This window comes from Juglans microcarpa x Juglans regia, chromosome 8S (assembly GCF_004785595.1).
Source record: "Juglans microcarpa x Juglans regia isolate MS1-56 chromosome 8S, Jm3101_v1.0, whole genome shotgun sequence".
Lineage (NCBI taxonomy): Eukaryota > Viridiplantae > Streptophyta > Magnoliopsida > Fagales > Juglandaceae > Juglans > Juglans microcarpa x Juglans regia.
In genome coordinates this window covers 6902206-7046384 of record NC_054609.1, presented here as the reverse complement: position 1 = coordinate 7046384, position 144179 = coordinate 6902206, and the positions used below count along the sequence as shown (strand labels likewise).

General features: G+C 35.6%; 5 protein-coding genes and 2 long non-coding RNA genes across 15 annotated transcripts; 1 reads left to right on the top strand and 6 right to left on the bottom strand.

Annotated features, from left to right (window-relative positions):
* Nucleotides 1-7533: 7533 nt before the first annotated feature.
* LOC121244975 (protein MIZU-KUSSEI 1-like) lies at nt 7534-8683 on the bottom strand. The gene has a single exon (XM_041143233.1). The coding sequence runs from the start codon at nt 8288-8290 to the stop codon at nt 7598-7600; it is 693 nt and encodes a 230-aa protein (XP_040999167.1). The 5' UTR covers nt 8291-8683; the 3' UTR covers nt 7534-7597.
* A 16156-nt stretch (nt 8684-24839) lies between these two features.
* Nucleotides 24840-26192, bottom strand: LOC121245128. The gene has a single exon (XM_041143444.1). It carries the CDS (start codon nt 25988-25990, stop codon nt 25010-25012), a length of 981 nt encoding a protein of 326 aa, XP_040999378.1. The 5' UTR covers nt 25991-26192; the 3' UTR covers nt 24840-25009.
* Nucleotides 26193-35700: 9508 nt separating this feature from the next.
* On the bottom strand, nt 35701-40255 carry LOC121244709. 5 transcript variants are annotated; one of them, XM_041142889.1, is made up of 12 exons: nt 39788-40255; nt 39614-39694; nt 39052-39153; nt 38835-38951; nt 38310-38565; nt 38044-38198; nt 37572-37939; nt 37330-37429; nt 37120-37179; nt 36874-36957; nt 36661-36786; nt 35701-36191 (listed from the first exon to the last, which is right to left on the bottom strand). In XM_041142889.1, exons 2-12 carry the CDS (start codon nt 39674-39676, stop codon nt 35886-35888), a joined length of 1737 nt encoding a protein of 578 aa, XP_040998823.1. In that variant the 5' UTR covers nt 39677-39694; nt 39788-40255; the 3' UTR covers nt 35701-35885. The 5 variants fall into 5 exon arrangements, with proteins under 5 accessions (XP_040998823.1, XP_040998824.1, XP_040998822.1 ...); XM_041142890.1 differs by having other exon boundaries at nt 36661-36777; nt 38044-38201; nt 39788-40254; XM_041142888.1 differs by having other exon boundaries at nt 38044-38201; nt 39788-40253.
* Nucleotides 40256-53869: 13614 nt separating this feature from the next.
* Nucleotides 53870-85705, bottom strand: LOC121244497 (uroporphyrinogen-III synthase, chloroplastic-like). Of its 5 annotated transcripts, XR_005936439.1 has the most exons (13): nt 85428-85704; nt 83793-83880; nt 83096-83165; nt 82336-82454; nt 81715-81807; nt 58518-58573; nt 57750-57835; nt 57240-57374; nt 56235-56300; nt 56054-56169; nt 54995-55074; nt 54385-54720; nt 53870-54335 (listed from the first exon to the last, which is right to left on the bottom strand). XR_005936439.1 is itself a non-coding variant. In XM_041142587.1 (10 exons), the coding sequence occupies exons 1-9, from the start codon at nt 85638-85640 to the stop codon at nt 56252-56254; spliced, it is 906 nt and encodes a 301-aa protein (XP_040998521.1). In that variant the 5' UTR covers nt 85641-85705; the 3' UTR covers nt 55866-56182; nt 56235-56251. The 5 variants fall into 5 exon arrangements, 3 of the variants coding, with proteins under 3 accessions (XP_040998521.1, XP_040998519.1, XP_040998520.1); XR_005936438.1 differs by lacking the exon at nt 54995-55074 and having other exon boundaries at nt 56054-56182; nt 85428-85705; XM_041142587.1 differs by lacking the exons at nt 53870-54335; nt 54385-54720; nt 54995-55074 and having other exon boundaries at nt 55866-56182; nt 83096-83162; nt 85428-85705.
* Nucleotides 65942-76091, bottom strand: LOC121244498. Its single transcript, XR_005936440.1, has 2 exons — nt 75971-76091; nt 65942-66814 (listed from the first exon to the last, which is right to left on the bottom strand). It is a non-coding gene; the product is annotated as an uncharacterized LOC121244498 (long non-coding RNA).
* LOC121244499 lies at nt 72883-75954 on the top strand. The gene is made up of 2 exons (XR_005936441.1): nt 72883-73303; nt 75812-75954. It is a non-coding gene; the product is annotated as an uncharacterized LOC121244499 (long non-coding RNA).
* Nucleotides 85706-98369: 12664 nt separating the features above from the next.
* LOC121244482 (polyadenylate-binding protein RBP47C-like) lies at nt 98370-105850 on the bottom strand. Its single transcript, XM_041142560.1, has 7 exons — nt 105700-105850; nt 105195-105667; nt 102724-103195; nt 99719-99774; nt 99507-99637; nt 99159-99255; nt 98370-98748 (listed from the first exon to the last, which is right to left on the bottom strand). The coding sequence occupies exons 2-7, from the start codon at nt 105555-105557 to the stop codon at nt 98587-98589; spliced, it is 1281 nt and encodes a 426-aa protein (XP_040998494.1). The 5' UTR covers nt 105558-105667; nt 105700-105850; the 3' UTR covers nt 98370-98586.
* Between the last annotated feature and the right edge of the window lie 38329 nt (nt 105851-144179).

Below are 144179 nucleotides of genomic sequence, written 5' to 3'. Positions count from 1 at the left end.
AATCACCTCATAACAGTGCCGGAAATTACTTTTCTACTTGAATATTAATACTCCACCTGAACCTCAATCCTCTACTAATCAAATAGGTATCCTGACTACACCCACATAGGACCACCTCTTTACTTCCAGCTCAAGTATTCTAGATACACTTTTTTCCAATTGTTCTATTTTTTTCTAATTCAGTATTTTAAAATTCATGTAACAATTCCAAGAAATTTGATCGTTATTAGATAGGGTGCGGCTACTATGCCGCCCCATGTTGACCGCTGGGAGTACCGCCTAATGTAAAAAAAAAAAAATCATTTTTTCTTTATACATTTTTTTAATACATTTAAATATTTTTAAAAAATAAAAAAATATATCAATACACTTAAAATCACTTTCTTAATCACTAAGTAAAAAAAAAAAAAAAAAATTTACTAAGCTGTCAAATGGAGCGGTCACAATGGGTGGGCAAAGTAGTGTTTCTCTATTAGATAATCGATACTAGTGCAACTGATCATATGGTTAGTTTTTTTTTTCATCTCATTTTACTTTTTCTCCTACCAAAATTAATGCCTTTGTTAGACTTCCAAATGGATCCACTATTTCTCTTACACATATTGGTAGTATTCGACTATCCAATACAACTTTGGACAATGTTCTATATGTGCCCTGATTTTGCTGTCAATTTGATTTTAGCTAGCAAATTAGTTTCCTCAATACACTGTTGCTTGATCTTTTAGTTAGTTATTACTTTATTCAGGACCTATTAAGCTAGAGACGATTGGAGTGGGTAATGTACAAGAGGGACTCTATTACTTGCTGCAACCACTTTCAAGTACCTTAGTTTTTTTTCCTATTGTTGTTAATGATTATGTGAATACTCATATATCAAATATCATTTCTTCTATTTGAATAAGTCCACAAATAATGTTGACAATATTTCTCCTAATCTCAATTCGTCTACATTTGTACTTTCTAGCACATTTGACATTTGGCATTATCGCTTAGGGCACACTTCATCTTCAATACTTAAGTTGTTACATAATAATATACTACATATTACTTCTAAATCCGATATTTTGTGTATTGTTTGTCCCCTTGCAAAAAAACGCATATTGCCCTTTCCATTGAATCACATTCATACTAATCATGCTTTTGATATAATCCACTGACATTTCTTTACCTCAAGTACAATACAATGCTACAATTAAATGTCTATGTTCAAATTATAATGGTGTAGAATTTAATGAGTTTTTTTTTTCATCCAAATGGGTCAGTCGCCAACTTAGTTGTGTTGAAACATCTCAACACAAATCCATAGTTGAAAGAAAACACCAACATATCTTGAAGGTAGATCAGGCCTTAAGATTTCAAGTTTTAGCTCCCTTTTGTTTTTAGGGCGAATGTGTTCTTACCTTTATCTACCTAATAAACAAGATTCCTAGTATTTCTTTAGGAGGTAAATCAACATATGAGATGTTATTTTCTACTCCTTATGATCATCTAAAAGTTTTTGGTTGTCTCTATTTTACATCTACTCTTAGATATAATCAATTAGAATTTGCACCTCAAACCCTCCCTTTGTATCTTTCTAGAATATTCTCATGGGATTAAAGGATACAGACTTCCTTAATCTTACAAATAAATTGGTGGTTGTCTCTAGAGATGTGATTTTCCATGAGTTTGTTTTTTCCTTTCTTTACTTTATCTTCAGTTGTCCTATAGAATTTTTTTATTCCCACAACAATACTTTACTTGTTCTACCTAAAACTATTCCCGATACTAATATCTTTGATTCCTCCTTTTTTAGCTCATCTACTTTTTCTACCACTCAAGCCTTCCTATTAATACAACCCAAACATATAACATTTTTCCTTCTCTTACAAGATCAAAACGCATTAGGAAATAACTTGGTTATTTGCAAGAAGTTCAATTTCAATTGGCATCCTCTTCTTCAACCCTTTCATCCTCTGTTCCAAATATAGGTCTTACTAAGTCTCAACTAGGTATTAAGTATACTATTTCTTCTTATCTCTCTTATAATCATTTTCCTACATCTAATAAAGTTTTTTCATTGTCATTGCTTTCACATTTTGAGTACACATTTTTTCATGAAACTGTTAAATATCCTCATTGCATGAGACTATGGTAGCTAAGATTAAGGCTTTGTTTGGTTGATAAATCCATCTCACCTCATCATTACAACTTTTTCAAATACCAACCCAAAATATAATAAACAATTCAAATTTTTCAAATCTCAAAATAATAATAATAATAATAATAAATAATATTCTAATAATATTTTATCATCTCAACTCAACTCAACTCAGTTCAACATCTAAACACAGCCTAAGACTTTAGAGGAAAGTCACACTTGGTCTGTCAAGTACAAATCATATGGTAACTTCGAGAGCTACAAAGCTTGATTAGTTGTAAAATGATACACCCAAAATGAGGGCATTGACTATTCCACGACTTTTTCCCCTGTAGCTATAATGGAGATAGTCCGGGTATTGCTTTCATTAGCTGCAATTTATAATTGGCATTTACATCAACTAGATGTAAAAAACACTTTCTTACATGGTGATCTTCATAAGGAAGTTTATATAACTCGACGTCTTAGTTTTTCTTCAAAATTTGATTATCAGGTTTGCAAGTTGCAAGTCATTGTATGGCCTCAAGCAAGCTACTAGGCAGTGGATTTCTAGGGGCTGATTTGGTTACATATAACCATACCATCTCATCTCATATAATCATTACAATTTTTTTAACTCTCACACAAAATATAATAAACAACTCAATTTCTTTAAATCCCAAAACAAAAATAATATTAAAAAATTATGTTATAACAATATTTTATTCAATTTTCAACAAAACATCTCATTTCATTTCATCTTAACTGCGTAACCAAATGAGGCCTAATTTTTCAACCACCTTACCTTCACATGGGTTTACCGTTCATCCAATAAAAGGCAGATTATTCTATGTTTATTAAGCACACTATTACAAACTTTATGGCTCTCTTTGTCTATATCAATGAAATAGTTGTAGCAAGTAACAATGATGTTGTTGTACACAAATTCACTTCTTTTTTATATACTCATTTCAAGTTAAAGAATCTTTGTCCTTTGAAATATTTTCTTCAACTCGATGTTGTTAAAATTTCAAAAGGCATCTTGTATGTCAATGAAACTATGCTCTTAAAATGCTTTCAATTTTTAGTTTCCTTGCATCGAAGCCAGCTAAGTTTCCCATAAATCAAAACTTGAAACTTAGTCGTATTGAAGGAGAATTGTTAACTTATTCAAGTGCTGATAGAAGGTTGATTGGCCGTTTATTATAACTTACCATAACAAGACCACATTTTAGTTATTCAGTTCAGGTCTTAAGTCATGTCCTTGATCAACCCCGACAACCACATCTAGATGCCGCCAACAGAGTTTTGAGATATCTCAAACCAACACCAAGCCAAGCCATTTTTTTCCTTCAACTTCCAGAACACATCTTAAAGTTTTTTTATGATTTTGATTCGGCTAGATGCCTTGATACAAGGAGATTCGTTATTGGTTTCCATGTTTTCCTTGGAGATTCACTAGTTTCTTGGAAATCAAAGAAACAATGCATTGTATCTCTTTCTCCCTACAAGAAGTTGAGTACATATCCATGGCAGCAGCTACCTACGAGATTTCTTGGATTCTTCACTTGCTCATCACCGATCATCATATTCTCCATCCACAAGCTGCTCTACTTTTATATGATAGTCAAGCACTTATCTACATAGTTGTTAATCCTGTATATCATGAACATACTAAGCATATAGAAGTAGATTGTCATCTTGTTAGAGAGAAAATTCAAATTGACATCATTCGCACCCTGCATGTCAAGTCTTATCATCAACTTGCTAACATTCTTACTAAGCCCCTTGGTTGTGTTCCTTTTACTACTCTTCCATCTAAGATAGGAGCTCACAATCTACATACTCCATCTTGATCAAGTCGGTTACTTTATTACTGCCTTACCGTCATTGTATATATAAGTGTACAACTGATTCATTAATATAACACAAACTCTCTCTCTCTCTCTCTCTCAAATAGTTTTTAACACGTCCATTGCGCCATCACCACAGCATTGCAAAGCTAACGTTGTTAACAAGTTGTCCTCATCGATTCTCATTCGTTGTATAGATTTAGAAACACACTCCCATTACTGTGCAACCACCATTACTGCCCATGCGTTGCGCCCTAACTTTGCTCCTCAAGATGGATTTCCTGTAGTTTTTCATAGTATTCTCAATTCAACCAGCAAACAATGATAGCCCATTTATTCCTATACGGATCAAGGTGTCCTCGATTTGTTATCCAAACTTGAGGAGCCTGATCAAATGAGAGACATATAAATGCATGGGATTGGTCCTACAATATTTATTATTGCGCGCTCATATAATTGTCGAGCATCATTAATGAGTAATAAATATTGTAGAGTTAGTCCACTCATGTATCTATATAGTTTCTTCACTTAATGTTGTCAAGTTCAAGCGTACGACTTAAATGAATCTTTTAAATTCCTTCATGTGTCAGTGCATGTATAACCAATATGGTTTTGTCTCGACTAGAGAGAAGGACCGGAGCTCCACATGACTCACGCTCAGTAGGTTGCACCATTTGGTCCACTTAAGCCTGTATGATATGCACAATCTACCCTTTACGTAACGACTTATCAAGGGCCATATAAATTTGAGAGAGAGAGAGAGAGAGAGAGGTATTGAGCGTTGGGATTTGGCTTTGAATATGGTTCTCAAAAGTAAGGTGGTTCGCGGACAGAATGAGGGAAAGAAAGTGTTTGGATGTTCATATACACACTGAAACACAACGAGAGTGAAATTGAGAATGAGTTGTAGGCACTAGTTGGGTGCTAATGGAGCTCTTTCGAAGCGTAGGTAGATGGATACCAGAATTAAGACAGGTGTCCAAAAAATTCTAGTCTCACTCAAACTTTAATTTAAAAATCAACTTATATTATATATATATATATATTCTTATCATACAACAAATGATATTTGCGCTCAATGGGCCTCCAAATTAGCTGTGAGCTAAAGAAAATAAAGCCCAAAATGTCATGTCCTTTAAAAATGTTGTGGAGTTGAGAAAAACCTAGAAATTGGGATGAAGTAGGCATGGAGTTTAATTTAAATAACCCTCTAGACTGCTCGATAAACTCATATTAAGGCAATTTTGACATGTGCAAAACATTTTAGGAGTAATTCTATATATAAATCTAGGGAGTACAGATCTCGTGTAGTTTCTTTGAAAAGAAATAAGATCTACTATGGGAAAAAAAAATGGTGGATATTTTCAGATGAATCTCATTTTTTTCAAATGGCACTACAAGAAAAACGGATTTTTGTGATCAATTTATTGCGACTAAAAGATTATTCGCAACTAATTTTAGTTGCAAATAGTCATTTCGCTGGATGGGTCTTACAAACCCTAGGCTTGCACAAATTATTTCCAAATTGAATTGCTAGTCAGAGAACCGAACAACTCATAAATAACATTTTAATCATTGTGAGACCGACTCTCTTATTATTTTTTGGTAATTAGGCTTTGCTGGGAGGTGTCTCAAATACACATGCACTTATCTACTTTGAAATGAATAATATGCATGTAGTATAAGAGAATTGTTTTGTCTACACATGAGTTCTATAAAAGTGATTTTACATGCTAATATGTTAACCAATTTTCTTATTGGTTGAATTTTTGAGTTAGCTTTTTATTCAAGCAAGACTTGTCAAGTCATTTTGTAACATGTTTGCACAGACATAGTAGCTCACTTAGTATAAAGCACAAATCATTTTATGCCGGGCCAAACATTTATTTGTCGTAGGGTTGTGAAAAAAAATGAAAATCCGACTCCGGTATGGACTCCAACCTCCGATATGACTCTTTCATTCGACCTCCACTTCTGAATTTAGCTTCGGAATCCGAAGTCCACTCCAACATCCACTTACAACTTATACATCTGACTCTGATATTAATATACATAGGTTATAAAAATATGTGTTATTTATATATTAATCATATATACTCATATAAAAAGTCTAGAACTTATATATATAGTTAAATCATTACTATACTAATATGTATTAATTATTATAGAATAATATGCTTGTATTATAATATAAATAGAATAATAGTCTAGTATATGTACACATCATAATATTACTATCATATATAGTCAAGTATAGAAATAATATACTTGACTAACTAATAATGAGTAATATGTAATTGTCTAATATAACAACATGTAATTAGAAAAATGATAATAGTCTAGTATAATAACACGTAATTTGAAAAATGTTAATAGTTTAGAATAATAACAAGTAATAGTCCAGTGCAATAAATTAATAACATATAATAATATAGTATAATAGCATATAACTAGACACTAAAAAGTTAGTAGTTGTTAATAATCAATACTAACAATTAAATTTAGTATTTAAAAAAATTATAAACTTAAGTCCAAAATGGGTTTTATTTAGAGCCCATTGCATGAGCCCAAAAGCAAGGGCTTAAAATCTATGTATGCTTCAAATACTTAAAAGACATTTTCAATGGTTTCATCCAAAATATTGACTTGGAATGGAGCCATCATATCAGCTCAAAACTTGGGATTAAGAAATCAGTTGAAGAACCCACTTAAATAAAGTCCAAAACATTGGCAGCCCAAAATTTACATCAGATCTAACTCTACTTCGTTTTAATGGAGTCAGAGTCAAATCGGATTTTACACTTGTCGAATGTGAAATCAAAAGTCAAACTTTAAGGTTGTATTTGGATGTTGAATTAAATTTAATAGAGTTGAGATAATAAAATATTGTTAGAATATTATTTTTTAATATTTTTTTATTTTAAAATTTGAAAAATTTAAATTGTTTATTATATTTTATATTAAAATTTAAAAAAAATTGTAATGATAAGTTGAAATAAGTTAACCTTCCAAACGAAGCTTTACTAAATCGAGTTAGAAAAGGTTGAATCCAACTTTGACTTGGTCAGTGCTCCGCCCTAGTTTGACATCGTTGCGCTATCCTAAATATTCGTCCTTCGTGTCAACATAATGAAAATTATTAACATATATATACCTCATGCTTATATTTTCCAAATGAAATTGAGAGATTCCTATTTTGTGGTTACTCTGACAAGTTTAGCATAGTGCCCTTAAAAGTAAAATCGAGCTGAGGACTCTCCACAATCGCATACTCTGCAATCTCTCCCAAAGGTACTCCACTCCAGATCACGAGACTGACCCGAAACTAATTCTCGCAGAAAACAAATTCATCAACGGACTTTTAATTGCAACGAAGGGGACATGAAGGTTAATTTGGTACTGATGCATGCCATGTTATAACCTATTGACAATTTTGGTGAAAACTTAGTGATATCGATATCCTAGTGGGAATCATGAATTCAACCAAAAGAAAGAAAAAGAAAACAGAAGCGAAACGTTTTTGGTTTAATCATTGAACAAGCAAAAGGCTTGAGAAAATGATTTTTATGTAACTTTGATCAAAGTTCTTCGTTTATATATATAGTTCTACTAGATAATCAAAACTCTAATGAGCCCTCACAAAGAAAATACTCAATTCTGGCCCTGCAGCACCATCTGGATTTATCATGTACAAAGCTTCAGAATCCTTAGATCCAACAACTCTTTCGAATCTTGCTCTCATGTACGTCAATTCCCCATCCGCCGTTTCCTTTTTCGAGGGGCTCGGAAGAACCCCGGCGCCCATGGAAACCCCTCGCAAATGCTGCATGACATAAAGTTCATCGTCGGACATTTGCTTTCTCCTGATGGAAAACCCAGTCTTTCTTCCATTACAGTACACTGCCCAAACAAACTCCTCCAACAGTTTCTTTTTCTGGGTTTTGGTATCACTCTCCAGCGCAATTCTGACGATATCCGACGCCATTTCCTTGTGGAAAGCACTGCTGTGCATGGGCAGCTCGATGACGAAGATGGGCATGCAATGAGGGTCCTCTTGAATGGCTAAACTCATTCTCCCTTTGCGATAACCGAAGATAGTCCCCGTTGTGGCATTGTCTTTGAGTAGAGGCTTTCTGGGTCTGCCCAAAAGTGCCACCATCTTGCACCCTGAGGTCAACATGGGGAAGAGCTTGAACATTTTCAGGAGCCCGCCGGTGGATTTTGTACGTTTCTCCCCCGGAGTAGTGCTATGCCGGAGCAAAGATAGTATTGCGGGATTCTCCATTTGGAAGAACGGGCTAGAGTGGACAGGAGGCATTATTGAACTTTTGTTTTGAGGTTTTGATTCAAGGAAACTAAAATGTTCTGTTGGAGATAGATTGGTGTCTGGAGGTTAGGATAGATATAGAGAAAGGAGAGGGGTCGTCTAGGATGGATGATGATCTATAAAGGAGTTTTGGACGTTGGTCGATCACTTCTAGGTTGGGTTGTCCTTTGGAATCTTTGAAGTGGGGATTGGAAGAAAAACACATCAAACACATCATCAAGTTGGTTAAGAGAGAAAAATGGGGACGAAAATTACTTGACGTGACCATGTTTAGGGATGGAAAAGCAAAGGGAAAACGTGATAAGATAAGGAAGGGTCGGACCACACACAAAGAGAAGTGGGGAAGGAGGGAAAGGAAAGGAAAAAAGAAAAACTGGGGAAAAAGAGGGAAAAAGGACTGCGGCAATGTTGGTTTGGCATGTGCCTCTCTGATCATTACATAGAGCATCAACGTCAAAAGCTTTTATGCTTTTTTCTATTTTAATTTTTTTCCCAAACCCCTCTCTAATTATTGAGGTGCAGCTCATCTTTCCTCAAAACATATTTCCTGTTTATCCATGGAATTTTCTTTGCATAGTGACTCTCTCTTTCTCAGTCTCTTTTTTTGTAGTTGCCCTGGCCCTTTCTTAAATGTCAGAACATAGTCTTGTTCAGATGTAGAGGCATGCCAGGCAATAGTAATTAAGAAGAGGGTCCATTACTCTCATCTGGAACATTCTCTTTTGGATACACCTGTGTTTTTAGGTGAATAAGGTCATAGAACTTAACCATAAAAGGATAAAGATGGGGTAGGTGTAGGTATTTACCGCTGTGGAACCAGGGAGTGAACCATATGGGCAAATGAGTACAGTTGCACGTCATCTTTGAAGGTGGATGTTGTAAGGTCTCGTTTGGTTACGCAGTTAAGATCAGATGAGATGAGATATTTTGTTAAAAATTAAATAAAATATTATTAAAAATATAACTTTTGTTTTGAGATTTAAAAAAATTGAATTATTTATTATATTTTACGTAAATATTTAAAAAAATTATAATGAAATGAGATGGTTTGGTTTTGTATAACCAAACCAGCAATGAGTAAAGTTAAGATTTTCTCGTCAAATATGTTATAGATTACACTTGCATCACACTCCCTATTCTACGATATTAATGTGACATGCAAATGTCTATTAACTCTTGAACTCATATTTTTCACGGTAGGATCTACTTTTTTCCAAAAAACTTGTACAAAACTTGTGCATTCGGAGTTTGTCCTTAGCATTACTCTTTTAATTATCACATACACTTAAAATTAAATCCTGATTTAAGGCTTAATTTGCTATCATATCCATTAATCTTCAACAACAATGTCCAAAACCATCAATGAAAGGAAGGTCAGATGTTGGGTGTGGAGTATATATATGGAAGGACTACTCCTTTCTTGCCTAAACAACAATTATTGATCAATGGGGAAAAATCCAAACAAAAAAGGGTCTATATATATGTTATCTTACCATGACATGACTAACAAAAAAGCAGCAAGTGTCGGCATCACTCTGCTTGTACCATTTACCTTTAATTGATTGTACAATATGTTTTGAGTTTGATGCTTTTTGGTGCACGTTTCTTGGTTATTTTCTTGGACAAGTACTAGCTACAATCCTGATACATCTCTAATTACATTATAAAGTTAGCTCAAGCTTTTACATGATCATGATGTTCATTTATTTTATCCTTTGAATGGACATTTACATGACCATTTGAAAGAACATAACAAAAAATTCTGTATTTTTCTTGACACGCTTGATCGTCATCTAAAATGGGTGTATATCCTATATTATCAGGATACAGACATACGAGCAGATGTGTGATAGATGATGATGACAGCAAAACTACATACAGTTTCAGTGTATGAATTTTTAATTTTGATCATTTTGTCCTTTATATGTTTAGACCCCAAATCAACAAGCTTCACGCTAAGAATATCTAGCGTGCAATAATGCTGATTAGTATTATTTAATTAAAAGAGGTAGAGTGTAGAGTCAGAACTTGAACTCAGAACATCTATTCAAATACTATATAAAATTATCACTTATCATAAAAGTTTAAACTAATAAGAGGTAAATTTAACAATAACTATGCAGAGAATTTGTCCGAATTCAAATGAGGTTACCCGTAGCCTTTCTTTAGGTAATCGGTTTTTGTCAATGACATCTTTATTTTTCAATTATACAATATATTACATTCTCATCTCACTTTCATCTTACGTGCCGACGTAATATTGTCCACTAGGTTGATTTTGCGTAAAGGAGGTCTTCTCATGTCATTCAAGATAACGAACACTCACCCAAAGCTTTTTTCATTCTCTGAATGCTTTAGGGATTTTACTGTTATAAGTTTGAAATTATTATAAGCAGCAAAAAAAGCAGCTTCAGCTGACAAAAGTGATCCAAAATGATTCTCCATTATAAGTTTCATTTGTCGTTGCCTTAGAATTATTGAGCGTGTCATGGGATCGTCAATTCCACTTCACTTTTTATTTTATTTTTCCCAACAAATCCATGTGAGTCCTATACAATTTTATTGGGCTATCTAAGATGATATATATATATATATATATATAGCACTTTGTTTGTCCCCCCTCTCCCCCAATCTTCTGCTTCGTCAGTTATTTTATTCTCGAATCAGTGTATAAAACATATCATATATATCATTTAAATGATAAGATTTAATTTATAAAATTTAAATATTAAAATTTATATTTTAAATTAAATTATATCATATAAGTATTTTATGAAATATACTCTAAACACCGATCGGAGGATAGAATTTTTCAATTATCATTTGATATATATATTGACAAGGACCAACAAACAGTTTGAGCAAAACTCCCATCTTTTCACGCAAAGTTTAACGTGCATGCATGACTTCTGACAATTAGTTTAAGAGTCGCTTTTAAGCTTTAAAGAACTTCTAATCACCAGCTTCCAATCAATCATTAAGCCATATCGGATCACAACTATATAATACTTCAAAATAAATAAATAAATAAAAATCATTACCTCCTCCACACATATAATTGATTAATTATCATGCTCACATAGCACTTTTGGAAAAAAGGGATCTTTTCTGCAGACACTGCTGATGGGTTTTCTGCCAGCTTCTAACATACTATATAGTTCAGGCCCAGATTGCCTGAATAGAGCTCTCCTTTTTGCTTTACATGAATTTGTTTGTTAAGAGTATTTTTATAAGATGGGTGGATCGGAAGAACTTTTCAATATTCTTCTTAATATAAATATGTCAAACAGACCAGCCTTCGATCGGCTTCATGATTGGCATATGGCACTCATCCATACTCTGTATGTGTGTGTGATATCTTTGTAGCTTTCTCAATAGTTTAGTTACTATTGTTGTTGTTTGTTAAGAATGCTGACATGAAGGGAACATGTACTGGCAGCATAAAAAGTTTATCCACGGTATGTACTTGGAAAAAAATGCTTGAACTCTTCCCTCGGGATGACCGTTTGTTTTGACACATTGTTATGTGAAATCACTTTCTGTTTTAAAAGTTTAAATTGGTGAGAAGATATACATATAATTATTTATATTATTTTCTTAATATATCAAACAGATCACTATTTGTTTCGAAATCTTAAACGATTTGTCAATTCAATCTCCTAATATGTATATTCTAGCTGATTAACACCTCGAGCAAAACTTTAAGAATTATTTTAAATAATAGTGCAATTGATTCAGGACTCATTTGGAACTTGGACTGAACTAAGATCAATTCAGTTCAGTTTAATTTTAAGCTGAATCTAATATCCAGATACCAAACTCCTAAATCATTAAACTTATCTCAACTCAAAATCTCTTGACACTTGGAACCCACAATTTTTTTCAACTCAACACATCTTGACACGCAGGACCTACAACTTTTTTTAACTTTAAAAAAAAAAACTTATTTTAACATCCATACACATCTAAACTCATCTTAGGCGGGTCCCACAAAACTCACTCCACAATCTCAATTGGGGGTATAACGGGTCTGGTTCGGTCCCGTTTTGGACATATTTTATAACCGAACCGGTATATACCAATTTTGAGATTTGAAGAACCCGATACTGCACCGATTACACCCCTAAACTGGTATTTATTATTTTACCAATTCCGATCCAATTTTTTTGGTATATTATATAAAATATATATATAATATAGTATATATATATTATAGTATATAATAACATAGTGATAATATATTGTAGTAAATTATAATATATATTATAATTGTGTTATAGACTATAGTGATAATAGATAGTTATTTATGAAGGATTTTAAAATTTAATATTCTATTAATTAGTAATTTATCATATAATACAAAATTATTTTATATATAATTTTATATATTATATATAATATTTTATACAATATAAAAAATTAAAATATATATATGAACTGGTCCAGTCCTGTTCGGTAAAAAATGAAAATCGGAACCGGACCAGTTTTGACCGGTTTTTAAAAAAATGAAACCAATATCAGACCGAACCAAACCCGATACCGGACCAAATCCATCGATTCAGTCTGGTCTGATCCGATTTACCGGTTTACCTTTTTTTCACCCATAATCTCAACTCACTACTATTCAAAAAAAAAAATCAACTCATCTCAACTGAACTCAACATCCAAATGGGGCCTTACTTGTCCATGAACATTTCGATTGAGTTTAATTTGTGGGTTGTGACAAAAGCGACGTTCCCCCAATAATTAAGAATCTAAGAGCTCATTTGGGAATACAATTATTCTCAAGTATTCTCAAATATTTCATTTTCAAATATCACTCAAACACAAAAGACTTTTTAATTTCATGTTTTCAATTTTTTCATCTAATCATGATCTAATTGTTATAACTTTCTCAAATTTTCAAACAAAATACAAAAAAATAATACAATTTTTTAAAATTTCAAAATAAAAATAATATTAAGAAATTATATTCAAATCAATTTTTAATTTTATAATATTTTTATTCAATTTATTCTCTCTCATTTCTCAAAGTCATATAAAACATCTTAACTTAAATTTTTTCACTACTAATTATAGATATTTTGATATATTCTTAGTATCCAAATAGCCATAAGGATAATGGTGATGTAACAAGAATATGTATATTTTAGGATTGGTAAAGATTAATTGGTTTTGGAGGGAATGGAAGGAGAGAAACTCATAAAGTCAAAAGTATACATCCTTATTTCCAAATTAATGAATGTGATATATGATATTGATCACAATTTTTTGAAGATCACCCACAAACTGATATAATTTTATATGATACGTCATATCGACTTTACAATAAAAATAATTTTACAATCTAATGTACCACGTCAAGTCATATCAGTTTGCAAATTTATTTTTATAAGATCTCGTTGTGACTAAAGCTCTATGTTCTGAAATTTGACTCAAAATATAGTGGAGATTCATCATTGCTATATAGTGGAGATTCATCATTGCTAAATAAATTAAGTGTGCGCGAAAGTTCAACATATAATTCTCCACTAAACAATTTTTTTCCCTAAAGTTATTTGCACTTAACACATGAATTGAGGTAGAAAACATGTATTACACAATTATGAGATTTGAGAATCCAAACACAACTTTGAAATCATGTTACTAGTGTTATGCCGGTGTTTCATCCATGATGTTGTGATGAGTACTATTACTCTCATAGAGATGATATCATGTCCACGGGAACAAAGATTCATAAACGATATATGCACGTAAATAGTAAAATATGGACACTAATCATATGTATCGTGTGAAATGTTGCCGTGATTCTACCATTTTGGTTACTCTTATGTCTGATGTGATCATGATCAGGGATGGTTCCAACTAATTCCAACTCTTCCAACAAATAAAAAATATGTTAAAAAATAACAAATAGAAATTGGATAAACGGTAATGCTTAATAGTGCTGACTGACTCTATGGTAATGGGCCTTTTATGGGCTGCTGCTGTTTGTCGGTTGATATTTCAAAGATGGGCTATTGGGATGTTAAGTGGGCTGAATAATAAGATGGGGTTGGCTAAGACCTTGTAATATAACTATGCCTATTACCCGGGGCTGGCTAAGTGGAAGAAAATGATCTTCAGGATGTCTTGCCTGACGAGACAAAACATCCGAGACATCCGTATGCGGTGGCTCAATATACAACCGAAGTGCTTGTCTCTCTGAAAATTGTTTTAAGTATTTTGAGAATAAGTATGGTGTAATATTGTCGTCCAATTAAAAGATAGAATGTCATTTTTACTTGACACTACTCTTTAATGAAATATTATTATATTATAAGATGAGAGTACTACGTGTTCATACCTTAGAACTATTAATAATTTTTTGAAAATGATAGTATGTTCATGATTTTATTCTCTCATTTTGACCGTTTATGTATTTTTATTTATTTAATGATTAAAGAATTGATTATTAATGTATTCACTGTATTGGTAAAAAAATTTTAAAAAATATTTTAAAATGTTTAGAAATGTTTGAAAAAAAAAATAAAATAAAAAAAGTACATGCAGGCAGTCATTGAATGTTGAAGGTATATTTGATCACTTGCTTATACTCTGCCGAACTTAATTTTCTGTTATATTAGCTCTCACATGTCTACTCCCTGTGATCACTTACGTTGGTAGGGTTATCTCTCCTCTGGTTTTCAACCGTCGTTTTGTGTGAAACTGGTACCAGCAACAACACTAGAGCCCGGTACTCGTGTTAAAATATAAAATAAATAATTAAATCTATATATTTCTATCAGTTTAAATTTTTGAGACAAGTGATAATTTCACATAATATCATAACAGAGATCCTGAATTCGAACCCTGACTTGTTGGGCCACCTATTGAGGGAGAGTCTAACCCACATATAAAAGAGTGCTAAGATATAAAATAAATAATAAACCTACTTCTTTCCATCAGTTTTAAACTTTTGAGACAAGTAATGATTTCGCAACTCAAGCACCAATCTTTAATTGGGTTATATATATATATTTATGTAGTTTATTGGAAATCAAGCAAAGAATTGTAATGCTTGTTTGGAAGGGGATTTGATTTTGATGCTAATTAGTTAAACTTGCAAAGGCTAATTAACTAAAACCTGGCTTCTTTGCTCCTAGAGATATGACAAAGTATTCTGCTAATTTAATTGTTCAACTGCAAGCCAATGATATAAGTGTAATGTTACATGCAATTAGGGAGTACGTAAACATTGTGCAATCGCTTTGAAAAAGAGTGAGATCAACTATTAAAAAATTAATTTTTTTTTCATGTGAGTCCCGTATTTATTCACCTTTTTCAAAGTGATTGCACAACGCTTACACACTCACGACTGCAACTATCATTTCTCATTTTATAACTAATTGGTTCCAAGCAGATTCCAATCCCAGATTATGACAGACCCGGCCCATAGCCAGTTATGCAGATGGAGTCGTTGATGCACGCTTTAACCGTTATGTCACTTTTACAGTAAGGTAAATTTGGAGCAGGTACTAGTGGGCAAGTATGCCATCATTTACTAAACACAAATCTCGCTATTTCATCTATATGGTGGTTATTACTTGGCCAATCATCGTGAAAGTAGTTTGAATCCGACCACAGCAATCGTAGCAATAGGGATTGGCAACAACGATATTCAGGGTAAGATGCAAACTGCACCAGCAGAGGCACAACCAATGCTTTATTGTTAATTTGTGGTTTCCATATAATAAAAACGGCTAAAATGGTGTACACACTGTGCTTTGTTACCTTGTCTGTAAGGGATGCATAAAAGACCTTGTTATTTTTGTTCAGAAAATATCGCCTACCATTTGTTGGAGGAACTTATGGTTTGGACCATTCATGATGTGTAACTGTGAGGTCCATATGGAGTATACAGTGGTCAACTTTCACACCTGGATCACTGATGATGAGCTTGTACAACCCCGGACTCGCACCCACCACCCCCTTTGTGCATTTTTTAACTAATTACTTTGAAATACCATAGCACAAAGTGCGAGACAGGAATTTGCCTAAAACATAAATGTGCACTATGAAATACCCTCAAGTTTCTCCTGTTTGATTGGATACTAGATATAGATAATATTGTAACTTTCCAATTCCTTATCCTCAGTATATTTGTGAGCCAAGAAAGTTTGTTAAGAAGGGTACTTGATAATGGTTTTGTAAGACATGCCTATTTCTGTATGCAGAGTTGAGGGAATCATTGTCTGTATGTCAAGGGAGCATCTGCACTGCAGTCCATCCATCATCAGTAATATTAAGGCAAGTAGTGCTCACGGTAAAACTGCTGCAACAAACTCCACAAAAGTGTCCTTAGACCTTCAGCCTTCAGGAAAGGAATATTCAGTCAACTAATGAGAGAGCTACACCTATCTAGCTCTAGAGAATTCTCCTGTAACAGAATGAGTAAATGTGAGCCGTGAGATTGTTTTTCATCTTTGTGTAAAATCTGTATAAATAGACCCTTGGGATGTAATGAAAAGATGCAATGAATATATGAAGAAAGTCTGTTAGAAAACTTTATTCTCTGGCACCTTTTGTCGAGCACTTACAGTGCAACATCTATTTTGTCTTTACTACACTTTATCATGGTATCCAGAGCCCTTTAGGACCACCGTCCGTCTCTCATCACCATTTCATACATGGCTGAACTCGACGCATCTAATGTAGTAAACACGTCGTCCCCACCTCCCATCAACCCCACATCAAACACGTCGTCCCTTCCCCCTGTTAACCCCATATCAGATTCGTCGTCCTCACCCCTCATCAACTCCACATCCATTTACAACTCCACATCTATTCACTCCTCCACTCATTTCATCACAATCAAGTTAAATACTGAAAACTACCTCTTGTGGAAGGCCCAAATAATGCCTTTCCTCAAGGGGCATAGTCTCTTTGGCTATGTTGATGGATCAAATTCTCAACCAACTCCTACGATCGATGGCTTGCCAAATCCAGAATATACAAACTGGGTTTTGCAAGACCAGCTCATCTTCAACACGATTAACGCATCTCTGTCCGATACCATCCTCGCACAGGTGCTTAATTGTTCCACTTCATTTGAGGTTTGATCCACTCTCCATACAATGTTTTCGACACAGTCCTCAGCCCATATAATGCAAACACAGTTTCAGCTTGCTACCTTGAAGAAGGGGTCGGATTCCATCACCTCTTACTTCCATAAAGCTACAGCTCTTGCTGCTACCTTAGGAGCCGCTGGCCAACCACTATCCTCTACTGAATTTGTGATTTATCTTCTTGCTGGTCTTGGAAGTGATTATGAATCCATTGTCACCTCTTTAACCACACGACCTAACCCACTTTCCACTCATCAGGTTTTCAGTTTTCTTCTTAACCATGAATCCAGACTTGCCCATCAAACAAACTCGCTTCTCTCGGGCTCTTCTCTTTCGGAAAATACTGCTTCTAGACAGCCAACTCCCAACTCTGTTCCTAGACAAAACAGAGGTTCCTTTTCTCGTGGTCATAGAGGCCGTGGGCATTTTCGTGGTCACTTTAATCCATCTCCAAATCGCTCTAATGGTCGCTCAGTGTGTCAGGTTTGTCTTCGACCTGGTCACACAGCAATTTCTTGTTATTATAGGTTCAATCATAGTTACCAAACCCCACCTCTCAGTTCTTTCACTGCAAATTCCACTATGGTTTCTTCTCCTCCCTCGACCTCGGGCTCTTGGTTTCCGGATACAGCGGCTAGAACCATTTTACTGCAGATTTTGCTAACTTAAATTTGGATGCAGCTTCATACCAGGGGTCTGACCAAGTTAGCATCGGAGATGGCTCCACTCTTCCCATTCAGCACACTGGTTCAGCTCACCTATATTCTTCTTCTGGCAATTTTTTACTTCACAAACTTTTACATGTTTCGTCTATTACTCGCAATCTACTCTCTGTTCGTCAATTTTGTCTCGATAATTCCGTGTTCTTTGAATTTCATTCCAATTATTTTTTTGTGAAGGATTTGCACACCCGGGTAGCTCTTCTTCAGGGCCACGTTAGAAATGGCATTTACGAACTGCCTACTGGGGTCTCGACACAGAAGAATTCAACTCCTCCAAGTATCTCTCCTCAAGCTATGCTAGCTGAACGGACCTCGACTCAAAATTGGCACTCTCACCTTGGCCATCCCTCTCACCGCACAACCAACCTCACCATTAAAAAATTTAATCTCCCTGTTACTTCCCAGACTCGATTTACTCCATGTTCCACATGCCCTCAAGCCAAAACCCACTCCTTACCTCATCCTCCTACCTCATCTCGGTCACTCACACATTTTAGTCTTTTATTTTTAGATGTATGGAGACCGGCGCCTGTGCCCTCCTCTAATAGCTGTCATTTTTATTTATCTATAGTTGATGACTACTCTAAATATATTTGGATTTTTCCACTTCAAGCAAAATCAAATGTTTCTTCTATTTTTTTAGCATTTCATAAATATGTACAGAATTTCTTCTCTTCCAAAATTGCCTCCATCCAAACTGATTGGGGTGGAGAATTTCGACCCATACAAACAATTTGTCAAAATCTTGGCATCAACCATCACATAACGTGTCCCTATTCACATGCACAAAATGGCACTGTTGAAAGGTGACATCGTCATATCATTGAGACTGGATTGGCCCTTTTGGCCCATGCATCTATTCTACAAAAATTTTGGGCCGAAGCTTTTCTTACGGCAGTTTTTCTCATAAATCGAATGCCCACTCCACTTCTCAATCATCAATCTCCCTATCAACTTCTTTTTTTAAATTCTCCAGATTATACCTTTTTAAGAACTTTTGGGTGCTTGTGTTGGCCTAATCTAAGGCCATTCAATTGTCACAAACTTGATTTTCGTTCAAAACCATGTGTTTTTATGGGGTACAGTTCGGATCATAAAGGCTACTCATGCCTTCATCTTCCTACTGGACGAACCTATACTTCACGAGATGTTCAATTTCACGAACAAACATTTCCCTTTGCTTCCCATAATACTGCTGCCACACACATTACTTCTCAACCCAATATAACCCATCGGGCCTTACTACTCAATCCATCTCTTGGCCCATCCTTAACTGCCCGTCCATCCCAACAGCTACCTTCCTTTACTCCTTCAACATCATTTGGGCCTTCCTCTACTTCTCAGCCCACTCCCACTTTACCTAATACCCAACACACTCTAGCCCCATCAACCCAACCTGACTTCCCTTCCTCATCGCACAATCCTTCTCCTAGGTCATCCCCTGCGCATACCTCTGCAACGCACCAAAACCAGCCCCCACCTTTTGAGCCACCTTCTGCACCGAACCAAGAACAGCAAACATCTTCCTTCTCTAAACACCCCATGATTACACGATCCTGAAACCAAATCTCTCGTCCCCTTCAACGTTCCGATGGAACGATTCCATGGCCAAACCCGAAACCTTCCCTTAACTCCACCTCCTCTATTTCCTCTCATATTCCCGAAAAACCCTCCTCTTTCACAGAAGCCTCCAAATATCCTGAGTGGAGAGCGGCCATGGCCTCTGAGTTTGAAGCATTACTCCATAACCAAACTTGGGATCTCATTCCCTACTCTGCCAATTTCAACGTTTTGGGCTCTAAATGGGTCCTCAAAACCAAACGACTTGCTGATGGGACCCTTGAAGGCCGCAAAGCACGCTTAGTGGCTAAAGGATTTCATCAGCAAGCTGGAGTTGATTTTTTCAAAACCTATAGTCCGGTTGTAAAACCAGTGACCATACGTATCTTACTCTCCATTGTTGTTTGTTCTTCTTGGCCCTTGCATCAGTTGGACGTTCAAAATGCATTCCTACATGGGGATCTTGAGGAACCTGTCTACATGTATCAACCACCGAGGTTTGCAAATCCGGACTATCCAACTCACATCTGCAAGCTTCGTAAGTCCCTCTATGGTCTTAAACAAGCCCTAAGGCTTGGTTTTCAAAGTTAAGCAACAGATTGTTATCTCTTGGATTCTCAGCTTCTAAGTCTGATTCTTCACTATTTTTTTTTTGAAATGCTACTGAATCTGTCTATGTCTTGATTTATGTGGATGATATTATTGTCACTGGTTCTAGCAAAATCTTAATTTCTGACTTCATCTCTTCTCTGCGTAATTCTTTCCCAGTTAAAGATTTAGGATCCCTGCATTACTTCTTAGGGATTGAAGTGTCCAGAAATTCTCATGGGTTATTTTTATCTCAGACTAGGTATATTACTGACTTACTCAAAAAGACAAACATGCATAACGCTAAGTCAGTATCTACTCCCATGTCCACTTCGGTAAAACTTACTGCTCTAGAAGGTTCTTCATTTGAAGATCCTCAACTATACCGCAGTGTGGTAGGGAGCCTTCAGTACCTTGCTTTTACACGTCCTGATATCTCTTATGCAGTTAACAAAGTCTGTCAATTTATGCACTCTCCTAGAGTGCCTCATTGGCAGGCCGTTAAACGCATTCTTCCTTATTTGCAACTAACATCTCATTTTGGCTTACATTTCTCAACTTTCTCTTCATTTTCTTTATCTGCATTCTCTGATGCTGACTGGGCCGGCTGCCCTGATGATCGCAAATCCACCAGTGGATTCTGCGTGTATTTTGGTTCGCACCTTGTATCATGGGGATCCAAGAAACAACCCACCATTGCTCGATCCTCCACTGAAGCGGAATATAATGTTGTCGCCAACACTACATGTGAGTTACTTTGGATACAATCCTTATTGGGTGAGCTTGGAATTTTCTTCACTAATCCTCCTACATTGTGGTGTGATAATTTAGGTGCCACTTACTTGTCTGTCAACCCGATCTTACACTCACGTACCAAGCACGTGGAGCTTGACTATCACTTCGTGCGAGAAAGAGTTGTTGCAAAAACTCTCAAAGTGTCCTTTGTCTCAACTAAAGATCAACTGGCTGACATATTTACCAAGCCACTTTCTACTGCCCGTTTTAATCTCCTTCGATCAAGCCTCACCATCTCTTCAGTGCCGCTTGACTCGAGGGAGGCTATTAAGGCAAGTAGTGCTCACGGTAAAACTGCTGCAACAAACTCCACAAAAGTGTCCTTAGACCTTCAGCCTTCAGGAAAGGAATATTCAGTCAACTAATGAGAGAGCTACACCTGTCTAGCTCTAGAGAATTCTCCTATAACAGAATGAGTAAATGTGAGCCGTGAGATTGTTTTTCATCTTTGTGTAAAATCTGTATAAATAGATCATTGGGATGTAATGAAAAGATGCAATGAATATATGAAGAAAGTCTGTTAGAAAACTTTATTCTCTGGCATCTTTTGTCGAGCACTTACAGTGCAACATCTATTTTGTCTTTACTACACTTTATCAAGTAGCTAAGGAATTGTCTTCCTTTCTCTTCCCATACCCTTTAACCCTGGATTCTACTACTTAAATAAATACTGTCAAAGGCTATTGTTAAGGAATCTAAATAATTTGTTAAGCAGATATTTTAAGTTTAGGCAAACTACACTTTTTATCCATAAAATATATATATATATATATATATATATATATATAATCCTAATTTTTTTTTTTTTTTGTTGCTTTCCAAATATCCTTGCTGGGTTTGTATACACAAACATCTTTAACTCATCTCATCTCATCTCATCTCATTATTATAATTTTCTCAAATTCTCATACAAAAATATAATAAACAATTCAACTTTTTTAAGTCTTATAAAAATAATACTAAAAAATTATATCTAACAATATTTTATTCAACTATTATTCAAAATATCTTATTTCATCTCATTTCAACTGTCTATCCAAATCGAACCTGACTTTTCTGCAATTAGTTTCACCTATCCAAGAACCGTATTTTCAATTTATATCAGTTGATCTCATTGCTAAGGAGTGGACGGACTTTATTTTGAAGGTTATGGCAGAGAATATTGAGATCGGCTTTTGGGTCGCTTGGGGAATTGTTGATGTTAATGATTGTTGTAGTTGTGCTAGATTTTTGCTAATTAACTATACGTTAAATTTCTTACTAGATTGGGATTCTTGTGAGCCATCTTAGCTTATGGTAATAAACACTTCTGTTCTCTTACCAAAAAGAAAAATAAACATTTTCTTGTTAGGTGGACTACTCCGGAAAGGTAGATGGGGAACGGCTATCATGTTTAACTGGAGGATCTGCTGATGGATATACAACCTTAGCTGCTCTTGCCTTTAATTTGATTGGTTTTATTACCAACATCTATGCTATCATCAAGTTAACAATTACGAGTGAAAGACAACACACCTCACAGAGCTATTCCTATCTATATTATAGAGACTTTACAACATTTAATAATCTTAGATTTAACAAAGAAGTTTATTTTTTATTTTCCTAATTTTTGTCCTTTGCTTGTGATTTTATGATTTATTTGTAGAACAGTGTTCCTTTTTTTTATTATTTGATCGATTTTGAACGATTACAATATTAATTTTTTTACTTCAAATCTTTAAACAAGTCTTTGATAATGCATGCGTGCTCATATAGAGAGAGACTACAAGAACTTACATGCTTTTATATTTATGTACGTCAATTGATCCCTCCCGGTCTGGTTACAGCCCGCTCCTGTTTTGAACTAAGATATTATATCATCTACGAGTCTCAATACCCTATGATTTCATACTAATTTAAGAATCTATGGAAGGATAGATACTGTCGATATGGAGTACTGCTAACACCTAATGGTGACTAATACCATATTTAAAAAGTCCATATATACATAAATCTATCTTTTCATAAAGGTTTTCTGTAGGGAGGAGTGGCGGTGGATGCATGGCCACTTGATTAACATGGGCCGGGGGGTTTGTGGAGGTGTGGAATGGCATGCCGACGATCGATGCCGTCATCCTGCTTGGCTTAATTTCCAGTTGTAGCCAGCTTCCCACTTCTAGAAGTTGACATTTACAAATATCATGTCTTAGCTAGCTAGGTTGGCTGTTTTCTTTTTATTAAATTCGAACAAGACACCTAAGACACCCTATCAAAATATCACACACACACATCTAAATAAATTATTCTATTCTCAAGCTGGTCAGTATGTAGAGCATATTATCCGTACAATATAACTTAAATGATAATATTTGTTTGAAAAGATTCAGATTTTAAAATTTATCTTATAAATCAAATTATACCACGTAAGCAATATGTAATGCAATAATTTTAAATATGAGTGTGTGTGTGCATATATATATATATATATATATATATATATATATAGTTTCGTCTTATCTCTTATCCCATATCCGCTTGTTTTCTATCAAAAACATTATTATAACCAATGATTAATTAACTCAAAAGATTGCTGCAATTTCATGTTATTACAATATTCTTTGACATTCTAGATGGTTGAAGTTGCCCGAACACGCAAGGTCTATCCGTTCCAACATTATATAATTCTTTTTCCACCTGTTTGCAAAATATTTTATGTTACCACCTTTCGTTTTGTTCTACTAGATAATTTTTTTTAATTTTCTTCAAGGTCCTAGGTTAGATAAGTTATGTTCCTTTTAATTTTGCTCTCTTAATTCATTTATTAATTGATGTTACGGCACACACACGATGGAGATCATAGGCTTCCAGCTGTGACATCGTGTATTTACGAAAAAAAGTTGTATTGCCCTAAGAAAGCATGTTACAAGAGCTTAGGTGAGTTGTAAGTGTAGGAGGCGTGCATGTCTTTAATTAATGTATTAGTTGAGATTACCAAATTGATATGAATACGTGCATGATCATAGATATTGGGAAACCCAGCTTCTCATAGGATACAAGGTTATTGGGTAAATCCCGGACAGCCCAAATCTACCTCTTCGAATTTGATAGAATTCTCTCATGTTCCAACAATTTGAAAACATTGGAAAATTTTACAGTCACTTTGTAACTTTGTTACATTACATCCATTAGTGTTTACCTACTAAATGGAAATCCAATCATGCTCGTAAAAATTAAAGAAAAAGAGGGTGGTCGTGTGATGTTCTTCGTTTCTAGGAATAGATAACTGGTATAACCAGTCTGATTGAGTCTGATTTTGGATAAATTTTAGAATCGAATCGGTATATACCAATTTTAAAAATTTAAGAACCGTTACGAACCAATTCATCACCAAACCGAAACTTTTGATTTTTCTAATTTCGGTTCAGTTCCGTCTATTTTTTCAGTTTATCATTTACATGTCTGACACTATATATGTTTAATATTATAATTTTTTTTAATACTAAACTTAATTGTAAGAATTTAATATTTATTATTAACAATTATTAATTCTTTAATGTTCAATTATAGTAGTATAAAATAAGTAATATCTAACTTATTAGTGAGATTAATAAACTTGAAACATAAGATTAAAATGGCATAAGTAATGTCTAATTATATTAGTATATTAATTTTATATTATAAGATTAGTAGACTTGAACAATAAGATTAATTTTATGTTATATTAATTAGAAATGTTACATATAATATATATAATAATAATATAAAAATTATATATAACATAAAAAATAAAAAATATATATGTTCGGTTTAAACCAGAACCAGTACTACACCGAATCGGTACAAATCGAAATGAACCACCATTCGGTCTGATCGTTCAACCGATTTTCCGGTTTTATCTTACGCACCTAATTTTTACATAAGAAATAGAAAAAACCTCTGAAAAAATCTATGTAGATTCATCATTTACGAAAGTGCAAGAGACCCAGGATCCCCTGTTTGTATGGCAAGAAAGTTTTCTTCTTCAAATCTTCCGACATGGCTCTGTTCACAGTGTAATGCAGCTCGTGAGGCGAAACTGGTGGCCCTCTTCTCGATGATCTGGAGACTGAACCAGAACTGCCCGTGGAGCGGAAGCTCGAGTTCTTTAAATCTTCGTGCTTTTTGTATAGAGCTGAGAACTTCAGGAAAGGATCCTTGTCTCTTGCTCGTCCTTCCGATGCGCTACGAAACAGCAGAAAGTCCCTCAGTCTCCATTTCTTAGAACTCTTCGAAGAAGATGACGACGACGACGACGAAAGCGAAGCCTTCGGATTCAGAGACGATTGTTTTATGTCATTCCGAGTCTTTTCTTCTTCTTGATCTTCTTCCCATGGAAACTCGGAGACCCTGTAAGGAGAGAGCGACCTTGTCGCTCTTCGCCCTGAATCCGAAGATGGTAAGTCTGTATTTCTTTCTCTTCCTCTCTGCTGCTGTGTTATCTTTCGAGTACTGTTATCAGCAGCCATCTCCGGCCGGTCGGGATTTTTCTTTCGTCTCGGCGAAAGGGCACCCAGAATCATCGTCTTCATCCCGTGAGATCTGCCCGAATTGGGAGACAAAGGTGGGCTATTAGGCGCTGTGTACGGGTCCACATTCCAGCCGAATTGCAGCCGAGTTGGGGGCTTCAAAGGCCGGATTTTCCCACCATCGAAAAGCTCATCAGCGGAGAGAGAGCTCCTCTCCAACTCTTCACTGAAATCAAACGCGAAACCATCCCCCTCCTCCTCCTCCCTGATGGCACTCGCTGCGCTGCTTTCACGGCGACCATACTCGTTGCAATCTTGGAAAAGCCCGGAGATGCGTGATGGGCTGCTCGGAGCACTGAAGTAGTAGTCACCAAAACGTTTGGGCGTAGTTGGATTGTTGAAATCCATGGTAGAAGCTGGAATCAACACCTCCATAGCTGTAAACTCGCCAATACAAATTTCTTTTTCTTCTCTGTTTGTTTGAGATTTTGGTAGACAAGGAGAGAGTGTCTCAAATAAAAGTGTCAAGAGGGGTACATATATTTATAGAGGCAGATAGGAAAGAAGGAAGAAGGAGCTAGCATGAAGACAAAGGCAGGCAGAGATCATTGACCCTTTTGATGAGCCAACATTCATGCTATCGATACAAGTATACAACGTTAGGAGCCGCCTTTTACTAGTTCTACAATTGTTTTGATATTGTGACGTCATATCACTCACAATTTTTTATCTTTTATTGGGTTCGAGATAAGTCTCGACTAATTACGGAGATGCTGATATTATTACAGGCAGATATTTTCGAGTGTGCTGCACGAGATAGGTTTAAGATTTTTTATTTTTTTATATCTTTAAATATTTTAAAAAAATTATAATATTATTAAAAAATATTTCTTTAATCATTAAATAAATAAAAAATTCGGAATTCAACTGTCGGTGAGAGTAGTATTTTTCATTATAATAAATTTTTAAGTTATATTCAAATAATTTCTTTAAATTATATTAAATATTTAATAAATAGTATGTGATTCTATATGATTTTTAAGAAACATGAATCCTGACCAAACATCCAACCGAAAAAGCAATGTACAATGCTCGTAACAAGAGTGAAAAGTTTAGCGTCACGAGTTTCGACTTGGGGTCCCCAACAAGATCCGAATTTTCCACGTGAGAGAGAGACGTAGAGGGGTAATTACGGAGGGATGAATGTGTGAAAGTGATGCAAAATATAATTAAGGAGATGTACCGTTAAAGTAATGAGTGTGATTACCTTTTCTTGCCCACCACACTTTGATTTTAATACAGCTAGCTTCCTTCCCTCCAGCCACATTCAACCCATGACTCATTTCCTTTCACTTTTTTTCTTTTGTTATTATGTTTATTTTCTTTTTTGTGATTTTTAATGATCTTTTGGATCTCCAAGATTGATAAAATCATGTGTATGTTTCTCCATGATATTGATTGATGTTGGATTGAACTATTGTTTGGTGTATGGACAACTCCGACGTTAAATATTAGAGTTATTTCTATTTTCAAGTCAGTATATAAAGTATGAGAAATATTCTAGGTACAAAATGATTATATAAAAATAATCCCACAAATTGATGTGACATCATCAAACTATAGAGTTATTTTTATTGTAAAGTATATATAACAGATTATATAAAACTACGTCAGTTTGTGACATTATTTTGTGTAATTCTTTTAGCAGTACTCATAAAGCATACTATCCACATCACTTAAATTGTAAGATTTGATTTGTAAGATTCAAATTTTAAAATTTATCTTTTAAATTAAATTATATCATGTAGAAAATTTACTGGTTGTGCTCTATAAACGAGATTAATATATTCATTATGACCAAATACAATGATTATAACCAAATACTATTATTTTAATGTTTTGATTTTTTACTATAATGTTTCTATAAAAGCATTATTGATTGTGCACGCATGCCTCCTGGTGGCTGGTACAAAATTAAGGTGGATTGTGTGTGGGACATCTTCCTTGATATTTGTGTGTAATTTATTTTTTCTTGAAGAACATGATTAATATAATACATTAAATTGAAAATGTGGGGTTCATGCAATTTAGAAGAGTAGCAAGACGTGAGAAACGTGTTGATATTGGATAACTATTAGCTTGGAAAATAAACCATTATTGAAAATAAAAATATGAAGATTCTTGGTTACGGTGACCCGTAACTCATTCGTGGGAGAGAATAACGGAGTTACGTTTGTATTACGAAATATATTTTTTTAAGATTTATTTCTTATCTAATTATTATAATTAAATATATATGGTTGAGTAATATTTGCCTCTCTCAAAATCCCTTTTCTACTATTTTTTTTTTCATTATTACAAGTAGACCAATTTGGTCTAAAATTTAAAAAATAATAAAATTAGAAGATACATGGAAAATGAAAATTAATATTATCTATCATCTTTTTAACTATTATTCTCTAATCATTTTTTATGTGCCTTAAATGATTAAAAAGTTTTTTTATTTGTAAATCGGTGTGGAGAATTCACCTCTCATACTATCTACTAATTAAAAAATATATATTTTGAAAGAAAAAATTAAAATTAAATTATCCTGTAACTCAAATCATGCCATGTAAGTAATAGAAAAAATGCCTCCACATTACTTGCACGTATAATTATGGAAAATTCTATTTATTATCATTTTTATTATTATCTTCTCAACATGATCTATTGAGGCGACATCATCAAATGATTGACCGACCGATGAAATATAATAAATAATTTTTAATCAGTTAACACTACATCATAGAATGGTGGGAGGATCGATGCAGATGATAAAAGGGCTGTCAATAATGAGTAACATTGCAAGTATATTATTATTGATAAATAAATTATTTAATATTTGGATAATGATTAAAAGATCTAAATAAGTTATTGTAAGGAAGTCATGTTTGCAATATTTGACTAGTGCACAAGAACGATCATGCATTAATAGTTACACCCATGTGCTTAAAATAACAATTGACTGTTTCTTTACTTCTAGATTCTCAATACTTTCGTGTTAAGCATCCGGCCCTCTATTTAAAACTTGTCAATATTTAGGCTGTAAATTGGCTATTGGTCGCCCAATGCACTTGGAAGCCGACAGTGTAATTGACAAATTAATTAACAAAACTTGACCACAAGTACGTACAACCTTCGTCTCTTATATTGGGTCTTAGGGAAGCAACCAAATCATGTCCTATATAGCTTAGTTTAGCTTCTTAATCAAGATATTTCTTTAGGGATACTGGCCGGAGACATTTATACGTCTTCAAATAGAAAAGTGTTATAGTTACAAAGAGATTTTTATAAAAGTAAACTCACGATTTGACGTTGTTTCATGTAATATGTTAGATCTACTTTATAATAAAAATAACTTTAAAATCTGATGTACCATAAAATCTCTTTACGGTTAAAATATTTCTTTTCCGAATCATAGTTATAATTACAACTCACGATTTCATCATTCATTTTGTTCAAATAATAAGAATTACAACTCAACTGATTATTAATATTGTAACTATTATTGTTTACTAAATTAGGAATATGCAATAGCTATTATTTGTTTTGAATTAGAAGGGAAAAAGAAAAACAATATTCTAGTAAGGTTGTTCACGATGGGATGGATTAATAAAAGAAAAAACATAGACTGTGACGTGAGGAGGGAGAATAAAACATTTGGTCCGGCAAATAAAAGGTGACGAATAACAACATAGGATCACACGATGGCCATTGTACAACGGCCGGCCAAGCCTTAGACTGCTGTTTTGATTTACAAGTATTTGAAGAGATGTTGTGCCTTGACATTGTTAATGATTGATGACATCTTGATATATTTATATATATATATATATATATATATAAGTAATGTTAGGTATAAATTTCAAATAAACAACTTTTTACGCAAATTTTTTATAAAAAAGTAGGTCACATTGAAAAAGAATAAGTTTTTTTTTTTTTATATTTTTCATAGTGTGGTCTACTTTTTTGTAAATGAATTGTGCGATACTTGTCTATTTAGAACTTGTACACATCACCACTATATATATATATATATTTATATATTCTTTTATCTGAAAATAAACCTAAAAGTTTTTATATATGATTGTACATATTTTGATCAAACAAAATAAATTAAACATGGTTGGTGGTTACCATAATGGAGTGTGTTTGCATGATGGTAATTACAAAGAATCCATTCCTAAATAATTTGGTAGATGTGGCCGGGTTCGTGTGACCAAGGCCATAGTGGTAATTAAGGAGATCAAACATGCTTCTTAATCATGACAACTGGCTTAATAACATTATTCTCTTCGGGTGAACATGGTTCCGACGTTAGGACTCAAGTCAAGCTTAGGGAAGTGTTTATGGTTTCGCGTGTCAACCCTGTATTTTGGGTTATCTCCAAACTTGTTTAGGTCGAGTCATGCTATAGATACGAACAAATAAAGGTGTAAACTCATATGCGAATTCGGGTAACTGGCTATATCCAGATTTGCCTTTGGATTTATAATATAGTCTGAATATTCACTTTGATTAATAATCCGATTATAACCCTAAACCTTAGTTGATATCTGGTTAAAAATCGGATATCTGGTTACTTGGATTGTAATTGAATACATAGATTTATTCAAATAAAAAAATTAAATGAGGACTACAAATACAAAACAACGTAATTTGAAGATCAAAATGACTTCGTTATATCTATGAAGTAGTTTTTTTTTTAATATGAAATCCGGTTGTGAGTATCGAGTATTAATCCGAAACTTGCATTATATAAATCTGGATAGAGGTGGAAACGAAATCATGGTATCCGCCCGAATAAAAAATGAGCTGATATCCATCTGAATGAACCTAATTTTTCGAGTTCCAGACCGAACCGAAAAAGAACGGTCCAATTGCACATGCCGACATGTATACAAACAAATATAGAAAGAATCTCCCTCTAGTATTTCTTTTAAAAACTTATCTCTAAATGCAATTGTCCACTCTTGTTGTAATGTTTTCATGAAATGAAAATATCTTTCTAGAAAAAAAAGTTTAAAAGTAATACATTGTAATTAGATTACTTCATATATTTTTATTTTTAAAAACTATGCGTTGTTGATTTGTTAAAAAATGCCATAATAAAGGAGCAAAATACCCATGGGAAAAATATTTTTTTATTAATGCCACGATAATTATGTTAGGTTGCGTGTCATATTATCGATCGTCTCCAAGCGGATATCGTAATTATAGCTTAAGGATTAATCCAATTCATAGCTTCCAAACGATTTGTCGGATTCGAACATTTAAAAAGTTTTGAGTGATATTGGCCACGACGTACGTACGTGTAACTGAAAAAGACCGTTTACATTGTCGAAACAACGAATCCACAACTCATGTATAACTAATTTTATATAATACGTTATATTTATTTTATAAAAAAAATATATAATTTGAATCTCATTACCACATGTATGGATAAGAAAGGCGAAGAAGTTAACGATCTTAGATTAGCAAAAGAGTGGTACTATATATCGATGTTATATGCAGTTTTAGAATATATAAATACTGCATAATCATTTTAAAAAAGAATAAGATCTATTATATTTTTATATAGATATTATATTCGTTAACTTTTTTTAAAGAAATTACGTGATACTTACATATAAATTTACGACTGTAAATATAATCTCTCTTTAATATAAGTGATACTAAAGAATTTATGCACGCGTATTGCACTATTTCACCCTCACTAGTCTGTACGTACCTTTAACATTCAAAAAAGTAATCATGATTAAAAAAATTAATAAAAAAGCACCAAACTCTACTGAACATTGAGTTGCATGCTTTTCTCCAAGGATAAAACGGCTCATTATCTTTGGACCACAGGTCAGAAGTCAGAAAATGCACCATAGCTAAGGCATTATGGCATCAATGGCATGCTTTGAATGTTGGGGCTGATAAATTCACATGGACGCAGGAATGTGCATGAAAATTACATCAACATGCATGCATAGGACCGGAGTAATTAATGGTCTGTCACCGTTTATGCACAGCTAATCCTCTTAGGGCTGTTTCGTTAGTTACGTAATAAAATGATATATTTTGTTAAAAATTAAATAAAATATTATTAAAATATAATTTTTAATATTAGTTTTATTTTGAGATTTGAAAAGGTTAAATTGTTTATTATATTTTGTGTAAAAATTTAAAAAAATTATAATGATTAGATAAGATAAAATAAAATATTTTATGTATTTAAACCGGAGCCTTAGCTTTGTTTGTATTGTTAATATAGTTACCTATCTTTTAATTTGGTTGAAAGTAATCATAATTAATACCATCTAAGGGAACACGATCAATTGTAACACCCCGATCTCGAAGGAGTTCGGAGAGTTAGTTCTTAATACCTAATATCAACTTAAATAACACAACTATAAAGTCTAGAAAATTGCATAAAATATTAATTCATTTACTCAACCCAAAAATCTATGTTCCTTTGTAAGGACAATAAAGAAGTTCTCAATAATATAAATTAAAAACTCTCTAAAAACTCAAAAATATTCTTAATTCATCAAACCAAAATAACCGAAAGTAAATCAAATTGCTAACTACGCTTCTCAAATAAGCACTTGTACCCTCAGACACTTATTCTACTACGATCATCACACTTTCCTAAAACTTTCTACTCTTGTTCTCCAGCTGAACCATCAAAATTATCTGAAAAATATTTGGAGATAAGGGGTGCGTTATCAACTACTCAGTAAACAGATGACATATACTAGTGTGTAAACATGAGCATTTACAGAGTTCAGAATGCAAAACAAAATATTTTCTTTTAGAATGCAGAATCAGAGTATTTATTTTCAAAATGCAGCGTCAGAACATGTTATCAAAAATATCAGAACAAAACTTCGAAAATATTCATAATCAAAATCCATTTGGCATAGCATAAACTGAAACATCACATCTTATCTTATCATATCAGAACATATACCATGTTTAACCCCCGTGGTAGGATTGTGCAAACCTCGGTAGCTAACCGAGCAGAAACAGAATGTGAATCTTCCCCTTATTCATTCTCAGAGCCCCGAGTATGCACATAGGAAAGATCACGCAGAAAACCACTTTGTTTCCAAAGTGGGTACACCAAAAACAGAAAAGTTGGTACTAACCTGAACAGAGGCCACAATTTTACACCCGTGATAAGGTCAAAACAGAACAGAAACAAAATATTATGCCAGGGATTTTTAGAAATCATATCATATCATATTAGAGTACCATATCAGAACATAACATAATCAGATCACAAAAACATAATTTATACACAAATTTCATATTCACTCTCTTTTACAAAGTTCAGAAACAAAATGTCAAAAATATGCTCATGTCTACACCAGTCATGACAGAAAATACTTTCTTCTTAAACAAAATCTCATGAGTAATACAGAACAAATAACTGAGGTAGTTCAAATTTATTTTCCTAATCAAATATGTATATTTTTCAAAAAGTCATTTTATTTTAATGCAAAATCTAGCATAGGAACCCCGCTTACCTGGACTTCTTAGCTTTTTCAGAATTATCCTCAAAAATTTTGAACAATAATTAATGGCTACCTATAACATAATAACACAATTTCATAAATTTCCAATCCAATACATATTTCAATATTTAAGCTTAAGATGCTAAAATGACCTATTTTAATTCTTCAAAAACATAACTTTATGTAATTCTAAAATATCGTCACATTTTCTAAATTCATCAATATTCTAATAATCAGTCTGAACAAAACACAAAATCTAACTTATTTACTAATGAGATCAAATTGTAAAAAATTTAATTCTAGCTAATATATTTATACCAAAACATTTTAAAACTAAACAGCTAAAACTATAATAAGTTATATCATAATAATAAACACAACATTATCGTTTACTATTAAAATAAATCTTTACTTAATAACATGTTAAAATACTTAAGTGATTTTCTGTAATCATATTTAAAACGTTCAAAATAAGATTTCACACCTACTGTAAAAATAATATGCCAAGTACAATTTAAAAATCCTATGTATTCTCTGTACAATATCTTATACTTCCCACAAAGACTACGTAAAACAAATTTAGTATAAACAAAATTTCCAAATTTCCAACTAAAACCATCCAATAAAAAGGGTAATATTGTAATTTATACCAAAATAATATGCAAAACTATATTTACGTAGCCTCTATAACACTTAGTATACGAAAAATGTTTTCCATGTGCTACGTAGTGCAACTGTTGGCGAGGCAAGGGTGTGAGATACACACCGAGAATGGAGGAGTTGCGTGTGATGAAGAGATGAAGGTGGCTATCCCAGCGGCGGAGCACTGAGAGAAAAAGTGACGAGTGAGAGAGAGAGATATGATAGCACCGAGAAGGAGACGGAGGGCTCCTTATCGAGAGAGTTACGTGCGGCAACGGCCTGGGTGACCATCGACGGTGGCACGGCTAGGCGTGGCTGAGATGCTGGACTATGGGTTCCCTTTGCGCCACGGAGGAGACGTTCAAAAGGGTTGGTAGCGCAAAAATTGCCGTGCTTGGAGGAGCAACCACTTACTCTATTTTTGGGACCTAAAACAAGGGAGTTTTGGTTCACTAAGCATGTGGTTGTTCTCGGCACTTGGTGGTGGTGCAGTGGTAGAGAGAAAAAGACAGCAGAAACGGGGTGGCTCCAGTACTCTTTAAGTGTTGCAGAACCGCCATTGGTGACAGGTACGTGTGCTGCCGGCTTGGGGTGTGTTTGCGGTGGCCTGGTTTATGGGTGCAAAGTTGACGAGCGTTGAGCCGAGAACGTGGAAAGGCAGTGAACGAGAGGGAGTTATGCGTGGGTTGTTGCGGCTACTTCTTTTTCAGGAGAGAAGTACATGTATATAAAGAGTTGATTGGAAAAACACTAAATGAAAACCAAAAAGGACGGGGGATGTGCATGAGAGGCGTGCATGCGGATGTGAATAGAGTTGTGCGAGTGAGGAAAACTGGCCATAAACCGATAGGTTTTCCAAGATTTAAACAAACGGGTGTGGCCTTGTTCCACAACTGTTGGTTCAAAAGCTCAAAATAAAAATTACTACTCAATCCATAACATAAAAATAAAAAAAAATAAAAAAAAGACCTAAATATCAAGCTCAAAAAAAAAAAAAAAATTCCATAGTCCAACCATACAACTTTGGGTCCGGGTGTTAGATGATCAATAGTCTCACCTGACTAGGCCATAACCTGATCAAACTTGACGCTACAACAAAATAACATTTTATCAACCTTTTTCTTGACCTTCTACTGACAGGTTTTATTTTTATTTTTATTTTCTCAGAAAAGACCATTCATTAACGCAAATAAAATAGATACATCAGTTCAGAAAATACAGATTAATAGAAAGAAGAAGAGACAAGAATAGGTGGATCATTCCTACTATGAAAATCCAACAAACACTGCAGAACTTTGATCAGAGGAATGCTTCTAGTAATATAATTGGAAGCTACCCATTGTGTAATGGCATGCGCGCATCGATTTTGAAATCGATGTATTTTTTTTTCTTTCCAATTTAAGAAATTGTTCAGCAACAGTCTTATTTCTTTTTGTGAGAGGTTCCTTGTTTTTATACCCTTTTTTTGTGTGTGTTTGTGTTAAGTATATAGTTTAAATAATCAAATTTACCTCCTTGTCTTGGAGATAGGGATTTCTTAGAGCTCTTGACCCAACTCTAGGCCTAGAGCGTAAAAAAGATAAATACATGAAATAGACGCATAACATTTATTGAACAATTAATGTTATCTGAGAAATTTGCTCGCACAACTATAAATAATGCAAAACTCATTTTATATGTCTATCTCGCTTCCACTCTTTGCCTAGAGTTCAATCAAGAACTCTAAGTAATTTAAATACAATCCTAGATTTGAATTCTAACTCCACAACCTTATTTAACTAAATATTATGGTAAACCCATTTATTAAAGGGACCGTGAGTCTCACACATATGTGAGTGTTAAAATATTGCTTGAATAATTAAATTCACCGCTTCTGTTTAACTTCAATTGCGTGGAACTTGCACCATATTGCCGGCCTTCACACAGACAGGAATTGTTGGAAATCTTGAGTCAAGAAAATACCTTTTTATTGGAAACCAACTCTTCACAAAGCATAGCTTCATGCAGAACTCCTCAGTGAAGAGAACGTTGACCTCACAAATACTTACAAGCAGAAGACCATATACAACCAGCTATATGTATACAACAAAATTGCAACCCAAAGGCCCTCAGATCCCAAGTAACAAAAGGAGACATTATTCCGAGTATAAAAGATACCTAAAACTGAAATCATAGGGCATAACTTGGACAAACTGTGAATGAGGTGGTTCCTGTTTGCCCCACTCAAGGCACTTAATTGCTTCTTTTGCAAGTTCACATGGCAATTGAAGGCAGATCCAATCAAGGAACGAGTCCAAGTCCTTTGCAAAGTCAAGTAAATACCAATCTAACAGCTTTGGGATTGCAAATTTCGTTGTTGAAATTCCAACTGCAGCCTGTAAGTACTCTCTTTTAGCCACTTCCAGTTCGTTCTCCACCTGAGATGCTGTGTACACTCTCACCTTCATATGGGAGGAAGTTAGAGTGAATAAATCAGCCATGGGATCACTGCAACAGGGTATCCCTAAGACCCTAGTAACTGTGTGAACTCAGACATGATCAATCATAAAACTCATTATCACTATATGACGCCGGACAGAATAGTGATTATTTTGCAGGCTAATTTCAACAGATAATTCACAGGGAAGGAAGACAAGAGAATTGCCCAAACCACAGAGAAAACGACTACTATTTCCTTAGGGCACATTAATCTATGAAGAAAAGAACAATGCTATTCACCACCCTTTTAATTGTCATCTTTGAAGTATGGCAGTGTCATTAAATATAAGCATATGTATATGGGAATCTTTTTTAAGTACCATGTTTCATTGAACTCAGGACCACTGAAGAGCTTCACTTAAATGGCCTGTTATGGATGTGGGACTAGAGGTTGGTAATTTAAGCGAAGCTAACTACTCTCTGTGAACTTACAGCAGGGGAGGACCAGCTTCCACAGGATAGTGCAAATGTCACCAATGGCTCAGAAAACTCCAATCCAACTATGCTTCTCCATGTCTTCCCAGCGTTTTTTGTACCCTCTAAAAATGTCTGGTGCACCTAAAAAGTAAGAAACTTGATGAAATGATTTTTATCTTCAAGCTAGAGAAATCTAGAGACAGACATGAGGTAGGCACTACTACTTACATATTTCGAGTGGAAAGGCAATCTCAGGATAGAATGCTCTATTGTTACTGCATTTAGCAAGTGTCCCCCAACATTTATTGTTGCCTGAGTAGAAAGTAATGGAAGTGCATAAATAATTGTCTTTACACATAGCATTAAATGCGATGAGTTGGTTTGCAGAAGCCTTCAAACATTATTGTTCACCTCAGTGAAAATATATAATATGTCCTTATATCCTAGTAAGAGGAGTTCCCGTATAGTATGTACCTTCTGCATTAAAGCAGCAACCCCCTCAGGACTATCCGGTATGCCATGTTCTAAGAATGCCTGAAGCAATATGAAATAGTGAATGATTCTTCTTTGCTCTTTGATATTGGTATATAAAATGCAAGTACAGAAAACAAATTATCACTAATTTAAGCCAAAAAGAAAACAAAATCAGGTATCTAAACTCCATTTGGACCTTGATATACATACATTCATCATGCAGGAATTGTAAATGTTTATCCAGAACGCTAGCTTTTCCTGATGGGTGAGGCTCTCTAAGTTGACGGAGGCAAGTTTCCCCAGGAGGAGCCTAAGAATACAGAAAACGAATTTGCTTTAACTTCTTGTATATTTTATCGATATCATGAATAAAGCGAGACACTGTTATAGACTCGTATCTTCTAAGAACTTACTTTAGTCTAGGAAGCAGGAAAAAAAAACAGAGAACTTACTTTAATCTACGAAGTAGAAACAAAGAACTTGCTGATCGATTTGGATTGATTGAGCTAGCTTCAATGTGATATAATTTATGATATGGACCAATATCTCTCTTTCCATATTCTGAACAGATACCATAAGGGTCCCTATAATTTGCTTCTTCACTGCTTTCTCGAGTTCCTAAGGTCAATAAGTATGGAAAATTTTCTGCCATATTATGATTCTTCTTTGAACCCATTCTCAAGAGAATGCTCAATAAACACTTCAGAATATCTTCAGAAATTCTGTTTGGGCCATCATCTCTTGACGGCTTTTCATCCGGGGTTCTTGATTCTAGACTTGCTTGATCTTTCAATCTGCATTCCACCTGGAAATTTGAACACTAATATTGATTTCATTGAATAGGAACGAGTATACATAGCCCACCCCATCTCATCAAAAGGGAAAAGAAAAAAGAAAGTGAAAATTAGTGATATCAGTAGGTACCTGTAAATTTTGAGGATCCAAATGCTTCTCTGATGATCTCTGGCTTATTAGAGGTCTTTTAACTGGAGTTTTTATTGTTTGGGATTTAGGGGTTGGGGATCCCTTTTGGTTCTTTGTCGAGTTTTGACACCATTTGTACTCTTTTCCCCTACCATCTTCTGGAAATGAAGAAGAGGACAAACTTTCAAAGCCTTTTTCCAGACAAGATGCATGTCCTCAAACGTCATAAGGATATGCCTTTAGATCCAATTGAGCTGAAAGCTTACCAGAAAGAGAGGGTCCATGCCTCCTTGTGCACACCGAGGAATCACCCCCATTTAGAGCTGAAAATTTGTGTCGCTCTGGTTTGTAATTCTGAATCGGGTATTGGGCATATGAATCAATTGAATTCTCTCCACTCCTTTTAGAGGATGATATGTAGACGGCTTCCTGATACAGATCCTGTCTAAAATGCAGAACTTCTTGTTCAAGCCGAACCACTTCCTCTTCCAAAACAGCCACCTCGGCAAGAAGCTCCAATGTCTACAACAATCAAAAGCCGACATTAAAAGAATAGAGTTTCCTCTTGGGAAATATGAAAATGCTTAAAAAAAAAGAACCATTGAACATCATGTAGAATTTGGGTTGCTTTTCTTTGTCCTCTGCCTTCAAATGTATCAATTCAATTCATTCATCTTTTGCAATGCTTTCTCGAACTACAACTTGGCCATTACAAGCTTGGATTCTAAGTTTTAGTGACCAAAGTTACTTGAATTGAACTAAGGAACCCAAAGAGGTTCTGAATTACTAACATAAGTAGGGAGATAAGGGGGAAGACGAGGTAGAGCTCCCAAAGGCCTGCTGAAAGCCCTTTCCAAAGCTCTGTGAATGTTCTCTTCATGTCTAAGCTTTTTCTTGAGCTTATCAACCTGAAAATCAAAACTTCAAACTGAATTATTCTCAATCCACAATACATGATAAAATTGGAATCCACAGAAAAAAAAGGGTCTGCAAGAATTTTATTCATACATCTTGCTGCAATGCAATTTTTCTCTCCTTTCTGGAGGCCCCTTGACTCCTCGTTGCTTTTGCAGCATCATTTATCTTGCTCCCTTGCATATCCTGCTTCTCCTTTAAAAAGAAAAAGAAGTTGAAAAAATCAGCTAACACAAGAGAATCATGCAATGGACAGAAGAATTGCAATATATAATTAGTTATTTTGAAGGGAAGGGAGGTATACAGAGATCCTAAATAACCAAGTTTCAGGGCTTCAAGATCCCGGTTATAAAGTTTTGAAAAAGCGGAACAAGAATCACTTCAAACAACAAACTTCTTGGATTCCCATCAAAGATTTCTACTTTTGCGAGATTTCTGGGAGCTTTGGTTTCAGGAGCGTCTTCATTGAAACTGAAGCCACATTTTCAGGTGAAAACTGTTGCCCCATATATGAATGATTACACTTCATGGCTTACAACTTTCTACAGTAGAAACCGTTTGTCAACATACATCTAATACTGTATAGAATTAAATACCAAAGGTACCAGAATACACAGTTCAGACTACGGATAATTAAGGATGTTTGTTTGATTACATTTTCCTGCTTCATGGGAGCTGCTTTCATGGACTGAAGCCTCGTCCTGAATTCAGTACTCATCCTTGACTTCTGTCAAATCCACAAGACCAAAACTCAGTTATAATCACATAAACAATAGCAATGGTGACAAAGAAAAACAAAGATATGAAAGCACGCCATTCGAAGAAATACCCGTTTCGAATAGCTTGAAATGGAGATCAAAACTTTTTCAAAAAGGGTTCATTCCCACACAAAAGAATAGCAAATGGCACCGATCACTCTGATCCCATGGATTCCTCGTTTACAGCGAAGAAAACCAGAGAATACCCGGATAACAAATGGCCAAGATTTCGAGCTACACGACCTTGGAAGATGCCAAACACAGGGAATTGCACGTGTGTACAACTACAGACCACAAAAAGACTAACTAGGTGATCTGTGTCTGCATCTTCCACCGCTTCGTTATTTCAAGGAAACGAGAGAGAGAGAGAGAGAGAGTGCTAGTCAGGTGGATCGGTGAAAGGTGAATATGGTTGGTTTGCGAAGAATGCAGTAGCGAGAGTGTCGTACGCAACCCAATGCTCTAACGCACTGTGCTCCACCTTAGCTTTGTCACGATCATGACTCAACGTGCGCCTTCTCTATTTTTAATCTTTAACGCTTCCCATGCCCTTTTTAATCTTTAATTCTTGTTACCCTTTTGGCCAATGTATTCTCCGACAGGAAGAAAAAAAAAAAGAAAAAGAGAGGAATAACACCTCAATTGATATTCTTGGAAGTAAATTAATGAAAATAATAGTAACATAACAATTATGTTACTAAAATGCTCTTATTATTATTTTATATACTTTTAGAAATTGTTTAACTATAAATAGATCCTATAAAAATAAATATAAAAATTAACGTATTTTAAAGTGATAAGTTCAGTTCTTTGAATATTCATTATCATTCTCTAATTATTCTGATGCTCATGGTTGAGAAATGTTGCCTCTTTTGTTGAGGGTACGTACCAGTTGAATTCCAGGTTGCAATCACATTGATCACGATTTGATGAACTTTACATATAATTATTTAGAATGGTATAAAAATAATAATAATCATGTTTTGGGACAACAATGCGAATAATGATCTTTGCGTTGAATTCATCCACCTATAATTCGCTTAGTCCTTTATTTGACAGCAGCAAGCTGTAGGATCTCACTTTGTAATGATATCATTTTCAAACAGCACCAAGAAATGAGATAATTTCTTTCAGCTTTAGGAACTCAAAATCTTTTTTGTTTTCTTTTTTTTTCAGGAAATTCAAGTGAGAATGGATCCTTGTGGGGAGCTCAGATATCTATCTTATCTAGAGAGTAATGGAACTCAAAAAAACCAAGTACCATTTACGACTCGGGTTCATATGAATTTTAGCCTAGATTTGATCCGAGTTAAACCGATTCAAATTTCAAGCTGAGTTTAAAATTAAAGATCCGATTCAGAATCTGACTCAGACTAATTCAATCTGAATTTCGACCCGAATTTGAAATCCGAGTTGAGGTATATCCGAGCAAATAAATGAACTTAATATTGCAGTCAGGACTTTAAGGGATATGTGGATAATGGCTTCTAAATACGAAACAAGGACAAAGATTTCGGTCATGATTTGTGTACTGAGTCACTGACATGGTAATCAATGTGATCTGTGTTACTCTGCTATTCGTTTTGTTTGGCCTCTTGATTTTGCCCGTAAAAGTTATCGTGTTACCGTTACGATATTTTAATTTTTTTTAATGATTAAAAAAATATTTAAAAGTGTTTAAAAAATATTTGAAAATAAAAAGAAAAAAATTACAATTACACTAGCTGTAGTAACTTTAAAAAAATAAAATCATGCATGACTGAATAGAAACTTTTTATATCGTTATTTTTATGAGCAAATTAAATAATATTAGTTATAGAGAAATTATATGAATATCCGAGGCGTGAGTAGGGGTGTAAGGTGGCCGGTCCGGACCGGACCGAAGAAATGGAGGGTCCGTCTCGGTCTAGAAAGTAGTGGGATTTCGGGGTTCGGTCCGGTCCCGGGGTGGAGATTTCTCAGACCAGACCGACCGAAATCTTTTTTTTTTAATAAATATATTATTTTATATAATTATTGTAAAATAAATTATGTAGTTTTCATCTAACCTATCCCTAAATATATTATTTTATATAATAATTGTATAATAAATTATGTAATTTTTATCTAACCTATCTCCATTTAGAATATAAAATTTTAAATATGTAATTACAAATTAACATTATATTAATCATATATTATAAATTAACCTATCAATTCATAATTAACTAATGTGTGACCACTAACATCTATGAGACTATGACCTAAGTTGTAACTTGCAAGTAAATATAAAGTATGTATGGATGTATGGAATCATGGATAATTAAATTATTTATGCTTATTAGTTATTGCTTCATATACAAAATGTAAAAAATTATAAATAGCTCATTATAATTTATGCATTAACTTAGAAATATCATAAATTATAATACATTAATATACTCTAAGTTAGTAACAAATAACAATTAACATCATCAATATAATTATATAATTATAAATTGATAACTAAACTAAATCACTATGTCTATAATACTATAACTATAGTTTATAGTCTATAATTATAAAGAAATCACTATAAGTCTATAAGACTATAAGTTATAACTATATATAGTATTAAATTATTAATATGACTATGACTAATGACTAATGACTAATGATTATAAGTTTATAATTAATACTAATATATAACTATACTAATAGTATAATATTAATACTATTAATTTATATAGTCTAATATATTATATAACTATACTAAATCACTATAAGTTTATAACTAATACTAACATATAAGTTTATAACTATACTAATAGTATAATATTAATACTATTATATAGTCTAATATATTATATAACTATACTAAATTACTGTGAGTTTATAACAAATACTAATATATAACTATACTAATAGTATAATATTAATACTATTAATTTATATAGTCTAATATATTATATAACTATACTAAATCACTATAAGTTTATAACTAATACTAACATATAAGTTTATACCTATACTAATAGTATAATATTAATACTATTATATAGTCTAATATATTATATAACTATACTAAATCACTATAAGTTTATAACTAATACTAATATATAACTATACTAATAGTATAATATTAATACTATTATATAGTCTAATATATTATATAGCTATATTAAATCACTAAGTTTATAACTAATACGAATATATAACTATAGTCTAATATTAAATATAGTTATACCAATATATAAATTTATAACTAATATTAATACTAATCACTATAACTAAATCACTATTGTCTATTAAAAATTTAAATGTATTAAAAATATATATAAATTATAATTATCAATTTTTCAAACCATAAAAGAAATTTTTTAATTATCATTTAAAAAAAAATAATCACATTTGATGATTTGTCATTTGAGGGAGTCCCAACTCCAAGTCCCGAATAAACGGTGTTGTTTCCTCTCTTTTCAAACCCTAAAGTCCAAGCATAAGCCGCCTCTCTCTCAGTCCCTCGTCTCTGCCTCTCTCTCGTCTCTGTCTCGAGTCTTCACGAATCACAGACCAACGTCTCGCCTCTCTCAGTCCCTCGACTCCCTCGTCTCGCCTCTCTCTCGTCCCTCGTCTCTTAATCACCGACCCAGTCACCCACGCAGACCCAGTCACCCACGCAGACCCAGTCACCCACGCAGACCCAGATCCAGTCACCCACGCAGCCACACTGCCACGCATAGACCCAAGCACTGACGCACTGACTCTCGGGGAATTGGCCTCACAAATTCACAATCACGGTAATGAATCCGAAATCTGGTAAATGGTTTTCTTGGAATTTTTGAATCCGAAATTTATTCATTTAGTGATTGTGTTTGTGAATTGTGAATTGTGATTGGGTTTGTGTTATTAGGGTTTTGTGAATTGTGAATTGTGAATTGTGATTGCCAATCACTGATTGGGTTTGTGATATTAATAATTAGGGTTTTATAAGATTTATAACTTTAAGAAAATGATAGTTGAAGTGTAATGTGGGAGTAATGAGTATTGTAGTGCACATTTATAACTTTACATAGCTTCAGCCTTCATGTTAAAATATAGGGCACATTTACAATGTTACACAGATCACTGATTCACTAGTGCTATATATGTTGTCCAGTTTTAGGTTTTCCCCCTTTTAAGAGTACTGTCTTTTCAAATATTGTTAATGTTGATCAATGACTAAACAATATTTTTCAAATATTGTTTTTTCAGATTGTGTATTTTTAGGTGAAATATTTTTTGTAAGAACTAAACCCTTAATTATTCTTGATGAGATCGTGTAAGAACTAAACCCTTAATTAGTATTTAATTCCCTTTCTTTCTTTTCTAGATGGACTATATTCCAGAACTGATTCCACAAGATTCTACTACAGATGATGTAGAGTCAACACAGGCTACACATGGGCAAGACATTCTTCCACTCCCACCCAATGTAAGTGCTAATATTAAACTGAGTGGTAGTGGTAGACATAGGTCAACGGTTTGGGATCATTTTACAATAATACCAAAAGGTAATCCAACTAAACCAAGGGCGGCATGTAATTACTGTGGTGCTTCGTATGCATGTGATACGAAGACCAACGGTACAAAGTCCATGAAGTATCATATTGAAAAACAATGTAAGAAATGTCCATTGAGACAGACGGATAAGTCTCGAACTACTCTCGGATGAAAGGCAGGTGTAGGAAGTGATAGTGGGGGATTTGTACTCATATCATTTAGTGTTAAGGCTTGCAGACAAGCCTTAGCAGAAATGATTATTCTTGATGAGTTACCCTTTAGGTTTGTTGAAGGAAAGGGTTTCAAGAAATTTATGCTCATTGTTTGCCCTAAGTGGGTAGGGATTCCATCCCGTGTTACGGTTGCAAATGATTGCTTTAGTGCATATATAAGGGAAAAAACTAAGTTAAGAAGTGCTCTTCAAGGGCAACGAGTTTCCCTCACCACGGATACATGGACATCCGTGCAAAATCTCAATTATATGTGTCTCACGGCACACTTTATTGATGATAATTGGAAACTATACAAAAGAATTCTTTCTTTTTGTTTGGTTGAGAATCACAAGGGTGATAGATACACTTGGTAGGGCCATAGAGATGTGCTTGCATGATTGGGGGAGACCAAAAGTATTTGCAATCACACTTGATAATGCAAGTTCTAATAACGGAGCAATTTCTTATTTGAAGAAAAAAACCAAGTATAGGAAGGATACTTTTTTGGAACATGAATTCTTGCATGTTCGGTGTTGTGCCCACATCCTAAACTTAATTGTCCGTGAGGGGTTGAGGAAATTTGATGAGTTAATTGTGAAATATGTTAAGTCCTCACCTCAAAGGTGGAGTACATTTAAAAAATGTATTAGGTTGGAAGAAATTGGAAGCAAAAGTGGCATTTGTTTAGATGTACCGACTAGGTGAAACTCCACCTATCTTATGTTGGAATGGGTTTTAAAATTTTGAAAAGCTTTTGAACGGTTGGAAGAAGAAGATTCGGGGTTCCTTAGTAGTGTTGGAGACGATGATGACGATGATGATCAAATTGGTGATGTGGTGAATAGGAGAACATCAAAGAAGTTAGGGCCTCCCAATGATAACGATTGGGAGAAGGTAAAGTTGTTTGTAAGGTTTCTTGAACTATTTCATTATGTAACTTTATCTTTTTCGGGGAATGAATATGTAACTTCCAACTCTTTTTCTAGAGTTAGTTAAAATATCCGATGCAATTGATGTGGAGTGTGAAATAGGAAGCCGATGCAATTGATGTGGAGTGTGAAATAGGAAGCCCCATGGTGGGATTAATGGCCACAAATATGAAGAAAAAATTTGACAAATATTGGGGCGACTTTGATAATATGAATATGTTGTTGTTTGTTGGGATTATTCTTGATCCTCGGTATAAGATGCGATATTTTGACTTTGCATTGGAATGCATGTATGCCAATGATCCCACAAAAGCTGTTGATTTGAGTTGAAAGGTTAAAAATGTTTTAATCCGCATGTATGAGGCATACGTTGATAATGAGGGAGGCAACAATTCTGATCTACAACAGCAGCGCACAAGTCCCCCACGTGAAGAAGTAAATTCTACAGATGGTAGTGGTAGTGATAGAGTTGATAGGACGGCAGAAAGAATGGTCATATTCAAGCAACGGTTACAGTCGGAAAATACTTTGGGGAGCAAAAATGAGATTGATAGATACCTAGCTGAAAGTTGTGAGGAGGCATTTTCAAGTTTTGACATTCTTATTTGGTGGAGGGTTAATTCAGTTAGATATCGTGTACTTTTAAAAGTTGCACGAGATGTATTCGCAATACTGGTATCTACAATGACCTCTGAATTTACATTTAGCACAGCGGGTCGTGTCCTTGATCCTTTTTGAAGTAGTTTATTTTCGATGATGGTTGAGGCTCTAATTTGTACACAGAATCGGCTTCGTTCTTCTTCTACTCCAATCAACCTTAGGACTTTAATGAATGAAGTGGAAGATTTTGAGAGGCAGTTGGGTATGTTTCTTACTTACTTCATTTTATAACTTTTTTTTTTATAAGTACTTCATTTTATAACTTTTATGATCTATAATACTATATGTTATGAAAATTTATATAATATGTTTTGTTTCTTTATTGTACAGAACTTGTTCTGGACGGTGACAATTCTATGGAGGCTTCAAATACAATGTCTACAACCAATGCAAGTTAATGAGAGGAAATGTATTTTAGCTCATTAGTTTTCAATTTTCACTTTTACTATTTGCTAATAATTCTTTTATTTACACTTTACAGCGTATTGTGAAAACTGAAAAGTGAAAAGTATGCCAAGCCAAAAGATGTAGGAAGCTAGGACTTAAGAGCTGCTAGGAGAATAATTGTATAATTTGCATTGATGTAAATTGTAATTTGTATTTAAAACTTTTAATTTTCCAGTTATTTGGGACCTGTATAATTTTTAGTTTTTATTATCTATGCTTGGGAATGGTTTTTTTTTTTTTCTTTCTTCCTTTTAGAAGCCAAATTTGCTTGGGAATGTTTTTTCAATTTTCTTTCAGTATCTAGTATAATTTTTAGTTTTAACCTTGTTTAAATTATTTGGATGGATTAGTAGTAAGAAAATCAAGTAGTTGTTCCTTTTTTAAAGTTTCTGATGGATATAGATAAAATTTATTTTTTGTAATAAAACCTTTTATTTAAATTTATTCACTGTAATTTAGTTAGCATATTGCTTTATAATTTATTCCTTTTTAGACTATCGGTGAATAGCTTTGTAACTTGCATTTTTTTTATAAGCATTTTGTGGGTGGCTTTATAAGTTGTATTTTTTTGCTTCAAATTGGATAAAATGTTAGTAGATTTTACTATTGGGCCGAAAAATAGAAGAATAAGGTTGGGCTATTGGCCCATCTGGAATAGGGTTGGACCGAATAGGACCGAACCGCACCGAATTGGACCGGACCGGTCCGGTCTTTATGCCTATTCGGTCCGGTCCAGGGTGAGAAAACCCTGGACTGAATTGGTCCGGTCCTGTCCACAAAACCTCATCCAGACCGACCGGACCTGACCAAATTCATCCCTAGGCTGAGGCCACAAGAAACATATATAGCAAACAAAGTACATATAAAAATATAGAAAACTGCTATGCCTTGAATGCAGTACTAGCGTCTTAAAACCAAAATAAAATCTTATTTCTAAATGGATTTATAGAAAACAGAAGAAAATATTATATTATTATCAGTCATGCGTAAAACCAAAATAAATTTTTTTTTTTTTAAATTGCACATGTCTTTTATAAAAAAAAATAAATCCTATAAAAAATGATAGTTTTTTTTATACCTTTTTACGATGGAATTTATTTTTATTTTTCAATTAATGAATTGTATGAAATTTATATATTTAAAACATATACAAATCATTTTTCAAAATGACTAACATTTTTGCACTTTTATACAAACCACTGTTTTTTTTTTTTTTCAACCCAATAATATTCTACATTTATGCGTGCATGATGTATATATTCTACGTGAGTAATACTACATACAGTTGTGGAGTATGTAAATATCGTACAGTCGTTTTGAAAAAAAGAGGAGTACACTATTAGAAAATTAATTTTCTTTTTATGTGGATCTCGTATTTATTCACTTTGCAAAATGATTTCGCGACGCTTATATAATCACGACTGTAATTATCATTTCTAATCATTCTACGTCGTATTTATGTTATCTGACAAGAAAAGAAAAGGACAAGGCACGAAATTAATACAAGGAATTATTGGTACTGTTGATGAAATGGCAAGCAATCGTGAAAATGAGAGGTTTATAACTTTATCTCATACATATATATATATATATATATATATATATATATATATATATATATATATATATACACACACACACACTCACACTTACGTAATGAGGGAATGGACACGCCACCCACGACCCAAGCGACGTGCATGATAGATTGACATTGACTCTCAAGAAACACATGACATGCATGAGATTATGATCAGCCATCTACCTAATTATATATGCTTGATTTCAGAAAAAAATATATATATATGGTTAATTATTGATATCAAGTTGATAATTCAGCATGACATGATTGATCATCTGATCATCCCCACAAAGGCCTCGATCGATAATGCCAAATATGGGGATCATGGTATCTTCTTAATTCTGACTTTGATTGAGGCCAGACGTCGAGATATTTGTTTGAGATCTAGATTTTTTATAATTAATTATTTTACTTAAAAATAAATAAAATGAAAAATTGTCAAAATGTTGATTGATTGGAGATCATTCGCACCAACAAAAGCATATGTTATAATCAAACTCATGATGTGTCTAATATTTCTCTACCATTCTAGATAATTCTAGAGTGATCGATGTTAATTAATTTGTCTATTATTCTATATATAATATACGTGATCATATTCTTTTGTATGTAGACGTTATAATGTTCGAGAAAAAACATTAATAAGAAATTAGAAAAGGTAGCTAGATAAATAATAAATGACTTTAATTAATTCGAACGTTATAGATAGATATATATATATATATATATATATCATAAAAATTACAGCAAATTAAACAGTACGACAAGTACATATAATATATAAGGGATCTAGGAATATACGGTCGATGATGGGTAGCTTGGGGGACTTCAAAATTAATGCATGCATGCAATTACTACGTACGTACGTACGTACCTCTTTTGTCAGAAAATGCATGCCCTAATTAATTGTAGTTTAATTGACAGAATTAATATTATAGCTAACTAGCTAGCACTACTACCTTAGCTAGCTAGCTGTAAGAGATCAGTGGACCCATTATTACGCCTCTAATTTATGAAATCTATTATATCAAAAAATAATTTATTTGTGATTAAAGTATTTTTCTTTTTAAATTAACGGTAACATATGCTTCATGAAAAACGACCATTTCAACTGAATCAAATGTCTAAGCTCTCACCGTTACGGGTGGTGACTCAATCGTCCTTGGATAATGCTAAAGTGGTTTGATATATATTAAGTCATAAATTCGAACTCCTTTGTGAAGTTGGGATCTAAGCTTTGCCTCATTTAAACTCGATTAAAATGAGCATCTCATGCGACCCTCCTATCAATTTTTCTCGATCACGTTCAGATTGAAAAACTACCTCCAATTATCCCTTTATTACCAAAAAAAAGGAAAAAACAAAAAATAAGCTCTCAATATTAATGGGAGGCCTTTTACTAAAATATTTCAGTGCAAAATGCCAAGAAAGTACTAATGTGGGTTAATTAATTGCTTTGAAATTAACTAGCCAATAAAATTTTATAGCCCCCATTTGAGAAGTTGGTACAACTTCGAGCTAGTGGCCTGGCTACTACTAGACAAGAACAGATCATAAAGCTAGCTCAATTGTAACTGAACAGTTGAGATTTAAGAAGAAAAAAAAAAAAAAGTAAGGCCGGGATGTCAGTAATTAATCAAATGATCATGATCAAGTGCCAATTAATATTAGTGCAAAATCGCATTCCATTGAGAGACTTGTATATTTACTCAAAATAAATGTTTTAATCACAAAACAAATTTACAAAATTAAGTAAATTCACAGGAAATGCCTTAATGTGATATGTTAAATTGTAAAATTATTTTAAGTTTAACATATTTTATAAAATCATGTCAGATTATAACTTTATTTTTATGAGATTTCTTCAACGTGGGGTATTGATGATATTTGTTAAGCTAAAAATAGTAACAAAATAATTCGATGTCTATCCTACGGACATGCATATGGTTTAATTTTATCTTTGCCGACCAGAAAGAAATAATAGTACCTACGAAGAAACTAAGAAAACAGATGAGAGAGAGAGAGAGACTCCCCTTTTGGTGGGGTTACATTAGGGTAGAAAAAAAAATGTTTGATCTATATAAAAAGAGTGAGACATCATATTGTAGAATTCTTTTTATTATAAAATAGATCTAACAAATCATATCAAGATACATCAATTTATAAGTTTACTTTTATAATTAGATTTCTACATTTAGCTTAAAGGTAGATTTTCTAAAATTTAAGAAGCTTTTACTCCTACAGAAAAAGCAATCGAATCATACGTATACATACATATATAATGGGTATAATAAGGAACCCAATCCATCAGGTGGACGGGCGGGAATCATGATTAATGTTATTGGCATGAAAATGCAGTAGAACTTCGAATGGTCACGAATGGTGGGTCTGATACTGGGTTCCATAAAACGATCGACTTTATACCCCACGTACAGGTCCTTTCATGCACAAAGCTGGCATCCTTCTCATCCGTGTCTCCTGTAAAAAGTGTCCAATTTATGCTATTACGTACCCTTTGAAAGCTTTTCAGATCCTAATAAATACTACTTTTCACTGGTCTGGGCGGACTTTGTGATAACGAAATGAACTTTGATTTCATGCCACTAAAATCATTTTCACCTCTATCTTTTTCTAAAGGCTAAAAGGCAAAGCTTATGAACGGTTGTCGTTTCTCTCTTCTCCTTTCTTTTTCTTTCCTTTTCTACCTGCACGCATTGGACGTGTCCATTAGACTATATATTACAATCATTTTGATACTAGAAGTGCTATAAATTAATACAAAGAGATCCCATAAAAATAAAATCACAAATTGACATGGTTTCATATTATACGTTAGATCTACTTTACAATAAAAAATAAAAAAAAATTACAATCTAATGAATGATATCAAGTCATGACGTCAGTTTGAAGATTTATTTTTATAGAATTTATTTATGACTAAAATATTTTTCTTTTAATATTGTACGTAGTTTTAAAAATTATATCATTTTAATAAACTGTTCTACGTACTGACTTAATAATAGAATTTTTCTAACAGGAGAGGATAGCAGATGGCATAGTTGCATGAAAACATGCATGCTCGCATACTGAAATTGGGTCAGGAAATTCCAGCAATAAAAATGAAATAATCACATAATCAATGTACGTCAAAAGATGGCAAAAGGCTTTATATATATATATATATATATATATATATATATATATATATATTATTGTGGTGTCCAACTGGTTATGGAAGTTTGCGTGATGGCTATGAATTAGCCATGCATGCATGGGTTTCTGGACCCTCACTTTTATGATCATCATGTGGGGGTCGGGCAAAAATAGAAAAGGGAAAAGTTGCCTCTCTTCGGGTAAGGGACCTTTGTAAAGGGCAAAAAAGTAGATACGTACATGCTGAAAAGACTGTTTTACCTGCTGCAGGGGTGATTGCCAAGGGGGAAAATGAATAGGAAAATCAAAAGCAAGTTTCTTGAGGATCCAAAACTTGTGAAGTTGTCGGTTGTCTACGATTCGTAGGCCCAAATATTGGAGTCATTTCATGTTGAAATGCAACGAATTATGATCCTTATCACCGAAGAATAATGTTAAAGAGTTTCGATTTCCTTAATGTAAGAGATCTTAAATCTTGATTCATATTAAGATGATTCTGTTTATCAATTCTTAATTTTAATTATAAAAAAATTGATATACATGACCTGATATGATACGTAAGATTAAAAAATACATCTATTATATCTTATGAAGCTATGTCAGTGTGGATTTAGTTTTATGGTTGTAACATTTTTCATTAATTATTTATCAAGAGCAGGGAATTCAATGCTAGCTAGAAAATGTTTGCTGGAATTCAATCCCTAAAGTTTGTTAAGCTTTGAAATTTAGGGACGTATTGGGCTTTCAATTCTCACCTGTGGATTGGAGATCAGGCCCACAAATGGGGGGAGCTTATTTAGCTGAAGAATAAAATCTGTTAAATTAATAACTGTTTATCGTAAAATTTGTAAGTTGATAAAAAGAGATAAATTTCATTTTTGAAATTATATCTTAGCACTAATTGAACCCTAATTACGTATAAAATAATATTATATATTTTATTTGCTTTGAGGATGATAAATAGTTTAGGTTTGCATGATTCCAACAAAATTTTAAGAAGTCATACTTGTGTTAAATAGCCATAGGTTTCGGTTCCTTGAAGGTTAGCTTGAGATCTTTGCAAGAAAATATGTTTGAAATTTTTGTATGTCTAGCCTTGCTTGAACCGAAATGTATAGTGATGGAGATAATCACAGAAGCTTGATTTTTCATTGAGGATAGTTTTTTTTTTTTTTTTTTTGATAAAAAACATAACTTCCATTAATAAAGAAAGGAGATTACAGACACTTATCAAGGCAGAGGACTTGAGCAATAAAATCCGGAATACAATCACACCACATACTAATATCATTCACATACTTCATATGTGATAAAGTATGTGATTTATTGATTTTAGTATGATTTAAAAAATTAGGGTTTCAACATGTTTGGGTTAATAAGTGAAGTCGGTCCCATTAAGTGTATAAGAGAATTTATCTTGTTTGATTAATCAAGAGCTTAGTGTAAGAACTTGAAGTGTTTCGGGTCTTGTATTGTTGTGCATATGTATATGTATGAATGAGAGTATATGAGTATTTATAGGCCTTATATGAAAATATAAGGTAGTCGGACAAAATGTCACTCTCAATAACCCAAGAAACATGATTTACGGATCGTGGTACTAAATGAGTCGAATGAGACTTTAAGACTCTGTTTGGTAAGTCGATTACTTCACTTACTATTTACAAACAGTTTATTTCTATTCACAAATTATTTATTATTTTTTCACTATTTTCACAGATCATCTGAGATCATATCAATATCTAAACGTAATCTAAGTGCTCTTTGAGTCAATTTTTATAAAATTAAATTTATTTTTAATTAAATTAAGTGATTACGTTCATTGATTGAATTTATTTTCTTTTAGATTATGCAAAAATGTCATGTTCTGAGATTTTTAATCCAGATTCAAATAGCAAAATAAAAAAATAACTAAGTAATAAAGTAGTAGTAAATGAGATGTAATGGTATAATTACCCAATTGCCGATATTTAATTTTTTCCACTATTTAATTTGTTTCCCCTTCATTTGCAATTCCATGTTGTTTTCCAAACCAAGAAATCATTTTTTTTTTTCTTTTTTCAAGTCATCCAAGTTGTTTGTTTGATATCTACGCTTCAAAGCACTCGGTTAGTGAGTTAGTACGCATTCTTTTCTGGGTTGATGCTTCTGGGTGAGTTTACCGACTGCATGCACTCCTACCTCCTTAAATGAGATGAGTGAGTTTACCGAATGATAGTTTGGATAGTGAGATGGGTGCTTGCACATCCTAAAACTACAAATATCATTTCTCTTTATTTATTGCACTGTTATTTGCAAATTTTTTAGTTAACGTCTCTTGACTTGTTTTATTGTCTTTAGAGTGGAAGCCATAAACACAAAATAGAAATGTTTTATTTATACAAAATTTTTATAAAGTAAACTTACCTGGATAATTAAAAATAATAATAATAATAGGTTACGCTGTGTGTATAGAAAACTATAACATATCAAACCATGATCTCTTTGTTTTATAGGCTTGGTTCCTCCAAGCATGATTTGTCAACACTTGGCAATCATTTTCGCATTATTATAATCTATAAGCATCCGTGTCTTCCAAATTCCTCGATCATTTCTAAAATTAATTGTTCGGACTTTTCTTGTGTTTGCTTTCCACAGCATTGGTACCGATGTGTAGTCCCAACATTTCTGAAATCCAAAACAAGGCATGCTCATATACTTTTCAATGCGTTGTTACTAACAGACTTTGGTGTCTCCTTTCTTCATTAACAAGTTCAAATATCACTTGCCCCAACATATTGCTCCTTTTAAAAGTTATATCCACTTGCAATGAGAGAGAGAGAGAGAGAGAGAGAGAGAGAGCCCACCGAGGATGGCACGATTGCCACCATCATTGCTGCCATTTTCTGGCTTAAAATAGTACGAGAAAGATTAATATGTGCAGGCCAGGATGCTCTTCTCTTGGACATGGAGCCATGGAAATATCTGGGACTTTCAAGAGTCGAGTGATGAGAAAACACAGTTCCGAAATGATTATGCCTGGATCAACGGTAAGCAAATTCTTCTCTACCCATGATCATAGTTTTCTTTTCAACCAGTTTCTCCGACTATGGCAAAGCCAGCGACAAACACAAGCCTCGGGGCTCTTAATACTTGTAAACTGGCTTTGAGAGATTCCTTCAATACAAAACCCAAGGTTTCTTTATAACCAGAGAAAGCTATCTATGCCGGTCATTCGCAAAGAATACGAACAAAGGCATTGCATTGTGTTTCTTGTGAAGTTTCCTTGGGTTTATGACATATGCCAATGTGACTCGGATGCATATACTAGAAGACTCACCAAGGCTTCTCTGCAAAGCTTCAGTGGATTGCAGATCGGGAATGCTTGAATTCAGATAATACAGGTATATTGGGCATATATGAGTTTTTCTAGACACATGCTTTGAACTCTTTTGCCAGCAGGTGCGATCACAATCAAAGTCGAGGAAACCAAGAGGTCGGAGAACTGGATATTTATCAGCACTCCATGTCTGGCCTAAATAGTTCTGCAAGTCAATAGTTCCTTAAAAATAATCACATTCACATCTCATCAGAGTATCACTACCATTTGGTCGCAATGATCTGCAATTATATTTGATCTTACGAAAAGGTGGGGCATATCATGAAAACAAATTTTTGAGCCAAAACAAATACAAAAATAATTGACAGCAAGACTATATCAACAACTGCAGAAGGTGGGGCTTCTCTAATACCTACTAAATCAGATCCATTCACTATATTTATTTACATTTATCCATATCAAAGAAGTCAAAACCCTACCATCTTACTGAGAAATATCTAATTTTAGAAACTCCAAATTTCAAATCCTCCCAACGCCACCAGTCAAGAAATTCCATGAACTACGATTAAAAAAAAAAAGAGTCCCATTCCGCGCGTGCAGATCCAAACACACTACATAGATTAAACATTCTAGCCCTGATAGCCTAACCTATATAAAATGCTTATGCACTACATCAGTGGTTGACCGCCCCCCAAACCCCACCCCCCCCCCCCCCCCCCAACAAAATAAGCTAGCTAAAGCAGATTTCTCATAATCAAACACAGCCAAACCACATGCAAATATAATGCATACAATTCTACCATCCAAGCTCAAAACAGGCCTGAAATTGTAAAACCAAAACTGCATTCATCCTCACTCTACACCAAATTTCCAAAATCTCAAACCTATCAAAATTGCCCAAGTAACTTATGATGCACCTATGCTGCTTCATCATTGATAGGTACTTGAACAAGTAACTTATGAAAAATTCCAAACCTACAGCAGTAGCTAATAAGGCATTTGATTTCAAACAAAAAGACAATACACCATTACAAAGAATTGTGAACTCACCCACCACCACATAATAATGGAAGGATGAAGACGCAACTTGACCTAAAGGTTATTTGATCAACCCAATATTAAAGATGACCCCAGCTATAAACCTCACTGAATCATGCATATTAAGAAGGATTCAAATGAGTCATTTAGGAAGGTATGGACAGCAAAACTTAAGCAAGGCATGGCACAAAGCATAATAGTGAGTGTAAAAAGCTTCTCTAATAAATTGTGTACAACGAATTTTGATGATGAAAGCTGTGATACAGCATAATTTATGGGCAGACAATACTCGCCACTTTATCCTAAAAGCAATTTCTACTAATAGTCATTATTTCATATACGAGTACAAAAAATTAATTCATTGTCAATAGAGTAGCACACCTGATGTTGGCTTTAATACAAAAATGGAAAGATTTCTTCATCAGGATATCCTCTTGACTAGCCTCAAAAGAAAGCTATGCCAATTGGATACGATCTCTTCAGGGTGTTGAAGATCTTACCCCTTTCTGCCATGCTGCTTCTAAGAACTTCATCTTCCTTTCGCACCTTGTTTACACATTAGCTGCCAATCTGAACTTGTTACCTCCTCATCAATTTGCCAAGCCCTTGGTAAAAACTGAAAGAAACAACTAAAATAATTATGACTAAAACACTGGAAGAGAAAAAGGAAAAAAAAGATACCTTGGTAACATGACCTTCTAGAGCTGATCATGTGATCCCAAAGCTTCAAGGATGCTATCAACCCACCTGCCAATCGACTTCACTAAATTAGGAATGTGAAACTAACTCATTTGGAATACAACTAGTTATATTCATCAAAACAGATTCTCAATTAAGATGTTCAACCCAGAACATAAAAAATAACTTCCATAAATCCACCACCCAATGCTATAGATAACCCCATTTAGCTAGAATACCTCAAAAAAATCCTAGCTAAGTCAGTCCCACTGCCTCCAGATATTTAAGCGTTATCTCCATCATCATGGGTTTACATTTTGGATGGATCTCCTTCATTTAACTGTGATATCCCATACTAAGTGAATATAGGTGGTAAATGGGATCCCACATTGCTTGGGAGAGAAAGGTTCTTACTTTTTATAATGATAATTAGGGGCTTTAATTGTCCCATTGACTAGTCATTTTGCAGTATCGACCTGGATGTGGTTTGGGTCTTCCTTGGGGCATTACATTAACAGAAGGAGAAAAACAAATCCCACATCCAGAACCCATTCTCCAAAAAAATATAAGTTATTTATCCACTTCATCACATACTAGATTATCTTCTCATCAATAGCTTTACATAAACATTTTTTGTTATGAGAAGCTAGTAAGAAACGCCAACATTAACAGCCAATTCACAATTAATGGAAACAATTGTCAGTATAATGAAATCAATTACATGTATTTTCCCCTTCCTTAGCACCTTATAAAATTATAATGAAAACAAATACCCCTTAAAAAAAGAATCAGCCACAACCAGCAGTCAAACCTTACAATAGACATTCTAATTCCAATTAAGCACATTTGAAAAAGAAGCCTATTTTCCCTAAGTTCACAAAATAGAATTGCAGCACAAGCTAGTTCAGCATCGCTCGGCATGAAGGGTTTATAATTGCGAACTTACATAAAAAATATACTGGCATAAGGTAGATCTTCCAGAAAATTGGCAAAGAAAGTGAACATTACCCTTCAAGGCCTGGTTGCGCTGGGTAGAACACATTTTGTAGGCCTAATCTTTTTGCAGACAAAGCAGTTGTCTCACCAATACAGGCAATTGAGTTGTTCCATGACTTTGAATCGTTAATAAGTTTGACCCAGGCACTGTTGCAATGGAGATTTACAAACTAAATAAGATTTATGAACTAAGTACATGATTTAAAACTTCCTCGTCAAAACCCTCTGATCAATCTAGGTAGCCCAAAGAAGAAAAATAATTATAAGGTGCCCCATTGACCCTCAGTATAAGTGGTGTGACTACAAAGTTGACTTAAAACTCCATCTAGGTGGTAAATAAATGTATGAAATGGTAGATTTGGTGGCACAGAGGCAACTTAATCCAAAGTGTCCTCAATTGCAGGAAAAAAGACCACTAATGATAAATGAAAAAAGGTCAAACCCATGTCAAACCATTCCATGTAACTTAGGAAAGTAATCAAATATCACATAAAATAAGATAAAATAAAACCAGTTACACACCGAACCGAAGAAGGTGAAGCAACTGCAACAACAGGAGTAGAAAGTGCCTCCTGTAAAAGCATTTGGTCAACATGCTGGACTTGTACCTGGAAGAAATCATATCAAATGATGGGTCAAGAACCACAAGAAAAGAAGAACAGCTAGAGAAAATGATGTCATATAAGCAAAACATAATGACGGACTTTTTCAGGCTAATTGGCTTAGTAATTCATGATAAATAATGGAAGCCACAACAATAAAGCACTTTTGAAAAACAAGCTAAATGCTCAGAATCTAAACTGACTATAACAACATCAGAAATCATAAATTCAATCTAGTCGATGCAATCCCTACACGGGGAACTATCTGACTCTCTGAGACTGTAAGGAAAAAACTCAAGGCATGTGATTGAACTAAAGGGTTGAATATGAGAGAACATCACAAATTATGATTCATCCAACTGCAGTCCCAGTTAGATAATCGGTTATCAGAGGCATACTAGATTTCTCACAAGCAAAAGTTAATACAAACAAGTTGATTTCAGCATGTGTAACAGAATCTGGAAAAATACAGATTCTACATTATAATTTACAGTAGGGATATTTTCTCAGTTGCATCAAAATTAAATCAATAGAGAAAAGTCTTTAATGGAGAAGTATTGGTGACAAGCCAATGATAAGAAATGTTTATTTTTAATGTTTTTTAATTGCAATATGTCAATGCAAGTTTTAATACATGAATAGAGAGAAGCGAAGACCCACAGCTACACCACCACTTTAAAGACTTTACCGTTGTATATGTATTTAGCCTTGTGACCTCAAATCCACGATTAGACAAGCCTTCCTCTGCAGCAAATAAAATATAATGGTTGATTAATATTATTTCCCAAGCTTTGGTCAAGTATAAAGGCAAAGATGGTGTACTTCAAGCATGTTGCTGGATGCTAAATTACGATCCATAAATAATATAAACTATTAAGCTCGGGCTAATACATGTTCCTACGAGATACAATACTTGAAGGAGATTCACCGATATGAGAAAATCCCTAACTGCCTGAATGTGGCAAATCAAATTTGCAAGAGAATTTATTTAATAAAACAGACCTGACCATGAATGCTAAATTGGCACTCAAATTAACGAACTCCACAAGAGGCTTCCTGGAAGATGAAATTACTTCCAAGTGATATTCAACTGTAGTGAGGGGGAAATGGATATTATCATATATCACAAAACCACTATTCTTATCTTGACTACAGAGGCTGGGTGAGAACAGTATAAAATGGTAAAAGCAACATATCTCCAATGCTGCACGCAAAATAAAAATCAAGTCATCTACAGGGCTAAACAGTACTGCAACAAAATGTTGCTTATTGAACATGCAAGGGGGTGCAAACCTAGTGAACAGGAAGTATACAGAAGGATACGCCCAACTAGCAAAACAAGAAGAAAAAAGAAAGTCTTTAAAATCTAGAAAGCTAAAGAGTTGGGAGCTATTGTGAGCAGCCATCCAAACATATAGGGTGATGAAAATTTTCATCCACTTTCTGCTTTATATTTTATATTTTTCTAACCTTTTCTCTAGATGATTCACACAGCACCTCTGAAGCGGTGTGAATTGGTCCAAGGTATCTTCACCGATTGAAGAAGGCGGATTAGGGGTGTGAGACTTAATTCTCTTTAACCAAGCCCTATTGGGAAAGTGGGCTGTGGCGTTATGCCTACGAAAGAGAGAGCCTTTGAAGGGTACTAATTGACACAAAGTATGAAACTATAGGAGAAAGTTGGTGCTCACAAAAGATAAGGATGCCTTTTGTGATTCATCTTTGAAAGAATATTAGAAGAGGTTAGGGGGACTTCTCCTGCTTGCCTATATTTGAGATGGGTGATTGGTCCAAGATTCACTTCTGGCAAAAATTGTGGTGTGGTGATCAAACCTTGAGGAGTTCCTTCCCGGAGTTATTCAAAATTGCTTGCAAAAAGGATGCTTACGTGTCAGAATCTTTATTAGTTTATACATCACTCTAGTCAATGGGGTGTAACCATTAATAGGGAAGTTAATGATAGGGAGATGGATCTATTTTCATCCTTCTTTGACAGGCTATACACGTGCAGGGTGAGTCAAAATGGGGAAGATAAATTGGTTTTGGCCCCACCTAGGAAAGAGGTGTTTGAAGTAAAATCTTCTACAATGTGCTATGTACTCGTGACAAGACTCCTTTTCCTGAAATAAAGCACCACCTAAAGTAGCTTTTTTTACTTGGACAGCGGCCATAGTGAAGATCTTATCTTGGACAACCTGACAAAGCAGGGCATGATAGTGATTAATCGGCCTCTTTGGGATAGTTTAGGTGATGCATTTTAGGGTGATAGAGTTCCTAACAAGTTGGAAAGAGCAATTTGGTAACCGTAAGTGTGCACCTATGTGGAAGTTCCATGATGTGTAATATGGTGTCTATGGAGAGAAAGAAACAAACACAATTAAAATTGTGGAAAATCAGTGATTAAGCTCAATCTTCCATTCTACACACCCTTTTTCATTGGATAAGATTTTATTTTATTTTTTATAAGTAAGAGTGTATTAATAAAAGAATAGGCAAGGCCTTGTTCAGTACAAAGGGTGTCCTAACTACGTAGGAGCAATAGATACAAGGAAATCATGGAAATCTTGGCCATTAAATTAACGGCAATGGCCTAAGTACAAAGAGTTCTAAGGAAAAAAGCTTTAAGTTCCTCCATCGATCTCTCTTTGTCCTCGAACGTCCGTTCATTGCGCTCCTGCCACACACACCACATGATGCAAATAGGAAGCATCTTCCATACAACCTTGATCTGTTGATTACCTCTCAGGTCTCTCCAACTAGCCAGCATCGCCACTACTATCTTGGGCATAACCCAACCCAAGTCTAGCCTACTAAATACCTCATTCCATATCCCTCAAGCTACCTCACAATGTATTAGAAGATGATCCACTGATTCTCCCTCGTTCCTACACATACAACACCAATCTGCGATGATCACCTTCCGTCTCCTCAAATTATCCGTTGTAAGGATCTTGCCCAAGGAAGCGGTCCACACAAAAAATGCTGCTTTGAGAGGCGCCATATGTCTCCAAATCCTTTTCAGGAGAATTGAGTTGGAAGCTCCTATGATAGGGACTTATAAAACGAGCGAACCGAGAACGTAACTTTACCTGTAGCTATCCACCACAAAAAATCAGCACTCTGGTTACTCGGTTTGATTGAATACAAGAGGCTGAAAAAAGCTGTGAAACTGTCCATTTCCCAATCATGAGCCGCCCGGCTAAAATTGATGTTCCATTGGATCTGTTCCCCCACTATCACCATGACTTCCGCCACTGAGACATCCTTGACACTTGCAACCCTGAAGAGAGCAGGAAATAGATCCTTTAGAGTGCAATTACCACACCAAGTATCAAACCAGAATTTGATCCTAGCCCCATCTCCTAGACAATATTTTGTGTGGCGAGAGAAGACCCCCATCCTCTTCTTATATGTTTCCACAAACCCACTCCATGTGCCCCTCTCACTTCATTGGTACACCAACCGCCCCATAAGCCACCATATTTACTCTCAATCACCAACTTCCATAAAGCTTTTGGTTCTTTATGGTATCTCCATAGCCATTTTCCAAGTACCGCCCGATTAAAAATCCTCAAACTTCTAATGCCCAAACCACCATTAGAGAGAGGACAACAAACCTTCCCCCACCTAACTAGGTGAAATTTAAACTCCTCACCTATTCCACCCCACCAGAAATCTCGTTGAAATTTCTCAATACGAAGCGCCACACTTGCTGGAATAGGGAACAATGATAGAAAATATGTCGGTAGGTTAGATAACGTACTCTTTATCATGGTAATCCTACCCCCTTTAGACAGGTACATTCTCTTCCAGCCTGCCAGTCGACGTTCTATTTTCTCAATCACTGTATCCCATAAAGAAGCCGCTCTCGAGGCAGCATCCAACGGAAGACCAAGATATGTCATAGGGAGTGAGGCAATCTTACACTCCAAAATATTAGCCAATTGTCTTATACGCTAAACTCCTCCAATAGGCACCATCTCTGATTTTTCCAGGTTCACTTTCAACCCAAAAAATGCTTCAAAACAAAGTAGAAGAGCCTTCAAGACTCTAACCTGATTATGGTCTACCTCACAGAAGATAAGAGTGTCATCTGCAAACAATAAATGCAAAATATTAGTAAGTCCCCCACCCGGGGATCCAATCGAGTAACCAGTCACACGCCTATTGGCGACCAAGGCTGGGGTCATTCTGATCAAAGCCTCCATTAAAATAACAAAGAGTAATGGGGATAACGGACCGCCTTGTTTTAGACCTCGTGTGCTGTGAAAAAAACATGTTGGGCTTCCATTTATCAGAGCTAAGAATTTCACTGTAGATATACACCAACAGATCCATGATCTCCATCTCTCCCCAAAACCACACCTCCCAAGAAGGTCGAGTAGAAAATCCCAATTAATATGGTCATACGCCTTCTCCATGTCCAATTTGCATATAATCCCTGCAGTGCTAGCTTTCAATCTACTATACAGATATTCATTTGCAATAAGGACCGCATCTAAAATCTGTCTATCCCTTACAAAACATTTTGAGGCTTTAAGATTATCTTTCCCACTACCTCACTAAGGCGATTTGCAAGTACCTTGGAAAGGATCTTGTATACCCCATTTATAAGACTAATGGGTTGGAACTCCCTAATCTCCGAAGCACCAACCGTTTTTGGTATCAAAGCTAGGAAAGTGGCATTTAGGCTTTTCTCAAATTGTCCAGCCGAATGAAACTCTTGGAACATCTTCATGAGATCATCCTTTAATACATCCCAGCATGCTTGAAAGAAACCCATAGAAAACCCATCAGAACTCGAAACCTTATCTTTAGCCATTTTCCTCACTACTTCAAAAACCTTGACCTCCTCAAAAGGTCTCTCCAAGCGGATGCCATCCATAGACCCAATAGAGTCAAAAAATAGCCCATCAGGCTTAGGTCGCCAACCCTCCTGCTTAGTGAGTAACTGTTCAAAAAAACCAACTACGTGATCATTAATCCCCTGCTCATCTTTACAATCTACCCCATCAATCTTCAATGACTCAATATTATTAGATCTCCTATGAGAATTGGCTATCCTGTGGAAAAACTTAGTACAACGATCGTCTTCCTTCAACCATAACGCTCTCGACTTTTTTGCCACGAAATCTCTTCTAATAGAACGATCCTCTCGAGATCTGCAACTAGCACTAGCTTTTGAGCTAATTCCTCTTATGTTAAAGTCCTAAACTCTTGTACCCTTTCCAGCTCCTGGATCTCCCTTGTCTTGCATTTCTTGTGTTCCCCAATGTCCCCAAAAGACTGCCAATTCCAAAGCTTTAAGTCTTGTTTTAGAGCTTTCAATTTACCCGCAAACATGAAACTGGGAGTACCCTGAATCTGATAAGATGACCACCATTGTCTGACCCTATCTATAAAACCTTCCGTTTTCAGCTACATGTTTTCGAACTTAAAGTACTGACGTCTTCTTTGAATCCCACCACAATCCAGTATGATAGGCCAATGGTCTGAACACAGCCGAGGCAATCTCTTTTGCCAAACCTCCTGAAAATGACTTTCCCACTCCGGGAAAGTTAAGAATCTGTCTAACCGAGACGATGTCTGATTATTGGCCCATGTACATAAACCCCTTGTCATTGGTAAATCTACTAAATTCAACTCAAAAATGCATTTTGAAAAATCTGACATTGCTGGACGCATTCTTCTATTGCCAAAACACTAACTAGGAAATCTTGTTACATTAAAATCTCCACCAATACACCATGGAATATCCCACCAACTATGCACTCCAGCTAGTTCATCCCACAATACACTCCGATCGCTGTCTGAATTAGGTCCATAAACACCTGCAAAAGCCCACAAATAACCATCTGATACACTCTTAAAGGAACATGCTACTGAAAATAATCCAATAAACTCCTCCCTTTTCTACACCACTCGTTGGTCCTACATCACCAACATGCCTCCTGAAGCCCAGTTAGCTGCCAAATATACCCAATCCACATGTATACAACTCTATATACTTCTCACATTTTATGTATTAATAACTTTCAACTTCATCTCCTGTAAACAAACAATATCCACCTTCCACCCTCGCAGCAAGTTTCTTACTTGAAGACGCTTACTAGTCTCATTTAGTTCGCAGACATTCCACGATATGATTTTTGGTTTCATTTGGGATAAAACAGCCCCTTTCCCCTTAGTCCTATCCCTACTGGAGCTGCCTTCAGAGTTCATGGACCAAGTCAACCTCTTGAGTTCACGTTGTTTCTTGGTACCAGCTTGGCAACTTTCCTTTGTTGTTGGTGACCCGTTTCGATAGCGATGAGTAATGCCATGAACTGCTCCTCATAACCTTCACACTTCAAACCCACCATTTCTTGAATATCCTTCACTGTGTTAAACACACAGTCTGATACACTTGACTGGTCTGGAAACAAACACTTCAAAGGGATAGGGTGCTGCATTTGAAAATCCTGTTGTTCCTCCAAATTCTCTTCCTTGAGCACCAATCCAAACTCCCCAACAAAATCACTCGACACTTGGATAAGCCTCTGGGAGTTCTCTTCATCCAAGAGATAAATCATCACTGGCCGAGTCCCCTACACTATCTCCCAGTAAAACGACGTCGCTAAGCACCTCAGTATTGCTCGCCAAACCCTCATCACCTCCCCCACGCTCCGTCGGCAATTTATGTGCACTCCCCGGAGGTAGAAAAGCACTCGGTGGTGGTGGAAGAGCCACCTCTAACTCTGTCGGTGTTTTCTGTCTCTCCTGCTGCAACAAACCTACCTCCAACCGCACCACCACCTTCATCGACGACTTCTGATGACATCGTGTTGAAGACTCCGGCAAGTCCACCACCCTATGGTGGTGGCGCAACGACACATCCAGCAAAGGAAACCTTCCTCCTGAACCCACATAACCTGATCAGGCCCTCCACTCTTACCGGGCCTTGGGCTTGGCCCAGGCCTATCAGCCCGCCCCTTGACTTGATAGCTTTGCCCATTAGTTATACGGGCCTGAGCGAAATACGGCCCATTAGGACCCATCCTGCCACTTGAAGCCCTTAAGGGCTCCTGCAAATGCCTCATATTTGCCTTTAGACTACCCCACCCCCCCAAAAAAACACCCCGTATCATCCCTTTCCTGTATCATCCCTTTCCTTAATAACCCCGACACACTTCATCACCTTTTCAACCTCCCCCTACAAATACCTTAGTTGCACCTGCACCTCCCTCACCATGCAGAGCACCTCCCGCACGTCACTGATAATTTCTCTCTCCCGAAAAGGACGAGTGGCTCAGTGCATATCTCCATCAGGCCCTCCCCCTTCGGCCCCAGTTCTCGACACCCTAAAGGCCCCCACCGGAGAGAGAGCTCCTTTGTATGATTTTGAGTACACCTCTTCCCCCCACTTCCTCCTTTGTATATCACCACCACCTCTATCTCTGCTTCTATCCACCTCAGTAACCTCCCTCAACACCTCCCTCATTCTTTTCCATCCCCTTCCCCCCTCTTCTTCTGGAATAAGAATGAAACTACGTCGACTCCCATCACTGCACACTGCCACCTCCAAGAATCTGCCTTGGTTATTCGAACATCGTTGAGCAATGAAACTCCAATAGCCCTCTCTTATTGACGAGTAAAAATCCTTTCTTTCACCTATCGCACTATCCTTCAAAGCTCTCTCAAGCCATTGTGTAGTGCCCAACCCCATCAATAGCTCCTGCTTGAATCTTCTACATCTTTCAATGATATGAACCAAACCTCCTTCCCTCACTACAGAGAAGAGCTTAGATTTGATCACAAACTCCCTTGTATATCCCATCTTAACGTCGATGTAGCAAAGGAACTATCTAACCACCATCCTTGATGGCAAAGGACCAGAGTTTACTTTTTTCGCACTTGTACGAAGAGGGAAAAAAAAACCCATGTACGGAGAGAAAAAACCCCTGAATAATTAGATAGAGCAGATGACGTCAAATTATGAACCTGATCTTCTCACTCTGTAATTTATCCTAGTACTTTAAAATAAACACGAATTCTTGTTATGAATAATTTTGTCTCATTGGATAAGATAGTGTTGCTCTTTGTTTATACTTTCAAGAACTTTTTACTCTTTTGCCTTTTGTTTGTTAGGCAATCTCTTGTGTACTACTGTGACAATATTTTTCATACTTTCTTTTTTGATTGGTAAAAAGAAATTTATTAAACCACGTAGATAGGCAAAGCCCAAGTACACAGGCAGTATACAAGAGAAAACACCTAATTACAAACTAAGAACTAGAAAAAGCAACAAAGAAATCATGAAAACAGGTCCCATCCAATACAATAGCCAATGCCCAAAGAAATAACATATGGAAGAAAAACCTCTATCTTACCCATCAAAAAATTCCCACAGCACCTTTCACAATTGTTCTTAGGATCATTGAGTGGATTTCTCGATGGGTTTGAGCTGAAATAGCTTTTGCAAAGTGGCAAGCAGCCCAAAGAAAACCTATATCAAGTTGTCTTAACATTTTTTATGCTTTTCTGGCAGTATTTTGTAGGTCCTGAATTTCTTCAGGGCACTACATCCCATCAATTGCTTCATCACACACTACAGCCATCTAACCTAGCTTTGGAAAATTTTGCTCAATGATAACTTGAGAAAACGTGGTATTATCATTTTGGATTCGGGGAGAGTCTATAAACCACCTTCTACTACATTGTGAGACAGCTTGGGTATTATGGAATGAGGTGTTCAGGAGATTAGACTTGTCTTGGGTTATGCCAGAGACAGTGGTGGAAATGTTGGACAGCTGGACAAATCTAAGAGGCATGCAACAAATTCAAGTTGTCTGGAAGATGTTCCCTATATGAATTATGTGGTGTTTATGGCAGGCGCGCAATGACAAGACATTTGAGGACAAGGAGAGATCGTAGGAGGAGCTGAAAGACTTATTCTTTAGAACACTTTGTACTTGGGCCATTGTTGTTGACTTCAATGGCATGGACCTGTCAACGATATTTATATATGGTAATATATAGATATATATAGGCGATATTTAGTTTCCTTATCGGTATTCATTTATTCTTTCCTGCTGGACAGCTAGACATATGATTCTGGGGACGTAATTAGGGATTGAATATTGATATAATACATGAAAATCTCTCTCGAGAGCTATTCGATGCAACTTTGACATGGTATCAGAGCCCTAGATTTTTTTCCTGGGCAAAATTTCGACATCAGTTCTTCCTGGGCTAAGTATACTTCCCTTTTGTTGGCACTGTCTGTTTTCAGACTAGTGTCTTTTGGGTTGCTCGGCACTATCTGTTTACAACTTAGTGTTTTCTGTGGTCATCGGCTTGGTCTGTTCTCAGACCAGTGTCTCCTGGGTTCATTCGAGTGGTCTGTTCTTGGACCAAAGTTTCTAGAGTTTTCGGCAGTTTCTGGCAGCGTTACTCGAAGTTCTCGACACTTTCTGGGTTTTTTTTTTTTTTTGGGCTACTCCTTCAATGAGTCAGCACTCTATTTTCAGAAAGGTTTCTTTTGGCACTATTTGGTGATTTTAGCACACTGTTTTCCACATGTATTGTGGATTTCGGCACACTCTGGTAGTGTATTTCGGGACTTTGATTAATCTCAGAACCAGTTGTTTCAGGTATTTTTTTTGGTGCTCTCGGTTTTAATCCTTAGGCCAATTCTTTTTTTGGTGCTTTTGATTTCTCCTATTATTGGAAATCATGTCAGGTGAAAATTCCATCATCCGTTTTAATGGGAAGAATTATGGAAGTTGGGAATTTCAATTTCGAATGTTAGTGAAAGGAAAGGGATCATGGGGTCACTTGGATGGGTCTTCTGTGACCCCTACTGATCTCAAAGAATTTAGTACTTGGTCCTGCAAGGATGCCAAGATTGTTTCTTGGCTATTAAGTTCTGCTGAACCACATATGGTCAACAATCTTCGATCATTTACTGGGACTATTTTAGACGAGTATATAATCAGGACAATACTGCACGCAAGTTTCAACCTGAGTTAGAGATTTCCAACTACAGACAAGTTAATCTCTCTATTGAACAGTTCTATGCTAGATTTCTAAATTTATGGAGTGAATATTCTGGCATGGTGTATTCTAAAGTTCCTAAGGAAGCATTAGAAGCACTGCAAGTTGTTCATACTAAGAGTCAAAGAGATCAATTTTTTATGAAACTGAGACCAGAATTTAAGACTACGCGAGCTGGTTTGATAAACCGTAATCTTGTTCCTTCCCTGGATGTGTGCCTGGGGGAATTATTGAAAAAGAGCAGCGTCTTGCTACTCAACATGGTCTCACGCAAGAAATTGTGACAATTGAGATGGTGTTAGGGACCCCGGTCTTGTCCCTAATACTAAGGACCACAAACTCGCCTTGGTGTGAATGATGACCGAGTAACCTTGCCAACTTGCTTGGCTTTCACCAAAGGAATGGTGTTTAGTGGCTAAATGATGATAATGATGAGTTCCTAGGTTGATGAAGGTGATGAATATGGGTGTTTGATGCTAAGGGGAATGGCTAGGAGGTTGCCCTTGATGTTGGGGACACTTGGAAGATGATTAGGGTTGGTATGGCAAAGTGTAGCTAGGGTTTTGTGTGGTGGCCAAGGATGATTTCGAGATTGGGAAGAGATGGACTAGGGTTGGAGTCTTAGATAAGTGGCTAGGGTTTGCGAATGATGTGGATGAGAGAGGCTAGGGTTTGGTGGCTAGGGTTGGCCGAACATGGGATTGGATAACCATTAATGTTAGGGTGGTTCGGTTTTGGCAAGAGGATGGAGTCTTTAGTTGACTAGGTCTATGGAAGGAGTTTGAGAGATTTAAGGGATTGGATATGGTAGATGAGTTTGAGTCTTTGGTTGACTAGGCCTATGAAAGAAGTTGAGAGATCTAAAGAATTGGATGAGTGATTGGAGTTTGTCTAATATGGCAAGTCAATGGTTGCCTAGAGAGATTGTAGGAAGAGTGATTTAAGGAATTGAAGAGGATTTGCAATTCCTTAAATTAAGGGATTTGAATTGGGATTTGAATTTGAATTTGGTAAGAGGATGGAGAGATTTTAGAGATGTGATTGGGATGCATCAACTTTCCTAAAATTAAGGAAGTTGACTCAAGAGGGACTCTTGATGGATGGCTAGGCCAATGGATGATGAAGGCAAGACTCCTAAAAGGAAAGAATCACCTTATGGAGTCTTGAGGTGGACGGCTAGGGCTTATGTGGATGATGGGCTAATTATGGTAAGTGACAAAGATGGGAAGATGGGAGGCAAGATGGGTTCAGCTAGGTCAATGGTTATTTGAGTGATGAAAGGCAATTATGGGAATGTGAACTATTATAGAAAGTAGGGCAACACTAGGATTGGTCGAGTATGGTAAGTGGGGAATATGGCTAGGGTTTGATGGGAGATGGTGGATAGCTATTTCGGCTAGGGCAATTGGGATGGTGGGAAGGCTTTATGTAAAGTGTGTCAATTTATGGAAAGGATGACAAACAAGATGGTGGTTGAGTATGTGATATGGAATGGATCAAATGAGCAATGGAATGGATGAACACCAAGAACAAATAAAGAACACGATGAACAAATAATAAATAATCAAGAACAAAGTGAATAAAAGATAGCCAATTCAACTATAATTCACTAATTGCACATAGATGAAATAAACCTCTTTATTGATGAATTTGAAAATAACAAAGAGAACAACAACTTGGATTCGCGAATCGCACCAAATTGCAAGAATAAGACAAATCGAACCACACCTATTCACGAATTGCAAGGTGTGATCCTCTCAAGGGATTCACGTATTGCACCCCAAAGAGGCCAAGTGCCTTGGCACCGAATGGTGATCTCAAGAACAAAATAGTCTACCCACTAGGGAATTTGCCAAAAGATGTAAATGCAAAGACTAATGGTCCTATTTATAAGGATTACAACTTGGAAACCCCCAATAGGTCCCTTGAAAAATAAATAATTAAATAAAAATAAATAATAAAAAATAACATATATGGCATGGGCCAAGTTGACCCATGGCATGCATGAGCCCATGGGTGGACTAGGCTAGCCCATGGCATGGGCCATGGGCATGGCTGACATGGTTATTGGCTTGGGCATGGGCCACAAGGCATGGGGTCCTACCAGATGGTTAATGTAGCATGTGCTACTCAAAAGAAAGGAAGTTTCAAGACACAGATACAGTGGTATAGTTGCAAAGAATTTGGGCATATTGCGAAACATTGCAGCAGGAAATTTGGCAATTATTGCAAGGAGGGACATATCATTAAAGATTGTCGTGTGCAAGCTCAGAATCAACAAGGCCAAGTATTTCACACTGCTGCACAGGCTAATTTAGCTGCTGTTCCCTTTGTTTCTGCTCCGGGACAGCAGCCTACAACTGGTTCTTCGTCCACTCTTACACCCAAGATGGTCCAACAGATGATTGTTTCTGCTTTCTCTACTTTTGGTCTTCAAGGTAAGGGAACTTTTCTCACCTTTCCTTGGTTGGTTGACTCTACGGCTTCTAGTCATATGACTGGAAATACCGATGCTTTACATGATGTTCGTAAATATAAGGGTGACCAGCACATTCAAATCGCCAATGGTAATACTCTTCCTATCACTGCAATTGGAACTCTGGGGTCCTCTTTCAACAATGTATTTGTGTCACCAAAATTATCAACAAATTTAATTTCAGTTGGACAGCTTGTAGGTAATAATTGTGAGATTCATTTTGATTGTAATGGTTGTTGTGTGCAGGATCGAGTGTCGAGGAACGTGATCGCAAAGGGACCTAAATTAGGACGTCTATTTCCTCTTCAGTTTTCCATTTCCAGTTTTGATTCCTTTGCTTGTACTACTATTACTAATAATAGTGATGTTTGGCATAAAAAATTGAGACATCCTAATTCTCCTGTTTTGAATTATCTTATGAAACAAGGTCATTTGGGGAAAAAAAAAAATTCGGTTTCTAATGTGTCTTTGGATTGCAGTTATTATAAACTTGGTAAAAGCAAATCTTTACGTTTTCCTTTACATGGCAGTCGCGCTTCCACATATTTTGAGATTATTCATACTAATGTCTGGGGAGTGAATCTCGTACTGTCTCATGCTCAATACAAGTATTTCGTGACTTTCATTGATGACTATAGTCGTTTCACTTGGGTTTATTTCTTTCAATCAAAAGCTGATGTGTTTTCCACTTTTCAAGCTTTTGTTGTGTTTGTTGCGACTCAATTTTCTGCTTGTATTAAAACCCTTCATTCTGACTCGTGGGGGGGGAATATATATCTCATGAGTTTCAGGATTATCTCAAAACTCGGGGTATTCTCTCCCAACGATCATGTCCTTACACCCCTCAACATAATGGAGTTGCTGAGAGTAAGAATCGTCATCTTTTGGATGTTGTTCGTACTTTTTTTATTGAATCTTATGTGCCTCCTCGGTTTTGGGTCGGAAGCCTTATCTACAGCTATGTATTTTATAATGTTTACCATCTCCAAATTTACATTTTGCCTCTCCATACTCTCGTCTGTTTAGTGTTGTTCCCAAGTATAATTCTCTTCATATATTTGGCTGCGTTTGTTTTGTTCACTTGCCATCTACTGAACGTCACAAGCTTTCTGCTCAAGCTGCTCGGTGTGCTTTTCTTGGGTATGGTTATGTTCATAAAGGGTTTATGTGTTATGATGCGGATGCTAACAAACTCTGTGTCTCTCGAAATGTGGTTTTCTTTGAAAACCAATATTTCTTCCAGTCTTGTGTTTCACATGATTCTACTTCTGTTCAGCTACCTATTTTTTATGATGTGTCTTGTGCTCTTGAACGTTTTAAGCCAAAGCTTGTGTATCAAAGACATCGCCCAGTCTCCGCTGCCCCTTCCTGTCACAAAACTGACATCTGATCCCATCCCAACTGAACCTCGACGATCATCTCGAGTTTCACGTCCCCTAGACAGGTATGGGTTCGTACATACTGCCCATCAGGCTACTCTTGATACTACTTTTGTGCCCAAATCTTATTCTCAGGCTGCTGCTCAAGCTTGTTGGGACATCGTTCCCTATCCTGATGGAGTCAAACTCATTGGCTGCAAATGGGTATATACTATCAAGCTACGACCTGATAGCACTATTGAGAGATATAAGGCCCGTTTATGAAAAGACCTTTGCACCCGCCAAGATGACTACTATACGTACTCTTATGGCCATTGTTGCTTCTAAAGGTTGGTCTCTTAGGTAGATGGATGTAAAGAATGCATTCTTACATGAGGACTTGAAGGAAGAAATATATGTCTCCTCCTGGTATGTTCACTTTATCGTCCACTGAGGTTCGTCGGTTGAAGCAATCTTTATATGGATTAAATCAGGCACAACGTGCATGGTTTGAGAAGTTTCGCACCACTCTTCTTGATTTTCATTTTACTCAGAGTCAGTTTGATTCTTCTCTCTTTCTTCAAAGAACTGCCATTGGACTTCTTGTTCTTTTAGTATATGTCGATGACATAGTTATCACAGGTTCTGATTCTCACTTGATTGAGCGTCTACAGCAGCATCTCAAGACTACCTTTCATATGAAAAACCTTAGAGTCCACTTCAGTATTTTCTTGGTCTCGAGGTACATTCTTGTCCCAACAGTATGCTTTTGCATCAGCACAAGTATACCCAAGAGATTCTCACCTTGGCTTGTCTCCAATCAAGGAACTCTGTACTTGCACCTCTGGAGGTCAATTTAAAGTTTTGTCGGGATGAGGGAGAACTCTTATCTGATCCATCTCAATATCGGCAGTTAGTAGGGAGCTTAAATTACTTGACTATTACACAACCTGATATTTCCTTTGCTGTCCAACAGGTTAGTCAATTTATACCGGATCATTCGTTATCTCATAGGTACATCTGGTAGAGGTTTATTCTTCTCTACTGGGAATTCCTTACAGTTAACAGGTTATAGTAATGCTGATTGGGCCAGTTGTGTGGATACTCGTCGTTCAGTTACTGGTTGGTGTATGTTTCTTGGTAATGCTCTCATTTCTTGGAAAAGTAAGAAGCAGGATCAAGTATCGAAATCTTCTACCGAATCTGAGTGTCATGCTATGTCCTCCGCGTGTTCAGAGATTGTGTGGCTTCGAGGTTTGATGAGTGAACTTGGTATTCCACAACTTACTCCTACTCCTCTTCATGCGGATTATACCAATGCTATTCAAATTGCTGTCAATCCAGTGTTTCATGAGCACACCAAGCATATTGAAGTAGATTGTCATTCCATTCGTGACGCACTTGATCAACATGTGATTACACTTCCTCACATTTCCACCGAACACCAAACTGCTGATGTCTTTACCAAGGCTGTCTTGCCACCATCATCAATTCATGATCGACAAATTGATGCTTCCTAATCGACCAACATCAATTTGAGGGGGATATCAATGATATTCATATATGGCAATATATAGATGGCTATAAATATAGCAGTAGCTATATGTGACATACCAGTTTTAGTTTTAGGGTTTATAAGTAAATTTTTCTAGTAAATTTATATTTTTAGAATTTATATTTTTATGATTATAGTTTTATCAGAATTTATATGTACTTTATCTTTATATTTTCTATTATAGTTGCGATTTATGATTTGTTAGAGTTTTGTTTTAATAAGGATTTCTAAAGTGTATCAGATTATGGTTACTACGGTTTTGTTTTGAAATTTAAAGTTTAAATTTTTGTTCTAGTCACCGAACCTCATCACATTGTTAGCCTCTGTTTGAAAACTTCAAACCACCCAACCCGTGTGTTTCTCTCGGTGATTTTTGTTTGTTTTGCTAGCGTCCTAGTGGAACACCAACTCTAGTGCCGTGTATTCCTCTACTCATGCCGTCTATGCTCTTCTAGGGTTTCTCTAATTCTCTATCACCTACCATTATAAATATCGCTTACCTCGTACGAGAAGAGTATCTCGTGAGCCACTCCCAAAACATCTGCTTCTGAAACACCCAGAGTACCAAAACACTGCCGTTTAAGCCCTAGATTCTTCCAACCGCCGCCGACCACCATAGGACATCAGAGCACCACCCGTGGAACCAGAAACTGCCGACCAGCTCAGCCCCAGCACACCCACTCCATTCCGGTAAGATCTCGACTGCCGCAGCCTTGATTTTGATTTCGGTAGTTCTCGGCTAACTCTCTCTCTCTTTCTCTCACTCGGTGCCGACCACCATAGGTAACCTCAGTCGCGCCGCCGGTCACTCCCAGCCACCAGCGTCGCCATTGCCTCAGCCCTCCCTCGGTGAGCCACCATCGCAGATCCCCTCTCTCTCTCTCGAACTCTCTGTTTCTTGGGTTTAAGCAGTGGGTTTCGGGTTTTGTTGAACCCGTGAGTTCTTTTAATGGGTTTTGGGCCTTAGGCCTTGCACGAGTGTTGAGCTCATTTTTTTGTTGGGCTCATGTAATATAGTTTTATTTTATGGGCCAGAGTTTTTTTTAACCCTTTTTACAGACTATAATAATGTTTAATTGATTATGATCTTATTTTATTTCAATAATTATTTTAGTGAAATTTATTGAGTTTAATATTACTAGTTGAGTTATTAAATAAATGTAGTTAATTAAAGGTTCATTTTTATTAATAAAAATGTTTAAAGAATTAGAAATATGTTTTTTTAAAGAATAATGTTAAGTCTAATATTTGAATTAAATTTCCTTTGTCAATTTAGTAAAATTTTAATAAAATTTCTATGTTAAGAATTTAGTGGAATTGGTTAAGTTTCTTATAAGATTTAATAATTATGTTGAGAAATGAAACTTAGTTTAAGAATTTAAGTTTTTGTGAATTATTTTAAAATAGCTCGAGTATTTCTACTAAATTATAAATTAGTATTTTAAGTAATATAAATACTATGAATTATTGATTTTAGTGTTAAACAAATATTGGTTTGACTATATTTTAGAATTTCGAATTTAGTTAAGTAAGATATTAGTATTTATTTATTTCCAAACAATTTAGTGATAGTTATTTATTGAATATAGGTCTCAAGTTACGAAGTATTATTCAAGAAGAAACGCATCGAGGTAAGTAAATTTGATCATAAATTAGGATCATCACAGTTAGCTTATATGTATGTATTATCCAAGCCAGTTCATTGATAGCCACTATTTATGAACCGCTCATGTCATATGCAAGCATGTCATCTAGCATAGCATACGACCATGTCATTCCGCATCATGTTTAAATTCAGAATTTATGATTATGTATGTAGTATGTCATGCATCTCATGTGTATAAGACACGTAAGCCATCTTAAATTCAAGTGTAAGATAATATCAGATCAGTTAATAAGATGGCCATTCAGATGCATGGTACCAATGCAGTTCAGTTCAGTTCAGGGTGGTGTGCAAGCCATGAACTCAGTCGTGGTCCACCATAGTATGCTAGAATACTATCAGCAGTTCCCCTTGCTGCAGTGGGATGTGGGGCTGGTGCACAACCTTGCACACAGGGTTAAGTGTGTTGGCCAGTCAGATAAATCAGTTAAATCAGTCAGATCAGTCTGTTAATTCAGTTAAGACAGTCATACATAGCATAAGCATCAGCATGAACAGTCATGAATTTTTTTAGCTCAGCATGAAAGTTGTTATGAAAATCTTATGTTTATTACGTTTACGTTGTGATAAATTTCTTACTGAGTCATCGACTCATTTTAGTTTGTTTCATGTTTTTTTAACCACCCAGGTGAAGATGATGATTACGAGCAGGCAGGCCAGGAGTAGAAAGAGCATTTATTTTTAGTTCAGACTTTCTAAAATAAACATGTTTTTATGACATGAATTTATTTCAGTTTATTTCATTTAATGTTTTGGAAGACAGTTTTATTAGACATTTTTCCGCATAATAAAAGTTCAGTTTTTCAATTATGAAATTATGGGATCTATTACCGGATTATTTTTATGGAAAATACGTGGCACTCCTAGCCTACGGGAAGGGGGTGTTACACTATAGATATATATAGGCAACATTTAGTTTCCTTATTGGTATTCATTTATTCTTTCTTGCTAGACAACTGGACATATGATTCCGGGGATGTAATTAGGGATTGATATTGATATAATACACGGAAAACTCTTGAGAGAGAGGTATTCGATGCAACTTTGACAGGACCTTCATGATTTTCTTGTCTATAATGTGCCTACGTAGTGAAGGGCATGCTCTTGTTTGTTTGTTTAGATTTGTTTAGATTTATGTATATGGCTATGCCTATTCTTTGATCAATAAAATTTGTTTACTTACCAAAAAATAATAATAATAATAATTTTGGATTGGTGCTACTTGCGTAAGAAAAATGGGGAAACGGTGGATCAGTTACATTGTGAGGTGGCCAAGATTTTAAGGGATGAAATCTTCAACCGAACTGGTGTGGCATGGGTAATGCCTGGATGGGGGTAATGGATATTTTCAGATGTTGGAGTGGTCTTTGGGGTAACGTTCATATTGCTACAGTGTGGAAAATGATTCCTTTTTTTTTCCCAAAGCGAGGTCAAACCTCTAATTATTAACAACCCTCACTAAGGCGGAGGAAAACCATGATTACAACGTTCCATCAAAAAATACATCAATAACGAAGATATAATTCCCAATAAGTCTAGTCGAACAATACCCCGAAGCCTTCCTTGCACCAAATCCTCACCAATAAAATCAAAAGATCTGCCCATCATGCCTTCTTTTGCCAAAAAATCTGCTGCCATGTTAGTCTCTCTAAAATTATGTTGAAAGCAAATATTTTAAGCAAACTAACAAGAGTTTTTATCTCTTCCCAAAAATTCCAAAGAAACCAATATTTGCATATCTCGGAAGCTAGCCAACCCATCACAACACTTGAATCAGATTCCGCCAATAAATCTCTCAAACCAAGTGAGTGAGACAAACGAAGACCATCAAGAAGAGCACGGCACTCGGCAATAGTACTCGTCGCATGACCATAAAAGTGAGCAAAACCCGCTATCACCTTACCCCTATAGTCCCGAAGGATGCCCCCCCCCCCCCCACCGGACCTCCACGAATTTCCACAAGATCCACCATCAATATTAAGTTTAATAAAACCCATATCCGGCGGCTTCCAAGCTATTAATCTTGGTAATTTTTCACGAACCGGAAGAATAGGACAATTAAGATCCTGCAAAACTGACAAATCATTAGCACCCATCATTTTGAATTTCCGCAAGCCATTTGAAATATCCCTTAAGTTCACTTTCTCTACTCTCAAAATGACCCTCCAATCAAAATTAACACCCTCCATCCGAGATGCACATCTAGCCCTCCAAATAGCCCAAGAAATAATAATGGGTAGCACACCACGGATCCAGTCAACTTGCGAAGAAGATGTCACACGCCTCCGCCAAAAAATCATCATCCCATCCCAAGTCAGAACCCGCGGCAACCGAATCCCACAAATCGACGCAAAATAACTCCAGATTTTTTTTGGCCCCTCCCCCTCACATAGAACATGGTCTAATGTCTCCATATTAGGCTTTGCACAGCAAGAACATTTTGATACCATCGGAATACCCAACTGCATAATAGCCTCATCAACTGGAAATGATTTTCTTCTAGCCCTCCAACAGCAAAATGACATCTTATTGGGCACTACATGCCACAACCATCTACGCCAAGAGCACAAACTCCCTTTTTTCCGCACAAGCTGCCACGCAGATTTAGTGGAGAAATTACCATCAACCGAAGGGGCCCAAACACATTTATCCTCTCCCTCCTTCAATTTGATATTCGACCTAGTAATTTTCTGCACCAGCTGCTCAGAAACCAAGTACCGAAGCAGCTCTACATTCCAACCTGATCCAGACCAAAGAAACTTGAGCCGCAACCCAGAATCCCCAATCACCAATCTGCTCTCCGCCAAAATCTCATCTCCCAGCCAGTTATCAAACCAAAAGCTGGAATTTCCATTGTGAATAACCCATCGGGAATTTTTCCAACACAATTGGCATTAACCGCATAATCCCCTTCCAGAAACGAGATCCCTTCCTCAGATTCATTTTTTTTTTATAAGTAAAAAATTATATATATCAAAAGGAGAAACCAAGTACACTGAATGTATACAAGAAAACAAATGACCCAAAAAGTCTCTAATGACCCAAAAAACCAGTGGAAAAACAACCCAAAATACACTAGACCCGATCCCAACCGCTTGTTTTCCATAGAACTAAAACTCTACCTAAACACCCAACCCCAACCCCTTGATTCCTCCCGTCTTCACAATGCCCTCCCTTTAGACTTCCCTCTAGATGAGCTACCACCCTTAGCCTAGTAGTTGATTGCCCAGGAAAGACGCTGTAACTCCTTGCTTTTCATGAAATTTGATTTGGTTTCAAGCGCGTGGCTTGCCTCAATCGCAGTGATTAGTTCTTTAAATTGATCTTCACATCCTCCATGTGAGATTCTCACAAACTGTTGAATCTCGTTAACTTTAGGCAGAATCCAGTCTGCTATTGGCGGAAGAGAGACCAGGAGAGCAACGTTATCCCCAGACATAGTATCCAACTGCACTCCTGACTCTACACAAGGCACCAACGCCAAACCCATAGGTTCTCCAGCAACTCCATTAGTTCTCTCCATTGGAGATTCTGGGGTGACAGCAAGTCCCTTCACCTCTGGGGTGATAGCAGATCCTACATCTCCTTCAAACATCGGCAGTACACTCAACTCTGACAAGGGAGCCATAGTTTCTTCGAGGACCAAGGGTGTAATACCGACTATTGGTCTATCCTGTGTTACATGAGGCGAATGACATTCCACTGATGTCTCTACGGCGATACCCGATGTAGACCCCGCTTCCTCAAATTCATAACCGAATAAATATGCTTATCCCCCACATATTTAGTAGAGAAAAAAATAGCCCACAAAGAATTGCCTTGAAGGATTTTCCAAGCAAACTTCATAAGCAAAGAAGTTTGCACTTCTGATAAATCTCATATCCCAAGCCCCCCTTCTTCTATCGACAAACAAATTTTCCTTCACGAAATCCACTTCCTTTTTTTATTCTCTATGGATGAACCCCATAAAAAATTGGAGAAAATCCCTTTCAATGCCAACAAAACTCCCTTTGGTAAATTCAAAACTGAAAGCATGTGAATAGGCATGCTATTCAAAACATGCTTAATTAAAACAATTTTACCACCAAAGGAGAGAAGTTTACCTTTCTACCCCGCTTAACTTATTCTGAATCTTAGCAATCAAAGCGTCAAACAACCGTAATTTCATTCTCCCCACATGCAATGGGATACCCAAATAAGTATAAGGCCATGCACCTTCCTCAAAGCCAGAGATTCTTTTCAATTCCAATTTTCTATCAACCAAAAAATTAGAAGAGAAAAACATAGAAGATTTATGAGCACTAACCCGCTGACCCAACATAGCCTCATATAAATGAATTGAGTAAATCTTTTGGCCGGTACATCCAACATCTCTCCAATAACAGCCCTTCAATGGTTGAGTGCCACGAGGCTTCACAGCTTTAACTTCCATGTGACCACACATCAAAAGATCTGAAATTCATCCCCTCACCCCCTCTTGCACGAAAACAAGAAACCTCATCCCTCGACCCCTCTCGCACACCCTCCCCTGTCTCTCTCGACCAAATCCAAAAACCCAAGCAGCGGTGTTGAATTTGTAGATTCGCTACCAGCCACCGCCGACGACAATGTAACCCTCGAAGCCGTGACACTCTGAGGACGGATTTGGTGTCGTTAGCATTCTAGCAGCTACGAATTCCCCAAATATTGTACTGAACTACGAATTCTTCTGCAATTTTTGCTTTTATTTCCAAATTAATCTGATTCTGTTTCTCTAGTGGTAATATGGCTATCAATTTTGACTATGACGTGAGATTGCGGTGTGAGGTTTACAAGAGGAGGGCCACTTAGAAATGTTGGTTCTGTTTGCTTCTGTGTTGGCGTGAGATTGTTGTACGAGGAACATAAAATGGTGTGTGGAAATGTAGGTTTTGTTTGCTTCTGAACAAGGATCATTTTCATTTTCTTTTTCTGGAGTGTTTTTCTTATATCTTACTTTTGGCGACAGTGATGGTATTCGAAATTACTGGTGGGCAATGGATATGATGTTTGAAATTACTTGTGGGCAAAGGACTGGTGGCGACGAAACTGGTTGGTAATGGAACATGTGTCGTGCGGCGATGGGAGACAAAGACGGTGTTCTTCGGCGGTCTGAAATTCTGAGTGAGGATCAAACTATCGATTATCCAATGTTGTGACCCTACTATGATTTGTGTGGAATGGCTGACATGGCGGACTACTATTGGGGGCTATTAAAGCCTTACCAACGGATGGACCGATGCAAAGCAGCTCTCAAATGAATTACCTCCAAAAGTTTTCTAATTGAAGCTTTACCACCATTAGAAAAAATCAGTAGATCATCCGCATACAACAAATGGCTAATCATGGTACCCTTACAAGAATTGAAAAGCTTAATCCTTCCCAAGTGAAACTCCCTATTTAACATACGCGAGAGTACTTCCTCTGATAAAATAAACAAATACGATGAGAGAGGATCACCTTGACGAAGAACCCATGAAGCCTTGAAAAAACACCGTGAAGACCCATTCAACATAACTGAGAAATATGGAGAAGAAATACAATTAAAAATCATATTCCTCCATTTATCCAAGAATCCCAACCTTTTCAATACCTCCAATAAAAACCACCAATTAACCCTATCATACGCCTTGGCCATATTATTTTAAACATAACATTCCCTCCTCTCACTTTCCGATTCATCCCCTGGACCAACTCCTGTGCAATAGCCATATTATCAAAAATACTTCTCCCCCTAATAAATGCAGATTGCTCTTGAGAAACAACTTTATGCAACAATGGAGCCAAACGAAACACCATCACCTTCGACAAAATTTTATAAATCACCGACCAAAGGCTAATAGGTCGGAATTGCCCAAAACCCACAGGTTCATCAACCTTAGGAATGAGCACCAGATTAGTTGCACCAAAAAACGTCAATAAAGGCCTCCCCTCAAAAAAATCAATGGCCATCTCCAAAATGTCGTGCTTAACAATATCCCAAGCAAGAATAAAGAAACTCGCCGAAAAGCCATCAGGGTCCGGGCTACCATCCAAAGTAATAGACCAAAGAGCAGATTTAACCTCTTCCATTGAAGGCTTCGCAGTTAATGTTTCATTTTCCAGAACAACGGCAAAAGCAAAGAAAGGGAGTCTTCATCAAAATGAACTTCATCCATAGCAAGTAGTTCCTGAAAAAAATTAACAGCACCGTTATGAACCTCTTCCACAGATTCAAGAACCTGTCCATTCTCCAGCCGCATTTTCTCAACCCCTTTATTCTTCTTTTTAATACGCATCATAGCATGAAAGAAAGCCGTATTCGAATCCCCCTCCACTAACCATTGTATTATGTGGAAAATGATTCCTCATTATATTATGTGGTGTCTTTGGATGGAGAGAAATGGTAGGTGTTTTGAAGATCAAGAGCATTCCTTGGACGAGTTGAAGAGATTCGTTTTCGACACCTTACTTTCTTGGGCTCCTGTTATTGTTTGTAATGGCACTAGCTTTCATAATTTGCTTGCATCTTTATCTACTTTCTAGTGGTTGCTAGGCATTTTCCATGTATACTTCCTGCATACTTGGGCTATGCCTATTGTTCATGCAATAAAATTATCCAAAAAAAGGAAAAAAAAAAAACTAGCACTTCTCATGAATTACAATGCAAACCAGCCAGATTGATTGTACAAAGTAATCTCATCAAATAACAAATATATAATGATATTTGGGAAAACGAATTTTCAGTATTTAGATGGCCACAATGTAAAGAAAAGCATATAAAAGGAACATTTCACATACCAATCTCATTGCTAGCCTTTGCAGAAGCAGGATATAAGACTCTGCATTTTACCCCATTCTTTGGAAGCTCAGAAGCCAGAACCTTACCTGTCGCTGGAGAGAGCAAATTTTTAGAAACAAATAATCGCCATTTTGATGCTTAACAGAGGGAAATTATAATCATTTGCCTGAACGATTATTTATCAGATGAAAAAATTATTATAAACAGTAAATCAAGTTATTAATGATGCAGACTCAAAAGAGAATCACATTATTACTCCAAAGACACATATTTATGTATGCCTGCATGTGAGTAGTGCATGGGTTCATGTGTGTGTGAGATGAATCAAGAAATAACCACAAATGTAACAAAGCCAACCCCACTAAACAAACTGAAATTAATTTTCTCCTCAACATAAGCTGAGAGACTCGTTAAATATGTAACTCTGATTTATTCATCAATCTGAAATGCTCCAAGCTTACTTCATCCTGATTATGAACAACACCCTTGACTGCTCACTGTATATGATTCTCATGTATCCTTATTCTGTTCATTTTTTGGTCTAATGACCAAACAAGAAAAACAGGCAATAAAAATGTGTCTATATGTAAGTGCAAACCTGCAAACACATGAACAAATACCTTTTGAGGGTGCAAAGGCAACATTGAGTGATCGATTGGAGAACTGCAATATGTCGTCAAAAACACTCGCCGTACCAGCTCCCACAACACCTACATTAACATTTGGGGTCCCAGCCGCCCTAAGGTTTTAAATTAAGATCAAGTTTATCATTTTGCCAAGTTTTAATAGGGGGAAAGAAAGAACAAGAATTATCACCAAATGCTTAATTTCTTAAAAAGCAGTAATGCTTTCGGAAATTAGATTATGTGCTACAGTTTCCGTTTTGGGCATACTGAATTTTGGAAAAACACAAAAAAACAAAATTCTGCATATTGTACTTTGCATCCAACTATGGGGATTATTTGATTTGATATGTTCTATTAGTTATTTGATTTGGTCATAAGCTACAGAAAGAATCCATAATGCAGTGTCTACAAGCATTCTATCCAGTTTCCAAAGAATATATATCTATGTGGGGTGCACATGATTGTGTGTGCATGGAAAAACAAAAATCGAATAAGAGTTAGTCAGGTGTAAGGAAAAAAAATAAGAAAGCCAATCACCACATGCATAAATACAAGAGACGACATTTTAGTCAAAAGAAAAAATATTGCATGCATGTCCTAGGATTAAGGATGACAAGCAAATTGAGGGGAAAAAAAAAAAAGACATGTTTAAACCACAAACCAAAACTCCAGTTTCAATTCCAGAAATAAGAATGCAGGAAAAAATAGCTATATAAAATATGTCAGAGTACAGTCAACAAGTTCTAACCCTTACTTCCATGCCTCCAGAAAGACCGACCCAGCCTCAGGGGAAGTTATGACAATCCAATCAAATGGTGTATCTGCTGTGATAAACATATACAAAAAAAAGTATGTTCAATTTTAAAAAATGAGGAAAAAAAAAATCGAATCAAGGTAGCTGACCCTACTTCCTAGTACAAAAGATGCTGTGCTACCCATGTCTCATTTCATATTCAAAGACCAGCCTGATCCAGGCTTGACAACAAAATGACTTGAATGCCATTAGAAAGCAAAATGAAAATATTGGGGGGTCAACCATGCGGCCCAGCTGGATGGATGAGTTTTGTGTCTGCATCGATAATGCCGAGTTATATGATTTGAGTTATGGGGGAGCTTTCTACACCTGGTCAAATTGAAGAGAGGATAGTTCTATCCCTATAAAGCTAGATAGAGCTCTAACCAATACTATAGGGTTAAGCCCTGGGATTTGACGGTGGACTAAACAAACAGAGGGTTCTGTCAGCTAAAATGCATAGTATGCCAGTTAATTCTAGCTACTCATACATGCTGTCATGGCAAAAGAGAGAGTGAAGAGAGTGAAGATGATCATCATTGTGTAAGCACAGGGCAGTTCCTAACTATCGTCCCTAGTAAAATGGAAGCACTTGCACCTACATTAAAAAACCATCTCATACCACCAACAAGCTAGACCACAAAGAACATGAGCTTACCACTTAATACGGATGAAAGCCTACCCATATCAGGCCCCTGTGTATGCTGAATGAGGGGAAGCTCCAGACAGTTAATTCCATGTTTAGCCTGTACTAGGCATTAGAAATATAACCTTAATTCAATGATATATTTGAGTAGCCATCCACCAAGGATCCCACTACCACATGTTTCCTAGTGGTGAAGATACCAAAACATGTCTCTGCTGGAAACATATGAGTGAGCACAGTACCCAAAAAATTGGATGAAAGCTCTTTCAAAGGACATGGCAAACACAACAAGAGAAAAATTATCACCTAGGCAACATCATGCAGGTTCATAAAATATTTGTAGTACTGGAAAAGATTTAAATATAATATCGCTTAAATTATACTTAAGAGTTCTGATGACACTTTTTTTTTTTTTTTTTTGGTAGGTAAATATATAGTCCGGATAACTAGCATTTAGAGAATGGAAACGAAAAAAAAATATGATAGGTTAGTGGAAGAAAGACAATACATTCATGCATCCATAGTCCAAAGCATTGGCAGACGGAAGTAAAATGCCAGGGGCTGTATCCATTTTACGGGGTGGCTTGAAGGATGTAACAGATTAGCAGTTGTGAATGAGTGGCAGTAAAGACAAAACAGAGTAGCAACAGATTTGAAATAGGGAATTAATAAAGTGGAAAATCAGGCTTTTTTCTTCTTCTTTTGGAGGGGATGGGGGGGGGGGGGGGGGGGGGGGGGGGGTGGTGGGGGGGGGGGATTTCCACCTACTTCATTATCATCGAATAGAAAATCACTATCCTTTGAACAGAGGCATTATCAAACATTATACATCTACTATGAAAACGTAAATTTACTTATAAAAGAAATATTAAAACGAAAATAGTAAAAATAATAAACTTCAAGAACATCTAGAACATCTAGAACACAATTATTTTTCAACGTTGAGGGAAAAAAAATCTTTAACTTTCTAATTCTGCCACTATCAGATTACCGAATGGAAATGGGAAGAAGAGAACTAAGAAAATAGCAAATTCTTCGCCATGGCCCACCAAAGTGTTATCTTCAAAATGATCATAATTTATTAACAATAAAAAGAGGCACAATTTTCCTGCATCCTATTAATTTCTTTTTACTTTCTCTCCATAGCCCAATAGTGGCAATAAATATGTTTTCTCCTTGCCCTTTTTGTTTCTTCTTGCGTTTTCTCGTAGAAAGTGAAACAAATGTAGCTTCAAGAAGATTCTTTAAAATGATGAAAATTGCTCTCTCGAAATTAAATATCAGTTCCACCTGTACATGTAGCTGATGAGCTTGAACACATATAGTTCTTTGAGATATTGAGAATTCTGATTAAAAGAAGAGCACATAGCTGAGAATGCAGCGTTCTTTTTTCCACATACAATCGAAAACCTAATGTGAAAAATTAAAATACAAGCCACGCTCAAAATATAAGCACACAAACTATTCTCAATAAACAAGGAGAACAAGACTAGCAGATTCATCCATAGCATCAATAGGCCATTGCGAAATTCAAAAGAAACGCAAAATCAAGAAATCTCAAGGAAATAAAAAATAACTTCAGAATGTGAGGGAGGGAGAGAGAGAGAGAGAGAGAGAGAGAGAGAGAGAGAGAGAGAGAACAAATACCAGAGCTCTGATGAGCTTGCCGTTCTTGCCGCGTTCTCTGGTGACCACGACTTTGGGCCCCGCTGGATTCGACGAAGAGCCCAAAGAAGAAGTATGAGAAGCTCGGAATCTGAGAGCAATTCGCCTTCGGCGGTGAATTTGCAGTGGAGAAGGAGTAGGAGGAGCAGAAGTGGACGGAGGGGAGAGAGAGGAGAGTTGAGAAGGAAGAGCCATGGACCGCAAACGTGTTGAGCAGAGGCAGAGCCCCAAACCTCCAGCTGTTGCCAAATTATCACACCCGCAAAGAAATAATAATTTATTTATTTCTTTGCAAAAGTGGGCGTTAAATTAATTAATTATTGGTTTAATCATTTGATTATTTCATAAAGCGCCGACCCAACGAAGCTGCTGGAAGCCACATGGCATTTACTCGTAGGTTAGTGTAGCATCACATTCCTAGCCGTTCGATTGTGGTCCCCTAAAAGTCAAAGACGAAATGTCGAATAAATGAACAGTAGAGATATAAGGAGAATTAACATCGTAACCGTTGTTAGGCTGTTCTGGTTTTTCTAAAAGGGGAAATAGCTTAGAGGTCTTTTTGCGTCCCAACCGCCCTACCCAACCCTAGGGTGCTGTGCGCCCCTGCTACCATCACTTGACAGCTCATACCTTTTTATTATTTTTTTTTTCTTTTTTCACCATGCATAGATTTTTATGTTTAAAATATATTTTTAAGATAAATAATGATATATTTATTACTCCTTATCACTTATTTACGATTCTTTTTATTTTTTTATTTTTCTATTTTTTTAAGTAAATTTTTTTATTTAATGATTAAGAAAATAATTATTAGTGAAATTGTATATTGTTTTAATTTTTTATTAATAATTAAAGATGTTAGAAAAATATTTAAAATAAAATAATAATAAAATAAAATTTCAAATACACTATAGAGTAATAAAATGGTTGTAGGAATATAGTAAGCCTATTATTATTATTTTAAAATGGGTAGGTTCTGCGCATTCTTTTTATGTTTTTTTTAAAGAAATTTATAAAATTTACACACCTTAAGATCATAATAAAATAAAAATTTAACGTAAATAATTAAATTTTGTATTAAAATATTTGATTTGTTTAAAAGGGTTACTATCCTATTACTAGTTATTTATTTCAAATTTTTTATTTTTTTATTATTTTTTTAAGTATTTTTTTAACATCCTTAATCATTAAGAAAAAAATTAAAAAAATATATAATTTTACTAATAGTCACTTTTTTAACCATTAAGTAAAACAAGAAATTAAAAAAAATCAAATATAAAATAAATAGTAAATAAGTAGTAGTAGGGTAGTAATCCTATCATTTTTCTTATTTTTTACTCTCTTTTTTTCCATTCAGTTATAATATTATTTTTATTTAAATAATTATATTAAAAACTAAATTCGATTTAATTATATAATTATATTTTTACTATCTATGTAATATAATTTGATTTCAAAAATAAATTTTAAAATTTAAATACTACAAATCAAATTATATCACGTGAATTATGTGTAATGTAAAGACTTTTAAATAGTATTACTTTATTTAAAAAAATGTAAAATTTCGTGTCTTTGTACCATATTTTGAGTTGGGATTTATTATTCATCAATCACTATTCACTCTCAAACCCTACACTTATAACTTTTTCATAGGGTGTATAGGATGTGGAGGTATTTTTCATAGGGTATGGAGATATTTTTCATAGGGTGTGGGATGTGAGGTGTGAGGTGATAAATAGTGACCGATAAGAATAATTTTTCTTACGAGTTTTCTATGCCTTGAGAAGGAAAAGATTGATAGTCAAATATCCTCAACGTTTTTATTACTCATTTTATTATCTCTTTACAAAATTTTAAATAAAAAATAGGAATAAGTATTAAATACTCTAAAAATATAATTCAAATTCAAATTCAAAAAAATTATAAAATTGGTAATAAAAACTGACATCGAACAAATTCATCATTCAGCGTCCATGTCAATAAAAAAATGGTGGGATAAATATGAGCACCATTAACAGAAGGTACTAGCAAGAATTATGCACAGGCAATCAAACAGTGCAATTTATTTTTGTTTGTCCTAACAGCAGGAGATCATTTTTAGGTCTATTCATTTGCCTTTGACATGTTATATATTTTATATTCACAACCTTGTTTAAAATTATGGATATTTTTGTAAAATCATTGATAAAAGTAACATCATTTTATAAAAATATTTTCAATTTAAAACATGATTATATAAAAGATTGTTAGAAAAATTGTGCATGTATCATTACTTAAAAAAAAATTCACAAAAATACTAGTAGTCAAATATTCCAATAAATAAATTTCTCATTAAGTCCAGCGATTCCAATATATAGAAATAAATATAGAGAGATATCGAGATTTACGTGATTTGATATAAAAGCCTACGTCCACGAATTGTTTGGAGGGCAAAATCTACTATGATTGAAGATTTTACAAACTGTCATGATCTCACATATCGCACAATACAATTGATGAATTTAGTCTAGGTGTAGATAAGTCATCCTAAACCTGTAAAGAGTCTGCCCTTCATTTGTAGATGTTAAAGCACTGCAAGCAGGTAACCATGCAGTACATGCAGCGCCACTTATAGCAGGTGCAAGGCATACAGCAACTACTGATTTCCCAGCAGACTTACACACACATAATGCAGGTGCAAGGCACGCTGCAGAGCATCCCATGCAGGACCACCTCAAGCAATGCCATCCAAAATCCTTACCCACACTACCTGTACCATCCAGAGTCCTCTCCACTAACTATTTGTTATAGCACTCACTTATATTGCTAGTTGAAGGAATTTGGTTACAGAGGAATATTCATCTTTCCTGTAATATACTATAAATACCAAGGCCCTACCTCATTATAAAGCATGCATGAAAATACAATATACAAGAGGAGTATTTTTCCTAACATGGTATCAGGGCAAACCAAGGACTAGTCGTCCATCATGTCTATCTCCTCCTCAACCTACTCTTCTTTCTTTTCTTCTTCTTCCTCCTCCCCCCTCACTCCTCCCTTATCCAATTTCTTACAGATTATTTCTGTTAAACTAACACCCGAGAACTTCCTCCTTTGGAAAGTTCAAATAGTCTCATATTTGTGAGGCCAGAGGCTATTCAAATATGCAGATGGATCATGTTCTGCACCCCCAATCACCCTCTCTAATAACTCACCCAATCCAACACACGAACTCTAGGTTCAACAAGATCAGCTTGTCATGTCTGCATTGATCTCTTCCTTCTCAGAGTCTATTATAGCTCAAGTAGTTGGTTGTGCAACTGCACGTGCTGTTTGGCTCTCCATTGAAACCATATATGCCTCTGCCTCTCAAGCCCGCCTTATTCAAACACAACTTCAGCTGGCTAGTCTAAAGAAAGGTACTGATTCTATCTCAACTTATTTTCAACGTGCTAAAACCCTTGTCGATACAATGGCTGCAGCTGGAAGACCTTTACTATCTACAGAATTTGTCCCATATTTAATGGCTGGCCTAGGACCTGACTATGATGCCTTAGTCTCATATGTTACTACAAGGATTGATTCTATCTCTACTGAGTCCCTTCTTAGTGATTTGCTCACCCACGAGGCTCGACTACAACACCATTTAGCCAACATCTATCTGATGTCCACTCCTGAAACATCGGCAAATTTTCTACTCGTTTTTCTTCTCCTGGACGTGGCTCATCCTATTCACGAGGACGTCAAAATTCCAATCGTAGTTGTGGGGGTCGTTCAAACTCATCCTATTCACCTGGCTCATCCAAACATTTAGGTACATTCTCACCTCATTTCTCTTCTTCAATGACTGACTCACGACCCATTTGCCAAGTATGCAACAAAGTTGGACACTCGCCCTCACCTGCATCTATAGATTCAATCAAGCATACACAGCAGCTGCCCCACCATCTGCAAACTATAGTTCCTCAAACTATACCATTAATGAACCTTGGTACCCTGATACAGCCGCTACTAATCATGTTACAAGTGAGCTTGCCAACCTGAATTTGCATGCTGCGGAACATCATGGTGATGAACTTCGAGTTGGAGATGGCACTCCAATACCCATATCACATTCTGGTTCTACAACTTTCCCTTCAAACTCTTCCAAATTTATTTTAACAAAGTTATTATGTGTTCCCTCTTTCACCAAAAATTTGATTTTTGTTTAGACAATAATGTCTTCTTCCAATTTTCCTCAAACCATTTTTTTTGTCAAAGATTGCATCACGGTGAAAACTCTACTTCAAGGGAACACAACTAATGGCTTGTACACATTCTCACCGTTGCCTCAAGCTCACTGTCCACCCTTCCATTATGGCACTCAAGACTTGGTCATCCATCTCTAAAGATAGTCAGATCTATTATCCTCAAGAGTGGCCTTCCTTTTGATCAATTTTCTTCCATGAACTTCTGTAATGCATGTGCCATGGCTAAACATCATAGAAAGCCAGCACATGCAAGACTCCATAAATCAACTGAACCATTTTCTCTTATTTTTAGTGATCTTTGGGGTCCCTCACCTTATGTTTCTAATAAAGGTTTTAGATATTACATTTCTTTTGTAGATGGCTACTCTCTATACACATGGATTTTTCCATTACAAACAAAGTCTTAAGCATTGTCTACCTTCATTAAACTCCAAGCTTATGTTGACACACAATTTAAAATAAAAATTAAACAAGTTCAAATAGATTGGGGAAGGGAGTTTAGACCATTCAAAGATATCTTATCCAACGCTGGCATTAAACACCGTATCACTTGCCCTCATGCACACACTCAAAATGGCATCATAGAAAGAAAACATGGGCATATTGTAGACTCGGGTTTGGCCTTACTTGCACATGCCTCCATTCCCTTACAATTTTGGCCTTATGCTTTTTAGCATGCCGTTCGATTAATCAATCTACTTCCATCCTCATCACTTCAAAATTCCTCTCCTTTTCTAGCTCTGTATAAAAAAAAAAAAAAAAAAAAAAAAAAATGACTTTAACTCCCTTAGAATCTTCGGCTCTGCATGTTGGCCCCTCACCAAGCCTTTCAATCAACATAAATTTTTCTATCGTGCCCTTGAATGTGCATACTTAGGTCGAAGCCCAGCTCACAAAGTATCCATTTGTTATCATATTCTCACTCACATAATTTACATTTTTAAGGATGTCAAACACAATGAGGCCCATTTTCCATTCTCCCTTCTTTAGAAATCAAACACTCTAACTGAGTCCACACACGTTACTCTTCCACTTCACATATCTACCGATAGTTCTCTTCCTCAAACACAATCCATATTCGGTCCAATTCCACATTCATCTTCAACCTTACCTTCCTCAACTGAAAACTCATTACCAGATGTTCAGCAGCATTCACACTCTATGTTGACTCGGTCACAAGCTGGCATTACTCAACCTCATCAGTTCATCGATGGCACAATTAGGTGGCCACCACCGCAAGCGCACACCTCAGCTCTGCCTTCCATACTAGACAATCCCACATGTTTTTCCATTGCACAAAAATTTCCATAATGGAGGGCAGCAATGACACAAGAGTTTAATGCACTGCTTACAAATCATACTTGGACTCTTGTACCACCAGCTGAAGCTCCAAATGTTATCTCCTGTAAATGGGTTTTTCGAGCCAAGCAACTTGCAAATGGCACTATCGAGCACAGGAAAGATCGTTTAGTAGCCAAGGGCTTCCTCCAACAGTTGGGACTTGATTATGATCAAACATTTAGTCTAGTTGTCAAAACTACAACAATACAACTTGTTCTTGCCCTTTCAGTCACTAAAGGTTGGCTTGTTCATCAATATGATGTACAAAATGCCTTCCTCCATAGACCTTTAGCATAAACTATTTTTATGGCACAACCTCAAGGTTTTGTCCATCCTCAGTACCCCATGCATGTATGCAAACTCAGAAGGGCTATATATGGACTGAAACAGTCACCAAGGGCTTGGTACTCGAGGTTAAGTGACAAATTGATTGATCTTAGTTTCAAATCTTCTTCAGCTGACACTTCACTGTTTGTTCGAATTAATGGTGCAAATATTAACTATGTTGATGATCTTCTTGTCACAAGTTCAAACATGACTCTGATTAGTGAACTTATTCAAGCTTTGCGTAGTGATTTCCCTATTATTGACCTAGCTTCAATTTTTCTTAGGCATTGAGGCCACTTATACAGATAAAGGACTTCTTCTTACACAAAAGAAATATATTTTATATATTTGAGCTCCTACAATGCACCAATATGTCTCTTGCAAAACTTGTGAAAACTCCCATGGCAACATCAGAAAAATTAAACCTCCATTCTGGAAATCCCTTTGAAGACCCTACCCTTTACAAAAGTACAGTGGGTTCCCTACAATACTTATCCTTCACATGCCCTGATCTAGCCTTTGCAATGAGCAAAGTATGCCAATACATGCACTCTCCTCGTGTTCCACACTGGCAGGCAGTAAAGAGGGTCCTTCGATACCTCAAGCAAACATCCCATCTTGGCTTGTTCTTTTCCAAGTCTTCAACAATGAATTTAACAGCCTTCTTAGACGCGAATTGGATAGGGTGCTCAAATGACAGGAAATCTACAGGTGCATACTGCATTTTCTCAGGATCCAATCTCATCTCATCTCATGATCCTCAAAGAAGCAACCAACAATCGCAAGGTCCTCAATAGAAGCAGAATTCAAAGTAGTGGACAATGTCACTGCCGAAGTAATTTGGATCTAGCATCTATGTCGAGACCCTTGAAATACATTTCACTGTAGCACCCACTCTCTATTGTGACAACTTGGGAGCAACCTACCTCTCCTCTAATCCTATCTTTTATGCATGCACAAAACATGTAGAAATAGTGTGGCACCCCCGACCTCCATGTAAGGCAACACGGGAATCGAAACGTCAGGATGATGACAACACGGTCACGCATCCCAACGATAGTGCCAAGTGTGTGTACATGCAACAGTGTATAATAAACAACGTAGCGGATAAATTAAGTAAGTCAACTAAGTACCAGAATTTTTAATACAAATTAAAAATAAGTAAAATGTTTAAATAGAGTTATACAATCATCCCAAAATAAAAATATAATACAAAACCAAATACAGATACGAGTGATCCCGAATCACTCCTCAGGCGAAGCCGAATCCTCAGGCTCACCCTCAACTTCAACTGCATCAAAATTTGCGTTACCATAAAATGGTACCGCAGGTAAGTATAATCCAAACATCCCTCAGGATAAAAACGCATTAATGCAACCAACAAACAGATCCCAAAACCTCATTTTTCCCGAAAATGATTATTTTCCAACACACCAAAAACTCCATTTGACCATCAACAAGCCATGAATAATATCCATCATTTTTTCAGAAAATGTGCTCGTAACCATTAAATCATGAACCGACAACAAAATCATTTACTGGACACTGTAGGCGGGAATCGCAGGCGGGACTCTACCACCATCTCTGCTTACCACCATCCCTACCGCATGCACCGTAGACAGGAATCATAGGCGGGACTATACCACAATCTCTGCTTACCACCATCCCTACCGCGTGCACCGTAGGCGGGAATCACAGACGGAACTATACTACCATCCATGCTAACCACTATTCCTACAGTTCTTTTTCACACAAGAGGTACTTATCAGAGCACTATAAGCGGGAATCACAGGCGGGACTCTACCACCATCCCTGCTTACCACCATCCCTATTAGGTGCACCGTAAGCGGGAATCGCAGGTGAGACTATACCACCATCCCTGCTTACCACCATCCCTACAGTCTCTTTTCCTTTTCCTCAAACCAGTCAATCCAATCATTTCAAACATACTCAAAATCATTTCTCACATGAAAACTCAGTTTTTAAATAAACACATGGACATGTATACAATCATGCGAAACTCAGTTTACAGTTACAAACATGAACATGTGTGCAAATGTAATGAACAAGACACAATACTAATCTCCAACAACCAACAAATGTCAACACAATCCAATTACACAAACAACTTCATTCTCTAATCCATCCGACCCCCTACTCTTCGGACTCAGTCCGGCATAACCAATCAATTCACAGTAAAATGGGTTAGTGCAAAAATATATTTAAATCACGAAAGTTATTTGGAAAAATACTTACAGCATTATATAATAATTTCTGAAGGATCACGAAGTTGCGAGAAGTGGCAACATAGAAACAAGACAGTGCAAAATGCACTGTGGCCGTGGGTCTCAAAAATCCACTTTTAAACGGGGATAAACCAAGAACCGAAATTGATAAGGTAGGGCTTAGAGGGCGGGTTAAGGCCAAAATGTTCAAACGATGGTAGATTGAGGCTGAGGATGGGTGCATTAAGTTGCTAGAAGGTCGATGATGAAGTGGTGAAAAAATGGTGGCCGGAAGTGGCGCGACGGCGGCGCGCGAACACAAGAGTTGCCGCAGCTTTGCATTGTGCGTGGGGATAAATGGCGGTGCGAGAGGAGCTGGGAATGGAGGGGGTGGTCGCCGAAGGGTGGGGAAGGTTGTGGGCTGGGCGGTGAGGCACATGGCAGCGCAGCGGTGACTGGGTGGAGAAGAAGAAAACGTACAGGGAAGAGAGGAGAAGTGCAGCACGCGGGAAGAGCAGGGGAAAGAAATGGGAAGAAAGAAAAAGAAGAAAAGAAAAAGGAGAAAAAGAAAAGTGAGGCAAAGAAATGAGGTCAAATCCTCACATCTTGGGTCACAAAAACAATCCAACGAAAATAATTTAAAAACAGCAAGTTAAATAAAATAATTTAAACGTAATAATAAAATGAAAATAAAATAATTAAATCCAACAATAAATTAATTTAAAAATGAAGAACAATTTAAATGCATAACAATAATTAATATTAAGGAAACCTACCAAATTTAATTTTCACAAATTAAAGATCATAAAAATAAACCATTTAAAAATCAGACAATTTTAAAACAAGAGAATAAATTTTTGAATTAATAAAAATAATTCTTCAATAAAAATACACTAAAATACGGGGTATTACAAATAGACTTCCACTTTGTGCGTAACAGAGTCCTTAACAAGTCTTTATCAGTGGCCTTCATTTCAGGAAAAGACCAGTTGGCTAATGTGCTTACCAAACCCTTGTCCTCCTCACGTTTCCAGCAATTATGTTCAAGTCTGCGCTTGTGTTCTTTGCCGCTTGACTTGAGGGGCTTGTTAAAACACTGCAAGCAAGTAACCATGTAGTACACGCAATGCCACTCACAACAAGTGCAATGCATACAACAGTTGTTAATTTCCCAACAGACTTACACACACATAGTGCAGGTGCAAGGCACGCTGCAGAGCATCCCATGCAAGACCATCTAGTGCAGGACCATCCAAAATCCTTACCTGCATTACATGTACCATCCAGCGTCCTCTCTACTAACCATCTATTATAGCACTCACTTATATTACTAGCTGTAGGAATTCGGTTACAGAGGAATATTCCTCTTTCCTGTAATATACTATAAATATCGAGGTCCTACCTCATTGTAAAGCATGCATGAAAATACAATATACAAGAGGAGTATTTTTCTTAACAGTAGAGATCTCCTCCTTTTATAGAGATCTATTTTATTTCTTGGAGTGATAGAGTTCAACTTACCTTGTAAAACCTTTTCCTTTTAAGAGTCTGAGCCAACTTCTTTTGGGAGCATCAATTTGTTGGGATGCTGGCATATTCCATTCGAGTTGGGCCTCCGGCGGCTTGTTACTGGCCGCCCGTTTCAAGTCAAGATATAAGGCAAAGAATATATAAGTTAAGGAAGAGATAAATTAAACGAAATTGACTCAGACTCCTAAAAAAAATACTTCACAAAACAAGTTAGACTCTACACAACGATGTACAACATAATAAATATCATGTAGCTTAATTAATTAGCTTGATTTACGCACACAATTATCTCTCTCGATCAAGTATCAACTAATTTGCAGTAGTAGTCCTTGTAATTTAAACCATCTTTATACATACAAAGTAACTCAGATCGATCATCATGATATTACGTACCGATGGATTGGACTCGATCGGTGTAAGCAACAATATATATTATAATCAGATAATCAATTAACTATTGATCTATAATATTAATGCTTATTGACATTATAATTGCTTCTATCGTTTGTCTTAAATATGTATTAATTAAAACTTGATCAGTTAGATCTAAGTCCTTAATTTAGCGTTTCCGTCACTCTTGGAGACGGCACAAGATTAATATATTGTAGTCAAAGAGCATGTTTATGTCTCGATCGAGCTTGCAGTTTTGTGGGGGTTAATATAAATATATATATATATATATATATATATATATATTTATAGAGTTCTCAGATTAATAATAATTATACACAGATCATCGATCGAGTTGGATGCACTTTAGGTAGCTTTTCTTTTCCAAAGTAGCTGGCATGCACTTATGACATATATGGTGACGTTGGTGTCTGACGTTGGTGTCTGACGTTGTTGATAAGATTTAGACAGTCATTTTTTTTTTTTGCATAATTTAATCCAATATATCTTTAGAGTCTATTATCTAAAATCTTCATTTTTTTTAAATTTACATAATTCAATATCAATGTTCTTAAATTAGGAGTATAATCGGTTCGATCCGATCTAATTTTGAATAAAATTTAGAATCGAATTAATATGTATCAATTTTATATTTTTACAAATCGATTACGTACCGGTTACCTCCTAAACCGGTACATTAGACTTTGACCGGTTTTGGTCTCGTTTTCTAGTTTTAAAGTATATGTATCAATTTATATATAGACTTAAAGTATATTACTCATAGTAATATAGTACTAGACTATTAGTATTAGGTCATAAAATTTAAATTATAATTAATATACATTATATACTAATGTATATTAGTATTATTAATTTACTAATGTATTATGTACTTATAAAAAAAATATATTGAGAATTTATTAGGCTATAAAAATTTGGTAATAATATTTGAGTGATTTTCTTTCTTTTTTGGTAAATAATATTTTAGTAATCTTATTTACAACTTTGCTATATAAATTCAAATTTTTTAGGATTTTTTTTAATTAATGTGATTTATCAATTTCAGTTTAAAGTTTTACAATTTCAATTTATTTTTAAATTAATTTATATTATTATTATATATAAAATATTATATAATATTAAAAAAATAATTTAAAATATATATTATATAGAACTGGTCCGGTCCGGGCCTAATATGCCTAGAACCGGAACTAATTCTAGTCGATTTTGCCATTACGGAAACCAATTCTAGACCGATTTGACCTGTTCGGGCCGGTCCTGTCCTGTCTGGTTTCTCGATTTTTTTTACTCCCCTTCTCTTAGTTAGTATTGGACTAGTCAAATACTAATGCATCTTTATACTTTGGCTAGGCATGAGTAAAATCCTATTCATTAGACTAGCTAAACTACTAAAGTTTAACATATGAACTACAGTAAATTAAGCTCCCCACTCATCTTTGGCTAGATACTATTCACTCACCAAAATAATATTTTAATCATTTCCAACAACTATTATATTATCTAATTATTTTAAAATCTAGATTATCTATTTCAATTTTGATAAATAGTCCGTTATTTTCTACCTTATTCTATTTAATTAATAATAATTAAATTATTAATTAATATAAAGTGTATTTGTAAAATATTATAATTTTTTTTATAAAATATTGTTAAAATATATAATATTATATTATTATTTTGATTTTAAAATCGTTAGTCCAATATGAATTTACCTAACTAAAAGTTAATGAAATAGCAAAAACTTGAAATTTTAGTCAAAATTTAAACTTAGAAATGATTAGACTATTGCCAATGCTGTTAGTAGCGCCTGTTGTTACCATTTGCATTTTGCAGGTAAATTAGTAATTGAACGGTTGGTTTTTGGGCCGGAATAGTTACGGGCATGCATGCAATCTCTCTCTCTCTCTCTCTCTCTCTCTCTCTCTATTTATACACACTCTAATATTTTGGAGGTTGAGATTTATGTCAATCAGACCACAGACCTTTAACAACTAGGTCATCATTAATATTATGAGTTCTGTAGCAAATTCCAAAATCTGATACATATGCTAGCTAGTATACTAGCTAGCTAGTTTATATCAATAGATTTACATATATTTAATTGCTAATTCAAATGGTTTATTTTGAATAGGTTATTAATGGGGTTGATCAAATACTAATAAATCAATTATAAGGGTCTTATTTACTCCTAGTATATAATAACCACCAAATTAATATTCTACTATCTCTTATTTTACCCTTTTTTTTTTTAACAAAAATAGAGAAAGAAATCCCAAACTTTGGCATGCATGGCATCACTTTTAATTTGTCGAACTACAACAATTAGCAATGTAGTCACTACATATAAATATTAAAAAAATTATATTCATCATTCTTACATCATATACATTTTTATTTTTTATATTTATTTTCCTTAACAGGTATGAGATGATTAGTAGATATTATGAGTCCACTTCGAGTCTTTGACCAATCGCTTGCTGTGATGCACACCACAAAGATTGATGAAAGCAAACCAAAGCACTTACCCGTTTCAATATTTATTCACTTTTTTGTACCGTATTTTGAGTTTTCTATACCTTGAGAAGGAAAAGATTAATAGTCAAATAACCTCAACGTTTTTATTACTCATTTTATTATCTCTTTACAAAATTTTAACCAAAAGATAGGAATAATTATTAAATATTCTAAATCATACAATTATTTTCACAACCTTATTTTAAATCATGGACATTTTTGTAAAATAATTGATAAAAGTAACATCATTTTATAAAAAATATCCTCAATTTAAAACATGATTATATAAAAGATTGTAAAAAGAATTGTGCGTGTATCGCTAATAAAAAAGAAATTCACAAAAATAGTAGTAGTCAAATATTCCAATAAATAAATTTCTCATTAAGTCCAGCGATTCTAACAAAAGAATTAATCGAATCCCTACGGAATTACTTCATGCTATCAAAATTCAGTTCCACTCCACACTTGGAGAGGATTTTAAGACCACAGGACCAAGCATATTACAGAGAAATGGAGCCAATTTTGCCCCATCTAGAGTGATAATGCTTGCTGGTTTAGGTTCATTCAGTTTACCTGTTGTTGGTGGTTGCCATAAACAGGGTAAACCCCATATGCAGCAGCATACATGCTTGGGTCATGAGGACCCGGCAGAGCATACCCATAACCATCATAAACCGGGCCTCCATAGTATGCCCCATTCCATTGGTTGCCAAAATCTGCTCTAAACTGCCAAACCCCAGAAAGAAAAATAAGCCAACGAATCAGAATTAATGGAGAGATAATCCGAAATCGATTATTTGTTTTTGCATAGATCACTACAGCTGAGCTCAAGAACCAGTATAAAGACTTCCAGTTCTGAGTCATATCCTATAGAAGCACCAATAATGATTATATATTTCCTCATAAAGCAGGCAGCAATTGCTTGGTTTAGGATTTAAATGAACTAGGATTTAAGAGAACAGTCAGAGATAACTAAAATCAGTTGTCCACACCAATTGGTAATGTGAGAACTCTACATTGCAGATTAAATCCTTGAAAGGTCTTTCCAAACATCCAAAACAGAAGAAGGCAGTAGAAGGAAGAAGGGATCTTTTTTGTATGGTAGTTGAGAGGGTGGGGGTTGTGGGGATGAGTACCTGCTTATTTGCTGGATTGCGACCCCAAGAAAGACGCACTGTTTGATTGCCAATTACCGTGCCATTCAATTTCTCCAATGCCTCTTCGGCATTATTCCTGTGAAGAGAGATTAAAAGAATCAGGTAGTAATGGACAAGCTATGGTTTCAACATACCATCTCCTTTTCCTTTTTTTTTGTACCCCATATAAGTAGTTATACACACATAGTAAGTCTTGAACTCACAACCTAACCTTGCATCCAATTGTCATAGGGGAAAGAGGATGCCAATTAAACTAAAACTCATTGAAAAGATTCTGATGTACCATTTAACTATGTGACAAATCAAAGTTGCGGCCAGAAACTATACCTGTTAGCAAATTGTACAAACCCACAACCTTTCCCAACAGGTATTTTAACAGAGACTATCTCACCATACTGTAAGAAAGGCTGCTTGAGATCCTCATCTGTGACATTAGGGTCCAACCCTCCAACAAATACCTAATATAAGATTCAGGTTAGCAAATTAAATTAGGTGAGGCTCCCAATGGTTATAATTTAAAACAAAATGAAAAAACTCACTGTTGTGTTTGTTGAATCACCGTCAGACTGGTGTGTACCGTTTGATGTGTACCCACCTAACAAAACCAAAGATAATTAAAGCACAGAAAAATAAACAAAGTCTAAGCTATAAGCCATGGTTACATAAAGATAGCTCACTTCACACTTCAAACCCTGTTCTGGACCAACCACAAGCAGCCTTCTTTATGATATGATACTTATTTCATAAGTGAATGAATTTTATTAGAAGCTCATAGTGGCACAAGTTTACAGGAAGTATACAAGAGAACATGACTCAAGAGAAATGACAACACCAATAATTCATGACATCTACAAATGTAGGAAAGTGTAAACTGTGGTAGGCCGTAATCCAAACATATGGAGAGTTGAACATGATGGACTCTAGCTCTTACAACATCCTCTTCCAGTCTTCAAAGCTTTGGGCATTGCATTCCTCCCAAAGGCACCGCATTAGGCAAAACAGTATCATCTGCTATACTTATGCTCGACAAGGACTACCCATCTGCCCTTTCCAGCAAGCCAATAAACCCACAATCCTTTTAGGCATAACCCAATTAATCCCAAGTGGCTAAAAATCAAATCCCACAATTCTCTAGCCACATCATTGTTAAGCAAGAGATGATCAATTGATTCCCCACTCTTCTTGAACATATAACACCAATTCATCACCAAAATGTGATTCTTCCTTTGATTATCCACGGTTAAGATCATCACTGGAGCAGTCATCAATATAAAGAATGCCACCCTAGTGGGAGCTTTGTTGCAGGCAAATGCTTTTCCATGAAAAACAATTACCCTCTTGGGGGCTAAGAATGCAGTAGAATGTGTGAAACTCAAATGTTCTCTTCTTCGATAGGATCCATCGTGTCGTCTTCCCTAGCTCCACTCAATCTAGTTGAATAAAAAAGATTGAAGAATGTGGAAAACAAATCCACTTCCCAATCATGAGTCTATTGAATGATGGTAATATTCCACCGTTGATTGTCATTGGAAGATTGTAAATGATTAGCCACCGAGGCCTCCTTGATTGAGAGATACAAAGCATTTCTAGGGGCCACCTTCAATGGCTCCTCACGCTATAATTGGGTCTCACTTCATTGTCCATCTCTAATCTTATAAATCCGAGAAGTTCCCCCAACCCCATCTTATGTCCTTCCAAAACCCAATTGATAAGAATGTCAAGGATTTGAGTGAAGAACTTTCAATCCCAAATTATGTGGGTGAATTGAGAATGCATGTATCAAAAGTTGCTAAATCTTACATTGGTTGTGAGTTCGGTGAAACTGGATTATATAAGTGATCCTATGGAACTTTAATAAAGATTTGCATTCTTTTTTTTTTTTTTAGTAAAGCAAAGCTGTAGCAATTGCCAATTGCTACCATAGTACATCATCATTCCTCTCTAGTCAACAGGAAAAAAAAATTAAATTATATGTGCATAAATGACACTACCAACTGAAAAAAAAATATATATAGGAGAGGGTGAAGAATTTATGCAAGCACCTAAAAGCCCCTACAAAAGCTTCTTAACACCAAAATCAATTAATTAAGGTCTAAATATGATGTAGGGCATATTTGTTGATATAAAGTATTAGTTTTGAGTTCCTCTATATTAGAAGAATGCCTTTGTATTGCTAGTATTCTTTTTTACTTTAAATCAGGGTATTTTGGTAACTTTAATATCCATGGGCATGGCTTATACTTTGGCCTATATAGGGTTATTTGAATTTTATAATGTTATTAGTTGGGTTTTCTTTCTTTCTTTCTTTCTTTTTTCTTTTTTTTTTTAATGTCGGAGAACCTCTCCAAGGCAAGGTCTTTCGGACCCACCCCTGCAGAGTAAACTCCGGTCCCGTGCACCTCACCCTCAAAAGTTTTCCTACACGGAACTAGTTAAATCGCTAGCTTTTCACCGCCCCAAATGATTATTTGCACCCATGAGGTGTTGAACCTTGGACCTTGAAAGAAGTGATATCCCAAGACCAAGGCCTTCACCACTTGGGCCAACCCCTTGAAGGGAGTTGAGTTTTCTTGAGCCTCAGAAACTAATCTATAACTCCCAACCGAATCTCATTATGGGTTAAGTGCAAGAGAGCATGGTCCAAAACCAGAGATTTCTCGACTAGCCAGCATCATTCAATGAGATAAACCATTGATGAACAGATGCTTCATCTAGTCCTCCCTCCCCCTCTCCTTGAACAAAAAAAATCATCTCCTCCTGTCGCCCATATAGGATGGAAAAAAACATCTCTCAATAATTTTACACATCCACATGACACATACTAATGAGTCAATTGACACCAAAAGCCTCAACAAGCGGGGTAGTAGAAAAAGTCACATGGATTAAAACTAAAAAGCTAAGAAAAAGTTGACAAGCTAAGTGGCTCAATAAACAATAAGGTGGCATTTGTAGAAGCATGTTGGAGAGGGGAGAGAGAGAATCTCACAAAGCTACTGTTTTTTAACGTTGTGATTTTATATATTCAAAAAACGAAAGCAGTATGTTGAAATTCCACAAAGCTACTGGCAGAACAGTAAAACACCACAGCAGTATATTTGAAATTCCATCAGCTGCAAAGTTTTGAAAGAAAAGAAGTAAGAGCAGAAAGGTAGAGTGACCATCTCAAAGATGTAGCACAAGTAAGGCCAGATAGCCATTTGAAAGGGGAGGAAAGGAAGAGCAAAAGGTTTCACCACTTCACAAATATCAATCGAGAAGTAGCAGTTGTATTTATGAAGGGGTTAGCAGTTAGGGGTGTGATTCTAGGCACCCATAATCATATGCATGTCTGTGTAGGGTGTGTTAGAGAGAGAGAGAGAGAGAGAGAGAGAGAGAGAGAGAGAGTTTAGTGAAACATATAGAGGCCCTACCAATATATTTGAAGGAAGAAAAAGCATAATACTTGAGCTGTGAAAATAAAACATACATATCACAATAGAAAACAAAAGGACCAATATAACAACAACAATTTTCCTTTTTTGTAGCAAGCAGAGTAATTAAGTACCTTGTGATTGTTGATATCCAGATGACTTTCTAGGAGTTGCAGCACCAACACGCATAGGCCTGCTCGAACAATAGGCACCATTCATCTCAGTCAAAGCCTGTGATCGCTCATTGTCATCCCCAAACCTCACAAAACCATAACCCTTTGATCGGCCAGTATTGGCATCAAAAACAACTTTTGCAGCTTTAACTGATGGATATCTACTAGCAAAAGTTTCATGTAATAGGCTATCTGTAACATCTGCAGCTAAATCTCCAACAAAAATAGAAATATCCGGAACATTATCAGACCGCTTGTCACCCATGCTAAATGTTGCCCAGTTCAGACGGAAGGGCTGTTCTGTATTAGGCATCAGAATGCCAGCATAATTTTGTAGAACTTTCTCTGCTGCTGCATGTGAATAGAATTCCACAAATCCATAGCCCTCTGATAAACCAGTCTGTTTATTGCGAATGACCTTAATGGAGGCGATCTGCATGATACATGACAATGGGTTATAGGCAATGGCAGCAAAATAAGCAGGTTAGCAACATATCAAAATAAATCTGAATGGCCTAGTGTATCATAGCCATAGCTTTAAAGATGATTTCTAGAAAAAAATCAGCAACTAATTTCCATCAAAATAAACCTAGCCAATTTTCCCTTATCACTGAGAAAAATGACATCATATTAATCAATCATTTAGTTAACCAAAACAAATAAGGAGGGGAAAAAAAAAAAAAAAAAAAAGATCACCAGTACCACCAAGTAGGTCTTGGCCAATTTTTACTTTAATAAATACAATTAAAAGAAAAAAAAAATCAAATTCACACATAAACTCGATGCAACTAGCTTCTTTAATTATATTAATTATAATGTAAACTTCTCATTTTCAGTAGAAATTCCCCTGCCTTTTTTTGTAAATCAATTGTGGCCCAATTCTAATAAATTAATAACCAAAATTGAAGCAACGAAATGATTGGAATTTCGAAGATCGTGAACTTTCACTGAAACAACTTCTAAGTCTCTTCATCAATACCTTACTTTAATTTATTTTTTTGATAAGTAAAAAGAAAATTTTATTGACAAGTAAATAGGCATAGCCCAAGTGCACAAGAAGTATACAAGAGAAATACCTTACTTTTATGGGCAACAGTTATAGATTTCAATAGGCGAAGGGAGGGCTTGTTTGGGAAGTGAGATGATCTCATCTCATCTCATTTCAAAACTTCTTATAATTTCTTTCTCAAACATCACTTAAATACAAACACTTTTTAATTTCAAATTTTCAACTTTTTCATATAATCATTACAAATTTTTCAAACTTCCAAACAAAACACAAAAATCAATACTGCTTTTTCAAATTTAAAAACAAAAACAATATTAAAAAATAATATTTTAACAACATTTTAAATTTTTTTTTATAAGTAAAACATTTTAACTTTATAATATTTTTATTCAACTTATTCTCTCTCATTTCCCAAAACTCAATAAAATATCTTAACTCAAACCATTTCAATACTATTCACAAACCATTTCAAAGCCCTTCACAGATAACCTTGAATATCACTGTATACCTGGTCCTGCCTATAGTCATACACTGTCAAATGAACATATTAGTAGGCAAGAAAGAGCTTTTTCCCAGCAATGATTATTTATATAAAGCCAACCTCTGATTCTCTATGTGTATCTCTGATATGCAATTTGACTTCAAAAATTGTAATTCCCAAATTATATCATAAATGAGATTGTTCTCATGGCTTCTCCACTTGCAACCTTTACGGGCATCAGTATAGTCTTTATTCATTGGTACCTCTAAACAACCAATGAGGCAGGCCTAGTGTAATCTAGCTTAGAGGCTAACACATATATCTCTCAGCAGTAAAGCAAAGTAGGAATCCTTTCCTCGCTAGGCCAATGGGGGTACCAAAATATATCAATAATATCAAACACTAATTGTAGAATCAACTCCCTCTTCTGGTTAGGTAATTAATGCAGCGCGCAGCTAGTGTAAAATTTCTGCGTTTGGACAATAACTCCAACTTGACACCAGCTTCCCTTTTCTTTACCTCAATCATAACTCACACGTTCCTCTAATAAGGCCACCGTTTCCCAGTAAAAAGCTCTCATTTTTAATCATTTCAAATCATACAATGTTCACGTACATAACCAAAATCTAGCACACAACGCAGCAAATAAAAGCAATGGAAAAGCAAAACCAAAAATCAATTCGTGAGCTTAAAACACGACAAAGTTATATTATCCACTCCAAAGATAATACCTTGCTCAAAGCATCACCATATATATATATATATATATATATATATATATATATATTATATTCAGGATTTTATTTAATCAATATCAAATTATGTTCATGTGACAAATCAAAAACCAAATCAGCAAATACAGCGCAAAAACGTTACGAATATGCATGTGCCGATGGGAGAATACACAAAAGAAAGAAGAAAAATGGATAACGAAATAAGGACCTCGCCGGTGGAAGCGAAGCAGCTATGGAGATAATTCTCGTCCATCCAGTGGTGCAAATCGCCGATCCAGATCGTCTTGTTCTCGCCGCCAGATCCCTGCTGCTGCTGCTGTAGATGATGTGCATGATGCTGCTGCGGGTGTTGTACCTGTACGTGCTGCTGATACAGATGGTACGGAACGTAGTGATGCGGTGGCGGCGGCGGCGGCCCGTAATGCTGAGGTGGCATCATCTGGTGCTGCATTACCATCGGTGCCGCCGCCGGGTACTGCATCGCCATCCAATGAGGCGCCGGCGATTGTGGCTGCCGTTGACTCTGCTGCTCCGGCGGCTGCGTGTTCGAATCAGAGCCGTTGGATTGCATCTTATCTTTATCTCTTCTCCCCTAGTCCACACTCTAAAAATTCCAAAAACAAAAAAGATTCAAATTCTCAGAACCTCAAAACAAGAAGATCGAATCCAAGCTTGAGAGAGATAGAGAGAGAGAGAGAGAGAGAGAGAGAGAGAGAGGGGTTCCGTGGAGAGAAGTAGAGAACAGTGTTAGTGTCCAACACTCCAAAGGCAGGAGGATTTATACTGTAGTTGTGAGGATCACTGTTGTTATTTCAACCGTTGGATCACATGGTAGGGTTGACCTAGACCGTTAGATTCGTAGACAAGGATATACACAACTACGATCTACTGGTACAACGAAGAGGCTGAAGATTTTAATACCTCAAGCTCAGGACTCACGTACGTTCAACCGCCCATTTATCCCAGTGAAATTGCGACGACTTCTAAAGCCAAAGCATCGGCGAAATTACGGTTGATGCTAGAGAGTTTAAAACAAAAACTAATAATTATTATTCAAATGTACATCAAACTTGTTAAAAAATAATATTAATCCCAAATAATTTGGAAACTTCTTGAAATCTTTTAAAGATATGAAAATTCTCTTATAACCTCATCTAAAATTCTTGAGTCTTCTTAAAAGTATGAAAAAAGACAGTTTCTATATTTTCCTAAAGTCCATAGTTTTTGCATCCAAAATATAAAAATGAGTATACATACATAAAAAAAACCACAAATATACCTCCAAAAATTTAAAAACTTTGAAGATATGGGTTAAAAATTATCCAAAATTTAGTATGAATTATATATATATTCTATATATAGGTGTTTATATATATATATATATATATGAATTTCTTTTGTAAACTTCAAAAGTCTTTCATTTTTTATCTATTGGTGGAGGTTGCTAGGCAGTCGCGCCAAAAGTCATGAAAACTTTAAGTTAGAACTGTCAAGAGGCTTGAGAACTCCATACAGCTCACAACCTTCACTAGTTAGTTAAGGTGAAGAAAACTGATGTAGTTTTTCTTATGGAAACCAAAAATGAAAAGTGTAAATGGGAATTTATTAAAATGAAGCTAAAGTATGATGGGTGTTTTGTGCTGGAACCTAGAGGTAGAAGTGGGGGACTGGCTTTATTGTGGAAAGGGGACTTGAGTGTCTTGATTTCCTCTTATTCTCATTATCATCTTAATGCACTAATCACATTAGATGGAGGGACTATAGAGTGGCAATTCACTGGACTATATGGGCATCTAGAGGTATGTAAAAGACAACAAGTGTGGGATTTGTTAGGATCTCTCATACCTCGTAATCAAATGGCTTGGTTGGCAGGGTTCAAAGTATACCTGGAGTAACAGACATAAATATGGGACTTATACTATGGAGAGGTTGGACAGGGGGTTGCCAACTCAAATTGGTTTACCATGTTTAAGTCAGTAAGCGTGGATATTCTATCAGCAGGATGCTCTAATCATAGACTTTTATTATCATATAATCAAGATCTTACTAGAGGGAGATCCACCGCCAGGTCTTTCAAATATGAGTGTTGCTGGAGTTGTGAAGATGAATGTAAACAGATTGTTACAGAAGAGTGGAAGAAAAGACATCCTACTAGTAATAAGCTTAATGGGGTTCAAGAAAGTCTGTTTTATTGCAGTTTAGCTTTAAGAAAGTAGAGTCGACAAAAGGGATCAGATATTGAAAAAAAATACGAGAAAAGTCTGCTTTGTTAAAACATCTTCAGGATGCAGAAGACTATAGTAATATTGAAGAAATACAAAAATACTAAAAAGAGCTTGATTTGTTATTGCAATAGGAAGATTTAAAACGGAGGCAACGAGCTAAACAATATTTGTATCAACATGGAGATAAGAACACTCGTTATTTCTATGTTAATGCCACATAGAGAAGAAAAAAGAATTTTATAAAGCAGATTAAAGGTTCTGATGGTAGAAATGTTATAGAGGATAAGGAAATAGTTGATGCGTTTAAGATCCATTTTGAATCAATAAAGAAAATAGAAAGGCGTTTACAACACATGGACAGAAGGGTGACTGCTGAAATGAACTTTAAACTTGAAGAACATTTTTCAACAGAGGAAGTTTATGAAGCTTTAAGCAAATAGGGTCTTTTAAATCCCCTGGACCAGATGGATTTGGGGTTAGATTCTTTCAAGATCACTGGAGTAGTGTTGGGACTAAGGTATGTATGGAAGTGCTTGAATTTCTTAATGGAAGCAGCATGCCTAGTTCTCTTAATCATACTTTCATTGCTTTGATACTTAAAATAAATTCTCCAACTTCTGTCAATGAGTTTAGGCCTATATCTCTTTGTAATGTGCTGTATAAATTGATTATTAAAGTTCTAGCAAATAGGCTTAAATGTATTCTTCCTCATTTCTAGTAGTCAAAGCGTCTTTATGCCAGGAAGATCAAATATTGATAATGTAATGGTAGCCTACGAGGTACTTCATTCGATGAAAAATAGGCAGAAAGGGAAGATTGGTAGCATGACACTTAACCTAAATATATCCAAAGCTTATGATAGAGTGGAATGAAAATTCTTGGAAGCTATATTGAGGAAAATGGGTTTCAATGAAAGCTGGACCAAGTTATTGATGCAGTGTGTTTCTTATGTTTCATATTTTGTTCTACTTAATAGAAAAGTGGGTGAACAGTTTAGTCAATCTAGAGAACTAAGGTAAGGGGATCATTTATCCCCTTATCTTTTCATTATCTGTGCTGAGGGATTGAATTATTTATTGAGTAGAAGTGAGCAAAATGGAGGAATAAAGGGTGTTGCAGCTGTTAAAGGAGGTACCAGGATAAATTGTTTTCTTTTTGCAGATGACTATGTTATATTTAGTTGAGCAACTATAGCAGCTTGGTACAAGATACAAGATATACTTTATATATATGAAGTAACTTCTAGTCAAGCAATGAACAGACAAAAAACTTACATACTTTTTAGTGTAAACATATGTGAGGATGATTAGAGATGGATTTTGCAGCATGCTGAGTCAATAGTATGTGGGGATTATGGGAAGTACTTGGGACTTCCATGATGGTCGGTAGATCAAAGTACAAGTCTTTTAGGGATGTGAAGGATAAGATATGGAAGATAATCAGTAACTGGCAAGAATACTATTCTCTCTACTATTGGTAAAGAGATTATGATAAAGGTTGTACTCCAACAATTCCTACCTACAGACTGAGTATTTTTATGTTGCCAAGGTCTCTATGTAATGAGATCAATTCCCTATTTGCAAAGTTTTGATAGGGTAGTAATAGTGGAGAAAATGTTATCCATTGAAAGAAATGGGAAAAATTGGGGGAACCAAAATGTTTCAGAGGATTGAGGTTCCGAGATATAAAGCATTTTAATAAGGCAATGTTAGCAAAACAATGATGGAAGTTAATGCATGAACCACAATCATTGGTTGCTCGAATTTTCAAGGAAAAATATTATAAGAATTGTCAATTTATGGAAGCTAACCTTGGTCATAATCCATCATATTTATGGAAAAGTGTGTGGTCTTCAAAGGACTAATTAATTGGTAGGGTGGTTTAGAGGGTGGAATGGGAAAAATATTTCCATTTGGAGTAAAAAATGGCTTCCAATGTCTCCTTATTTTCAAGTTAAATCACCAGTTAAGATACTGCAAAAGGATGCAAAGGTAAGGAAATTGATCATTGAGGATCTAGGTTGCTGGAATGAAAAGCTCATATACGAAATTTTTTAGAAAGAAGAAGCTCTTACAATATGTAGTAAACCATTGAGTAGAAGAGGGGCAGAAAAGTAATATGGGGTTATACTAAGGATGACAAATTTTCTATAAGGAATGCTTATCATTTAGGAATGAGTATTAAAAAGGAAAAGTGTGGGAAATATTCAAACAATTCTTCACAAAAGCCACTTTGGGAGAAGGTTTGGAAGCTTAACATTCCAAGATCAACAAAGCAGTTTCTATGGAGAGCCTTAACAACCATTCTTCCAACAAAACAAAAGCTATTTCATCAAAAGATAGTAAATGATGACCTATGCCCAATTTGTTGCCATGAAGTAGAAACTATTTAGCATGAATTATGGACTTGTCCTGCAGCCAGTGATGTATGGGTAGAAGAATAGAGTCTTGTTCAAAAAATGGAGTTGAAGTGATGAAGATTTTTGTACTATATGGGAAAGGATGTAGCAACAGTTTTAGATAACAAAACTTGAAGAACTTGCAGTTATTCTTAAAGGGGTGTGGACTAGAAGAAATAAGCTCATTTTTTAGGATTCCTTTTATAACCCAAATAAAGTCATAAATTCTGCTTTGGTGAGTTAGGCTGATTTTAGAGATGCTCAAAGGTTGAATTCAGAGGCAGTTGGGGGGTAATGGGACAGAGCAAAATGCAAACCAGATGGAAAAACCTGTAGCAAGAATCACAAAAGTGAATGTTGATATAGCCTTAGATATGGTGAATCAGAAAGTGGGGATTGGCCTAATAGCAAAAAACTATAAGGGAGAAGTTCTATTTTCTCTATGTGTTGGTAAATCTTTTCCTGGAGTACCTTTCCTGGCAGAATGTAATGCATTATGGAGAGTTGTTGAGCTTTGTCAAGAGATTGATGTAAAAGATGTTATTTTTGAAGAAGATGCGAAGATTGTGATACAAGATGTTAAAGTTTGCAAGAATGATTGTTCTTGGCCAGGAGAAATTGTGGAAGATATTAGGTCTGTTTTCTAAAGAAGATCTAATTGGTTGCTGGCATGTTCATATATCGAGAAGGAAAAGCTGCAGTGCATTCCCTATCAAGGATGGCCTTACAGATGATAGGGGAAGTTATATGGATGGAAGAGGCACCACCTGATATTGAATCTGATGTAGTGAAGGAGATGGCTTGTAATTGACTATTTTATTTGAAGTGAATGAGAATGAGTATGAATTTCAAAAAAAAAAAAAAAAAGTCTTTCATTTTTAAAAAAATTAAAATCTTTTTAACCCCTTTAAACGTTTGCATATCCTCTCCTAAGTTCCTACAATCAATCTTTTACCAAAAAATACATGAAAAAAGTATAACGTGATTTATTATTTTATTGACTTAAAAAGTTTTTTTGTAAAAAAGTAGGTTTTACTAAATAAAAGTGATTTTTTCACACTTTTTCATGATGAATCCACTTTTTTATAAAAAGGTCTATGCACTTATACAATTAAGGTTTGTATATATCATTATTCTAAATAATATATATATATAAATATATATATATATATATATATTTAAAGAGAAGAGAAAAATGGAGAAGGGGATAAGAGAAGAGAAAAATGGAGAAGGAAATATGCACTATTTAAACAGAGGACAAAAATGGAGAAGGGGATTTCATGTGCATGATGAGAATTCTCTTGTAACTTTTTGACAACCCACTTTGTAATTAATTAATTAATCAATGTATTCATTAAAAATAAAATTCATTTTTATGAAACAGATTTTTCATTTAATATAAAGTTATAAAAAATAATAAGAGTTATAATTTAATCCTTTTTAATTAAAAAATGTAATAATAAAAAGAAGAGAGATGTCATATTAAATCAAAATAATGACCTTTTAATATGGGTATATGATAATTTAGAGGTCACTTGTATGGATTTTATTAAGCACGTACAACAAGTGAATAAGTTGGGATGAGTTTCTTTGCCATTCTTCTACCTTTTGTAATGTGCCATGCACATAGAAGAGTTGAACACACTCATGTGGTGTGATAGGATAGGATAAGACTTTACCCTCTATTTTGCACATAGTTGGCTTCCCAATATCCTTCACACAAGTGGTATATAGTACAAGGGTGATTCTTGCACATTTACAGTTTATGGGCTTTACATCATTGTTTTGATGAATTGCATTGCCAAATTTTTGTATTTGTCACAATATTGACGTATATAAGAGCATATGATAACCAACTAACAGACGAGGATACTATCGCCGCTACCACACCATCTAATGTTGACATACATGCAAACATTGATAATGACAAAGGGTCCATTCAGTGAGAGAAGCAACGCTAAACAGATGAACTTACTCAAATCCTTCAGCATGATGAACCTCATTATTATGGCATACAATATCGATTCGAGGTAGCATAAAACAAACATTGGTATAGAGAAATCAAGGGTCTTATGTTAGATAGCTTGTGAAGGCATGAACTTCTGAGTACTTATTTTGCACATAAGATTGATCAATGACTTATCATAGTTTCCCATTCAGTAAAAGGCGATCTCAAGTTGCTTGCTCAACAGTTGTAGTGGTTAAATGAACATAGAGTAGGAAGTTTTAATAATAATGTAATTGGCTTCCACACTTTGGTGGCTTGCTGTGTGCTTTATTTATAATAAGCATTTTGTCAAACAATTTGAGTGCATGTGGCGCCCACGACCCTCATGTAAGGAGACACGGGAATCGAGACACCGGGATGATGATAACAGGGTCACACATCCCAACGTTAGTGCCAAGTATGTGTACATGCAACAGTGTACAAAAACAACGCAGCGGATAATTAATACAACTAAGTACCAGAATTGTTAAAACAATTTAAACAATCAGTTAAAAGGTTTAAAAATTATACAGTTATCCATAATAAATGTTTACAAGTCCCAGCCAAATACGAGTGATCCAATCACTCCTCAGGCGGAGCCGACTCCTCAGGCTCACCCTCATCCTCTTCTGCATCAAAATCTGCGTTACCACAAAATGGTACCGCAGGTAAGTATAACCCAAATAACCATGAGATAAAAATACATTAATGCTACTAACATGCATGCATATGATTAGATATGCATTAAAACCAAAAATACTATTTTTTTCGAAAATAGATATTTTCCAACACAAGCCAAAATCCCATTTTGGCCCAAAAACAATACTCTGTCATTTTCCCAGAAAATAACCCAATATTCCATTAACCAATGCACCATGATCTTCCCTAGGGATCATCCACACGTCCTGACTTCGTAGCGATGCTCAGTTCCGCGCCCAGCGCGTTCGTGGCCAAGCACCCACTACGCAACGAGCGATGCCCAGTTCCGCGCCCAGCGCGTACGTGACCAAGTCTAGCCTCCACCAGCAAAGGGCCACGGAGTCGGCACGAGACCATCTCGTCCGATCCCATCGTCGCCCAACGACAATCCAGGGGACGTCACTCAGTATATTCCGCTCCCGAGTGACCAGAGGAGCTCCACCGAGATAATACCCCATCTCGGCTTGGGGTCGTGATACACACGCACCCAAAATCCTTTAACACATGAAAACCCAATTTTCATGAAACACATGAACATGATGCATGTACACGAAAACCCAGTTTCCTTTACAAACATGATCATGCGTGCAATATGCTATGTACATGAACACCAAAACCAACAACCAACAATTCACAATACCAATCAATCACACAACTCCGTCCATAGTCCATCCGACCCTCGAACTCCTCGGACTCAGTCCGGCATGTCCAATCAACTAGTTCACAATAACATGAGTTAGTGCAAAAATATATTTAAATCACAATAGTTCTTTGGAAAAATACTTACAGCGCTATAATATGATTTTCGAAGGATCACAGAGGTGCAAGAAGTGGTGACTCAGCAACGTAACAGTGTAAAATACACTGTGGCGTGGGTCTCAAATACCCACTTTTGAATGGGGACAAACTAAGACTCGAAATTGATAGGGTAGGGCCTAGAGAGGTCGGTGAAGCCAATGGTGGTGGTAGTTTGCCGTGGGTGGCGGCGCAAATGGTGGTTTTAAGGCCAAAAAGTCGAAATGGGAGATGGACTTGGTTGTGCTTCACTGGTGATGGATCGGAGTTGAGGTTGGGTCCATTGGGTTGCCAAGAGGTCGGGGATGAAGTGGTGAAGAGATGGTGGTCGGAGGTGGGGCGACGGCGGCGCGCGAAGGAAGAGAAGGCCGCGGCTTCAAGCCGTGCGTGGAGGAGAACGCCGGCGATGGAGGAGCTGAGATTTAAGGGGAAGGGTCGCCGGCCGGTGAGGAGTTGGATGGAGGGGGCGGTGTCGGTCACCGGCGGCGGGCTGGGTGGAAGATGAAACCGGACGGAGAGAGAGAGAGAGAGAGAGAGAGAGAGAGAGAGAGAGAGAGAGAGTGTGTGTCGCGCGGGAGGGGGAAATCTGGGGAGAAAAGAAAAAGAAAGAAAAGAAAAAGGAGAAAAGAAAAATGAAGGGAAAGAAATGAGGTCCAATCCTCACATCTTAGTTCACAGAAAATGATCCAACGAAAATAATTTTAAAACAGCAAATCAATTAAATTAAATTAAACGTAATAATACAATGAAAATAAAATAATTAAATCCTACAATCAATTAATTTAAAAGAAGAACAATTTAAATGTATAACAGTAAATAAATATTAAGAAAACATAACAATTTAATTTTCACAATTTAAAGATCATAAAATAACCCATTTAAAATATCTGATAATTATAAAATAAGAGAATAATTTTTTTAAATTATTAAAAATAATCCTTCAGTGAAAATACACTAAAATACGGGGTGTTACAGTGCAAGTCAATTGCTGGATCTTACATAAGTCCTATTCTAAATTAGAGTTTGTTCAAGCACTGGATTGAGGAAGTTTGTGTTTGACTAGGGCTTTGTTGTTTTTGGATTGCTATTGACTTTCTTTTGATATGTTGTAGTGTAATATGGACTTTCGATTGTCTCAAGACACCCCCTCAAACTCAACGGTACTGGAGTGATGTTGAGGCTGTCTCATAACAGTGTGAACTGTGGAGATGGTAGTGACTTTGTGAACTAGCTACTACTTGGTCTTTGCTGGAGATAAACTTGATAAACAAAACTCTAGAAGCTATCTTTTCTAGCACAAAATGTATGTCGACTTCAACGTGTTTTGTTCAGGCATAGAACATGGGATTGGCAGTGAAATATGTTGCACCCACATTGTCACACCATAAGATTAGAGAATGGTAGTGTTGGTGATGGCACAATGCTTAGCTTCATTGCTTGAGCATGAGATGGTAGGTTACTTACAAGAGCTCCAAGAGATTAAATTAGAGCTTAAGAAAATGCAAAAGCTGCTTGTTCAACACCTGTCATCAGAGCACCCAACACAATTGACATTGGAAAAAGCACGCAAGTTGAGGGATGATTGATGTTGAATAAGAAGACCAGAATATGGTGTGTTGTAGGGGTACTTGAGGATGCGTTTAACTACACTTTAGTGATTGACAGTTGATTTGTGCATGTATTGACATAATTGATTCATGGCAAAACAAACGTACGGGCGAGTAAGAGGTAGGTATTGTAAGGAGCCAACGACACTTCGGTACAAACTTGGATTTGAGAACCCATCACTTGAAAATTGTGAGAGTTGACCACTGGAACTCATGGGAGTAGAGACTAGTTTTGCAAAAACCATATTACTCTTTTGAAGTAATTCTCAAATATATTTTTGCTAAGAGAAGAAGACCATTAGGATGGGTATAAACCTCAATGCCTAGGAAGTAGTGTAGTGGGCCCAAGTCTTTTAATTCAAATTTAGACTACAAATTTCGGATTGACCGAGTGATAAAGTGTGTTTTTGGCCTAGTAACAAGAATATCATCCATATAGACCAAGAAATAAATAAAATCTTGGCCCAATCCATAGATAAATAGAGAAGTATTTGATTTTGAGTTGGTGATACCCAATTGTAATAGTGCAGAGTTTAGGTAGGCATACTAGGCTCACGGGACTTGTTTAAGGCCATAAGAGTGCTTTTTGAAAGTCACTAATATTATTTGAAAATGTTGGATGAGTAAAACCTGTAGGTTGATTCACGAAGACATTTTCCTTCAAATCTCCATGGAGGAAGGGATTTTTAACATCCAATTGTTGACCGCCCTAATTATTCATCACTGCAAGAAATATAATCACATGGATGGTTATGGGCTTGACCACTCGGTGGTAGGTATCATAAAAATCAATACTAGGTTGTTGATGGAAACCTTTTGCAACCAATCAGACTTTATAATGGTCGATGCATTCATTAACTTTGCATTTGATCCAAAATACCCATTTACACACCATTAAATTGATGTTGGGCAAGGGGAATTAAGTTCCAGATCCCATTTTTTATTAAGCCTGAAAATTCTTCACACATGACTCTATGACATTCTTGGAATCAAAAGGAAATATAGTAGCACATAGGCTCAAAATCACATGGCGTTGATTGAGTGAGGAGTGCCTATGGGTCTGGGTAGAGGACAAGGCCATTGAATAGACTTTTGGGCCGAAGGATATTGTTACCGGTTCGTGTGGTCATTAGGTGACATGGGGGTGGAAGAAGTTTAGTACTGTGAGGTGGGGTGGGTGAAGTTGGTGGTGACGAGCTCACAGGATGTTGAAGAGTGTAAGGATGAAGGATATGTGAGAGAAATTGAGGCCAAGAAAGGGGTTGTAAATTGTCATGTGTCAGTGTTTGTGAGCTTTGTGGGGTGTTGAGCATAATGGAAGAGTGATTCAATAAAAATGACATTTTGGGCAACATAAAGGTGACCAGTGGATGTATCTAGGCATTTATACCTATGGTAGCGAAGACTATATCCAAAGAAGACAACTGTTTAGAATGGAATTGCATCTTAGTTATATTGTATGGGTGAATATGAGGCCAACAGACACATCCGAAGACACAGAGGATAGTATAGCCAGGAGGTTGTTTGGAAAGTAGTTCAAAGAAGGATTTGTGGTGAGTTACTAGTCATGGGAAAGGGTTTATGAGATATGTGGCGGTTAGGAAAGTATCATTCCAATAGAGATGAGGAACTGATGAAGCGGCCAAAAGGCTTAACCCAATTTAGACAATTTGACAATGCCTGTATTCAACGGAGACATTCGGTTGGTGAGTTTAAGGACAAGCCAGGCGGTGAGAGAGACCAAATTTGGAGATTACAGGATTTAAGGAATGGAATTCGCCACCCTAGTCGAATTGGATAGATTTAATTTTATGATAAAAAAAAGGCATTCAACATGAGATTTAAGAAGAAAGAAAAAAACCTAAGATTTAGTAGACAAGGGTAATAGCAACACAAATTTACTAAAGTCATATATAAAAAATATATAATATTTATTATTGCTGGCAAATGTAATAGACAACAATTTCCAAACATCAATAAATACTAATTGTAGGAGAACATCATAGATAGACGTGGAAGAGGATAAGGGAAGAACATAACTCTTTTTCTAATTGAGAAGCATTACAAATTGAGGATGCTTGTATTTTATTGACCACAGAGAAATTGTGTTTGGACAAAACTTGACAAAGGACACGAGCACAGAGATGACCTAAACGTTGAAGTTAGTGATCAAATGTGGTGCATTCTCCAAGTGAAGCAGACATATCAAATTAGGTTTGATCTTTGACACAGAAAAAAATTAGGATGAAACTCAAAATAGACATGTTATCAACTGTAAGTTGATGAACTGAGAGTAGATTCTTAGTGATGTGGGGAACATGAAAATGATTATTTAGGAGAAATCTGTGATTGCCAAATAAATGAGCAAAGCCAATATGTTGAATTTTTAAACCTTGGTTATTTTTGACGTAGACCTAATAAGGGCCAATGTACTCCTAAGCATGGAGAGTGAGACTGCTGATGTTAGAGGTCATATGATTTGTAGAGCCAATGTAAGGGTACCAAGATAGATCGCATGATGTTTGAGGGGAACCAACGAATGCAAACACATTAGCAAACACATTAGATTGTCCTTTACTTTGAAATGACTAATCAAAATAGTGGTAACACTTCAAAGCGATGCGGTTGTATTTGCTACTGACTCGCCATAGTGGGCGATTAGTTTGGGAGGATTCAGTGTTAGGCGAACCACGACCACACCCTTTACCATGGCCGCATCTAGACAAGTTAGAGCCGTGATAGGAGTTGGAAGAGCTAAAGTGTTGCCGAAAGGAAGTGCCGTGATCATGGTTGTTACAAGTAGCCACCTGTGCCGATAGAGAACTAATGTCAACGAAGACTGTTTGCTTTTCAAGCACAGTTCATGGGTCAGGAGGTGACCATAGAGTTTGTCAAGCATTATGGGGTTCGACTAAGTGGTGACATATGTGACAAGGGCATCATACTTTGAGCTCAGACTTACAAGTATGTAGGTGACCATTTTCAAAGTCTTGCAATGGCTGACCCATGATGGCAAGGGTGTCGACAAGGGGTTTTAGGTTTTACTTCTTAAAATAGTTTGAGATCGGGGTGCTACCCTTCTTTAGAGTGTATAGATGGGAGCGAAGATTAACAATGTGGGCATGAGAATGGGATGAGAACATTGTCTCAAGTGCCTTCTAGACATCGCCAAACTTGTTGAGCAATGCAACGTGGGAAATGGAGGATATGATTGTGCTAAGGATAATTTGGTCTTGTTGGGTCTAATGGAGGAAGGCGGGGCTAGCCATAAGGACGACTGGATCAGTGGGGGTGGGGATGGTTGGTGATGGGCAAGTGATGTTGTCATCGAGATAACCAAGTAGGTTATGTCCACTAAAGTAAAGGACGAGTTGAGCTTTTCAGAGTAAGTAATTATCTTTGATCAATTTTAGGGTGATAACCTGGTGGAGGTTGATGAGAGGGGAGGATGGAGACAAGGAAGGTGGTGTAGTGGTTAAGGATGGGCGTCGGGGCCCCGCCCCTGCTGCCCTGCCTCCCTTTCATCTCGCCCTTGTGTGGGCGGGACAGATCCCCCGTCCACTAGATGCGGGGGGCGGGGGGCCACCCTGCATCTAGTCACCCTAGCAGGGGTGAGAGCGGGATGAGGGTGGCCCCCACCCCGGGATTACCCCGCCCTGCCCCCTCATATATAAGGGGAAACCCCCTCCCCCTTTAAGTAGTTTTCTCGAACCTTCGAGGCTTCAAGCCTCTGCGACTCTACTCCTCTTTTCTATCGATCTCTCTCCCAGAGTTTGTTTGCGCCTTCTCCACGATGTCGTAACCTTCACCCTTCTTCTCTCTTGATCTCTATCCCACAGTTTTATGATATCCTTATGATTTGTTAGGGTTCCGACAGAATGGATGAATAAGAATAAGGACTTGGGAACTGAGAAGAGGCTTCTGGACTCTGGAGGATCTGTCGAAGTGTGTGTGTTGTGAAGTGAAGAAATTTGAAGAAGAAGAGGTCAAGAGGATATGACGTCGTGGAGCAATCTATACCTGGGTAAAAGTTGTCGTTTAAGTCAAGGTGCTGCGCACCATTTCGTGTTGAGGTGTTGCACACCGTTTCATCACTTTCCCTTAATACAAACAGCAACCAACAACCAGGTTCATTTGCAGTCTCTCTTTCATTTGAAAGGCTAGCCTTTTACTATGATCAGTTTCGTATTCTTGAAGCTTTTGTTTTGCTTGTGAGTTGTGGGGTTGTTTCTTCCACTTCAGTACAACACCAACACGTCTGCGAGCTCCACAGAGGGCAGAGTAGTTGGGGAGGAGCACGGATGGATGGAGGTCCACCCTTGCACCATGTGCAACGGATGGGATACCCCACCCCCGCATGGACGGGGTGGACTGCAGGGAAAAAATACCACCCCCACCGCTGCACGGGGAAGAGGTGGTCCTGCCCCGTAGGGGCAGGTAGCACCCCTAGCAGTGGTAGAGGAGCTAGACGAGGATGACATTCGTGACACTAGTGAGAGGTTCTAGATACCATAATTGTACATAGACTTCAAAGTTTTGATAATAATGTAATTGGCTTCTATGTTTTGGTGGCTTACTGTATGCTTTATTTATAATAATCATTTTGTCAAATAGCTTGAGTGAAGTCAATTGACGAGTTTTTACATATTAGTTTTGATTAGGAGTTTTCTTGAATACATCAAGTCCTATCCTAAATCAAAGTTTGTTCACTCAGCTTGAGGAATTTTGTTTTTCACTTCAGTTTTGTTGTTTTTGGATTGCTATTAACTCCCTATTGATTTGTTGTAGTTTTTGGATTGTTCTCGACTTTCTTTTGATATGTTGTAGTAATTTTGATATGAGATGAGATTTTGAGATTATTTATGTTTCCAAACAAGCGGCATTGGTAGCACACCAACATGGAGCGCCCCCATGCTCTCCTAGCACTACAAGAAAACTGCTTATTTGCGACCAGTTAATTCCAGCGAAATGACTATTTGTAACTAAAATTAGTTGCGAATAATTTTTTAGTCGCAATAAATTGGTCACAAAAATCCATTTTTCTTATATAAGTGTAGTGCATAAAGTCCAGTGATGGCAAATCCCACGCATACAAAGATCCTCTCATGTCCAGGTTTAAGAGACCCAAGATGCATCGTGTGCAAACATATATAAGCAAATTTCGAGATTACGTGCCCTTTAGTCGCAAAGATGAGACTCTAATATGATATGAGAGAGAATACAAACACGTGCGCGCAATTATTATACAATTTTCACACTTAATAAAATACTTTTCTAATCCAAATCTATCAAAGTCAAACGAGATTTAAATATATCTTAAAAATGAATACTTTATTAGATACTGTACACAAGTTATATATATAATAGTTGTATGTATATCGAATAAATTTCTGACTTTGTGCGACTTTGACGGATCTCAAGGGTTGTGTGCATACAGTGGCGATCGAGCCCACATGCATGAGCTGAATTTTTTCAAAAACTTTTTTAGCTATAGGTAATATCTTATAAATCTGTGAGCTCTTTTTATAGTTTCACCCACACAAAAAATCCAAAACCAATTATAAAAAATTATTTTAAAAATTTTAATCATTAGAAAAAAAAAAAAACTTGTTCTTACTATTTTCACTTACTTTTTATTACTATTTAATATTTTATTATTATTTTTTTACTATTATTTATAGATCTTCTAAGATCACTCTCACTACCCAAACATACCCAAAACAAGCTAAGTTGGTTAAAAAATCCTAAGCCAAAGTCTTTCCGGGTTTTTAAAAAAACTTTGAATTTTGTTGTTTAATCAAGGTTGGTCAGAAAGAACAGTAATCTCTATTGTCACACATATTTCTTTTATATTAGGATATTTGGTAATTAAACGATTATGGATCGATCAATGCTTGCAACATATTATAAAGACATGTAGAATACATTTATAATGAGTTTTATTTATTGGGTTTAACGTATTTCTTATTAGTACTTTATTTCATAAAACTAGATAAATATTATAGCCATAAAGAGATTTCACAAAAACAAATTCACAACTGACTTGACTTGATGTAGTATGTCAGATTGTCAAGTTATTTTTATAGTAAAGTAGATATAACCTAGCTATAACATGAACCCATGTCAATTTGTGAGTACTTGATTTTTGTAAAATTTCTTTGTAGCCAATTTAGCACTTTATTTTTTTTTTTCCTGCACCCTCTGGAATAAAATCTTGACTCCGCCAGTAATGTGTAAACGATATCATATAGAGAAATCACCTCCTAGCTAGAGCTATGCAACTAATTTGTGCGAGTAAGAGAGCTCTGCCGGCCACGAGCTATATATTTATTGTTTTCTTTTTCATGACATATGTAAATAATAAAAAAAATATTAAAAAAATAATAATAAAATATTAAATAATAGTGAATAGTAATAAAAATAATAAAAAATAATAATAAAATATTAAATAATAGTGGAGTGATCTTTCATATAATATTTAAGTGATTTTACACGCTCATGTATCATTCGTTAATTTTATTTTGAGATGAGTTTTGTAATGAACTTTTTGTTGAACTAAGACTTGTGATCAAGTCAGCCGCTTGTGACTTATTTTTACGTACGTAACAGTTATGAACATTTAGAAAATGAGATCTGAATTAGAAAGCAGCCATCAATCAATGTCCGGAACAAAACAGAAACACAAAAAAAAGAAAAGAAAACAAACCCTTCCTCCGAGCTAGATTAATAGAACTAATCAAGATGCATGAGCTGAGCCAACTCAAGCAGTTCTGCAATTAATACCCAAATTGATTACAGAAGGAAGAAAATACATTATACAATATTATTACATGCATCATGATATATAAACCAAACCAAACCCAAATATCTAAGTACATTAATCCGACCCACAACAGAAAGCATGCAATTCATGACTTATTATTATTTTTTTTTTTTATGAATAGCATCATCATATATGATATATAGTAATCATGCATGCACGTACGTACGTGAATGTTAATGAGACATGCAGTACTATTAATAATATTTATTTGATCTAGAGGTTTGGATCTACGCGGGTTCGAGGCCCTTTAGAATGGCCAGCGCCGGGACTGTGCCCTGGTTCAGTGGGTCGGAAATCATCAAGACCGCTTGCGGCTTCAACATTAATGCTCACAGATTCTGGTTCTACTTCATCATCCAAAATGCCACGGCGCAAGCTGAGATCATGGATATTGCCGCTGCCGGCGCCGCTCCTGCTAATGATCCTTGATCCTGTTTCTCTGGCGTTTTTATCACAAATGGATGCTGCATGATTTTCACATGATTTCATGTTCATTTTTGGCTTCCTTAAATCCCTTGATCCCTCGATGGAAATAATCTCAGCAGAAAAGACTATTGCAACGAGGAAAACGACAGTGTATACGAGCTTGAAGGTGGCCATGATGATGATCTTGATCAGATATCGAGAGATCAAAGCAGGAAACTATTTTTGTTTCTGAATATTGAATTCGAGTTAGCCCTCAGAGATAAGTATACAGATATATTCTAGGGTATATATAGACCTAGAAGTTGGGCAATACTGCAATTAATTTATAAATATTCCATCAAAGGTCTTCCAAATAAATAAAATGATGTGAGAAATTAAAATGCATGGTAAATATATAAGTAAACGATCATATGATGATGTTTGCCAAATTCTATGTGCGTGGGAGATACTGCATATAGGAGTACTACTGTAATATTCTAGGCAGGGTTGCTTGAGGATGTAGAATTCTATTTTGCATGTGCCATGCAACTATTCTCCAGTAGTACTCCTCTCTGCATTAAAGTATATCTTTTACTTTGAAGTATTACTGAAATGGAAGAAGAAAATAAATCCATAGTGCGAAGGAATCTGCATGCACCCACTAACCTGAGGTATGATGAGACGTTTCTGGTACGAATCCAACATTTGACTTTAGGGTTTTCGTCTTGAAGATTCTCTGCTCAATTAAAAGGCTGCATCTTGCGAGTGTTTGTTCGTCATATTTCACGTGCTACCTTGATAATTAAGAGCTCTAGTACTCCAATCTTGTTGGTTTACCTAAAATATCTCCACGAATCTGATACTCAAACTGATGCGTGTTAAGAATAATAGTTTTGCTGTTGAGACAATCTCATATTACTTTATTATTATTTTTAAATAATTCATTATTATTCATAAATAGTAGATTATTATTTATAAATGATTTATTATCATTTCATTATTATTCATAGATAATTTGAAATATTCTTAACATCCAAACGTATTTAGAGAAAATAAAAGGTAAAATCAATTACACAATACAAAATTTACATATTGGTTGGTCAATACCCTTACATCCATGAAGTTACGGATGATTTTATTTAGATGGTAATCAATGATACAGTACAACAACTGTACAAGAGTTTAATAAATATATAGTCAACACTAATTAGTGGGTAGGTTGGATTAAGAGCCAAAAATATACCTCATTGAAATTTCATTAAAAAAAAAAATCACAAATGATCGATCATTGTCAAGTCGGGTCATTAAACTGGACTGCATACAAACAAAATCAGACTCCATTATAAGGAATTCCAACAATGCACGCAAGAAAAACCATCGTGAACTGAATTACGAATATGCATAGTTTTTTTTTTAAAAAGAAAAGAATAATTCTCTTTTTATGCGAGAAAAAATAGACTACATTCCTTAAAGAAAACCTAGAAATTATATATATATATATATGTAATCCTAATTTATTGTCTCCAAGGATCCAAACTTCTTCCTAGCAGCTAATGAAAACTAATTAGGTGCGCCTATCTCATCGGAACTTGCATGTTTTTCTCTCTTTTAAGGATATGGCCGGCATACAGCCATGCCAGCTTTATGATCTAGCTTATATATATAAATATATATATATATATATATGTATATATGTTTCATATTGATTACTTGCTGATCTCGATATCTCTGTAGTAGATTGGAGTTATTAAAACTTGGTCATTAATTATTAACAACTAGCAATGCTAATATTTATTATTATATAGATTCGAGGTATAAGCAAGTCATGATGTAGTAAGCAATTTGTGCAAGTAGCAATATTGGTTGTAAATTGTAATGATGAAAGAATCAAAGGTTTTGATTCTGTGGGCTAGCCAGCTTGCTCTTTTCGACTGAAAGTTCTTCAAAATGCAACAGGAATGAGCACTTAAGAAGGCTCAAAACTGCCAAGAAAAATAGGGGAGGGAGAAGCTAGCAAAACACAGCTCAAAGATCACATTAAGAAAAAGCAAAAACAAAGCAGCAACATCGATCAGTAATTTCTGGAACCATATTTTCTTTAGTTCCTTGGATCATGTACAGTCGTGTCACATCAACGTCATTTTAGTATGTATGTCAAATTGGATTTTGGGACCGATCGACATGCATGAATGATCTTGATTATGCATTAGTAGGTGAAGAAAGTGCAAACTAAATTGTCAAGACTTTTGATGCTAAAAGATAGGCCTTTAAGGAATGAAGAGATGAAGAGTACTCCCTCTTTGTCCGCCAAAGTGCACGTAATTGGAGAGAACTTATGACAAAGTTTAAAGTCAAATAAAACTAATTATCATTCTACTGTTGTTCTGCACTGTTACATGATCTCTCTCTCTCTCCCTCTCGACTCTCGGGGTTGGCTCCTGAAAATGGGGAAGTTCAACGCACCGCTCAATGTTGAACGAACACTTGGGACACTTGGACCTAACCACTTACCTTTTAAGTGATAGATAGTCTGTGGTGGGGATACTAAAAAGCATTCAAATAGCCGTCAAATTCTAGCCGTTAAAATCGTCACTTTTGAGTTCTAGTAGAAATACCTATGAAAAGTAAATTATAAGAACGGTGCTACACTTCCGGCTGAGTAGCACCACTGGTTTATATTGCTAGTCATTTTTTGTATTTTTTACATATTTTTTTAATATATTTAAATATTTTTAAAAAATAAAAAAAAAATATTAATATACTTAAAATCACTTTCTTAATTACTATGTAAAAAAAAATTTCAAAGCAGTACACTGTAGCGGTCAACTATGGGCAGCATACAAACTTTTCTCAAATGATAAACACATCACTTTTTACAATATATTACATAACTATATTTTAAAATGAAGAATAGTTTAGTAAAATATTTTATAAAAATAACATCACTTTATAAAAATACCATCACTTTAATATATGTGTTGTGAAGTATATTATGAAATGTATTGTGTAGATATCATTGCAAATAGTATCACTCAAAATTTATACAATTCTTGGATGGGCCGGCTACGTAAGCCAGAAGCAAATGACCCTTTAATTAAAGAATAATTATTCTCAACAGTTACTATTCACTATCTCACACCCCATAATCTATAAAAAAAACATCACATACATCTTATGAAAAAAAATTATAGATGTGAGAGATAAAAATAAATAATGACTAATGTATAGAATTCTTTTTAAAAGATTTTAATTCACCTTTTTTTTTTTCCCCTTGAGGCTTATAAGATCGGGACTTGTACCTAATTAATATTAGTATGGAAAATGCCATGAGGACCGAAGCATGCACCGATGATGCACTTTTGTTATTGTGTTTATTTATTTATTATTATTTAAAAAAAACAACAGAAATACACTCATCGGTGCATTTCTTCGATGCATGCCCGGTAGAGGGATCATATATATTAGTATTAATTTAGTATTTAATATATCCTTATCATTTGGGCCTTTCTTCCGTGTCCGATCCCTCCTCTTCGTGCATTGGAGTTTTGTATTTTTTTTTAAAAGAAAATTAATTACATTTACGGCTCATTTGAAAACTTGGAGTAATTCATAATTCTGTGAATAGTAGTTACACTTAGGCCATGTTTGGTTTTATAGATGTTCTCAACCCATTTTATCCCATCTCAACATCTAAACACAAATACTTTTCAATTTCAAATTTTAATTTTTTCATTTAATCATTACTTAATTATTATAACTTTTCCAAACTTTCAAATAAAATACAAAAAATAATTCAACTTTTTCAAATCTTAAAATAAAAATAATATTAATTATTCTAATGATATTTTAACTTTATAATATTTTTATTCAATTTTTTCTCTCTTATTTTTCAAAACCCCATAAAACATCTCAACTCAAACTATTTCACTACTATCCACAAACCATCTCACTAGCATTCACAAATTTTTCATCTAATCTCATCTCATATATATAGCCAAACAAGGCCTTAGAATATCTCTAAATTCTGTGAATATTAATGAAATTGTTTCAATTAAAATACTTTATTGAGTTTTGAGGAATGAGAAAGAAAAATTTGATTAAAAATACTATAAAGTTAAAAAACTATTTGAATATAAGTTTTTAATATAAGTTTTCTTTTAATGTTTATAAAATTATATTGATTTTTGTGTTTTGTTTTGAAGTTTATAAAAGTTGTACTAGTTTTAGTGTTTAAATAATGATTAGGTAATGACTAAATAAAAAAGTTGAAGATTTGAAATTAAAAAGTGTTTTATATTTGAGTGATGTTTAGAAATGAAATTATAAAAGAGTCTCATCTCTGTATCCAAACGTCCTCTAAATATTAAACTCCCTCTAGTTTTCCATATTAACATACTGATCTTTTTTTAAACTATACTCGATTAAAGCCAAAATTTATATAAAAAGATTAAAAATCAAACTTATATGACTTTAAATGTAAGTCTTTCCATTTCAATGTTTCATCTGTCTATCTATATTTTTTGAAGTATGTGATAAGAGGAAAATCGAGAGCGAGAAACCAAAAGAGAATTCTGAAATACCTTATTATATTAAATGAATAATATTTACAGAAAGTATTTATACTAGAATAGAAAATAAAGTAAAGAGCACTCTAGCTTACAGTGCAAGTGAGTGTAGGTAAGTGAGAATTAAAATTAATACAATATATGCTAATAACCCCCCTCAAGCTGGAGTGTGAAGATTAATAACACCCGGTTTGCATAAAAGACTACAAAATCTATCTGAAACTAAAAGGTTTAGTAAATAAATCTGCTAACTGATGTTCAAAGAAATATAAAGAGTTACAAGATCTTTATTTTGAACCATATTTCTAACGAGATGGCAATCTATTTCAATGTGCTTAATCATTTCATGAAATATTGGATTAGCAGCAATGTGAAGTGCTGCTTGGCTGTCCCAATAGAGAACATATGATGAAAAATGGATCCCAAAGTCACAGAAAATATATAGTAGCCACTTGATTTCACAGCAGGTAGAGGCCATAAAGCGGTACTCAACCTCTGTAGAGGATCGTGAAACAGTGACTTACTTTTTGGATTTCCAGGAGAATAAAGAATCTCCAAGAAAAAAATGCAAAAGCCAGTAACTAAGCATCTGGAATCTGGACAAGTGGCCCAATCATAGTTGCTGGGGAAGAATAAATTTTGTTCTGTAGTAGCCTTGATATATCTCACAACTCGAACTACTGCATCATAATGTGACTGACGAGGCTGGTCCATGAATTGATTCAACGTTGAAATAGAAAAAGACAAGTCAGGTCTAGTAAGAGTTAAATAAAGAAGACGACCAATTAATCATCTATAAGAAGCTGGATTATCAAGTAAAGGACCTCCAGAATTAGTTTTAGAAAGTCTTAGATTTTGATCCATTACTGCCAGCAGGCTTGGCAGCTAATAAACCAGCATCAGAAATAATGTCAAGTGCATACTTTCTCTAAGAAAGAGATATGCCCTTAGTGGATTGTGCAACTTCCAGACCCAAAAAATATTTCAAATGACCAAGATCTTTTAATTTGAAATGCAAATTGAGAAAGTGCTTAAGAGCAATAACAGATGGAGAATGATTAGAAGCAATGACAATATCGTCAACATAAACCAACAAAACCATAAAAGATGCACCAGAACATTTGGTAAACAAAGAATAATCTGATTTTGATTGAATGAAACCATAAGCAATTAGTGTGGATGAGAATTTAGAGAACCATTGTCTAGAGGCTTGTTTCAAGCCATATAAAGATTTGAGCAACTTACAAACCCGAGTATCTCCAGATTTAGAAAAACCTGGAGGAAGTTTCATATACACTTTTTCATCCAAATTGCCATGAAGCAATGCATTATGGACATTCAATTGATGCAATTCCCAGTTATTAATAGCATCTAATGCAACAAAATAGCGAACAGTGGTTAGTTTTGCAACAGGTGAAAAAGTATCAAAATAATCAATACCTTCACGTTGGGTGTATCCATTTGCAACTAACCGAGCCTTATACCTTTCTAAAGTGCCATTAGATTTCAACTTACACTTGTAAACCCATTTACAACCAATTGGTTGCTTTCCATGGGGTAATTCAGTGAGGACCCAAGTTTTATTTTCTTCAAGAGCAGTAATCTCAGCTGCCATTATATCCCTCCAATGAGGGTATGATATGGCTTGGTGGAAGAATTAGGGCTCATAAAGGGAATCAACAGAAGCACAAAAGTGTTGATAAGAGGGTGAAAAATTAGAATATGACAAATAAAAAGAAATAGGATAAAGAATACCTGATGAAGAAGAACCATCAACTAGAGGAGATGGAGTAAGTTTTACATTTGAGATCAAGGAACAATGGTAATGCTGTAAATAATCAGGTGCCTTTCGATTTCTGGTAGATCTTCTGAGAGGGACTGGTGGTGTGGTAGTTTGGGTGGAATCATGAGAGGGGGAAGAAGAAAGTGGGGTATGAGAGGAATGAGGAGATCTAGAAGGTAAGGAAGATGGAAGTGAAATCGGAAAGGGAATGGGTAAAACATGATCTAAGGAAGGAAAAATATTATGTGTGTTAAGAGTCAGGTGATGATATGGAGAATTAGATTTAAAAGGAAAAAGATGTTCATGAAATATGACATCTCGAGAAACAAAAAATTTATGAGAATGAAGGTTATAAAGTTTGTATCCTTTGATGCCAGTAGGATATCCAAGAAAGATACAAACTTGAGCTCGAGCAGCGAATTTGTAGGATAGAGAAGTACCAAGGGAAGAAGCATAAGAGAGGCAACCAAAAGTTTTAAGGTGAGTATACTGCGGTTTAACAGAAAAAAGTACTTCATATGGTGATCTGTTATTCAAAATAAGGGTGGGTATTCTATTAATAAGGTAGACAGCAGTGAGGATGCAATCACTCAAAAAATGTAAAGAAATATTTGATTGAAAATGAAGAGATCTAGCAACATTAAGAATATGTTGATGTTTTCTTTCAACAATAGCATTTTGTTGAGGAGTGTATACACAACTATATTGATATATAACCCCCTTACTAGAAAAAAAAAATTTCATATCAAATTCTAAACCATTATTAGTATGGACATGTTTGATTCTACAATTAAATTGGGTCTCCACAAAAGTAAAAAAAGATTGTAAATATGATCGTGTTTCAAATTTAGATTTTAACAAATAGATCCAAGTACATTGACTGTAATCATCTACAATAGTAAGAAAGAATCTGAAACCATCATATGAAGTGATTGAGAAAGGCCCCCTAGATATCACAATGAATGAGTTCAAAAAGAGAACTAGTAGTAGAAGAATTCAAAGGAAAAGGAAGTCATCTTTGTTTAACAAGTGGACAGACATCACAATGAGTATTATTTGTAGTTGTAGAACAAGGTATATCAGAAGCTAGGGCATGCAATCTAGAGTTAGAAATATGTCCCAAATGACAATGCCAAAGATAAGAATTATTTATAACAACATTACAATGAGAAAATGTATTTGAATTACAAGAAACAAAACTGTTTGAAATATGCAGTAAGTGATATAAACCTTGAGAAATTTTAGCTACTCCAATCGTCCTCCAATTGAAGAGGTCCTCAATGTAGCAAAAGTCATGTAATGTAAGAAAATAAAAAAACAAGATAAGCCTAAAGAATTAGAGAGTCTAATCGTGCCTTTGTGTGTGACTCGAATGTAAGAACCATTAGGTAATTTCACATAGATATTAACAGGAATTGAAGGTGATGTAAAAAATGAAAGAGAACTAGTCATATGATCACTTGCCCTAGAATCAAGAATCCAAGTTTGTGGACGAAATGCAAGTGGATCAACAGCAAAGAATATTAAAGATATACCTGAAAGGGGTTATGCAGAGGTCGATGGTGCAATGGAGCTAGTAACAACAAAATGTATTATACCTACTTGATTCACAGATGAAATATTAGGTTGAGTTTGGAGAAAATTAATGAGCTATTGAAATTTCTAGGGAAAAAAAGGAAAAGGTGGAACCATAACCGAATCAGGAATAGATTGGTTAGCAATTGCCAGATTGGCAGTGGCCTGATTAGAGTTTCGCGACTTTGCTTTATATCCTAGTGGATAACCATAGATCTTATAGCATTTGTCAATGGTATGGCTTGAGAGGCCATAATGAGTACAGTAAGGGCGATCTCTACGAGGAGCCGATGGCTTACCAGTCCTGGATCCAACAACAGAGCCCTTCATCTGACTAGAATCGCAATTAGTCAACATACCAACAGCCTCATTAGAAGATAAAGAATCAGAAGAAATTTCTCGTTGTTTTTCCTATTGAAGGATAAGAAGAACACTTTGTTAATCAGAGGAAAATGATCAGAGAGCAAGATTTGACTACGTAAATGCGCATAAGACTCATTAAGTCCCATTAAAAATTGCAAGACATAGTCCTCTTGTTGATATTCAACAATCCGTTTGATAGCTCCACAAGAACAAGGAGGCATAGGGCGAAAATGAACCATTTCTTCCCAAAAACGTTTCAGTCGTGTAAAATAAGAACTTACAGATGCATCGGCTTGAAGCAAATAGGCAATAGCCTTCCAGATCTGGAAGATGCGAGGTCAATTGCTTTGTGCAAACCGTTCCTTCAAGTCGTTCCATATCTCTTCCGCATAATCGATGTAAAGAATGGAGGATGCGATTTCTTTGGACAAAGCATTAAGCAACCAAGAAAGAACAATAGTAGTGCACCGAATCCAAGCGTGATACATAAGATCACTCTAAGAAGGTTTGGGTAAAACACCATCAGCAAAACATAGTTTATTTTTGGCAATAAGAGCCATGGACATGGATCGGTTCCATGTGAGAAAATTATCACCAGTGAGGGGTTGGGAGACGAGCATCGTGCCGAGATGATCTCCATTCTGAAGATAGTATGGATTCAAATAATCCACAGAAGGAGGAGGAGCGTAAGGGGGAGGATGAGAAGGGGGAGGAGGAAGAGGACTGGAAGACGTTTCTGCAGGCGGATTGGTCATGACAGCGCAGCAGTGGGCTAAGGTTAGAGTTTCATCGCAACTAATACCATGATAAGAAGAAAATCGAGAGAGAGAAACCAAAAGAGAATTTTGAAACACCACATTATATTAAATGAATAATATTTACAAAAAGTATTTATAATGAATAGAAAATAAATTAGAGAGCACTCTAGCTTACAGTGCACGTGAGTGTAGGTAAGTGAGAATTTAAATTAATACAATATATGCTAATAGTTGGTAGTTGTTTATTTGTTTTTTTTTTTCTATAGAGAGAATAATTGATAAAAATACTTCAAACTGTGTTTTGGTTTATACTGAATCAAGATTCATAAAACATAAATAAGAATGTGAAGATGCTCAAGCAGAATATATATATATATTTATATATATATATATTTATATATAAATATATATATTGTTAAGATAAGTGAAGTTCCCTCTCACTATAGTCCTAGTTTCAGTCCAGCTATGGTATTAGATTTGAAGGAAAATGCTAGTTTGTCTCCTGGATTTGACCGTTAGTGTATTTTATTTTATTTTTTTATTTTTTTAAATTGTTAAAAAAGTTACTAATAGTGAATTTGTGTGTGTGTGTTTTTCTTAAATGTTTAACTGTGCTTAGACTGTGTAGTTGAGAAAGAGATAGTGAGATCAACAATGGCAAAAATATGGAAAATAAGCAAGGCTTTTGTGTTCCAAGACATTAGCCCAACTTTATTTGCCATAATATTCGAGAAGCAAATGGACCGAGATAGGATACTTGCTAGAAAACCAGGGCTATTCGATAATAGCCTTTTTATCCTCAAACCATTTGATGGACTGACACCCTTGAAGCTAATGAATTTTGATTTTGAGGAATTTTGGATCCAAATGCACAATCTCCAACTGCTGTGCATGACCAGAGAGATAGGAACATGAATTGGTAGTACTATTGGAATGGTGAAGGAGGTAGATGTTAATGAAGATGGAATTGGGTGGGGAAATTATCTCAGAGTTCACATAGAGATGGATCTGTAGAGAGCCATTTCAAGGGGCAGAACAGTTAATTTACTATGAAAGAAGAGTTGGGTTCCACTGTAGTATGAGAAATTGCCTCGAGTATGTTTCAAGTGTGGCAAATTGGAATATGGGGTTAATGGCTGCAGCGTTGTAGGGCCTGTGGAAAAACAAAGAAACACAGAAAAAAGTTAATTTGGAACATGGCTGAGCGCTGATACGAATATAAGAAGGAAAACTACTGATCGAATGGGAATGGGACAATATGGAAAAAGTGCTGAAGTTGATAAGGAGTCACAACCAAGGTCATCGAAGAATGTTGGTGTGCCGAGCAAGAATTTTTCTTCGACAATGGATGGTGGTATAGAGAGCAGCGGAAGCTCAAGGTTGAGGCAAATAGAGTGTGAGGATCTGGGGAATTCAAATTGTTGTTTGAAAGATGCGAGATTGGTGGAAAAGATAGAAACTTTAAACAAGATAGAGTAAAATTTTTTATTGCCTAAAAATAAGGAGATAATGATAAGATGTGAGAAGATGAATGGCAACAGGAGAAGTAGAAAAGCAGTACTAGCAATATGGGCTTGGAAGATAAAAGGATGTTTGGCCTGGGAAGTTCGAAACAAATGGGCTTGAAACATATGAATAAGAGTTGTGGTCAGCATTTCAAGTTGACTGAAAAGGAAAAGAGCTTCATTGTGGTAAAGTCTCCTGAAGAAACTCATTTGAGGAGAAAAGACAACAAGAATGACAGCTTTGAGAAGAGTAAGCAAACTATGGGAAGATGGAATGGAAGAGCCCACAATAAAGGTAAGATCACTAAAAAAATTTTGAGCAATGTTGGTAAATGTAGAGTAGCAATTCTTGAAACTATTAGTGATGAAGAAAGAAAATAGAAAATGTAGGAGTAGTGAGCTGGTTCAGGATGTCCAAAATCATTTATATTTGGCGGTGGCTGTGGCTCAGCCCTGCCAATCATTATGAATTCCTTGCGCTGAATCTGTCAGGGGCTTGGAAACCTCAAACAGTTCAAGATCTTTAGCTGTTGATAAAGGAAAAGAGACCCCAAGTAATTTTTCTTAAGGAAACTAAATTATTTGCTAATAAATTTGAATGAATAAAATGTAGATTGAAATTTAAAGGTTGTTTTACAATGGATTCTATGGGTAGGAAATGAGGTTTGGCACTGCTTGGGATAAGGAAGTTGAAATCAAGATAATAAACTACTCACAACACCACATCCATAAAAATACTAGTTTAAAGAATTGCGAGTAGCTCTTGAGCCCCCTACAAACCAAGCTTGGTGTGTGTTAGGGGATTTTAATGAGATAGTTACTCAAGATGAGAAGTTAGCTAGTAGACAATGACAAAGCATCAAATGGAAGAATTGTAAGTAGCTCTTGAGCTAAATAATTCATTTGGTTTGGGATGGAAGGGGGAGAAATACACTTGAAGTAATAAGCACGAGGATGAAACTTTTACAAAAGAGAGGCTTGATAGAGTAGTGGCTAACCCTCATTGGGCAAATCTATTAAAAAATATGAAGGTTGAAATACTACCTTTAAAATGTTTTGACCATAAGCCACTTTTACTAGTGATCAAAATGAGATTGCTCAAATAAGAAGAAAGAAGAGGTTACTTAGATATGAAGCAAAATGGTGTTTATAGGAGGAGGGTGAGACTATTGTAAAAGAAGTTTGGAGAAGGAATGTTGTTGAACATGATGGCTTTAAAAGCGCAGAGAACAAACTTAAATGGTGCAGAAGAGCATTGTTGAGATTGAGCTCTCAAAAAAGACAAGAAACATACAAGGAAATAGAGTTGTTAACCAACAAAATTAAAAGAGCGGGATCATGAAGAGCCTCATAATGCAGTATTCATTAAAACTCTACAAGAAAAATTAGGATTACTGCTCGAGTAAGAAGATGTGAAGTGGAGACAAAGAGCAAAAAGAAATTCGTATCAATTAGGGGACAAAAATACCAAGTTCTTTCATCCATGTGCCGGCCAAAGAAGAAAAAAGAATTGGATTAAGATGATTGATGATTCACAGGGCAAGACATTGACAGTCAAACAAAAATAGAAGGGGCATTCACACAGTTTTTCAAAGAGCTTTTCAAGTCTACAACTCCTACTATGGAGAATATAGTTGCTTGCTTAGATAGTTGCACCAAGAATTACATTGTCTATGAACACAGAACTGGAAAGAGAATTTACAGTATAAGAAGTTGAGACAGCATTGAAACAAATGTCACCACTCAAGTCCCCAAGGCCTGATGGCTATGGGGCTTGTTTCTATCAAACCTATTGGAACATAGTTAGTGGGGAGGTATGTCAAGCTATCTTGAGTTTTTTAAATGGGGGAAGCTTAGATTTGCATCTGAAAAAAATTGGAGAAACTAAGGGAGCTGTTTTCACAAGGGGTGGTAGAAGAATAAACTATTTGTTATTTGCTGATGATTGTATCATTTTTGGGAGAGCCCATATTTCAGAATGGAAGAAATATCAAGATCTGTTGAACACATATGAGATGGCATATGCTAGTTTTTGAATAAGCAGAAAACCACAATATTTTTTAGTTCCAGTACTAAATCTACCATTAGAACACAAATTTTGCAAGTTGCTGGAATCTTTTCATGTGGAAGTTATGAAAGATACTTAGGCTTACCATCCATAGTAGGTAAACCTAAGTATAATACATTTAGGCACTTAAAGGAGAGGGTGTGGACAAATATTAATAGTTGGAAGAATACCTTCATCTCCAAAGCTAGGAAGGAGATTATAATCAAAGCAGTAATCCAAGCTTTGCTAACCTTTTCCATGAGTGTATTTAAGCTGCCTCAAAAGCTTTGTAAAGAAATAACATCCATGATGCCCAAATTTTGGTAGAGATTTAGGAACAATGGAACTAAAATTCAATGGAGAAGCTGAAAGAAGATGGGTGATTCAAAAGAAGGGGGGGGGGGGGGAGGTTAGGCTTTAGAGACCTACCTAGAAAGCTTCAATAAGGCCTTACTTGCCAAATAATATTGGACGACGTACAAAATCTTTCTACTTTGGTTGCTGCAATAATGAAGGAGAAGTACTAGAATAATGGGGATATGCTTGAAGCAAAGTTAGGGTCGAGGCCATCCTTGATATGGAGAAGCCTATTTTCATCTCTTGAACTTATCAAATTAGGAATGCTATGGAGAGTAGGTAATGGCAGGAGTACAAAGATATGGCACAATAAATGGTTTCCAGTACTAACTACAAACAAAGTCCAATCTCAAGTTAAAATACTGGATAGTGAGGAATAAGGGTAAGTGAGATCATTGAGGAAGAAACCAGGCAGTCGAAGGAAGGATTAGTATAAGAAATATTTAGAAGGGAAGAAGCTGAGGTTATAAGGAATATATCATTGCGCATCATTGGTGCTGAGTATAAAATTATTTGGGGCCCCAATTCTAAAGGCATATTTACAGTAAAGAACGCATACCATGTAGAACAAAATAGAGTGAGATCATTGAAAGTGGAGTCTTTTAGCCTCTCTGAAACACGATTTGATTGGCAACAGATCTGGAATCTTGATGTACTTGGTTTTGTTAAACACTTTATATGGAAGGCAGCTCATAACATTCTTCCAACTAGAAGTAACATATTCAAGAAGAGGATAAATGATACAAATTTGTGACCAATATGTGAAAGAGAAGAAGAGACAATGTTCATGTACTTTGGAACTGTCCTGCAGCAATTTGGTCTAAAATTGATTTCCCAATAAAAAAAATGGTCAACTGCACAAAAAGACTTTATGAAGTTATGGAAGAGAATCAATGAGAGACTAGATCTTGAAGAGGTAGAATTGGTGGCTTATGTTATGAAAAGGATATGGCTAAGGATAAATTTACTGATTTTTCAATAGAAATTTGAGAACCCGATACAAGTATTCAAGGCTGCAAAACAATGTTTAAAAGACTTCAGATTTGCTCAGAGTCACACATATGATGATCATCAACCTAGCATTACAATGAGAAAACAAATCAAAAACCAAAAAAAGGGGGAGAAGCCAAGGGGAACATACGCAAAAGCCAACTGGGATGCAACTGTAGATAATATGGAAAAGAAAGTGGGAATAGGAGTTATAATCAGAAACTTGGTAGGTTACATTCTAGCTTCTTTATGCTCAAGTTTTAATCATATGATGAGGCCTATTATAGCTGAAGCATTAGCACTCAGAAGAGCTATGACTCTTTGCATAGAATTGGGACCGTCTCCAGTGGTTCTAGAAGGAGATGCCCTGGCTGTAGTTAAAGCTGCTACTAACTATGAAGAAATATGCACAGAGTATGAAGTTTTGATTGAAGATGCTAGAAGAATGTTATTGGATAGACCAAACTGGAGTCTGAAATTCATCTATAGATAGGGCAGCATGGTAGCTCATAAACCTGCTAGGTTAGCTATCAATGTCTGAAGAAATTGTATGGATCGAAGAAGGTCCCAATCAAATTATTTACACAATTGAGGAAGAAAGCTTGTAATGAACATTCTATTGATTCCTATGAAAAAACTATAAGCAATGCTTTTATTTTAAAAAAAAATGTTTCATCTTTCTATCTATATTTTTTGAAGTTAGTAGTCGTTTATTTATTTATTTTTTCTACAGATAGAATAGTTGATAAAAATACTTCAAAATGTATTTTGACTTATCTACTGAATCAAAATTTGTAAAACAAAAATAAGAATGTGAAGATGCTCAAGGAGAATATAAACAAATATATATATATATAAATATATATATACACGTGTGTGTTGTTAAGATAAGTGAAGTTCCCTCTCACTACAGTCCTAGTTTCAGTCCAACTATGGTAATAGATTCGAAGGAAAATGCTAGTTTGCCCTTGAGTTTCCCCGCTAGTGCATTTTTTTTAAATGTTTAAAAAACTTACTACTAGTGAATTTGTGTATTATTTTAAATGTTTAAATTATTTTTAAAAAAGAAAAACAAAAATGAGAGAATGTACTAACGATCACGTCCAGTAATAAGAGTTGGGCGGCCAACTAGCAGGACCCTAGAGTCGAAGAGTATCACAAATATCTCGGAGTCCAAGTCCAAGAGCATCTAAATGTCTCATTAGTTGTCGACGATCATGTTGTTATCAAAGTTGTAATCTTTATCAAGTGTAGCTCTTATCACTTTAGTCTTGTGATTGTGTAATTATACTCCTTTAGTTTTGGTACTTACTTTCATACTGTATATGTATCCTCTAAATACATTCATCATTATATTGGTCTTTTTATTCCAATTCATTTTTCTTTCTTGGCATTAAAGGTGTGAGGTTGACACGATTGCCATGGCTGGACCAAATAATGCCTTCGTTGCTTGCTTCCCTTTCATTATCCATACCAAACATGTCTCATCCAGTTTATACTAAGCTGGATGACACCAATTATCTTGCATAGGGGTGAAAGATTATACCAAAAAATCAACTGAACCAAACTGAACTAGTTAATTGGTTCGGTGACTGGTTCAATTGGCCAGTTTCGTTTCACTAGATCGAAAGTTTCTATAAATTGGTTTGATCTCAATTTTTATGTTTTGTAGATTGAATTGAACCAAATTATACATATATATTTTTAATTGTTTTATATTATATATATTATATGCTATTATACATGTTATAGAGTTAATAATTATAGCATAAAACTTTAATCTTAATATTTATGCTTCATTGATATAAACTTACTCTTATAGATGAATATTAATATTAAATTATTAACATTTATTATTTATCTTTACACATTAAGTTACATGCTTCATTGGTGGTTACATTAGTAATTGTTTGTGTATTTTTCTTTGAGAAAAGCTCCAAATCGGTCAGGTGAGATACCCCACTTTAGACCAGGCAATAGAATCTCAACATATATGAGACTTATATGTGTTATGGTGTGTGCTAGTTTATTGAATTGCAGTTCTCCTCCTTTCTCTCTGCTCTCCCCCGCGCCCTCTCTTCTTTCTCCTCTCCCTTTTTTCTCTTTCTATTCTCTCCCCAGTGCCCTCTCCTGATTATCCTATCCCCCTTTCCCTTTCTCTCCTCTCCCTGGCGCCCTCTCCTTTTTCTCCTCTCCTCTCCCTTCGTCCTAAACTCATCTTCGTGGAAAGACTTTGAACCCTTTTGGAACCCATCTCCGTCAAGAGATACCGTCGAGTGCTTCAGAATGAACCCATCTCCGATTTGGAACCCACTTTATTTTAGTCATTACCTGCAAGTTCTTTATTTGTTTATTTTGCATATTAAGTATTTAGGACATATATGATCTGGTTTGCGATTTTTATATGTTCGATGCAAAAGAAGTGCTTAGGGGTCGATTTTAGTTGGTAATAATCTAGTAGGTGACTGAATAAAATAGCTCTAAGAAGCCTAATGAGGCGTGCCCTTGTTGCAAATGGATATGAGAATAATTTCGAAGGGAGAACATGAGCAATCTTGTGGATAATTTATCAAAAGATCATTGATCGCTACTTTTTCAAAGGGAGTGTTGATGATCCTTTGCCTTGATCTAAGGCTTGATTTATGTGACATCATTGACCCCTAATTCTAAGAGATTTCCTTGTATCAATTTACTCATACTTTCCATTTATTCTGTAATTAGTTTTGATGACATTGATTTGTAATCATTTCATACAATTTGTAATTGACTATAAATAAAATATACTCACCACTTTGCAAATGTGGTGGATTTCATTAAACCCTCTTAGGGAGAACATCCCAACTGAATTGACAGCTTCCTCGGATTGAAATTTAACCTCTTCTCTCTATCTCACTCTATCACCCTCAGTAGAAATTTAAGCTCCTTAAAAATAAAAAAGATGGCCTTAACTACTTGTGGATGATCTTGTCTGTTCTAATAGGCGTGCAATAACCAATAGAAACCAACATACTAAGAATAAATGGTTTTTTTTTTTTTTTTTTTTGTTTTTGTTCAGTAACTAACCACATTTGTGTGGACATTTCATTGTCTACGTTGATTTGGGCTCCGGGACCCACCTTTTGTTTGTATTGTGATGCTACTTAAAGTTTGAATTGTTTACTTTCTGTTTGTTTTTCCCCTTGTAATGTTGTTTTTGGCTGCTAATTTTGGTTTTTTTTTCCTCTCTTTTGCAATGGAAAAATTTTTTTGGCTACAAATTTGTGTTGTTTTTTGAATTGAGTTGTGGTGTTTTGCTCTAGGAGGGGATGGGAGAGGACCTGGGAGGTGTTTTTCATAAGTCTTGAAAACTTCACCATCCATCTATGCAAATTAAGAATTATAATAGTTCAGCTATTAATGGGCTAATCACCATAAAAAAGGGATAAGGATTATCATTTTAAAAAGAAGGAGGTGAAGATCAATTAAACTTATGTTCCCAAGCTAGCTCTATTTCTTGTCTTTCAAATATGTTTATTCAACATTTGTATATGCCAATATTTTTTTGTCATAAATTATTTACGACTTGATAGTACCATCGACTTGATATACCAATATTTTTATATTTTTTGCAACAATATGAAAAGTAGTGGAGGAGACATCATATCTAGTTTACAGTCTATGAGGGCAAAAGATAAAGTGATCTCGAGACAAAGACCACTATGTTATTGTAGCATTCCCTCCAATCTACGGATGTCAGGCACCTAAAAACGTTTTGGTTGGCGGCTTTTGAATTGTCCATATTATAAGGTTAAAAAATAATGTAGATTTTTCAAATGGTTTGATTTTGAAATGGAACAGTCGAATTGTTGTAAGCAAACCTTGGAATTAGCACAATGAAGAACTGAAAAGATAGCATCTGAACGTGTAGGAATAGAACACGAAAAATTCCAATCAATAAAGAAGAAGTACAAAAGTGTCTTGATTGTGTCTTGGGGTTTATTTATTGTGTTATTAGTTAGTTTAAAATTTTATAAAGTTAATGATAATGTAAATCGTTTGATACTACATTAAGATGTACTTGACTTATCAAAACAAGTTGTATTTATTTTTCGAATAAACCTATGTGGGTTGTTGCAGTTGTGACATCTTTTTGTAAAAGGCTATTTTACATGCCAATTAATAGATTGTCCTATGTCTATCACCAAGGATTAGAGAATCAAATATACATTATAAGTGCTTTTTTTTTTTTTTATCAAATTATAGAATCAAATAATCAACTTTATATTTCAAGTCTGACCCTCCATTTTGTTCCAAAGCTAAACAAACTTTGTCATATAACAAGTACTAGTTAACTAAATCCACAAGACTTGTCATATCCTTTCACCCTTCTAAACAAATTCAAACTTCAAATGCATAAAATCATTCCAAACACAAACTTTCACATATGAGTACAAGTCTATATCAATAGACAATTAAACAATAACTAGAGTCCCAAATTCGCTTATGCTCATCTCACATCTGACAGATCAGCCAACCAAAAACATCAAGTTTAAAACCAAGGAACAATATAATACACCATAGTGATAAAGTGAATGTTCCGATTCCATGGCTACAAAACCGAGTGTTCTATTTCTCCATAGTGATAAACAGACAATGCCATCTCGGCACAAAATTGAGAAAACAAAATTTTTTTTAATGAAAATCATCAAATGCTGCCCAATAATTAATGATCTTGTGACATATGAAAAATCCACGATGCTCCGAAATCTTCATTTTGTGACATGTTTGGGTCTTGCATATTCATGCAAACCATTTTTTTTTAGAATTAAAAGAACTGACTAATTAAAAAGTTTAATTAAGATAAGCGTAGTATTCAGACATGTCAAATGTAGTTGACATAGTGGCCGGGTTTGGAGATAATATAGTTGAGCTTGGTTCCTCCATATTCCTATAGAAAAAATATCTATGATCAAGTTAAAAGCTCATACACGGAACATTCTTACATAATTAGAAACACAATGAAATCATTCCAAGTACCTATGTGATGGGCATTTGCTTCTTACATGTCCTTCTTGTTTATAAATGTTGCATCACCACTTCTTCATTAGTACATTTTCCTTTGGGTTCTTTTGTCGTAATGATTTGGGTCTTCCTTTAGACACAATATGTGGAAGATCTTGTAATGAAAAGTTTGAGGATAATTGGCTCTAGACTGTATGTCCCTTCGTGTTACCATCATCATCATTCATCAAGAGAAGCTCTTGATGAATATTCTCTATTTCATTAGAAACATGCTCATATTTCTGGATAGATAGTGACCCTATCTCGGCAATTTTATAAAACTGTATCATCAACTATGTTTCATGACTAACACAATTGGGACTGTCTTCAATGGCCCCTCATTGACACATATCCTTTGTACCATGTGACTCTTTGCATTGATCATCCACCTATCTAAAACATACGATTGCAGTACACTGTTCAAACAATTTATTTTTTATTTTTGCAAAATATGTAGGTTGTGCCAGCATAGAAAGCCAATAACTTCAAACTTACAACATGCACACGAAACAATGTGGTTCTCCCTGTCAAGTGTTACTTCATATACCGTCTTTTCTTTCTCATCAATGCCCACCAAGTAAATTTTTTGTCCATTTTCCTCTCGCTCATGTTTTGTGCGCCTTGTACCGTTGGTGATTAAATAACTTATCTTGAAAGAACAAAAAGGATTTTCTTGTGTAGATTTTGGCCTCTTCCTCTTCAATATTGTAAGAAGTTCTCATAATTGACTTAGATGTTTTGTTTTTATCTTCACATCTTTCTCTTTCTCACTGAGATAACGGATGTTCAATGCTTTATCATATTGATTAACGAAGTCCCTTACCATTGTACTTCAACGAACATAGTCTTTAAAAAATTTGTTCATACTCTCACTTCGTTGAGTTATGGACATTCTAGGGCAAAATGTGCCTCTCAAGTAAGCCGGCACCCACTTTGCTTTCCTGGTATAAATATTCGACAACCAACTATTTTCTTCCAACTTGTACTTTAGTAACATTTCAATCCACTTCAACTCAAACTTCTCAATAATGAGTGTCTCATGAATACAATGCTTAAAATCATGTTGAAATTGTGGATATTTATTATAAACATGAGCTAGATGTTCTCAAACGTTTTGTAAGAGATGCAAGCACAATTTGTGAGTTGCATTGGGCAATACCTTGACGATGACTTTAGCCATTGCCTTGTCATCATTACTTATTATTGTAGAGGGAGCACAACCAAGCATCGTTTTCAATAACCATGTGTAAGACTCGGTTGTCTCATTTATTTGTAACGCACATCCAAACATTATAGATTGATGATGATAGTTAACTCTCATGAACGAAACAAAAGGGAATCTTTGTAGTGATTTGTGAGGTACGCAGCATCAAACATAACAGCGTCCCCACAATATTGTTATACGGCCCTTGATCTAGTATCTGTCCAAAAACATTTTCCTATTGACCCATTTGCATCAACTTGGATTGAATATACAAAACCTAGATTATTACGTTCGCTTTCTAAAAAGTAAGCGTATAACTTTTATGCATCTCCCTCTCCAAGAAGTTATCTCCTTTGATTGCCCAAGTAATTTTAAATGTCCTTAGCAATGCAACCAACATTATAGTCACCACCCGACTCCTGACTCAACATGGACATTATTTTTCGCGTTGGTATCCCCGACTCATTTAGCGTGTCTATGAAATTTTCTTGCACTAGTGTCACCCGTCTATACCCACCAAGCAAACTTGTACTCCTAGGTGTCAACAACTCATGATTATGCTGGAGTACAAACTTGGACACAATCCCATTTTTCTTCATCCTTCTTTATTGTCATCATTACCTAACACTCAATCTTTGTTTCTGCAGTCTCAGTCTTGATCTCTCTTTAAGTTTAGAATTATAGCAATGAAATCCTTCTCTTGAACACACATACTCTATTCCAATTAAGGATTTGTCTAGGTTTGACAACTCGTTTGTTTGAAGAAGGCTTTATAGCAACTATGTGCATCCTCTAGATCGTCAAATCGTAACCCCACATATAGCTCCACATATGAAGATGACATTGTATTATTTACCTTGGGCATGTTCTTATCTTGTTCAACCTCACCATCCCAATCATCTCAACTTCGTTGGCACTAGAATTACAATAATCTAAAATCTCAACATCATCTCTTGAAGTACTCATCATTCACTCAACCTAATATCATGAAATATTTGACTTCTAGAGAATTACAACATTACAAACTGTACATCATTTTCATGCAAATTTATAAAACAAGAAAACATTAAAAAATCAATGTTAAGGTGCATCATTATATACACACATTAATTCTAGTCATCTCAATTTCCGGATTGATAAAATCTCATTAACCTTGAGAGGATCCTATAAAAACTACAGGGCAACGATAACTCAATAACACATGAAATTGCAAAAAAGAAATGGCAATAAAATTTGACATTCTAGCCCCACATGTTTTAGGCTTTTAGACCTTAGGAATATCGTTTGTGCATTTTTTTAATAGGTTTTTCAAAAAAATGCTACAAGCAAATCTCATACCAAACACCTACACTTAACCAACATGTGATTTGTCTTTTTGTCATTCTATTTAAACATACAGATATTTAATCATTAAAATAGAAGGGTAAAAATGACAAATCATATGTTGATTAGGTGGAGGTGTGTGGTGTAAGACTTCCACATATAATTTTTCATTTGGTTATATGTATGGCATTTTGGGCTCTAAACTTTGTATTTTGGTTTTGGTTTTGGTTTTTTTTTTTGTTTTAATTTGGGTCAGAAAAATCAACTAGCTCAACAAAAATTCTAAAACCAAATCATCATTGTAAAACAAAATCAAACCTGAAAAAATTGAGAAAATCGAAAATATTGGTTCTATTGACTATGGAGGTGTGTAGTGTAAAACTTCCATGTATAATTTTCATTTGGTTACATGTATGGTATTTTTGGTTGAAAATAATATTTTGGGCTCTAAACTTCATGTTTGGACTTATTATTATTATTAATTTGGTTAAAAAAAAATCAACGAACCCAACAAAAAGCCCAAAACTAAATTATCGTTGTAAAACAAAATAAAACCTGAAAAAATTGAGAAAATCGAAAGTATCAATTCCTCTTGTAAACCAGTTAGTTTCGATTCTAATACTTCCAAAATCGAATTAAATCAATTTGGTTCGCCAGGAAGTCCAAAATCGAATCAAACTAAACCAATTACACCCTCTAATCTTGCATGGGTGTGTTAATTCCCCCATACTAAGGACCAGTAGT

What these genes read in the sequence shown, in the direction of transcription:
- LOC121244709 (XM_041142888.1), bottom strand. Translation starts at nt 39,676, where the DNA reads ATGAGTACTGAATTCAGGACGAGGCTTCAGTCCATGAAAGCAGCTCCC. An exon ending in CCCCTTATCTCCCTACTTAT is followed by an intron (nt 38,566 to 38,834) that starts GTTAGTAATTCA and finishes TGATTGTTGTAG; the next exon opens with ACATTGGAGCTTCTTGCCGA. An exon ending in TTGCTGCTTTAATGCAGAAG is followed by an intron (nt 36,958 to 37,119) that starts GTACATACTATA and finishes CTTTCTACTCAG; the next exon opens with GCAACAATAAATGTTGGGGG.
- LOC121244497 (XM_041142585.1), bottom strand. Translation starts at nt 85,640, where the DNA reads ATGGCTCTTCCTTCTCAACTCTCCTCTCTCTCCCCTCCGTCCACTTCT. An exon ending in GCAAGCTCATCAGAGCTCTG is followed by an intron (nt 83,881 to 85,427) that starts GTATTTGTTCTC and finishes TGCCTAGTACAG; the next exon opens with GCTAAACATGGAATTAACTG. An exon ending in GGCTAAATACATATACAACG is followed by an intron (nt 57,836 to 58,517) that starts GTAAAGTCTTTA and finishes GATTTCTTCCAG; the next exon opens with GTACAAGTCCAGCATGTTGA.
- LOC121245128 (XM_041143444.1), bottom strand. Translation starts at nt 25,990, where the DNA reads ATGGAGGTGTTGATTCCAGCTTCTACCATGGATTTCAACAATCCAACT.
- LOC121244482 (XM_041142560.1), bottom strand. Translation starts at nt 105,557, where the DNA reads ATGCAATCCAACGGCTCTGATTCGAACACGCAGCCGCCGGAGCAGCAG. An exon ending in GCTTCGCTTCCACCGGCGAG is followed by an intron (nt 103,196 to 105,194) that starts GTCCTTATTTCG and finishes TGTATCATGCAG; the next exon opens with ATCGCCTCCATTAAGGTCAT. An exon ending in GTGATTCAACAAACACAACA is followed by an intron (nt 99,638 to 99,718) that starts GTGAGTTTTTTC and finishes ATCTTATATTAG; the next exon opens with GTATTTGTTGGAGGGTTGGA.
- LOC121244975 (XM_041143233.1), bottom strand. Translation starts at nt 8,290, where the DNA reads ATGCCTCCTGTCCACTCTAGCCCGTTCTTCCAAATGGAGAATCCCGCA.